Raw genomic sequence first — 121,896 nt, 5'->3', positions numbered from 1 at the left:
ATAATTAGGTTCAGACTGAGACTAATTTAAATCTCCCAAAGGCCAATTCAGTGTAGCACTCTATGAAGTTGGGGGGAAATGAATTACTGAGAAATGAATCAGTTTGTTTCAGTAAAATTAATCTTTGAGAATGTTAGAATATCTATTCATTTTATAGATATTAATCTATATATTTTCTATATATCTTGCATGAAAACGCTTCACACATTGTTTGATGTTGAGCAGATGAGGGGGTGCTGTTAGTAGTTTGACAGTTAGCATCTATACAGTAGTTTCTGACAGTGAGAATGAGTAGTAATATTTTGGGATGACATCATGAACAGCGTCTGTTGTGTTTGTTCAGGGATGAGGCTCTCTTGTTTGGTGTAGGAGGGGGGGTTTGGAGTGGGGGGCTGCCAGGAGTTATTGGCAGCGGAGTTGTGAATGTCAGCTCATTCATCTACATCAAGCGCACAAACCAGCAGCCAAGGTGAACCGCTTCTCCCTCACGGGCGTCTCTTCAAGAAAAAAGAGAGAAAGAGAGAGAGAAAAACTTCGCGTTCCTCATCCTCTGCGTCTTGGACCAATCTCCTCTCGTTTTATTCGTCTTTTCCTGCCTTTTTTACTCCCCCCTCTTCATGTCGTCCCTCCCCCCTGCAGCGAGAGTCTCCCTGCCTGTGTTGTAAGCGCGCGGTATAAAGCGGAAAGCCCCGCCGTTCGCTTCACAACGGAGCGCTCCGACTGCTGCGCGCGCCAGCTATCAGACAATCAGGACCTGAACCTGCTCTCAGCTATGACCCCGCTGCTCTCTCTACCTGGATTAATTCTCAACTAACCGCTGTTTGTCGCCCCCACCCTCCTATTACTCCATCAGCACCCGCAGCAGCAGCAGCCTCCTCTCCGGCTCCTCAGTCCTGTCCCCCAGACTCAAACTCTCTGCTTTCTTCTGCGGTCATGGGGTGCGTTATGTCAGTTTTTCCTGGGCTGCTTAGAGGCTTGACCGCGTTGTGAGCCGGATACCGGGTGGATTTATGCCCCGCAAAGCCGCGACTACCAGCCGAGGGAAATTAGTGGAACTTTGAGCTCCGGGAGGATGCAGGTGACGTGTTGGTGCGCCGTGTTCCTCCTGACGCCTGCACTTTGCCTGGTGAGTTGGAAGCTTGTGCTCAGCTTGTACTTGTAGTTCAACTTTTTTTTACACCTCACGCTGCTCTCACAGAAAGTTAGAAAGCAATTATTGTGTTTATACTCTCGCTATGAGAGGTTCAAACGCGCGCACTCCCAAACGCGTTACCTCTTCGGATGTTTGGTTATTTTATTGAGGGGTGCGCGCATAAAATATCCAGTTCACTGTGCAGGGTTTCAACTTTATCTTCATGCTTCTTTTAATTGGTTGACACAGAAACTTGCACCAGGTTGTCCTTTTAGATGCGCATTAATGCTGTGCGTAAAAAGCACTTACTTTATATAGCTGTCGGATTCGCGTTTACGCGCAGGACTAAAGGTTAAAATAATACATTATGTGTGGAAATGAAAGCTTTCTGAAACTGTTTCAATTCTCATGTATGAATACAAAAGAAATCGGATGCCTCAAACAGCGATCACACACCGGCACAGGCAGCGAAATCGTCTCACGGGGGCGCCATAACAAACCAAAAGCCCATCTCGAGTCGGGCTGCCTGGAGTGCAGAGAACACACTCTACAGCGGCTGTAAGGGAAGAACCCAGTGACAGAAACCAGTATAAGCTTTATTTGACTGTTTTATTAGTCCTGAAAGTTTAAAAGAATACATTTGTTGTGGATTTCTTATAATATCTGAGCGCACATCAAGGTTTAAAATGAGTCAAACTTAAAAGACAACAAACTGAAGAGAAAGATTGAGCCTTAATTTGATACATAAACTGTATTTACTGCTTGTTTTTTAAACCTGATTATAATTTAACAACAGGTTAGCTTAAAGCAGTTTTGTTTAGAAATAGTTTTAAAGGTGGCAAACCAAGATACGCTTTATGTTTGATCTTTAACACTTAATTAGGTTCTTTCTACATCATTACAATTAATATTACTTCACAGTCTCTCTTTCCAACAAGAAAATATAGATTAAAAGAAAGAACATGTGATGTATTCATTCTCATTGTTTTTAAATCACTAAATCACGGACTGTCAGGCCTGAAAACAGATGAGGTCTGATCTGTTCTTCTTTAACTAGAGCTTCGAGATAAAAAAAAATGCTTTATTTGACTAGATTTAAAATAAATCATATTATGCAATTTTTGTAGTAATTATTATTTCTAATTAACCCCAACTGTTGGATTTTAGCCCAACAGGTGAAACCAGTTGGACGATAAAATAAATGTGTGCGCCAGCGAGAATTGTGCCCGTAAATGTATCCAGACTTATTTTCACATAAGTTTCCCGAGTTGAAGTATATATGTGGGTAAATCTTTCTACTCATTTATGTAGCCTGTATCCGCAGTGTGTGTAAATGTGGGTGACTTATTTTTATCAAAAATTAACACACGACGTAAAAACACACAACTGAAGGATGTGGAGCTGTCCAAGGTTCTGAAACTATTAAAACGGCCTTTACACTCCCCCCTCTAAATACAAAGCATGAACATGATGCTTTATGGAGCTTTAACGGGACTAATAGGCCTTTCAATCTCTTTATATTATTCGAAAAATTGATTTTAAATATAATTTTGGCGTAACAAGTTATAATATTTGATCTCATTTGACATAACTCTCTGTTTTTTGCATTTCTGCTTTCAGACTCTAGATTTTGGCCCCTTCTTCGGTAATTCCCCTGATGTCTCTTGTGTGTTAAATCACTTAGCTAAATACCATTTTTTAGACACCAGGCATTCGTTTAAATTCTCCTGTCGAGGAAAATGTGTGTGTTTTTATCTGGCAGCGCACTGGTGGTGAAAATCCTCCCTGATTCTCTTATAAACCCTGTCCTCGGTGTTGTCTGAGTTGAATTGTTCAGCAGTAAATGAAAAAAAAAGGCTCGCACAAAGAAGCCATCCCGCCCAGAGTAAACGGAGCTTATTGTGCAGCCCGTTAACAGGGAGCCTTATCCACGGCGGCGGGGATTAGAGCTGAACTTTGATGGTTTTATTTCGTGTTAAAGGCTCTTGTCTCCGCTTAAGCCTCTTGTCTGCGAGCCGCGCCTTGACCCCGATAACAGCAGCAGAGCGCAGGTGAGACAGTAGAGCAGTCTATATAACACAGAGCGGCCACGCAAGCACCTATGGGTCCAATATTTAATTAACACGCCTACTTTTATTCCTGGACTGCGGAACTCCATCTGGGATTATCATAATTTCAATTTATACTTAACTTTAAAAGGAGTCCTTTACATGTAATTCGGATCACTTTACATGGATACACGGTGAAGGCGTTGAGTGTAGTTTCTTCTTAATCTGTACTTCATAACCAGGCCGTAGAAATCAGTTTGAAATGCCTAAAATCCCCTATCCCATATCTAATTCTGGATTTATGTTTAACCAATTCAAAATATACAAAAAAACATCCAATGCACATGTTTATTTGTATTTTCATCAAGCAGAAACCGACGTTTTTGTGATGCCAGATAAAAAAAGGTATCTTTTTGTGCAGGAGGAGGGGTAATTTAAATTTTATTCTGGAAGGTAAAGCTGCTTTTATTTAACTAGTTTGCTTTAAAACCACTTCATATAATCAGCATTACCATTTAAAGAATTCATATTTTGTATTTGGATCTCATTCTGAATCTCTGTTCAGTTTGGTACATCTTTACACGAACGTTAAAATTGATGCATTTGTACATTTTGTCTTCTGATATTCGTTATGCTGCTTGTGTTATATTTTGATGCAGTAGTGATTCTTTCTCTTCAGGTTTTATTTCATCAGTTCTGCCTCCTCCTGTAGTCACAGATTTGAGCCCAGACTGCAGAAGGATTTCAGGATTTGAGCTGTGTTGGCAGCGTTTTTAGAAACCTGGCAGACGTGGTTTTCGCTGGGCCTCGGTGCAGCATTGTGACTTGAAGTCAGACGTTGAGGTCTCTGTGGTTCCTGGCTCCCACCCTCATCCCCTCCCTCCCTCCCTTCCCTGCATCCCTCCCTCCCTCCCTCCCTTCCTCTCCTCTCCTCTCTCCCCTGGGAGTAGCAGACGTGGTGGTCCCACTGGCAGCAGTCGTAGCAGTCACATTAAGGTGTTATTATCAAACGCTGCAAATGGGGCCTGCAGAGTCAAGCAGTGTGCACGCTGGGGAGGGAAGAAAGTCCCTCTGAGATCACTACAGCACAGCTCACACAGTGTGAAACCCCCACCACTCCCCTCCACCTACCTCCACTCTCCAGACCCCTGTCTAACAACAGTCCCTCTTCAGTTGAGAGGCCTCTATATTAAACTGAATAATACAAATAAAAGGTGTTTCATTGAGCTGTTTGATGCTGAAATCAAGAGCGGGCTGGTATTAATTCAATTATTTAGCAAAGGAATTTGCTCAAATGCCCACATGCTGTGCAGCTGAACACACGTGTGTACACACACACACACACACACACACACACACACACACACACACACACACACACACACACACCTACACACACACACACACACACACACACAGATACAGGCGACTGCAGGCACTCGGACTCGGTGCATTGTGTGGCTATCAAGTGGGAGCCGTGCAGAGAGTGGAGTGTTGTGTTTCTTCAGCGCAGATGTCGACTTTAAGTGAACATTTCTCTCAGCTCCTTGTTCAACCTTTGTGCTACTTAGCTTTTAAAGCAGCATGGAGGCGTCACTTTGGAGCTTTTCAAGCCCGGCTGCTGGAGAGAGGCTGAGCACAAAAGGGCTGAGAGATCAGACTCGGAGAACAACGCTGAAATTCCCTCACTGCACCACCGTTTCCCTGGCCTCAGCTCAGCACAGATATCGGCTGTGTTACAGTCAGATGCTCTCGCTCTGGGACTCGCTGCCTCTCAGGATGGTCACAGGTGCAGAAAATTCATTCATACATGTCTGGAGGTTCTCCAAAATCAGACCCACGGTTGTTTCGGGACTTACACTGGGTTTTAGACTCTCATAAAGAGATTGGAATAGTGCTCAAAGTGTTTTGTCTCATTGTGTCTGAAGCTCCTGGTGTTATCATGGAGACTGAGGATCATAGGTGTGTTTTCAGGTCATCAAGGTGCTGCTTCAAGTCTATTGAAGGGATTCCAGCTATGAAAAAGGTGCTGGTTAAGAGTCCTTGAGAGTATTCAATAAGAACCAGATGATTTATCAGTTAATCTGAAGGTATGAGTGGCTACTTTCAGTCAAGAGTTGTTAAAAATATAGAAATATTCACCTATTTTCAACATCCAATGAGCAAATCGTCTGTAAGACTTATATCAAACTGAGTTAGTTTAATAGGAGATTGTAATCGTCCTGCAGTCCCTCTGATGTCCAGTGGGAATCAGTGTAGTGCGGTGATGTTTTGAACCACAGCTACTTTTGGAAATAAAACCCACATTATTAAAAAAAGTTAGAATAAATTGAGAACTTAATGTTACGTCTAACGTTGTGTGTGCAGAGGGCAGGAGTTAGTCTTAACATCCAAATGCAGTCCATTAAAACAAGTTAACACTAAAAACATTAAACAGCATATATGTACAAAGAACGGATACAATAAAGCATTTATACACTTTGTTTAAATGAAGATTCAACTGCATGGGAAATGGGACTAGTCTAGATATTACTCTACAGCTATGACTCTATTTATTCAATAGACGTTACACCAAATATTAAATTGCAGCGATTAAAAACTAGCGATGGCATTGTTCTATCAACCAATGACCCCATCTGAGGCGGCCTTAACATATCATAAACTTAAAGTTAAAAAGGTATTTTGAATGTAAATAATGTTTTTGATAATGCATGACTCATTCAGATTTAATGCAAGAATACCTCATTTCTATTGACCACATTATTATTGATGGGGCAGCGTGACTTTACTCCACGTAAAGACGTCATACCTTCACCTGTTCAGTGCTTCATAACAGGTTAATTTAGTCATTTGGACTTCAGCAACCTCTAAGCTTTATCAGTAAATCTATAAAAGTGTGTGTTTTCATTTTATATATATTTGTATTTGGTTTGATTTCAAACAAAGCTTCATGTTTCATGAGGAAGTCCTTCTGGATTAGATTATTTCTGAATGGTCAGCAGAGGTATCACATCCTGCAGTAACTGATGCATCTAATCAATTCATGCCTCAGTGAAGTAGTACTTTAATGATTAAGTTATACTCATATATCACCAATATTACAGTTAGTGACTCTCAGATATCTTTGCTTAATATATGGTATGATTTAATTCTGTCGCTGTTTAATATCATATATTCAAACTGATCATAATACAAATAAATCTCCTTATGTTTACTGTTGCCTTTCCCAACATGTATTCATTCATTATTTCTAATTCAGTTCAATGGATGTCCTCTGGAGTGGAGAATTGGAGTTTACATATTTTTTTCTTGGAGTGTAATATTTTTTAAATACAGAAATAAAGAGTCCGCAATGATCAAACCAGCTTGAAAGTTTTTAGCTTGGAGGCGTCTGGAACAGGACAACAGCAGACATTTTATAGAAGAGCAAATAACATGTGACAGCATGAATTAGGAATTGAGCTGTACCTGTAGAAACTCACTGAATGAAAGATACGTTTTAACCTAAAGAGTATTTTTTTTTTTTTTGAAAAAAACTACAAGTTACAGATTAATAACAGAAATCAGTTGATTCAAAGGGGGGAAAAAAGCTTCTCTACATTGAGTATTTTCAAAAACAGCAAAGTCTTGATATCACTTTTGAGTGTAATCAAAACCAGAATGTATTCAGGACTCTAATGATTACTTATTCATTTCTTAGAACTAATCCATTCAGTTTTTTCAGCAAATCTTAATATTTTTGAGTATGATACAATTCCTCAGAGTGAAATACGATGGCTTAAAATTGAGTATTTATCACACCTACAACCCAAAATCTGGAAATGCTCAGTATAAGATGATTTAACAAAAGTAAAATTGCACATTTTAACATTTTAGTCGTTTTAGTCATTATCGGCTTTTACTATTATTGATGGCTGTGTTTTTTTTATGTGAAGCACTTCGAGTTGCGTACTTGTACATATGAAAAGTGATAAACAAATAAAGATGGATTGGATTGGTTTATATTTTAGAGATGGAGCCTGATAATTTAGGTACATTTTGATTTTACAAATGATTAACCCAAGATTAAAATTTTCAGTTGATTGACCAAATAATCATCCTACTTATTGGCGTCTTTCGTACATGCGCTGTCACTGTAGTATTAACCTGTTGTGTTATGTTCCACATAGAAAAGCAGTACAAATCCATAGAAAAATATTTTCTGTAACCCTCTGTGCGTGCACAAAAATCAACAGATAGATAACAGACTTAAAGAGAAATTCAGAGGCTGGTGTGAAGTTAAATCCTCTAAACTGCTGTTGTAACTCTCATAAAGGAGTTATTTCTTCTGACCTCATAAATAATGCAGAAAGAAAGCTCCAATTACTGCTTCACATTCATTTATATTCCACAGTGGCAGCCACAAAGTTTTGGCGTAAGTTGAAAAGGTTTTGAACATGAAGCAAAGAAGCTAATGAAACTTTCACAACAGAAAAACACATCAGTGTGGTATTTGTCTACAACACAACAGATGTCATTAAATTAATTTGATTTTATAGCCCAAACAGTAACATATAAATTATTAATTAATACAATGAATTCACAGTTTACAGAGTCGTGAAAGAAGTCTAATTGAAACTGAGCTTTCTTGTGTGCAGCTGACCTTTGACCTCCCCCAGACTGCTGCTGTGTATCTCCTCAGACAGATTGATGCCTCACAACTTTAGATCCGACACATGAAGGTGACTCGGTCTTGTTGTGGTGTGTTTGCTCCGTCTGGTGAACTGTGACCTCAGTGATCCTCCTGGTGAGTCCCGGGTAGTCTGATCTGAGCTCAGCCTCCCGGGGGGCTAGGGGAGGGGGGGTCAGCTCGCTCCCACAAACACACAAAACAACACTTGACCTTGGTGTGCGGCCATAAAGTCAATGATAATAGCACCTACTGCGGCGTCTGTGGTGTCTGCTTATTTTTCTTCTCTGCATGCATCATTGCAGAGACGACTATTCAGCTGCAGAGGGGTGCCAATGAGGGAAATCTGCCTCGGATTTACGGCTTTGATGGTGTAAAATTAGGGAGGAATCACGCTCAGATATCCCCAGTGCAACCTTCCAGGCAGACTCTGCAGCCTGAATTTCATGAGTGTGTTTGTGTGTGTGTTTGGATGGTATGTCGGAGGCAGTCTGTGATTAATGACCGCAGCCTCTTTTCTCTCCTGCACGCACTGCTCCAGATTTTCAATCGCGTCCACAGTTCAAAGGTCAGAGCTGGAGCTGATGGTTGAAGGGCGTTGTTCTCTGAGAATCTCGCCCGGCTCGCGACCCAGGTTTGATCCTGAGGGGAGCTTACCCCCCGTCCTCGTCTTCCCTCTCCGCACAGAGCAATCGGTTTATGGCGAGGCGTGTGGTACCTTGATAGCAGCGCTTTGAAGCGGTCCGGGGAGAGAAGTGTCTCTGAAGGCAGGAAGCGATTAGATAACCTCGTCCAACCTGCTTTACATCTCCAGGTAGTGTGTGTGTTGGAGCAGACCTCTCACACACTCGCACTGATATCTGCATTCATATGACATAATTCCACAGCCCTTTTGAAGGCACTGACACAGCTTTCCACTGTCTCTCTTTTTTTCAATTATTCTCTTTATGAATGGACTCAACATTTAGAATCAGAGAAAACAGAAAACGTTCATTTGAAGAACCAGACACTCGTCTCAGGGTATTGTGGAGAAAAAACAAAGCAAACGGGAATTACTATTGAATTCTTCAGGAGGCCAAATAATTGCTGGAGTTGCTCAGTATGCTGAATGTGTACATTTTCCATTTACACAGCAGCATGTGAACACAAAGTAAATCAGTACAAATGATGAAGCAGAGAAACTAACTTCTGTTTGTCTGGTGAGGACTTATCATAAACTTACCAAACGTGCTTTTTCAATGCAGCAACTTCTGGAGCTGAGAAATGAAACCGATGCACAAAAATGCATGCATGAAAAACTGCAGTGCATCAAGAGACAATTAGAGGCTGACTCCAAGAGACTATCGCCCATCGATCACCATGTTAAAGAGACCTAACAGTGAAGCAGAAATAAACACGTTTGCAGCCTGGTTTAGGTCTCTACAGCTCAATTCTCTTTTTATGACGACTGTACTAGCTGAATTTATACATCTCACCAGCTGACATAAGATTAAGCTTTAAAGTACATTGCTATCATTGGTTCTTTGGGTAACAGGTGGGAGCTGCTAGCTATCTGCAGCCAATTCAGTCCCTGAGACGTGTCTGTGGTGTTGAAGCCTTTTTGAGAGTTTTGAGGTAAATATTGTGCGAATAATCTGTCTTACCGTGACATCTGTTTATTATAGGAACAAACTGTCCAAGAAGTCAGACTATGTCCAAAATCACAAATTCTTTCTCTATGCCCAATATACCATCCAGAGAGTTCTGTCTAGAGGACGTCAAAACCCTTGACTCATTATGTGACAGCTGTTTTTCTGGAACTTTCGTGGTCGTGGTCGTGCTCTTCTCTTCTCATCTGCATTGTTTTACTTTAAAATGCAATGCGTGATGATGATAATATTTGGTGACCAGCGACTGTGACTCTACTTTTCAAAATGCATTGTGGGTTTCAATCATAGACTGTATAAATAATGGACATAGCATCCGTGACATTACACATCTGTTTCTGAACACTGTTTCGAAGCCAATCGTCGATGGGAGCTATATTGGAAATGCTGAATGCCCTCTAACTTCTGTCGAGCTACTGTGTGGTAAAGAGGCAGGCCTTTAGCCTCCCAGCTAAAAGCTACTGTGTTCCCGCCTGTCAATCAAGTCAGTCATGTCCTTAAATGGGCAAAACTGGTATACTTAATATCTTCTGAACCGTTGCGTTTGAAAAAAGAAATAACCCCCTGCACAGTGTGTGCCGATAGAGAAATTAGCTACATAGACCCAAGCTGTTTTTTGAACTAGGCTGTAAACATGTTTATTTCTGCTGTAAAGATCGTCTTCTTTGAATGGGTGTGTATGTGGTTTCTGGTGTTTCTGCAGCCAGCCTCAAGTGGACACTCGATGAATTGCAGTTTATAACACTTCTGCATGGGCTTCATATTTTGAGATCGCAGGTTGCAATGGTTACAATGAGTCCACTATATGAGTATAATGTTTTTAACTGGACTGCAAAGTGGCAGATTCTTTTACTTATTATTTACTTATCTCCTACTGATCAATATCTGTGCTCACCTGGCTTGTTAGCTTGCTCAGTGTTTGTCGTAGAGGTGTTTTTCTGTGATGTGTGTACTGTATACGGTAGTCAGATTTGTTGCAGGCTATGCCTCCAGGAGCAGCATGAGGTTTAGTACCTTGCTTAGTGACATGGCACTATTTTAGTCAAAATCTTTTTATTGAGATACAAACAGGGTATACGTGAAGTGCAGTGCTGATCAGTCAATGGTATTAGAGGATGTTATAAATAAACACCAAACGCAGTTAGCAGTCACATCTACATGGGAAAAGTGAGAGACATGTGCAAAGGGAAAGAACCAATAACTGCACATGGTAAGTAGATGAAGCATGGACATACAACAACAGCTTGTGTTACTGTTTTGCTTTTTAGGTTAAAGAAAATATAAAGGTAAACAAAAAACAAAACAATAAACAAACAGAAACAACAACAACAACCATTATAAAACAATCCCTACCTTGTCACTGCCAGTGGTATCATGAAATACTTTTCCCAGTCCCATTAAAGACCTAGTTGTACTTCTGAAAGAGAGAGATGATGAAGCTGCATCTGAATCATGGTTTCAAAGGTTTGCGTACAGAGTCCAGAAAGGATCCCCAAATTTCAATAAACTGTGCATTTGAATGTTGGAGTGAGAATCTTATTTTCTCTGACATGGCACTATTAAGCCAGGAGGAGCAGGATCAAACAGCAGATCTTCCAACTCAAAGATGGCCCGCTGTACATCTGAGCCACTGTTACCATGAAACTTATTTGTCTGGTCAGAAGGTCGACCTCGGTGCAGTGATTGTAGCATGAAGCTCACGTTTTTCTTCCTTCCAGTTTACAAACTTTAAGAGTCATAGTGACGGCGCTTCATGAAACAGTCATAAAAATATAAAATATAGACACTGCATTGCATTTTCATTAAAGGTGTAGTCAGGTGAAGCAAGACATGGATCCAGACAGTCCAGAGGAGAGGTGGTCTGTGAGGAAGAATGGGGCAAACATAAAGGACTTGCAGATTGAAGCTTGTGTCTTGTACATTTTTCAAAGTCAAATATAAGTGTTACTAACATTGATTATGTCATGAACACAACAAATCGTCCTCGTTTATAGTTTTCTCTTTATTCAGCCTCTCTTTTTGGTAGAGATCAGTTAGAAATACAGGATGAGTTTCAGCTTCAGATTGGTAATAACAATCTCAAACTCTGTTTTCAAGTAAGCATGTCAGTAAGAGGACTCGAGAGGACTTTGACAGATTGACACATGAGGAGATGACACTTTATTAACTGTCACTTTTGTAGTTTTGAACTTCAGTCATGGTTTTGTTTTCTCTTCAAGGCACAATTTATTTATTTATTTATTTATTTGCGAAATAAAAAAAGGTTTTATAAATCTGTGGCTCTGCTTCTCTAACATATTTTACATCCTTTGCACATCGCTGCTGATATTTGGGACATTTTACCCTTTTTGATTGTGGACAAAAAAGAGCTGATCGACTCTCAGAGATTTCTGTACTTGCAATTTTTTTTCTTCCCAAGAAAGAAGCTGGAATAAGGAAACGTGTTTTTTTCTTGAACCCTTGTATGGAAAGTTTGTCGCAGAGGTTGAATTTAGAGAAACAACGAAAGTTATTTAAAGTGCATGAACACGTCTCATTATATCTGTATGTTTAGTAGATTAGGGATTCAGTTTCAATGTCTCAGGCCTCGATGTGTCATGTTGAAAAGATGGTGCACAGACTATGCTACAGTCTGGTTCTGACTGGATACATGCAGGCGTTTGGATTTGGAGCTGTATGGTGATAGATGTCCTCGCTCTCTAACCTGATGATGGGCATGACTGACCAGTGAAACAGAGTAGGCTGTGCTCCTCGCTCACAGAAGGAGGAAACAGTGGAAATGGAGAGGAGGAGGAGGAGTGTGTGCATCGGCAGTGATGGATCTGCCATCAGAGCTCACGTCTGCTGCACAGTCCGACGGTCACGGCGCCCGCTGATGGGAATTACCAGCCATGTCCGTTATCTCCTCCTTTAGATCTTTCCATCCTGTAAGGTTACAGTGAGCGGCCATGCGCTCGCTGTCGCCCCGCTCCACAGACATGTATGGATGACTTGCAACAAAATCAATGAGTGATGAACACTCATGTGAGCCCTCCGAGCCGGCTTTAGACCCATATATTGGCTGATAGTATTGGACTATCTGCAGCAGGGAAATTGTTGCAGTAGAACGTGAATGGATTTTATCCAACAGTGTAAAGCCTGCATTGAAACTAGTTTTGTCCTGTCATCACAAATTTATATTGCCAAATGCTCTGTGTACGGTTACAGTGGGTTTTCCATCCAGTCCTCTGTATAGGTATAACATCCTGAAAAATACTGAATTTATTTAAAAGACATGTTGGTGAACTTGTTGTTTGGACACCAGTTATTACCTGAAACGGGTACAACCACATTTGCTGTATTCGTACGTTTCCATGTTGACCTGTCAAACAAAGGATCTCCCAGAAAAATAGTCAAACCAGATGAAACATGTGAAATGCAAACAAATTCCCCCTTTACACGCAAAACGTTGAAGTTTAAAGCTACTGCTATAAACAAAAAAGATGCAAAAACTGCAGATCTTCGAGAGTCCACTTGAGGCTGTTGCTCATTTCTTTATTCAAACACAATGTTGGGGGGGATTTATTTTCTAACAAATCTGTTTTGAAGTTACTAAGTGATATAAAGAGGATATTTTGAGTTAGATTCACATTATCAGGGCATGGTTGTGTTGACATACAGGCTGGCAGGATGTAACTGTTTGTCAGAGGTCAGCTTTTCCAATATGGTGACTGCCTTTGAATGGCTTCAAAATACCTATTCTAAAACCAATGGGAGACACTCCTGAGACTACATTCATGTTTTATTCAGTCTATGGTTTATACGCATCTAACTTCTGGCTTTAAACAAGCACAAGCCACTATATGTTAAATAAACGGGGCAAATAAGTGGTATGTCGGTCAGATCTTGATCCAAAGGACGGGGGTTTGATCCCAGGTTCAGCTGTACACATGCTGACAGGTCCTTGGGCAAGACACCATGCCAACATTGAGTGAATGGGATTAGCTATACTAATGGGTGCTAACACATCAGCCTCTGCCATCAGTGTATGAATGTGGTGTAAATGGGTGAATGTGAGTGATGATCTTTTCCCCAATCAAATGTTGTCCATATCCAAATATTCAAAACTGATAACACGTAAAATGTTTCTCTTCAGATTTATACTCAGTGTCCAACAGTTGTAGTATATTTTAAATTTCTTACTAGACAACTTTCTTTTGAAAGCTGTGCTATGTTTCATCTTTACAAACTTTGTGGAGCCCTGCACAAGCAAAAATAAAGCCAGAACAGAATGCCGATTGTCATATTTTTAATTATCAGACCACTTCCCCAGCCACCATATTTGAAGACATAATGTTTCAAAGACATGGCCAATGAAAAGGCCATGGTTTTGTCTTTGGCGCCATGTGGTTCCTGGTGCACCTCCCCTTTTTTGCATTGGAATAGAGATGAAGTAATGTTGGCTCGGCACCTCCTCTTTTTAATCCTACCCTGGGAGGGTCTTCAGGGTGTCATCAACATTATGAGATTTCTCAAACCTCACTAGTTTCTCCAGCTCAGCACAGATCAGTCTCTTGAGGGTGAGGGAGGTGTTCCCTCTATTGGTTACACTGTGTATCAGGTCCATCGGTAATCTAAGCCTATAGCAGCATAACTAAGAGCTGGTCCATGCCTGAAGTGAAGAGGGTGTCTGCCTCCCTGACCCTGACTTGTAGACGATTCCAAAGGAGAAGGGCCTGATAACTGAAGGCTCGACCTCCCAGCAGGTGATCTGAGGGAGGCAGAATTTGTCAGGTGTGTACTCCTATTTAGTCTAAATTATAAACAAGTGGATTCAAAACTTCTACTGTAACTAAACCACTTCTTACCTTCAACACAAAACTTATATTTCAATTTATGGAAGTCTTCTGGAGTCCTGCACTGCCCGGGAGAAAGCTCTACCTGTCAGACCACATTGGGGATTAAAGCAGGCCTGCCTAGCTTTCTGAACACACCACCTATTGGAAATGCTTCTGTAACATGGCACCTAAAAAGTCAAACATTTCACCAAAGCTTTTTAGAATAGGTCCTGGAAATTCTTTCTCTCTCTGCTGCAGTCATCTGAAAAACTCTGACATCTGAAATCTGGTTACTCTAAAGTGTGCTGTTTGTAAAATGCTGTAGTTATCCACGTTCTATATCTGTTCTCCTTTTCTAATCTGTATATCAGACTTCTGCAATTTCCTGACATTAAATCTTCAAAGCGGCAACTCTGCAACACCTGCACTTCACTCTCTGACTTTGTAGTGCAAAGCCAGCAGAGGGATGTGAGCTGTGGCAGAACAGGAAGAGGAGAGGAGAGGGGAGGGAGGTGAGCGTGACTGACTCTTACACTCGGCCGGCTTCACAGAGTACAGTACAACAATCTGTCGTCTACACCCACATGTCTGTCAGGCCGGGCTGTTTGTGCTGCTGCTGTCACTCCGAGCAAACGAGCCGGTGTGTAACAAGGCCGCGGAGACGCAGACCCAAAATTGTCGACACGGATGTTTTTTTGAGGAGGAAAGAAACGATAAAGTCAGTTAGGTTTAACGGTGGACTGACAACCTCTGTGTTGTGCTCCTCTTTTCCTCGCTGCTCAGAGATGGAAGGAAAGGTAGAACAGCGTCTGTCAACATCTGAGAAACTACAAATAATACGTTCATAACTGACAATCTGAGCAGGAAAGCTGAAGATTTATGCAGCCTATTGTAATTTCTAATACAGACAGAATCATAAAAAGGAGATTTGAGTCGATTTGTTGTAATAAATGTTTGTCAGTGTGGTATGAAATCGCTCCCTAAACATTAGATTACGGAGAAAAAGGGGACAGATTGGCCGCTCTTGTGTGCATATCCACGAAACCTCTGAAACAGAATTCTCTGGAGACAAGGTTGTTGTGGGATCAACACTGATTTATGAAATAAGACACAATTATTAAACAAGAAACAAAGCTCCTCAATCAGGATCAGATTTTATTGGCCAGGTGAGTGTTCACATATTATTAGTTTGACTCTGCTCTCCATAAAAAGAATGAAACACACTTCCTCTAGATCTCAGCATGTCATGTGCCATACAGGAGGCATCAGGGATATGATCACAGCCCACTTAGATGCTCCCTACTGGTTTGATCAATTCCTGACATGTTAGAAATTTGTCAACAATGTACACTGGCACCTTGAATGCAGGGTCATGAGCTGATTCTCCATGTTCAGGGCTTCTTTTTCCTGCAGACAGTATCTGAAAGAACAGACACAGCGTGATGTGGAATAAATACAGATATGCACCAATCAGCCAAAGCATTATAACCACCTTTGTAATCTAATGCAATCCAATACAACAGCTCTACCATAAATGACGCTTTCAGGAAGCTTGTATGTTTTCAGTTTATGTTGACACATTAGAAAGGAAACTTCTGTCTGTGCGAGTTTTAAAATTAAACTTTATTGATGAGTGTCAATGCTGCAACCCAATTTAATAGTAACAGTGTGAGCACATAATTATTGAGCTTTGATTCTGTGTGATAAACCCTTCACTCATTCATGTTGACATATGAATCTTTTACCACAACACCAATACAATCCTTTGACAAGCTCGAACCAGAATTAACTTTTTCCTTTAAAAATAGAAATTAGTGAGGGACTTGTTGCCAATTTTCTTTTGGAAAAATAACACGTTGGGACCTCAGTAACATATTTTTTGTTAGCTATCTTCTACCTTTTTGTTGAGGTGTTTCATTGAGTTCAGGAGGCGCACAAAAGACGTGATAAAGAGCACAAGGTTAGCTTTGGGCTTGGTACACACACCTTTATGTGAACAGGGTGGACTGCCAGACTATGCAAAACTCGTATCTAGTGTTATTTTTACTTGATTGGAAATGACAAGATGTGAAATGTTGAAACTGAAAAATGTTATTGTTTTATGTAAACATTTGATGGCAGCAACATATTTCAAAAAGTCATTACAGGGACATGTTACCATTGTCCTGCATGACCTCTTCTGTTAGCAACACTCATTTGTGAACCTGAAGACCAGTTTCTGGAGTTTAAAGTGAAATGTTGTCCCTTTCTTGCCTGATAGAGGATTTTAGCAGCTCAACAGTTCAGGGTCTCCTTTGTCATATTTTTCATTTCATGATGCTCCAAATGTTTTCAATGGTGACAAGTCAGGACTGAAGGCAGGTCAGTTTAGCCCCTGGACTCCTCTACTAAAGAGCTATGCTGTTGTGATACGTTCAGAATGTGGTTTGACATTGTCTTGCAGAAATATGTAAGGTCTTCCTGAAGAAGTCATTGTCTGGATGGCAGCATATGTTGCTCCTAAACCTGTTTATATTGTTCAGCATTAATGGAGGCTCCACAGATGTGTAAGCTACCCATGCCATGGAGGACACAGCATCCATGATTTCCAAAAAGAATGTCAGATTCATCAGACCACAGGACATATTTCCTCTTCCCCTCAGTCCATCTTAAATGGGCTCAGATCCAGAGAAGTCTCTAGTGTTTGCAGATCAAGTTTAAATATGGATTCTTCTTTGCATGGGTCAGTTTAAACCTGCATTAGTGGATGCAGTGATGAACTGTGTTAACTGACAATGGTTTTGGATGTGATTTTGAGCCTATGCAGAGAATTCCACTACAGAGTCATTTCGTTTTTTAATGCAGATTGGTTTTAAGCCTTGTCTCGTTTGTACAGAGATGTCTCCTGATTCTCTGAATCTTTTAATGATATTATGTACTGTAGATGATGACATTTACTAAATATTGTAATTTTACAGAAATTAATTATTTTGAAAAGCATCTCACATTTTGGAGAATTGGGGCTTTGAGGAAACATAAATGTACAAAGGTAAAGAGACAAGTAGATATGAATCCACAACATATAGGGGACCAAACCTCAAACATTAGAACCATTTTAGAAAAGGACCGAGATCTGTTTCTTGATTGAAACCTGGATGTACCTTAGATGTCAAGTTTAAGTTTCTCTCTGTAAAAATATTTTCAGTAGGTCACCACCTCTAAAGTTCTGTTTCCAGGCATTAACTTTCTACCAGAGGAGTGATGTGATTTTTTTTCACCTTTTTTGTATTTCTGTTTCCACTAAAGAAGCACCTTCGTATCACTTTGTTTGAACTCCTGAGCACTCCGCTCTCAGCTTTTATTTTTCCCAAAAGTGAATCATTCAAACATGAAAAAAAAATTCCAAACTCGAACTGGTTTCCAGGAGCATTAACACATTTCTACTACTGCTCATGCATGGGTTAGATGAGTAAGTAGATTAACTCATGCTGAAGAAAGAAGCAGAAATTATATTTTCTCAGAAAGAAGCACAGGACTGCAGAGGGTTAAGTGCATGAAAAAGTCATTGTATCCCTCTTGAATGGTCTGAAAATGAGTGATAAATTGCTCTTATTGATTATACATACGTTTCTATGTGTCAATCAGCTGCACCCTGCTGGCTTCAATGGGCTGCAGCTGCTTTAAATTGCTGTTTCAGGTTTATATTCCAGGATTCCCATTGCTCCGGGCGCTGTGAAGAAAATTATGGAGTGTAACTTTAATGATAACAGAATTAATTTCTCTGCCAGCACACTTAAATGTAGCTTATCCCCGTTCTCTCATCAATACACTACACCGTGTCCTTTCTCTATCTGGAGCAGTGATGAAATAGACCAATCACAGCCCTTATCAGCTCCCCAATGCAGCGAATGACAGGTCCTCATTACTTACAGCAGCCCCAGAGACTGAGCTGGTATTGATTTCCAGAATTACAATTTCATTTTTTCGCCTGTGGACAGTTTCCAGAGTTTTTCCAGCGCAGGGCAGAGGAAACAGCCAGGAGGAGTGTGTGTCTGTGTGTGACAGCTGTCAATCAGCAAGATGAGAGGCTTCCTTTAGAGAGGCGAGGAGGAAGAGGAAGAAGAGGAGGAGGAGGAGGGAGCGGCCTTCCATTCCTCCTCTTATCTCTCTTTCTCATTTACCGCTCCTCTCTGTCTCCTTGTCTGCTTATCGCGCTCTCTCTGACTTTCTATTCTCCACACTCGCGCTCCTCAGACTCACATGAATAACTCTTCTTATCGCGCTGACCCCGAGACTTCAAACGCTGCCTTCCTTCCCGGGAATCAGATGTTCTCCCCCTCATTGTTTGCCATTTTCTAGATTTATTTCCCTCTTATCGTTCCAATACCATCAATTCATGTTTTCCAACCTCAGGCAGAGAAAATGGATTCCATGCAGTGTGTTGTTCAAATATACACAGTAAACACGCTCACATGCATCTCACTGTTTGCCATCAGCTCTCTCTGTTAAAATTCAAACCTGTGCTAGAGAGCACTGATTAACACCTGAACTCACAGCATTATACTGTACATCTACTGCAATGCATGCTGGTCCTGTTATGCATAAAACCATAAAACAAGGATCTGTAATATAAATACATCTGATGCTATCGCCTCAGCTTACGTCTGGACATGTGATATACATTTTTATGAAAGTAAAAATGTTATTACCTCGATGAAAAACAAGATCATAGCTGCGATGTTCTTTCTTTCTTTTAACAATTACTTGACTCAGCTCCAGCCCTCTCTGGTTTGGATGTGCGTGTTTCTCCACTTTTGCCTCTCTTTGTAAATTAAACACTTATTTAGTATTTTTTCGGATTTTAGGAAAAACATTTATGATTTTTATTTCACTGCAAATATAAAACCATTGCAAAACTGTGAGGTCAACAGTCAATTTGGCTGTCACAGCCAGGACACATAAGGACAGTCCAATAGATTAATGGCTGATAATGGGAATATGTGATTATTTATCATTCTGAAAATATAACTTTATCCCATTAGCACTATGTCCAAGGGGGTAATTATGACAGTTTCTGCATGTATATGTTGTATTAACTTTGTTAATTTAAAGATTACAAAGCTGCGGGTTCCTGACTTTTCCAAATGTTGCGTGTTTACATATTTAAAATGTTATTTATATAAATTGCACAAAAAGCAACAATGATATGATCATTTTTACCTACTTCGGCCCCAGCCAGTCATAATGACTGCCACAATTCTATTGAAACATTTTCACGCTGGGCATATGCCTCTTGGTTACTTGGTTACCATCATTGTCTCTATGAAACTTAGAGACCAGCCGTGGGCTATTGTACAGAGCAATTTCAAAGGTTTTGAATTGAAACTGAGAAAAATAAGAACTCTATTTTGGAGTTAAAGAGAAGCTCAAAAAGAGAAATGACTGCTGAGGAAGCCTGACAGTTGTTTCAGGAATTGGACAGTGCAGACGGCCGATCTATCTGAATAAGAAGCAACCGATAAAAGTGACCCGTCGTAGAAAGTTTCATCTTATATATAAATATACAGTATATCCTCAAACAATAAACACATCATTCTCTATATTGGGTATTTATCGGTGATACAATTTGGAATCTGGCAGTCAAAATGACCTCTCATGGCCTTTCTAGTAGAAACCCTTCTAGTGTCAAAACAAGCCATAAATGTTGCTTTCGTTTGCTTTTTAACAAGCCTTCACATTCTGATGCAGTAGGTGGCGATTCAAACCGCAATTAGAAGAAAAACAAGCAAGCAACAGCAAGCTGATGAGAGAGGGAAAGTGACATCACCGGTGTGGATGTTTTCACTGTTTTAGGATTTCACAACTCAAATGTATTAAATATGTGCTGCGAGTATTCAGGGAGGAGGAAAAAAGTCTTCAAGTTTTTACTCAATGAATCTGTTAAGTCCTTTGCAACTGAAATCATGTGTAAAGTTACAAATAAACAGGGACACTGAAAGAGCATCATGTAGCAAAATCAATAAATGAATGAATAGACTAACAAAAATTATCTGCAATGTTCCTGTCTTGTCGTATTTTGCAGCAGCAGTAATGGCTCTTACTGCAGTCCCCTTCACATGTCCATCATCTCCAGACAGCAGCTGATCGGTCTTTTTTACATGTAGGGAGCGTCAGATAGCAAACTGAACGCCTTCCTTTTCTGTGAGCACGCTCAGTGAAGCAGTTTGCAACCACCTTGGTGGTACCTGTTATCTCTAACTGGAGCTTCTGGTTTTATTGAGCCAGCGTACTCAAAGTTTTTTTTAAGTAAATACTTTTGGATGTTTCTCTGCTTTGAAACCTTGTGTTTACCATTCAGACTCATGATGCAGGAACAGTAAACCCTTTCATTGCAGCGTGGATGATTTGCTCTTTGACTGTTTTATTTAAATGAAGCGGCCCTTCTGTGGGGATTCATCAACAGTTGTTTCTAAACTGAACTAACTCAGCTAATTAAAATAACTGTCTCAGAAGTCTTTACAATGAGATTAAAGTGTTATTTAAAGAAAGCATCCTGGGAAATTAAAAAGAAATAACAGACGTGTGAGATCGCTGTTTCATTTCCCTGAATGCAGGTCTGACTCTGCTGCTGAAAAACGTAGAATTTCTGGTTTTGGAGTATGTTTGAAGGGAGTGATGTAACAGCTGCTTCTCGTTCAACACAGCATCTTCATAATTAAAAAGAGGTCCATTTGTTCATTTGCATTCCTTTTCTGTAATGTTATCAGGAGCTTAGGATAACTATCTGAGCATGTTAGGGACAAAAACGAGAACTTTAGATTGACAAACTTTGATGAGATGCATCGACCAGCCTTTGACTGCACATAAATATGAACAGCTAGCCTCTATTTCCTCCTTGCTGTCAAAAAGGGAAGTCAAAATGCAGCTGCTGACTTATCATACTGCTGACATAATTTGGTACGTATAAGCAGAAGTGATCCAACAGGTGGAGTTGCAGGACTGACATCCCATCTCTTCCACCAACCAAAACCTAAATTGACCTTATCCATAAATCATTGTCGCTCCCTCAGGTGGGTCCAGTCCACAGCAGAACAGATTCCTCTGTGGGTTTGAAGCAGACACTCACCGTTATGTAAGATTCAATAATTCTTTTGTTAGTGTTTTTTACATCGTTACTCCTCTACTCTGATTATCCGGTGAACATAGCGCTGCATGAGCCTCATTGGTCAACAAAGCTGTCAATCATAATGTCACATCCCTGCTTTTTAACATCAAATAACAGATAAATGAACACGTTGACGTAAACAGCATGAGAAGAACTAACTATGACAGAAACCATTTTAGACAAACATTTATTTGATGTGTGTTTGAATTTTATAGTTTGACCCATGTCCCATTTGTTAACATTGAGGAGGCGGGCTTTATGACCTATGCTGAAGAGGCTTTTTGTGCCTCACTATTAGGAGACAGTTTTGCTATCTGGCTTTAAAAATGTACAGGATACATTTAAATCATTTTTATAAATCAGAAGTTATTCACATGAAAATAAGATAAAGCATCACTAAGATGTAAAAACATGAGGAAGACATTTATTCCAAGATTTGTTTTGGTTGCTTGAAGACAGCAAAGTTTATTCGATGTACAAGCTGCTGTGAAAGTCTCATTTCAGTTTGAGTTCTTCGAGGTAAAGTCGTTGGAGGTGAGTTAAAAGTTGATGTAAACAGTGTCTGATTTTAATAAACCTTCCTGAGTTTAGACCTTTCTCTCCGTCATTCTGTGCGTCTCCCCCCTCGTCCCTCATCCTGTGTATGCTCCAGCATTTATCAAATCAATTACTGCTGATGGGAGTTCCTCCTAACAGGTAGTGAGGTGTCTCGGCACTAATTCATCCTGTCGCTTTGATGGATTCGCTCCCCACTCGCTGAGCGTCGGGCCCGCAGCTCGGGGAGAGCGGGGCCGATCTGTCAGGCCTCACAAGCCATTACTTAAAACATTAGCTGTTCAGGACACAGGGAGAAAGCTCCACTCTGATGATGGAGAAGAGGTGGACACAGACTTCAGATCAGTCTATCCAGGAGTTGGTGATGTAGTAGGAATATGCATGAAGCAGGAGGAGCCCTCAGGTTCCCCACAGGCATTTTAACCATGTTCAGCACAGAGGGAAAACTTATAAAAGGCTGCATTAAGCTTCTAATCCTGCAGCTGTTGGAGGAAAATCCCACTGGATCCACGGGAAGCTGGAAAAAGAGTCCAATAATGTGTTCAAACACCAGAGGAAAACTCTACTTTAGTTTTATTATGTTGATTTGATGAAAAAGCTTAGTGCTCTAATGTATTATCAATACATCCGTAAAAAGGTGTGTCACCTTGTTTACTGAATTATCTGATTTTGTCATTAACCGCTCTCGCTTTGCGTCGTCTCTGCCTGTTAAATCAGCTCTACAGAACTCACTTTTTTTGGTGTTAATGCTAAATGCTATTGCTGCTTTTAATTACTTCAACACATCTTTTGTGGAAAGATTAATTTTTTAGGTGACTTAAAAGACTTCTGTTGAAACTTGAGGACTTTTTCCTCCTCTCTGAAAACTTGAGCAAATGTTTTACAAAACACAATTGTGTTATCCTCCTCTGAAACAGAATAAACATGCACACCAGTGATGCTGATGGCAAGATGGCTTTGCAAACAGACTCAAGTGGACACTAGAGGAACTGAAGTTCCTTTCACTTCTGTCTTGGCTTCTTTTTTCAATCTATGGTCTGCACACAAAATACAGTAGCTCCCTAGTTTTTGTAATTTAAAATGAAAAATAAAAAAAGTTTTGGAAGGAAACCAGGCCAGACAAACGTTGTTTCTTAACATATTTCATGTAGTTAAACTTTTCCTCCATCTCTGAATGAACATGTGGCCCCGTCTACGTTAGCAGGTGGAGACGAGCAGATAAATTACTTTTAGATTAATTAGACTTCACATAAGAAGCAGATTAAACCCGATGTCTGATGATGTGCAGACACTTTGAGAAGAGTAACAGCAAAGCAGGAGTGTAATGAGTTGTAATGAATTACTGCTGTAAGACAGTAATAAGTAGTAAAATTACTTTTTGAGTAATGAGCCCCACATTGAACTGAGCTGGATCAGTAATGCTGCAGCAGAATATCTCCTGTAGTTCCCCAATAAAACTCCAGTTTATATCTGTGACTCAGCTAAAATTTAAAAACTCTTCTGCTCTCGGTCTCGACTTAATGGCTCAGGCACTAAAGAAAAAAAATGAAGCGGAGGTAATTGGATGTGTTTGCTCGTGCAGATTTTTAACAGTCAGCATAAATGCAGAGTTTAGTCTGCAGGAGGAGACGACGAGGGAGGCTCTACTGTACTGATAGTGTGTGTCCGATGAGGAAGCCGAGCTCACCGTATCATGTTGTGGTGATTGACAGAGCGAGTAACAGCTTTAACAACATGACAGCGTGTCAGAGGAAAGCAGGATCCTCTTCCACATGTTTGACGCCTGAGCACCATTTCTCACGAGCTCCCTGTGCTCATCTGCGCGCGGTTACACTCACCAACATAAAAAGCAGCTGTCAATCATAAATCATGTCCTATCATTAGTGAGACATTAGCGTTCACTAATTTATTCCTCACCCTGCAGGAGCGTTTACGTATTTGTCTGAATGTTTAACACAAGGAAATATTTTTAATCATCACCCTGAGGATCCTGTCTAATGAATCATGCATTTTAACTCGGCTGTGCTCCGTTTTTTCACAGTTTCTCTGTTTATTTAGCTTGCTAAGACCAACAGCGAGGAGGTCGAACACACACACACACCAGCTGAGCTCCAGCTCTGGCTCGTAGTGAGGAATGCAAGGATGGAATTGGCTCTCTAATCCCCCCCTCTTTTTAAAAAGTTGGACTAAATCCTCAATGGCTGTGAGCAGCTTTCCGTCAGCAGGAGAAATAAGCGCGTACAGCTAATACTGCAGCTGTTCAAATGACTGTGAAATACTGTGGAAAATCTCTGCAGCATCACATCAGACAGTTCAGAGCCAGATTCAAATAGAGGAGGGCCACTCTGACTGTACGTGTGTGTAAGTGTGTGTGTGAATGTGTGGGTGGGGTGGAGCAGGATGATTCGTGGATCAGGCAGGCGCAGCTTAGTTCAACGCATGGAAATCACAGATGTCTCCATATAAAGACAGCTGTTTCTGTATGGATTAGTAATGTGTCTTGGTTCAACATCACAGACTTATTGATCAAGAGCAAAGCTTCACATCACAGCAACAAGCATGCAATGTGAATAACATGGAGGGGTTATTTTTATAGCAGACAGCTTCACTGTAATAATCAGAAACATCAGCTGTAAATCAAGATATGCTGAGTCGTGTTGGAGTGTCTTTTCCTGCTTATTTTGCAGTTTTTACTTTGTAAACATATATCTCATGATGTTTAAGTCAGATGCCTCTGTGTTCTCCACAAACATAACCCTTTTTTCTATATCATGGAAGAGGTCACTGTGTAAATACTCCTTGGCTCATGGGCTACTGTTTTGTACCTGTGATTTGGCATTTGGCCCGCACGCCTTCCTCTCCTCTGGAGTCGGAGTCACTGTATATGAATTAAATGGTAGGACTTGTATTGCAGCATCTCTGGACTGTATCAAAAACAGATGTAGTCAATGTTCAATACACAGAGGTGAGTGGACAAGTGTTTAAAACTTTTAGTTAGGCCACCTTTTGTTCTTTCTTTTGGAGCCAGGAGTGAAATTTGCACTGCTGCACTATTATCCAGGATGGTTATTTACACAATTGACCTCACACAGTATCAAAGAAGACCTGAAACCAGAGATTGAGACCATAAACTCATCGGGAGAATGTTATTTCATAGACCAGAGATATACTTGTGGTATAGCTTTGCGTAAACGTACACATCTGGCTGTATGAAGGTAATTGTAGACATACTTGACACTTGACATGCACTTCATGTGTTATTTGAGGAAACCTCCAGAGAGCATGCCATAAAGCATAAAGAGTGTATATGACTATTGGTTGTGTGGGATGTGAACAACAAACATGCCAACACTTGAGGAGGTTACTTGTAGTCCAATGTTAAAGCCTCCAATGTTTTTTTCAAGGGAATGATCATTATATCTGTCACATTCATTTCGGGCCAATCAGAGAAACAAAACATATGATGTAGTGTGTGCACAACCACTGAGGACAGGCAAGCTCGGCAGGCACGGGTCCTATATGCTCGCTGTTAGCTTCAACTATACTTCAGTCCAAAGATGATTGTCTGACATGGAAATACACAATTATACTGTTATTTCACTTTCCATTTGTATGTGACTTGACCTCATCGACGACAATCCCCTCTAAGTTTTCATGATACATCTCTAAAGAGAGCATATTGTACCACTTCTGCTTAATCTGAAATTAAAACTGCATCCCCTTCAACCTCTTCATGGGCCGCCACTGTTTACAGACTTGCAGCCGCTTCTAAACACACCCATATACCACCTCTTTTTACTCAAATGATGCTGATTGGTCCGATCATTCTCAGACCTGGAATAAGCTTATCAGCTTGAGGCTTTGCAAGATGGATGCACCTGATGACAGACATGAAATCTGGACAATCCATCTGCTTTGCTAAGTTCATCAAGGTTAAGAGTTACTCGTGGATTTGCCTGACGAGGGGCTTATTCGAGTGACAGTTTGGCACTTTCACCTGGAGACTAAAAGTCCTGGGCCTCACCTCTTCACAGAAGGTTGAGTCATCATTTCTGATATGGGGAATCGTTTGGCTTCACAACATCTCTCTAGAAACCAATGGCTGACGTCACTGAGACGACATCCATGTTTCAAAAGAAGGGGAGCCAGACTCTTCTCAGCAGATTGATCTGTTTGATGTATGCGATCTGCCACTATGGGGTATTGACCGATCACAATTAAGTATTTGACAAAGGCTGGTAATGATATGTCATTTGTCCCACCCTGAACATTTCTGCAGATTTAATCGTCTTGTTGTAGAGATGTACTGACAAGCTGGAGTCTGATACATCCATCAGCTATATTTATGAAAAACTGTTTCATGTTTTTCATTTATGAATATGAATATAGTTTTTATTAGTGTTTGAGCTGAAGTTTTACAGGTTCATTCAAGATACTCGCACCATTTTCCCCTGACATCATGCTCTCCATGAAAAAGTGCATTGTTTGCATTAAGATTAAGTTGAATAGGTTGAACACTATCTTTAGTAGTTTTCTAAGTAAGGGATAATGTATGGTTAGCTGGTAGTTATAGGAAATAGAATCCTGAAAGGGTGAGACAACCCTGACTGTTGCTAATATTGCTGGACAGTATCCATGTTGTTTAGCCTGCCAATTTAGCATGCTAACCAAAGACTAACGTTTTAGCCACATTGTTTTAATTTTAATGGAAGCAAACGGTTTTACCTCCCCTTACAGACTATGGTGTCAACAAGCAGAAGCAAAATATGCTGGAACTCTTTTACGTGGATTGATTTGACATGATGTGTGATCAGTTTTCTTCTGGCGTTGCTCATGTTAGGGAATGTTAATAACCGTTGTCAAGGGGTTTTGACCAATCAGGGTCAAGCATCTTACACAGCCTGAAGATCAGTGAGAAAGCAGGGTAACAAAAGTAAATAAATGCAGTTTTGCTTCATTTTATGGATCGCTACCTTTCAGTTTTCAAAATCTTGTGTCTTTTCAGTTTACCCAGTGAGAGACAGGGAAATCCTATTTTTTTTTATTAGATCCCCATCATTTAAACAATTTGTAACCCTGCACAATAAAACAAAAACCCCATAAATAAAAGCTTTTTTGCTTTCCCCCTGCCCCCCCCCCACCCCCCACCCCCCACACCAAACAAATGTTATACAATAAAAACAGCTTTGGTATTGCTTTTGTGTAAATGTGCAGACATGTGCAGAAAGGTGCAACATTTTCAATTACACTGCTAGCTCTCCCCAAACACAGATCAGCAAATATTACTTGTTTGTTCAGTCGTTAGCATCTCATAAGATGCACATGTTACATTTATGTCTGTTTCAGACAGACAGAGAGCAGAGGAGACAGACCGCAATGTCACCTGGTCCACGTATGACTTTTATTAGCCCTGGCCTGCAGACTGCTGACAGGGAGATTTACAACACTGCACAATGAAAAGTACGAAATAAGTATGCAAATGAAAATAGACAGACAGAGACCACCAACTCTGTAGATACACACACCACTAGATGATGAATGCTCATTTTGAGACTTTCAATTACTTTTTCTGTGCAAGCACTCATTTTGGGTGTGCAGGAGATAAAACTTCAATGAAGTGATATCAGAGCAGGAGTTATTATTGTTACATTTTTTCTGAAATGTTGTTATTTTGACATGCACTGTTAGCTGAGAAAATACCATGCATTTTTAATAGCTAATAAAACAATGCTAAATTATGTCTGCATACTGTTACCTAGTTCTAAGTCATTACAAAGGTAAAGTCAACATGCTCATCACCTGCCCTCAATCTCTTTTGTCAGGGTTGAAAGTCTCCCTCTGACAACACCCTTGGCCCCTGCCTGGCCCCCCTAGTAAAATTGGTCTAGAACCGCCACTGCTGAGCAAATGTGGAGTGGGAAAAACAATGTTAAGCACTTTAAGTTTTTAGTTTAAACATGTCCTTGTTGGATCAGGTAATCAAGTTCATCTAGGCCCTGCTCACAGGTAACACACCCGTCTTCAGTGTCTGAATGCTGAGAGAGACATTTAGATAAAAGTCACAGATGAGATTGTGAAAGTAAAAGCAGTAGAACCAGAGCCCGATTTGATGCATTAATATGTAAAAGAATCAGCCACAGAGAACACAGCAGAGGATCTTGACATTATTCAAATCATATTCTTCAGAGGGAAATACATTTCTTACTAGAAAATCTCCGCTCTGACCCCCCAATGAGTAGTTGTGTGGAGTGATAACAGAGCGTAGCGAATGCCATTTAAGGTTAAATCTAGCATTTTAAATCCACTTTCATTTGTAAGCTTCAGCTTTCCTGCCCTGCCATGAGTGTGAGTCATTTCCAGCTAATCTACACTCCACTTCCTCACAAGTTGTGTGTCAGAAACTGTGAGAGTAAGCTCCGAATATATCAACCAGAGGAGAGATGGAGACATTCTTTAGACGTCCGCATGTTTTAAGAACACCGGTCAAATGTGGCCATCAAACAGGGAAGTAAGGCTGGTCTTGTGCACTTGTTGTAGCACCTCACTTTCTTTCAGTCTACATACCAGATGGAGCTAAAGGTTGTGTGAGTCTCCTCGTTCTTCTTTTTGCCAGACTTAAGTAAGTTCATAGTCTGAACAACAAGAATTCTCAAACGTTGACAGGTTCTTACACCATAGATAGAACATCTTGGTGGATCAACCAAAAGTCGGCGAGGTACTTGATCAGTGTGAAAAGAAGTTGTGATTTCTAAAAGGCTTTAGATCAATACTGCAGCTGTCTCCAACACAGTAATGTTGAGCCAACATGTCTGTTAGCCTGTTTGGTGCATTTATTCACCATACAGTAATTATCACTGCAGGACATCAGACTATAGTTTATATCTGCTGGTTGGAGTTTGAATGACAGCTCATTCTTTCAGATGGTGTAGGCAGTGTGCATGCACAGCTGTTACCTCTAATCTCCGCTCATTGGCTCTCCTCCACAGTGCTGCACTGTTTTCTGTGCCTGTTCAGTAACGTCTCCCGTCCCTTTTTTACACTACCTGTGTGTTTATATTTGACTCACACTTTACATGTTTAAGGATTTTTGTTATTTAACTTTTTCGTGGTTTCAGCCTTTATCCCGTTAACGAACCCACCTTTGTTGATGGACAGATATTTGTGTTTTTCTTTCCACCAATCAAAGCGTCTAAACTTGACACAACCTCAGAGCAAGCTGTGGTGGATGTAAATCAGCTATGTGAGCTACAGTGATGCTGGCTCCTGGTTTTCTTTATCCCCACAAACCAGTCATGACTTTTTGTCGTATTTTTTGCTTAAAAAACAAGGTAAGGCTTTGTCACTCACGTTACGTAGCTCTCGGAATATTTCAAGAGCTAGCAAGTTATTGTTTATCATGAAAGTTTAGTTAACTTGGAACAAGGCAGGAAGACTTGCACCATCTTCTAGCAGTATGAGATGCATTTAATGTGGTCTGACCTGAAGTAAGGTAAGACTTATCCCAGCTCTGAGTTAACTTTTGTACACCTTCTATGACCTCATCTTAAGACAACTGATTGGAAAAAACCATTAAGATAGTGTGATGGTACAGCTCAGGCAGGTCCCCAACATACAGAGGCAAAGTTCTCATCTCATTGGTCGCTGGCTCGGCTGTCAAACTGCAACCATTTGGTGCACATCCTCCTCACTTTTCTCTTCACCATGTTCTCTCTCTCTTCAGCTTTCCTGTCCAATAAAGACAGAGACCAAAAACATCCCAAAAGTACAATACGCAGAGGACAGTTTCCAGAAATGATGCCAGACAATTGCAAACAGCATAAGTTATATAATTGGAAGTATAGTCCACCGTCCACACCGCCTGATTTGACGAGTTGTGAGTAAGAGTAGACTGCATACACACAGTACAACCCTCTCCTCTCTGGTCTGTACAATTAAAGCCAGTCTGTCTGAGGATGTCAGCTGCTCCTGTCCTCTGTGATTAATGGTACACAGCATCAGGCTGAAAGGCACACTGTGAGGACAATCTCCATTTTAAATGGACATTATTCCTACAAAAGCCCGCTGTGCAGCTGGACAAAAGGCGAGGTCCTGACACAGTCAAAGTCAACCTGCACCTTTTGTTCAAATATCAGGCCTTGTTTTTAGAGCGGGGGGTCTTACAATGTCAGAAACATGAATGGTTTTATAATGTTTTTTATTCTGATTCTCTGTGTGTATGCAGGTCGAGCAATGGTGACCTACAAAGTGAAATATATGAGGTTACAAAGGAGGCACCGCTCTCCTGAATGCACAATGTAAAGATAGCAGCAGGGGTGTAGCACAAATAGAAACCAAGTACACACCATGTCTCTGTTGCCCTTGTAGAGCATGAGGATGTTTATATCAGCCACCCATTGAATCCCTGGTTTGAGTTTGGTGAACCTTGGTCTACCTTCACAGGAGACATCTCAGATGCTGACGGCTATGAAATTGTTGTTTTTGGTGAGTACATATCTGTAACCGAAGCAAGAAACCATGTGGTTTCAGCCACTTTGTGACCTTTCCTTACCCCCCATCATAAGAACAAACTGTCAAGTATGGATGCAGAGGATGATGAGATATATTGTAAGATTGCCATGGTGGCTGTCCTGCACATTCTCACACACAGGAGTACTGCACTGGTGCAGAGGATGCAGCCCATTTTGAGATGAAACAAAAAGTCGTATACACTGGATTTAAGCATGTATTCTCAGTGGTCCCTTGATTGTTACTGTGGCCATGTCATTCCCAGTTTTTCAACATATTCTCATCTCCACTTTTTAAAAACCAACACCTCATTTGCCTTGTCTCACAGTCAAAAAAGGTGACAATATGTGAGGTATCTGTAACGGCATACCCATGTGGTGTTCTTTTTCCTCCCTTGCACATCATGGATCTAACTGTGACGCTTATACACAAAACAACATGTTTAAGTTTAGAAAACACACGTATGTCCGTGGTTTAATGATAACTTTATTACTTCATATCCCCTGGGGAAGCCAAGTTGGAAGACTAATAGATGAAAACTGTTGAGGACCATGGATGAAAGAGGAGCCTAAGTCTAAAGTGACTATGAGAGATAGCTCTATCATTATCCTGTCAGGATCAACATAAAGCAAATCTACGTTCTCAGTCTTTGTTTGTTTTGTTTTCGAAAACTGAGGCATCCGTCTTTTGCATCTTGAAGTCATGCATTTCTTGGTAACATCATTACGTCAAGTTACTTTTTGTACATTCTGTTGCAACACATTTCATTGTTAAAAGATGATAAAGGTTTATCTATAATTTGTGGTGTAAAACTTTCACAGTGACAGTTTTAGGGGCTCTTAGCAGTACTTACGTGTCATGTAAATTTATTCCCCTGACTTGAAGTCTCTGAATACAGGGGATGCATGTGACGCCACAGTAGATCATGGGTCACTATGGTCAAAGAGTTGCAGCTAGCACATCGCACTGAAAACACTCAGTAACAACGTCAGCGTTTGGCCTGAATGCTGCTAAAACACACAAAAAGACTAAATAAAGAGCTTAGGGGTGAGCTATGAAGCAAGATTAATATTAAAAGTGTTGATTTCAAAAATGTAAGCGTCACAAAGCCGGCTCTCTTTTAGCTAGTTTTAGCCACTTACTTAGCCAAGTTAACCTGCTGCTGAGTTTCAGCTTTAAATAGCCTGTAATGTGCTGTCTTTTCATTTAATTATGATATGATGATGTTCTCTGTGGACACTTTAGATCCTCAGCTTAAATTATATGTATACAGAAACATGTGAAACAGTGATGTTACGTTAATAAATCCACAGAATGAAGACGTGCAGTCACAGTAACACAGACTGTATGCATCACATCACAGAGCCTCTACATTCAGTCAGTGATGGATATAATCTGAACATCCCTCCAGTCTCCTTCTCTCAGTTTACCTGTTAGCTTTAGGTAAAATTAACCCTTTAAACTTCAGCAGTTCATCAATACAGTTTTAGAACGACACAGCATCGAAGGGCACTGGGTTACATTTCATTGACGTGATTGAATTAACAAGTATGTATTTCATATGTAGTACACAGAAACACTAGATTTCCATGTTTGGAGAAAAAAAATCACATGTAGGCTGCTAGTGTTGTGCAATGCACTCTGGGTAGTGCGGTCAAATGGAAAAAGCTTGAAGAACAACACTATACAGGAAAAAACCATGCAACCATTAGACATCACAGTGCACTGCACAATAATGACAGCCTATGTATGTATTTACATTTAAAAATGTATCCAATTGTATAAATGTAGAGTGTTTCTTTGTAGAACAAACATATAGAAGACAGTGATGTTGATCCAATGAGGTCAACATGTTGTAATATTCAGGGTCTTGTTAAGCCTGGTCCTAATATAACTTAAGTCTGTTTGACACCAGTTTGCAGTAAACACAATAGTAATTAGTCTGTAGATGTTTATCATTAAATTAGTAATGTAACGTGACATCTATTTGATCAAATATTACAGTATGTCTGTTTCTTTTCATGAAGTGGAAGTATCAGTTCTTGTCTGTACTTCTGAAGTCGTTCCCCTCACTGATGGCAGCCATGTCGTGCACTGCTTTCCGCTCAGTCTGACTGAGCGAGTGTGTCCAGGAGGGAAAGTGGCGTTACATCATACCCTCTATAATCATGAGACATCTGTCCTCATGTTTGTTCAGCACCTCAGCAGACTGCAGAGTGTACCTGGTTTCATTTTTCTCCTTCTTTTAGGTCATTGTGATACACGTCGTCATAGTTACAGTCTGTCTGAAATTATGTGACCCTCAGACATACCTGTTTCCAAGCCAATCTGAATAAGACGTCTGACTTTTTCACGGGTCTTTGAGTGCCATCCCTCGTCAGAGTGCTTTGATACAATGACGTCGCGTGGCCACGCAGTCAGTGGAGATCCGCTGAAGTGAGCACAGATCTGATATGGAATTAAAGGGCCAATTAGTCCTCAGGTAACGGATAAGAGCTCATGTTCCTCTGCTGCTAAGCTTTGATGAGGCGAAGAGAGAAAGACAGACATGGCATGAAATCCGGAGCGCAGCGTTCACTTAGCGGCCTCCACCCTCTGGCTTCAGACACGACACAGCCCTTTGATTTTCCCATTAGCAGCCGGGGTAGACGAGCCACTGCCTAAACCTACCTGGCTTATGATGTTCAAAAATGGGCAGAGGAGATAGCGTATGCCCCTCCCCCCTTCCCCTTGCAGAGGGGCTTCAGTCAGCCTGATAAGGGCTAATCTCAGCGAGCTGCTGTTCATTTACAGCTGAGCCTCCCCAGAATCCACATTAATGTAGCGTGGCGGGCCTCATATCCACTCGTGCCGGCCTCTCAGAGGCTGCAGCCGCTCTGAGATGCAGGTGAACACTCGGCTGGCTTCATTGGAATGAAAATGAACTGCCACCACAGGAGTGTGTCGAGGCGCTGCAGCTGGGCAGCATGCTTTGAATAGGAAGCAGCTGGTGTGAATTTAATTGGAAAAGAATGATAAGGCTGTGTTAAAGGCATTGATTAGACATCACTTTGATTCTATTAGAAAAAAAAAGCTGTGGGAGTACTTTCAATTATAACTTCACAGAATCTCCTGAGTGTTCATTATTCAATTATTAGATTATTACAGCATTTCACTGAAGCTCCTGTGAGGACGTTCCTCTTCTGTCTATTATGGCGCCCCATGTGGATGAAGCAGGACCTCTTGACTCTTTGATGATCTTACCCTGAACATACGTGAGTCATAATTTTGAACAAAATACTTCATCCTTTTTCCTTTGTCTGCAACACAAATCACTCATTGAGAATTTTTATCATGGGAAAAGAAAAGTGTGTTTCTGTTTAACACCTGGTGTGACGCTGTCCCCACTGCTGATGCTGCTGCAGACTCATTCATTAAACTAACTGCTGATGGTCTTGTTTGCTTTTGTAGCTCGCATAAAGACACTGATTAATTTCAGGCTCATCACAGCTGCTTTCAATTCTCAGACATTTATTTTTTCTTGTTAAAGTTATGGTTCTGGGTATTTTTGCCTTGATTCATAGGACAGCTGAGGAGGGACAGGAAATGTGAGGGATAAAGAGTGGGGGAAGACTTGCGGCAAAGAGTCATGGTCACTGTGATGAGGACTATAGCCTCCGTATTTGAGGTGCACGCTTAAAGTCTTAGGCCAACCAGCATGCCAATATTTATTTTTGTTGTATTTCTACTTGCAGACTGAAGCCGCAGTTGGGATCATGTTGCTATTTAATCTTTTTTTTTAATGAAATGATTGAGAATGCAGTTACTTAATAAGCCTACATGTATTAACAGCATCACCACAAAATGGGTTGTAAACTTGAAATGGTACAAATAGGACTCTTTTTGCAGTATTTCAATCTGACATTAAGAGCTGACAACTCTGTTTTTACACCTAATGGTGGGTCAGTCCAGGTGATGGTAACTTAAGCATTGTTAGCAGTGTTTTTTTCAAGCATTGGACAAATATTGACAGTTCTCAAATGTTTGTAGAGTCAAACTTTACAGAAACAAAGGAATGCCTCTATCAGTTCTAGCCAAATCCATTCATTCGTCCATACATCAATGTTTTCTGTGGCTTTACTCTCAAAATTGCAAATGAACCGGACTGAATGACCAATGATCCACCAGCTGGTGAAGCAGCAAATAGATTGCCTTCCTTAGGGGCTGATCCAAAAAATACCCTTGCATAACTAAAAGCAAAAAGAAGTATTGAATGTGGTCCATTTAATATGGAAAAATCTGACAGTAGTGGGTTGCACAACACTTTGATACGCACTAGATGTATCTGACCCCTAGACTGTAAGGTCAAGCCCCTTGATTTTTACAAATCTAAGCCAAAGCAAGAGCGCCTTCCACTTTCATTCAGTCTAATGTCAAGCAGAGGGCGACTGCACTGTTTGCAAAAAAGTTACATCATAGAAATTTTCAGCAGCTCTGTCCCTGTAATTTTCCAAACTTGCTTGTTCCCTCATGTCCCTCAGAGTGAAGTCTTCCCTGTTGGATGAGAGGGTTGTGGGCAGGATATGGCTCTTGAGAGGCAGGACATGAAATCAAAGTACGCTGTGATGGCAGAGGAAGAAACATGAATTTACACTATGATGACAGTTTTTACATTTACATCGAGGCTATACCTGCAGACATTGTCACTGTTCTCGTCTTTTATTCATCATGTCACTCTTTCAGGTTTGCAATAGTTTCATGAAATACATATCATTAACCCTGCCAATGCTCTCATGGTAAATGTTTCCGAGGAAAAAAGTCTGATTATGTCAGGGTGAAAATATTGGCTCTTAAGAAGTTTTTAGGAGTTTTGTGCATGTGAAACAGTCTATGACTAGTCTGTTAGTGTTGTTTTCAGTTGATTAATTAATTTCCTTCCCAGTAAATATGGTCCCAGTCTCTAGTTTCTCTTTAATTCAACGTGGTCCTATTTTTTAAAATTAGTCCCAAAAAGAATACATCTGAGATAAAAGGGCAGGGTAAGCTCAAAGCCTGGGACCACTTTGTGATTTGAAGCTAGTCCTGCCATCGTCACTTCTAACTAAAAGAACAAAATGAGAAACAAAAACCTGAGCCTCAAAAATGGCGCCCCAGAAACCAATAGGAGATGTCAACCTCTCATCTCCTGTTGAGGATTTTTTTCCAGTAAAATGTTGTTTTCGGATGACTGATTCTGTTACTGAGGCCTTTCTGTAAACAAAGTGACAGGAATGCCAACATTGCTGGTTGACTGTTAGAACACTAATAAGAGAGTAATGTATTCCACTGTTATCAAGTCATCAGTTTTATTAGCTCTGCAGTTTGGTCACATCGAGGAAAGCTATTTGTTCTTATCTGCCTTTTGCAAAAATAATCATTTTGTGATGGTGAGTATTTTCTAAAATCTCACTGTGTCTAATCCACTCAGGCCTGCAGTCACTGTGGATGCTGATAGCAGTCAGACACTCTGCATTTGTAATCATGAATTATTCCAGTCTGCTCCCCAAGGCCACGTTTAGTTTTTAATGTTCCCAGCCTTGAGCCCACGTCCTTTCAGACTTGATCTTGGTCTCTGACTCTGTTGAAGGTTGGCTCCCCTTATTCCTGCCTAACAAGATGATATCAACCTGAATACATTCATCAGTCAGACAGACAGACAAACTTCTGACAGGGCTGCATGTGTGTGTTTCAGACATGTCTTTGACCTGCTGCTTTACTATCATGTTCAGGTAAAATGTAATGTCATCTTCAGGCCATACATTATGAATAGATGTGTTTCAAGGCTCTATCGTACACATGGCACAAAGACATCGCCATGCAGCACGTGTCATTGAGAATTTCTGCAAGTGAATTTATGCCTACATTAGCGTCTATGAGTGTGTTGGTCTTAAAATGAGGAGCAGTCAGAAGCAGGGTGGGGTTATGTTGTCTTGAGAAAGCAGAACAACAAAAACCTGGTCTAAAGTCTTAAGTCAGTGGTGCCGTACTCTTAGTACTTTGTTCAAAAGTGGTGTCTGATTTCCACCTTGTAGCTTCCTACATTGTGGAGTTTGAGCTAAACAGAGGTACGATCCTAAAGCTACACAAGAGATTTTGCATTTGGCCTTGAGCTACTTTTTACAGAAGAGGGCAACTTTGATTCTGACTGATTCCAGTACTTTTAAACTTCTCTGAAGATAGTCTTGTATTAAAAAAACGATTAGCTTGATCATTACATTTTGAGTTTTATCCCATTGTGCTCATCACAGCAGCTCCGTCTTTTATTGCTGTAGTAGAAAATTAGAAGGTATTTGGGACAGATGTGGCTAAGTGCTAAAGTGGATTGTCTCTCAATCAAAAGGTGGACGAATTGATCCCCGGTTCCAGCTTTGGTGACACACCCAACCCATAATGCTCTAGGAGGCATAACTGTTGTTTTATAAAAACTTGTGAGTGTTGGATTAGTGCTGGTGGGCAGTTCAACACCAAGTGTACAGGTGTGTGAAAGGGTGAATATGACATGTGACGTGAAACTGCTTATTCAGAAGATTATAAAAGTGCGTTATGAGTGCAGTTCAGTCACCACTTAATCATTTAATTGAAACAATTGGGATGTGAGTTAGGGGATTCACAATCACCAGCTCCAGTGTTGTTGTTTTGGAAATGTTTTATTTAATTTTATCAAGATAATCCAGTTTCTGTGACCGTCACATGAAGCCTTCTTCTGTTTGTATAGTGTCAAAATTGAAGCAAGCAGGATTTTCCAAAATTGCACACCCCAGCTTCAGTTTTAGTTCTCTATCAGGTGTTGGTTTTCCTATTCATTATACTTTCATGAGTAACTAAATTAAGTATCTTTAAAAATGTGCATCTAGTAGAAGACATGGAGAAAGGATTAGATCATTTGTGTATCCAGGAAAGTGTATTTTTTTCAAGTCAAAGTAGAGTTTGAATTGTGCTGTTCTGCAGAGGCAAATCCCTCATGCTATATCAGAAATGATAGATCCAAGCTTTGTTCAACTTTGAGCTTTATTCTAATGCTTGTTTTCTTGAACTGCATGGTGGTGCTTCAACCACTATCACCCCACAGTAAGAAGGTTCCTCCTGGCTGGGCTGGTGCCTTTCTGTGTGGGGTTTGCATGCTCTCTCTGTAGGTTCTCTCCAGTCACTCTGACCTCCTCTCACAGGTCAAGGACATGCTTGTTAGGTTAAAGGTCATGTGAGGAACTTTTATTTTGGCACCCTCTATAGACAAAGTGATACCTCTTACATCTTTGCTGACTTTATCCTGCACATGTGCAAGTAGTGTAACAGGGGGCTTTATTCATAACTGTCTGCAGGTGTGAGAGTGCACGTGAATGGTTGTCTCTGTCAGCTCTGTGATAATGACAACCCGTCCATAGAGACAGCTGGGATTGGCTCCAGCCCAACTGAACTGGATAAGCGGTATAGGCAATAGATCGACGGTCTCATCTTGCAGACAGACTTTACAAAGGATGGATTCACTTTGAAATAGTGCAGTTATTTCAGCATTCTTTCAGACGATTTATTGCTCTCAAACACAGCAAAACTGGTTTATTTTTTACTCATATCACTAACTGGGAAACTGAGACTCAGCAGAGATAAGATAGATAGGCACTCCACAGCTGAAACAGAACACTATAGTTGGTGTTCTTTAGAGAAACCCTGGTACCGATCAAGCTAACAGGTCATCAAACGGAGCACTGGTCAGACTTGGCAAGAGAGTTCATCCAGGAGGAGGAGAGGAAATGAACCCAGCTGTGTAGGTTCTGAGATGATAAAAACTCAAACAGGGTTTGGTTGTTCCACATGTCTGAGAGGAAACAAAGACCTTACAGTCAAATTCTTAACGGGTTATTGTAGAACAAAAAATCCCCAAAATACGACTTAACATTCAATAAAGTGTTCACGTTCAGATGGACTTTAATCTAAAGTCACTGATTCAGTGAGTGAGCGTTAAGGCATTTAAAGTCACCCTCTGACCTGGAAATCAATGATAAACAGAATCCAGCTCAGAAGCATTTCTGAGATGTAATTACAGGCATCCAATACAAAGAGCTGCAGTGACCCTGTAACTACTTCTTTATGTCTCTGCTGAGTTATTTATGCTGCGGCTCTTATATCTTATCGATCACAGCTTGTCATGTGTGTGAGATGAGGTCCTCTGGTGTCAGCTGAAGCAAAAATGCTGCTTTATTGGATTATTGGTTTAATTTGATTTCAGGTGGTGACTCTGCATAGCAATGAGTTGTGGCTGCACTCCTGTGGCTCTCTCTCTTTACCTGACTGCTGTTACTCCTCTTCCTCATTCTGACCTCAGGTCAGCTCCTGCACACTCTCAATTCAGCTCCCAACATGGCTGCTCTGGAGAGGAGAATAAACTTCATTATGTGTGTAGGGAAATCAAATAAAGCAGCAGACCAGTCTCAATCATATTGCTGAATATATATTTTGCATGTCTCGGGGTGTGGGAAGTCTGGGCTTTGACTGTGGAGGAGGTTATTCAAGTTTATCAACCCTTAAGGACTGGACTAGATCTTCCTCTGGTGGCTTCCACACTGCATGCACTCTGCCGTCTCTAAAGACGTCTGCAAAAGCAAAATAACATCCTTTTATTCAAACTAAACTTTTTATTTTTGGTATTTTTGCTTTAAGGACTTTAACTTGTTTTGATTTCAATTCAAGTTTTTTTCTTCTTTTTTTTAAATATGAAGCACTTTGTGACATTGTTCCGGCTGAACTGTAAATTATAACACGTACAGATATATATATATATAATATACTTATCACACTATACATGACAGGTTGTTTGCTGTATCTGTGCAGGGCTGCCGTCAGAGTTTAAGCTTTTAGAGAACAATCTAATTCACATCAAAAAGGGTTCCTCAATTCAAATTCAGGCCCAAATCACAACTTTATAATCAGAGGTAGAGACCTCCATCACATAAGCTAAAGCTCATTATATTTCATGGTTCTCCTTTGGATACACTTTTTTATTATCAGGGGATACTTATTTTTTTAGGTTTTCAGCTGGTGTGGTCAGAGAAAGACCTTATTTGCATTAAAAATGAGGGGTTAAACACAGACGCCAAAACAGCTGTATGCAGGGGAAGGCAGAGACCAACAGAGAGATCACACATAGAGAAATAACACCCATAACCTGACTTAATTTAATAACTAATATCACATGCACACAGCAAGTAGTTTAAGATGTTTTTTCTGAAGAGCTTTGCTGCTGACTTCATTCACCAAATAACTGTCCCTGACAACAATTCCGAATGACAGCATTGTGTGAAAACAGGCCGGTCTTTTACTTAGAAAAGCATCAGTCATATTCAGATTTAGACATAAACATTGTTCATAAAAAATAAACTGTTGATTTTGGCCAAGAACTGCTTGCTATAAAAGTAGACAAGCCTTCTATACTCAAGATATCAGCCCATATCAGCTGAATGAAAACAGTGATAGATAAACATGCACGCTAAAATGCCAGTGAAATAGTACCACACTGCTCTGCTGGACCAAAACCAGGGATATTCTAGCAGGAGTCTCTCTAACAGCACAGGACATGATTGTCTCTCATATTGTTCTGATGTGCAGGTGAAGTCATTTGATGCAGTATGAAGAGCTCCAGTCTGTTTGTGTTATCCATCAGGGTGATTGATGGGTTAGATAAACAGTTATTTCACCAGCATAATCCAAAGTTTGACCACCTCACTCTTTGAGGAAGAGACATGTTTACTTTAAAGTCACTCAATCGTTCACTTTATGCAACCTATGGTGATCATGTTACTTATGTGGGTGTGTTAGTATGCATTTAACTCTGAATACTAATCGTTGTCCCAAGCCTAACCAAGGTAACTTGGTATGTAATCAAACAAATGTCAATGCTAACCAAGTTTGTCATTGCTAACACGTATAACTTTGGATGGCAACTGTCAACATAACCAGAGGTTTTTAGAAGATCATGCCAATAAATATATACCAGGAAAGAGAAGGATACCCTGCTGCAAGAAGGCTTTTCATGTTGAATGATTGTAAGGGCAGTGTTGAGGGACTGGTGGTAGCTCATTGGTGAAAAGAGTGAGTGTAGAACTCACCTCTGTTTTAGATTGAAGGAAACTTCAGTGCAGCAGTTTTTAATGACATGACTGTTGTGCTGAAGGAGTCGTTGCTGTAGAGCTTTACATCACAGAGACGCATCAGACAGACCTTAAGGATGCTTATCGAGCACATTTGAATGGATCAGTTTTGGCTAAAATAATCTTAACTTGTAAATGTATCGTGTCCTCCTCTGCCTGCTGCTGGTGTTTCAGAGCTACTTTTTTTGCAGGAAATCACATTCATTTTAAACCTTGAGGATGTGCAGAGATGCATATCTGTATTCAACTAAGCTTGACATGCATGTGAGGGTGGTTTGGACAAACTGCCTTTAGCAAGCTAAACAATGTCCCTGCTTTAAAGTAAGTAGCATGTTTTAGATTAGAAACATGCTGAATAAGTATCAGATGATTCACAAATTATTGTGTACTTTCTTTTGTAAGAACACTCAGACACTGCTGTGGAAGGAGAAGTAGCTGAATGTCACGTCAGAAAGGAGGTTGACAAAAATAAGCCACATAGTGGTTTTATATCCTTTATTTACAGATCAACAGATCTATTTACATATCTGTGGATTCTTTACCTGGGGGGATCTGGATACTGAGTATGGAAAGTGTTCTGGTTTGTTTATAATCGGAGAAGTGTCGACCAACCAGATGTCAGCAGGCTTTGGTGTCTGCAGGAAAAACTGCCTGTATGGAGAGCAAAAGCAGGAGGAACACAATTCAGTGCAATGACATCTTGGCTCCCATCGTGGGTGATCTGAGGAGGATTTATTTCTCTCTATAAAAAGACATCTTCATGAAGAGCAGCTACCAATCTGTTCTAGATCAAACATTTACACTGCTTGATGCTGTCACTGAAGACAATCAGCATTTAGATTTCCTGACTTCCTGGAATGTATCAGAAATTATGACAGACCTGACAGAGCTTGACTTTTGACTACTCTGCATAATGATGTTATTTCAGCAAACTTAAGACCCGTTAATTACATGAAAATAGCAATCAATCAATCAATCAATCTTTATTTCTATAGCCCAAATCACAATAAACGTTATCTCAAGACTCCTTACAAACAGAGCAGGTCTAGACCGTACTCGATGTTAGATGATTAATAAAGACCCAACATCAAGACAGGATAAGATCCAGTCTTATCTTATCATAATCCACCATGCGCAGAGCACTTTGAAGCATTTAGCAAGTCACAGCAGCAAGGAAAAACTCCCTTCAACAGACAGAAACATTGACCAGGACCGGACTCATGTTAGACGGCAATCTGCTGAGACTGACAAGAAAGTCAGTTTATGTTTCCGGTTCATGCTGCTGAAGAAAGCCAGAGAGAAGCCTCTGTGGAACTTACTGTTTACAGCTAAACTGAGACTCACCACAAACAGATGAACAACCGTAATTGAGGGGATGTCAATGCACCAAAAAAAGCACTGAAAAATAAGTTTTGACGGAAGGTCATAAAACCCTAACAGTTATCTACACAGGTATCGCCTGCTTCCAGAGGTATATGGTTGTCAAACAACTGAATGCAAAGATCAGTTGTTTTATTACTATGAAGTTTATGTTTTCTCTTGAGGGATGCATTTTTTGCTTTAGTCTTAAGCATCCTCCTGGACCCCAACTAGTTACACAAATGTAAGTGTTATACCTGCCAAAGACACAAACAAGCTTTAAAACACAGATGGAGACAAAAGGACACATGTATACTGAGACAATCCACTGAGGCTGACACTGGATGTTATGGCCTTGCACTCTGAGGTTAACAATCAAATTGAAACAGGATCTAATGACAGCGAGAGAGCAACAACAGTATGTAGTAAAAGTTAATATCGCTCTTCACAAGTCAAATGTTAATGAGTTGCTCTCTATTACATCCCCTGAGTGCCCTGAAGGATTATAGTCAACATCGCTCTAATCAAAACACTAATTACACGAAATAAAACAGCCATGGCAGACGGCAACAAAATTAACAGCAACTGTAATTTCTCTTTAATTCAGCTAATGATGATATGCGTATTTATCTCATTTTCACGATATTTAACGACTCACTGTTTGTTATTCTTCAGGACTGAAGAAGCCGCAGGAACATTATGAATAATGAAGCAAATAACTCCACAAATTTTACGCACACTGTACTTTCAGCGGAGTATTTGCAGTGTGAATAATTCAATGCGATTTGTTTAAGTAATAATCCTTCATAATGCATCCTTTACTGAGAGGAGGAATAGACAGAAGGTGCAGAAGTGGTTGCTTAAAAGCATTTGAGGCGATGGTGGGAATGGCGGCTGCAGCAGCGGCGTGTGCTGGGGGAGTTATTGCTCCACTTACTTTACAAACTGAAAATCTCATTAAGTGTGACACTGAAGATTAGTTGAGAGGGACCAAAGTGGAGAGAGAATGAACTCACAAAGGGGCTGTGAGGAGGCTTTGGCTTTGTTTGCCATCATTAATTCAGCATTGAAACAGCTCAGGGGGAAGCTGGGAGCCGCTGATCAGAAGAGCTGCAGATATGACAGGCGAACAGGTGCCCCCTTCTCCTCTCCAAACACTCTTCCTGTTTAGCTCCCCTCCTCAGGTCTTAATTGAGGTGAGTTGTGTATTTGGGCCATCTGCGTGCTGACAAAATAAAACCGGCTTTGATTTATGGCACCTCGAGACGAATTAGTGTCTGAGTTTCACCAGCAAGAATCTCAACTCTGCATATAAATCCAAAACAACAAGAGAGGGAACGATTTCCATGTTTTACCAGAATCACAGCTCAGATGTGAAATGGTATGTGTTTGTTTTATAAGTGGAAATTAATCACATTACATTATTCTTTCTCTTTATATCACGCTTTGAGGAAGACATTGTGCAGGCTCTTCATATTTATTGCTCCTACTTAAACCTACGAGATGTAAGGCACTGTAATCTGTAACAACCAACATATTTATGAGACGATTTGTACCCATCTGCTGTCGTTTCAGAGCATCAGAGCAACTGCTTAGGCCCGTCTCTGGCATATTTAAAGGACTGTGCATGTCTTTAGAGGTGGGGTTGATAGCTTGCAGCATGTTACCTGTTAGGAGACACTGCCTGGAGTTTCTACAGGCCAAGCTATGTGTTGCTGCAGACAGGGGTGCAAGTCCCACAAACTTCGGTCACATAAAAGATTCCTACATTTGAACATTTCAGTTCATGTCACATGTTATTTTAGCCACTGGCACTACGTCGTACCCCAAACAACAGCCCTGATGCATGCAGCACACGTTAATAGGTCAGCTGTTTGAGCAAAGGGGGGACAGCTAATAAATATAAAAGTTAGACAATCCTATAGATTTGAAGGTTGGAAAACTTTGAGGATGAGGAGGAGTAGCAGAAGGTTTTACTGGCTCTTTGGTGTCGGCACCACATTCTTCACGATTGATTACAACCAATAGAAATGTACGAAGACTTGATCTGTGCTCCTGTTTCATTTTCTTTGAGCAGAGATCCTTTTATCTACTTAATACCAGAGCGCAGCTAAGCTACCTTATTAACACCTAACAGTTGATATTTCAAGCTTACTGTAGTTCAAGGTAGTAGGCTGCATTAGCATTAACCATCATGCTTTGTCACCTTTCACATATCTTTTCGATTATCAGCAGTTAGGAAGTTATTTTCAGCTGTAAGTCTATTCAGAGGGAATTTGAAATGAAAGACAGCAATATGACTCACTAACACTGCTTAAGAAAAGAGCTTCTCACTCATCACGTTCACATGGACGCTTTTCTTCATTCTGATTGAAGATATATCGGTTAAAGCGTTTACACAGCGTTTGATTTAATCACGTCTAGTGTTTACATGCAGCTACAAATTTAATCAGAACAGCTGTGTGACGAGCAAAGGAGATGTAATGCTGCTTCTTGCCCCTCTCCTCTTCCTGTCCAAGCACAAATACACTTTCTTTGATCAGCCATCTATCCCAGTTTCACGTAATGTTCACATTGCGTACCTTCCAACCAGTTAAGCGTTGTATTGTTTTACTTTGAGACGTTGGGCATGCACAGAAAGAACACAGTGGGGCGACAATCAGAGACACTGGGACAGTTTTTATTTTGATCGGTTTATAAAAGAGATTTGACCTACTCCCCTGCACCTGAATGAAAATACTTGTAATTCGTTTTAGCCTGTTTATTCAAACCAAAGTGTGTCTATGGAGTGTTTTGTACCTTTGGGCTTTTCAACTGTTCGAATTCAGAATATTATGCTCAATATAAACACACCGACTGATTAGCAAGAGGTGTGATCAAAATTTAAGGCACCAATAGCTGTGTTGACATGGAGCATAATATCTGTATTAGAAACACTCAAAGAACTCAACACTGACAGTAGGAAGGTACACAACATGGGCTTGTTCAAAAAGTCCACGACACACTGGGTGAAGCCGGATAGACTGGAGCAGTAAGGTTAATTCTCACCATGTAGCGGTCCCACAAAAGCTTATGTGGGCTCGTGTCCTCCTCCTTGCCTTCAGTAAGAGTAATGTCCAGTTTGCACCAAACAGGAAGCATGAAAAGAAGGTAGTGTCAAAAAGTTCAGGAAAGCTGCACAAAGATATAATTCATTTGTCCTTTATAATCCAGATGAATGAATCATCGTCATAGGTTATGCATGCTGATTTGCTATCGCTGCGTGAATTATTTGCAGGAGTTCAAACTTTTCAACATAAAAAATTCATTTGTGTTATAATTTGTGAGTCGCATCATTCGTGTTGCCTTATTTGGATCATTCGTGCCGCCCAACCAGGACTTCCATCTATTCACATCTTAACATTGACTTTACATGTAATTCATTTGCACAAATGATTTTATTCACATTTGCTGGGAATGCCACATTAGGCTTGGTTGATATCAAGCTGTTGCCTGAATAAGAACAGCAAAACAAAAGCAACTACTCTACTCTATGTGAACTGTTATATTAGTACTTTTCAAGCTGGGTAAACATGCAGTCAGTTGTCCTTGCTTTCTTGTTTTTAAAGGTCTATGAGACATACGTGAAACAAATGGAAGAACTACCTTAGTTTGAGGTTCCATTGTCATTTGACATGAACCTGGAACATCTGTTCTGCTCCTCTTCTTATCTGGGGTGCCGGGTTGCTCCAGATTGTGGCTAAATGCCACAAATCATATATGACCATGCTGATTCAGATGCACCACTAGCTAGTCTAAAAGCACTGCTATAATCATTAAATATATTGTAATGGCTAAAAAGGAACAGCAAACATATATTATTGAGTTATTAGGTCATCTATTGTGTTTGTTCACTCCTATTAATAACATTCTGAATGTATTTTAGCCTTTTTTAATATAAGGCATTGAAATATTCCCAACTCTGTGTTTGTAAGAGCTGAAGTGAAGCACCTGCATGAGATCTGTGCCAGTGTTTGAATACAAAAGACAGGCTCAAATAAATCAAGGCAGAAAAATAACAGCTAGAGAATACAAGACTGAAACACACACACCTACACACACACACCCACACAAACACATGCACACACACGAGTCCGCTCTAATGATGTGTCTACAGTCTGCTTACATGACCATTAGGCAGCTCTAGTACATGGGCAAACCGTGATATTCCAGCAGCACTTATCAGCCGTGTGGCGCCAAGCACCAATAGTTTAGCTCACATTGTGTGTCTGTGGGTGTTGATGGCTGTTAGCGGCCGTGTTTCATGGCTTATTCTCTCTGAGGAACACTTTATGAGATGTGGACACACAGCCTCCAAATGTGCTGCTCAATGTAGCTGAGCAGAAAAGCCATCAGAGGAGAGTTTGTAATCTGTGTTAACCACAAATGTCTTCCCCCACATGCAGCATTTATTTAGGCAGCGCACCCCAAAGACTTTCTATTTTCTATTTTTAGTCCTTTGGTTCAGCTTCTTACTTTAGGCTGAGTGACACATCTTTGATATCCAACACAACAGACAGGTATGTTGATGATAACATTTCAAAATGCCATCACACTGCAGACAGAAGTGACCCATATCAGATTATTTTTGATCAAATGAGACCAAGATCTGATTTTTTATAAAAGATTGAACTTAACAAGTCAAATGGAAACAGATATTTTTAACTGGGCCACCTTCTGATCCTAAATCAGGTACAAGTCTATTTCTGTGCAATGTGACCTCAGTCTGAAGAGCATGCAACTTTGACACCACTTTTGAGCAACAGTCAAGTCCTCCTCACTCTCATAGATTTGCTGGCACCCACTGGACATCAGTTTCAACCAGGCTGCAACCTCCGGCCGCAAGAATTGAAGCCAATGCAAAATTGTTAAAAACTGCAGTTTCTCGAGTGTCCACTTGAGGGTGGCTCCGGAAGTACCAGAAACCACATACACACCAATTCAAAATAGCTGATCTTTACAGCAGAAATAAACATGTTTACAGCCTGGTACAAAAAATGAGTCAGGATAGCTCATTTCTCGATCGGCACACACTGTACAAGGGGTACAGGGGGTGATTTTACTTGTTCAATTCAGCAATTGGGCAATTCAGTTTAACAGTCAACCTGTCCATAGTACAAAATAATAAATAACACTTTGTGACATCAGCGACTACCACAACCAGTGCACATACAGCAGAGAGAGCGAGATGCTTGGTAGTTCTCAATTTATTCTGCCTTTTGTGCATTTAGCAGCCTTATGGCGGAAGGAATAAAATAATTAGCATAGTGGTTTGTTTTCTGCACCGGCACATAACACCGCCGACCTTAGGGCATGACTGAAAATTCACTGCCAAGTATGTGTCCCGGTTGGGTCAAAATTCGGTTCACTTACTGGTCCACCCGCACTTTCCAAAGGGAGCAGAGTCCTTAAGCTGGACTCCAGTGACTGTGGAGCACAGCCTGATGATGTCATTATGACACTTCTTGTCTTTCACAGAGAGACAGCCAAACCAGCATATAAAGGAATACGTGAGAAGACTTTCAATAAAACTCTGATAAAAGGAACAGAAAATATTTTTGCTGAGACCAAAAGAGTTGAGTTTCCACAGCAAGAAGATCCTCTGGTTTGCTCGTTTAGCATTCTGTCAGTATTTTCACTGAATTTCAGGTTAGAATCAAACACAGTGCCCAAATACTTATACCATTGTACTATTTGTACCTCTTCACCATGGATCGTGCTGGTTATGGGGTCAACGCTGTTTTTTCTCAAATCTATGATAATTTCCTTTGTTGCAAAAGGGAGAATGCAAAAGAAGTAATATTTCCTGTCACCTGATGTTATTTAATCATTAACATAGTTTACCTGCAGCCAACGTGATTCATGACAACTTATTTTGCAATGGAAGTTCACTGTAGGCTTGAATAAAGCACTCTGCAAGTTCCTTCTTTTACTAAACAACATCCTGGACACAACTTCAAAATAAAAACACAGTTTGAAAACGAGAGTATCTCATTGTCCTTGGTATGTGCCTTGAGTTTGCAGACCAATTGTTGATTTCTGTAGTGTTTCTAATTTTTCATCTGTTTATAGTACAGAAAGCTAAATGTAAAGAGCATTCAAGTCCAAGACACATTTACCATAAGGCAATGAGAAAGTGCTATCGGTATCGTATTGCATCCTTTTAGGACTCGTCTCATCATACTTTAACTTGTCATGTCCTGTTTTAAAATGTATTATATCATATTCCAAAATATTGTATCGTATTGTATCGAATCATATTTCGTAAATAATTTTTTATGGTATAGATGGGTTTGGAAAGGCACGGTTAACTAAGCATGGATAAATTCCAATACAATCGTGTGGTACCATTCCAGGTTGCATTGTATCGTATCTTATCGCAACATATCACATGGTATGGCTTGACATTGCATTGTGTCATGTTGTGTTGTAGTGTCTAGTCAAGTTTGGACAACACTATGAGGTCAAATGTAAGAGCAGCACTAAAGTTAGCGTATATAAAGTCATAATTTGGCTAACACCTTTCTTGGTGATCATCATTCTGCCTGTTAGAATCTACTTCCTGTGTATACGTATACTTAAATGTACAATCACCAGCACTACATCAGCTAGTTCCTCATAGTATTTATGAGGCGGACGTGAGATGAAACACTGTGTTAAAGAAGCTATTAGATATTTTCTAAACTACAGTTTTGTGTCGTCTTTGACTTCTCAGACTGTTTTGACAACACAGTTATTTACTTTGGGAATTACACAATATTCACTCACTGAGCGATACCTCAGAAACACGAGCAGAGTTCAGTGTGTAAAATGAACATCCTTACAGGCCTTTATAGTGTGTTCAGTTATCGGAGCACAGCCTGTGAGGGCTCAGTTTTTCCTCTTTCTCTAGTGGACTGAAGGTTAATTGTCCGCATGTTCAGGGTCAATCCTCCTCAGTCCTCCTCCTCCTGTATTGTAAAGCTAACACCCTCAAATTTTCCTCTTCTTTCTCTTCCTCCCTTTCTGTTTTTCATTCTCCGGAGACTCTTTCATTCATCACATTGTGCTCAGGCCTTCATTCTTCGCCCAGCATTTTATCCTGGCCCTGCTCTGCAACTCCCTTGGCGTGAGGATGATGATTGGAAATGTTGAAAAGAGCGGGAAAATCTGGAGCTCATCTCATCACAGGTCTTTTGTCTGCTGTCTAATTTGACAGAGCAACAACAAATGAGAAAGGACCAAACCCATGGGTGTGACTCAGTTTGAGTCTGTTTTCTGATTGTCCTCAAACCAGAATAACAAACACAGCTACAGTTGTACTTTCCTGATGTTTTTAAGAGCTTGTGTGTCGGGTATGAGTTAATACAATCTGCCCTCTCAGGCCATTTCCCTCTCCAATCATTGAGTTGCAAATTACCACAGAGTCACAGTCCAACGTGGATTGCAAAGCAAGTGTTGTGATTTGATTTATCGTCCCATGCTTCAGCTGTTGGCTGTACGAAAGCCACATCAATAACACCTGTGTGTTCAGCAAAAAGCGACAACTTAATTACAAGAACAAATGAAAGAACTTCCAGGATTTCTTCTAAAGAGAGAGCAGTTCAGGGCACCACAGGGTGCAGATCTGGGTGGATGTATTTGTTATTGTTAGGGATTTTCCTTGATGTACAGGATGCTGCGTGTATGTTTTATTTGGCACGAATGGAGCCAGTGGGGGACTTAGTGAAGCCCAATGCATATGCTCCGGTTTTCCAACTGTACCTGCAAGAACTCACAAAAGACTGGAGATACAATGTGGAAATAGTCAGTGTTACACCTATAGCTTAGATTTTGAAGCCTTGTTATCAAATGTTGTTATCAAATGTATGCAAGGACTTATTTACATGATTGCTGGTTTACCAGAAAGTTTTAATCCACAGACTAAGATTTCATATGTGGGTGTGTGTGAGTTTTTTTCGACAAAAAACGAGATGAGAGTTTGTGTAACATATTGGGGACTGTTTACAATATAGGCATTGATTGTGCTGGAAGTGACTGTTTGCTGTACAAAAACAATAGTACGGCATTCTTAGTGCTCAGCGTCCTAAGCACCAAAACCTTTGTGGTGTTGACTGATATTTGTGTTGCTTCGCTCTCAGAGCTTTACATTGAAAATATTTCAACTTTTGGAACAACACCTCGCCTGTCACTTCTACTCCAACAGCCAATCAAAATAAAGAAGGGGCAGGAATTGCAATATCAACTTTGTCACCAACATGGCAGAGGTCCATATATACATATATAATGTATGCTTTGATCAGTAGTCTTTACGTTGTCCTTGAAAGTTTATTGGAATAAGAGCAAAGTATGATGCAAACAGAGCATTTGTGAACTGACTTAATGTTCATGTAAGGGAAGTGAAAGAGCAGCAGGACTGCTTTCATAACCTGGCAGCAGTAAGCGCCTGTGAGGAGTGGGCCAAATCTGAGGTTTGGGGGCTGCAAGTGCAAAAAACGCCATTAGTGGAAACAGGCCCTAAGTGGAAAATGTAACACTAGCATGCTGTTGACAGTCAGCTTTAAACAGTCAGCTTACACATTAAGTGATGACGAAACATTACTGTTCAGTGAAATCAATGCAGGGAGTCATCATGCTATGCTTTATGTCCAGACTCAGTTTGGTAACTGTAAGTCCAGCAGCTGACAAAAACCCTCTCAGGTGGTACAGATGATGAAAAAGAGACATACAAGCTGGTGTTTCGGTTCATGAGGTGACACTGCAACTTCTGGCTTTCAGTCAATGTGTCTGTGGCTACATCTGCCACAGAAACAGGAAGAGTCCTGACAGATGTGTCTCTGTTTATTAATTCCTCAAAGGTATATGCAATGAGTACAATTTTACATTATAATAAAAAATGGACTCAACAGACCCATTCAGCAAAGAGTCGCCAGGTAACATGATCTCTGGTTTGACCGGTGTAGTTTTAGAAAGAGCTGCATCTCCCTGCACCAGTTCTCCTGCTGTCAGAATTTTAGGCCTACTTTAATGATACAATTATTAATAATTTTCTTAACTGACTGGTAATTCTGGGGCGAGTATGGCGCTGTTTAAAGCGATGCATTTCAACATGGAGCTCTCTGAGGAAGTCAGCCCAGGAAACTGCAGCCATCAGCGGTTTAATGTGAATGTTATTTGTGCTTATACTCTGGCATTTAGGCTCATGTATCCTGTTATTTTGAGTACACTATAAACTAATCATAAAGATTTTCTGGCTTCATGCTGCTGGATGTTAAACCTCTGCAACATGTGGGACCCAGGATCCCTTCAGAGAGGTTTGAATAGGGGAGCAGTGCACAATAAGGGTAATAAAGGTGAATGTAAGGCATTGAGAGGCACTCTGTTCTGCTGTCAGGTTAAAAACGCATTATATGCTTAGGTCATTAACATTTTAAATTTGACATACCTCAGCTAAAATTTTGGCACTGCAATCTTGAAGTAGCTACTGGAGCATTAGACTGGAGGTTTTATTCTCAGTTCATCCCAGTGAGGAGCTAGGTGAAACACATTTGCTTATAAAGCACTTTACTTCATGCAGAGTTCAGTCATTCTGAACTTTGACCCACAAATATTCAGAGCTTAATTAAGAGGAATCCTTCCATTCAATGTGCCATGAAAATGTTGGTGTGGGGTTAGAGAGAAATGAGCTGACAGGAATGCTGTTCAGCTCTACTCAAAGCCACATGGGACAATGCAAGCATGACACATCAAAATCTCCAACTGAACTTCTGCTGTTAAAGTGCATTGTGGGTAATGTAGGAGCCAACTTTTAACGAGGGAATGTTGGAACAAAAATGACAGCAGCTCTGGTTCTGCAGCAGTTTGGAACCTTTCATTAACCGTCCATCATGACATATCGGTTTTATAATAAGATAAAATTATACAAGCAGCAGCCAGAGGGGTGCTGCTTAGTTAGATGTTAATGAAGTTGCTTCTTAACGCTTGTAGAAAGCTCTCTGTCACAGCAGCAGAGTGAATGTCATCTAGTCAAATGTTGTCTGATCATTATGCTGAGTATAAACAACAGACAGTTATATCACAGGGCAGCTTGGTTGTCGACAAAACGCTACAGAAAAAAAGACAATGTAGTGTGTTTACCGAGCGGCAACCTCCAGCCACAAGAATTGATGCCAATGCAAAAGTGTTAAAAACTGCAGTTCCTCGAGTGTCCACTTGTGGCTGGCTCCGGAAGTACCTTAAACCACATACACACCAATTCAAAAAAGCCGATCTTTACAGCAGAAATAAACATGTTTACAGTCTGGTACAAAAAACGAGTTTAGTCTGAATAGCTCATTTCTCCATCGGCACACACTGTACGGGGGTGAATTTTTTCATAACGCAGCAATGTCGAAGATATTAAGATTACGAGTTTTCCATTATGAGAGGCACAGCTGACTTGACTGACAGGAGGGAACACTGTTGCTGTTGGCTAGGATGCTCAAAGCCCGCCTCTTTACTTCACACTAGTTCGACAGATGTTAGGTTAGACTTCAGCATTTTCAAGATTGTCTTCAAAACAGCACTTCAGAAACAGATGGGTGACATCATGGCTACTAGGTCCATTATGTATACAGTCTATGGTTTTGACATGCAGGCCTGTGCTGTCAAGTTAGCTGTTTACTTAACCTCTGCTTAAACTTTCTCAACAGACCTTGCACAAAAACATTTATCTTCAAGCATTTTGGACGTGCGATGATGCTCAACATGTGGTTCACACTTTTCAACATCCACAGTTTGGGCATGTTTAGAAATATATCATCACTTGTGTTAAAACATGCACTAATGTATGAAGGCTTCATGCATAACTTGTGATAGATGGCTTCTAAGTTAGTTATTTTAAGACATTTTCTGTTTCTGACATTGGCAGGAATAAAACTGACGTGAAAAGTCCAATAATAAGAAAAGAGGTGAGACAGAGAGATGAAGAGATGAAGCAAAGTTATGGTTAAAAGCAGATCAAAAACAGCTGTTGATGGTTAAAAACAGAACTTGCGGCGTAAAAAGATAGAACATTTAATGAGAGGAGGTGTTCAAAGCACTTCATTCTGTAAAAGCATGCAGCTTTAATAGGGTTTAAGGTTTTGGTAAAAAAATTTAAATGGTGTCACTAGCTTCATTTACCTGTGCAGTTTTTCTTCAACCCAAACTTCACTGTTAACATGGACACTAAATAAAGTGACCTGATTGAGATGTGTGCACCTGCATCAAACATTTAATCTGAATAAACATGACAGGAGCACAGTTGTTCTAGAGGTCTGATGTGCTGAAAATAGTAGAAAAAAGATGTTCTCTCTATCTGTACTGTTATCAACAAACATGTGTCACTGCCTCGTTATATGTAATGTGTTACAAATTAAGTTGAAAAAAATCAGTATACACCTCTCCATGTTGCTCCTTCTAATCTGAGCTATTATTCTGATTCTGATTAATGTACATGAACAGCTACCATCATACTGATGCCTACACAGTAAAATGAGATTATCAGTGATCAGATTGGTGATTTCTTTATACTGAATTTGAGTTCCTGTTAGCAGATTTTTTTGTAAAAAAAGCTGAGTGGATATCCGTCCCTCACCCTTAAATGTCTCTGCTTAGTGTTCTGCTGGTAAAGTTCAGCAGTGAGAAGTAAGAAAGAGAGTTTTTTTCTTGAGATACTTTTCTTTTGACGTAATGTTTTATCCTCACAGCTGATATTGGAGCAGGATTAACAGAAAGACACGTGTTGTGGCACAGAGTCTATGTCCACCTTTGCACACATATTTTGAAAAAACTTAAACAAAACCTTATTTCCACAAAACACTGCATATACAACTTTTACCACCTTTAACTCAAGCCTGTCTCTCAGGTCAAGAGTGAAATTTTCTCATTGTGTATGACAAAAATATTCTTCCAACTAAGGTAGCCCCATGCTTGACAATTGAGGTAGAGTAGAGTCAGAGCATTGCTTCTTTACGGTCTTCTTTCCTTTACTCGGTCAAAGAAGACCGTCCAGTCAGTTACCACATCATGCATGCACTATGAAGGTTTGTTTTTCCAGAAGAAAACTTTATCTTAAACTTTTGAGATCAGTCAAGAAATGCATTTCACCACAGCCCATGCAGAGGCTTTAGTAAAGGATTCACGTTTACACCGGATGGTTCAGACAGAGACAGCACTGCTCGCCTTGCCCAGCAGTCTTTTCTGCCTGAGGGCGACCAACTGGCTGTCTGGCCGTTGGTCAGGTATCTGCGAGGCCCGTGCTGGCTGCGGCGCCGGCCATGTTTACCAGATGCACCGCTCCCTCAGGTGAGTGCACTACAGCTGGCAGCTCCAGGATCCAGCAGACCCACTGGCCCTCCGCCCAAAACATGCTGGATGATGCCTGAGCCTGAGAACTGCTCAGATAAACATGTCTGTATGCACGGTGCAGAACCCAACCAGCGGACACGACAAACAATGAGTACAGATAAACAGAAAAGACGGCACACTTTGTGCTCAGAGGCATTCATATGGCACTACTGCAATTAGATGGGATGAAAGCCCTCTGGTAATGTTAGCATTGATGTATCATAGGAGGACCTAAAGAGACAGAGTGCGCATTTTCCCAGGGAAAACATTTTACTTCTTATTCACTTTTCATCTCAACATGAGAACATTTTAAGTAAGAGTTCTGTAATTAAAATGCTTGCTGGATGAAATTCAGACAACTATTTCAGACGACTGCTGAATCAATTTTAAATGCTTAACATGCAATCTTTAAAAAGAAAAGTAACTGTTATTTACACAGCAACTTCCATGTAGTTCAATTAAGTTCAAGTTATCAACTGGCTATGAACTTAAGATACAGACACGCTGGCAAAGAACATTGATTAAAAGATTATTTTAATTGATTTAAAATGATTTATGTGTGCAGTTTTTAAAAATAGTCCCAGTGATTCCACTGCGACGTTAGGATTCCATGGTTGTGGTCGATTAAACATGGGGGCGGCAGTAGCTCAGTCCATAGGGACTTGGCTTGGGAACTGAAGGGTTGCCAGTTCGAGTCCCAGTATGGACGAAGTTTGGCAAGTGGACTGGTGGCTGGAGAGCTGCTGGTTCACTGGCCTGGGCACTGCCAAGGTGCCCTTGAGCAAGGCACCAAACCCCCAACTGCGCTGGTTGACAGCAGTGTACTCACTCTGACATTTCTCCCTGAGCATTTTCACTGCATGTGTGTGCATTTGTATGTATATACTAAAAAAAACTGTATGTGTAGCATGTCCAAAAAATAGTATGAGTGAAAAAATTGAATTCCCCCCCTGGGGATCAATAAAGTACCTTTCTTCTTCTTTCTTCTAAACTGTCCTCATTCATGTTCTTCTTCTCTGAGCTCTGCGGTTCACACACCTTTAAAAATAAACTAATGTCACAACTTTGAACCCTGCTGCTATCATCACCACCGCTCATGGTTTAAGTTTCTTTGTAGAGATTGCTAACCTAAAGTTTCTCTCACCTGCTCCACTCATTGCTAATATTGCTGGACAGGATCAAATATGAAAACATCCATGTTGTTAAGCCTGCCGTATTAGCATGCTAATCGAAACTAACATTTTAGTCATATTGTGCACCAATATGATGCTAACAGAAGCTAACAGTTTTACCTCACCTTACGGTCTATGGCAGGCATGTCCAAAGTATAGCCCGGGGGCCAATTGCGGCCCAAGGTCCATCTATTTATTTGCGGTTCTTTCAAGCGCACAAACAAAACTAAAGTCAATCCAGAAACGTCTTAAAAAGCTTCATATGGACTACCTGTCCAAAGCCAAAGCTCTGGGGATACTGCAAGACGGCAATAAAGAAGAAACACAGGAACTCTAAAAGCTGACAGTTTTTCAAATTAATGTTTTCATCATGATGTGAAAATGTTCCTGATGAACGCTAAAAGTTTAGAAGACACAAAAGAGAACACAAGACAAGATCAAAATCAGGAAATTGTACAGAATGGGAAACATTTGGTGCTTAAAAAATGTTCAGAATGCAGGAAGACAATTATTTTGTTCTAAAAGTGTCGTCTGCTGGTCAGAACAGTCTTAAAAACAACATGAAAAAGAATTGTGATGAAATTCAAATCGTGATCCTGCCATAGGAAAATAATGATACAATATTTTTCCCACATTGTCCGACCCTAATGAAAAACACTCATCTCCAGAAGAAGATAAAGTCTGCTAATGTTTACATGGCTTGTGGATAACTGAGGACTACCTAGTTACTGTTTTGTTGAGAAAAAAATTAAAATAATTGTTGTTCAATATATATCTCATATATAACTTTTAGGATTCCAAAGTCTCAGTAGGAGCCATTGGCCCAGAGGTATTCTGACAACATCAAATGTGGCCCTCTTTGAAAAAAGTTTGGACACCCCTGGTCTATGGTGTCAACAAGCAGAAGCAAAATGTGCTAGAACTCTTTTCCGTGGATTGATTTGACATGACGTGTGATCAGTTTGTCTCTGGTGTTGCTCATGTTAGTGAAAGTTAATAACCGTTGTGAAGGGGTTGTCAAGGGGTTTTGACCAATCAGAATCAAGCATCTTACACAACCGGACGATCAGTCAGAAAGCTGTGTAATACGCTTAAATAGCTGCTTCAGAGAGATGCCTTACACCTCAAGTCTGTCAGTGTCTGTTATTCTGCAGCCACCACAGCTTGATTTAGAGCTTAAAGCTCCGTTGTCTGTATTTTGTGTGGACTGGTAGCCCCCCGTTGAGAAAACTGTTGGTCTAAACTCTACTCAATTTTGATCCGTACACACAAATTATGTTTTCTGTATGTACATTTTGTACAACACGGTATGTTTTAGGGGCACCCAGAAGGTAAAAGGTATAAACTGTCTTCCTTCATGAAGAGTTCAGCAACATTCAGTTTCTGTGCAGATGTGTAATTCTTTCTGGTGCCATCTGTTATTGCTTTTCTGCCAGCTACCCATATAGCAGCTTAGCTCAGCCCACAGAGTGTTTCTTTATTAGTACCCAAGAAAGTAAATTAGTCATTCAGCTGGAAGAGTTGAGATTCCAAGATAAACACATATTATGACACAAATTCAAAGGTTGCTGGACAACCAGACAAACTGTTAAAACAAGACTTCATCAAATTGAAAATCAGGTTTCTGTTAATGCATGGTTATGACCTGATGATGGAGAAAAGCGTCTCGGCAGGTTTGCCTCACCAGCTGGTTTGCCTGTATCCAGCATGTTTTGCACATTGAAGAAGTTGCTTGCTTCTTCGAGCACCATGTTCTGAGTAAAGAGCGTCTTATACTTCAAATTTTAGGGTTTGTAAAAGTAGGGCCAAGGTTTAAAAATAGCAATACCTTTTAGTTTTGGAGGGTAATACTAAACATTTTCCAATAACCGTATTTCTGACAGCTTTGTAGAAAAAGATTTTGTAAAAGTTCAACAGGAGGTGTAAGATAAATAAATGACTAAATACGGTAGTATATGGTATAAGTTAGGGAAGCACCAATGCAACGGTTGAACATCGGTCTTGACTGAGATTTACCTTTGGCCCATCTGCAAATAATGTGCCTTCCATCATGTCAGTAGCCAATGTTTATCTGTCTTGTCACATCAATTTAATGCTGATAATCTACATAACTACTGATTCAGAGGAGGGTTTTGATTGGAAAGAAGAGGTCACCTGTTGGACAAACACTTAAAAAATGTGAGCAGAATGGACTAACATCAGCAGTTTAAACACATCTCATCTCAGAGCTGTTTTGAAAACACAAAAATACAAGATGTCAAAATCTGCTCATGCTAATTGGTTGCTTTAAATATGAGTAGAGGATGGATCCTGAAGTGCATATCTAGTATAAATCGATAGAAAGTAAAACCCCTCTCTCCACTTAAAGCATGAAAATGCACAAGTAATAATAACATTATCCAATAATATAAAGTGAGAAAGAGGATATTTACTTGAGTTTCGTTGTCCTGCTATTTTTAATTAAGTACATGATTGAAAAGAAACAGTCCACTGCAGGTTGAGATACAAGTAAAGGCCCTCATATTCAGCTGTAGCTCTGTGTTGTCATTTCCACAGCTGACTACGTGTGTGAGGACTGAATTTCTTTGAGGATTAGAAAAGGGGGAGAAGAGATGAATCCCCTGAAAGCATCTTAAAGCAGCTTTGTCTCTTGTTTTTATGTTCAGTTTTTAATAAATTCTCCTGAATGCACTGTAAGAGAAGGGGACTTTTCCACATCCCCTTCATAGGCAGCCACATTATCATAAATCCATCCCAATGTAATCCTCACCCTCCGCTAACCTGGGGTATTCTTCAGCATGAGGAGGCCACCTCACCTGTTTGAATAGGAGATGATTGCTGAGTGTGTCTGCCTCGCACAGCCAAGAGCTCTTTGAGTTTAACCCTTCAGGCTAAAGATAGATCCCCTGAGACCCTCTTCAGCTCCTCTGAGTGGGCTGTTAGCCTCACAGAGCGTCTGTTTGTTTCTTTCCACATGTCTCATGAAGAGCAGGCTCCCCGGGGAGTGACTGGTTTATTATTTAACAGCCTGTATTTAGTGTCTAATTAGTTCTGTTCGTGACACATTTCCTTTGAATGTCTCAGTTTTCTCATGAAATCTTCATTCATTGACTTGGAGCTCTTAAATCAGAAGCTTTTGGGCTAAAGGTTAGCTTTAATGGAAAACTTGGCTCTATTCTGAACAGATCCATACCATTCCTGCTCTGTCTGTCACACTCCATCATCTCATCCCGAACTCTCTCTCTTGACTGCTGCTGGCATTATAATGCATAATATACTGTATTATATAATTACATTGCCATAATATTTTTATATTATGTTATATTACATTATTATTCTAACTGCAACTCTTGGTCATATTACATACCCATATTATTTTTATTTATTGCTTAATTTGTCATTACCAACCATAATCACACCATGTCAACCTGTCACTACTGATTTTTTTTTAATACTGCCTGTAATTACTTCTATTTAATTTAAATTCCATTTGTAACATTGTGTATATCTAAATTGTATTCTAGCTTCATTTATCTATTTTTATTTTTACTTATTGAAACTTCTTTCTTGATTGTACTTATGTCTGGGTTGCTGTAACAACTGAATTTCCCCCCCGGGGGATCAATAAAGTAATATCTTATCTTATCTTATCTAGTCCAAGGCTTTTGGTGTTTCAAAGACGTTGTAGGCCCAGCCGGTTTGAACTCTGGTCCAGTGATTGTTCCAGTTAGGAGGTGTTTCACTGCTAGAAGAGCTACAAGGTCATCTTTCAGGGCAGATGGAGCCATCAGAATTATGTCTACTAGGACCTGGCTTAGACTACTTGAGTGGTGAAATCCTAACTGATGAAAAATATAGATAGCTTCAGGCACACAAAATTCACCAATATTTTCCTCTTTTATCTGAAATATAAGTCAAGGCAAGTCAACTTTCTTTATATAGCACATTTAAAACCAACCATTGTTGATTAAGTGCTTAGCACAGTAAAAAGTAGAAGAAAACAACAATAAACAACACAATGTAATTGCATATGCACGCTATAAGAAATCTCACATCAAAATATACAATGGGGTCGTCTTACAATCAAGGTCATCAAATTATGATATTTTTGCTCATGTGGTAGATATATCATGAGAGGCTTTATTTGATCAAGGCACAAAAAAACACTGAGTTGTTATTAGGAATCACATCATGCTGAGGTTCAGATATTGTAATATTGTAAAGTTGACCTTTTTTTTCAATCCAGAGCTCTAACGTCATGTTCAGACTGGATACTTGCACAATTATTTCCTCGCTTCATTCCTGTGTGTTTGAACAACAGAATATTTTGGGTTTCCGTGCTTATATGGAGTGAATAACTCGCTCAATTTTGCATGTCAAATTGTGTGTATGGAATTAACCAAAGACGCAAGGCTAACTGGGGAAGTGCTAACTTGCCAAAACAACAGATGAGTTGAATCAAGTGACAGACTTACCAGATATAGTCTCCTCACCTGCTTTCTTCCAAGTGAGCTTCTTTTGATTGCAGTTTCGTTAAAAAAAACAACAACAAAATAGAAACAGCTGGTGTCATTCAGTTTGGGGTAGTCGCACACAGACATGACCAATTTTTCAGCACGTCATCAGAGGATCTCCATGCTGGTATGCCATCTCGGCACAAATGATTCGCTGAAGATCAGATTTTTCAACTCTCACAAATAAGCGGATTAAGCGACTAGAGCTTTGAAAGCACAGCAAATTTGTATCGTTCATGCGTATAATTCGCTCCAGGAACTGGCGTCTAATCATATCTTTACATTGACTTCACATGTAATTCACTGACGAGAATGATTTTATTTGTGGCCGGTGAGAATACAACATAATGGGGAAGGATTTGTGGTTATGAAGCTAATTTCAGATATCCTTTAAAAAAAACAAAGCTGTGAACCAATTTAACATCCAAAATAATTTAATCCAATTTAATATTTAACAATAATAAATAAACATGCACCATGATTTTCCGATGCTCCTCAGTTGGTGATGTTTGTGATCGGAGCAGCAGAAGACAGAAAACTTTGAGGGCACCAGCAGGTTTGATGAAGGACTGGCTTCAGTGAGAAGAGACAAGGGTCACACTCAATTTAGTGAAGATTCCAGCCAAGATTACAAGTCATTCAACACAATCACTCTTATTCTGTTCTTCTTTACCTTTCATCTAAAACTCACAGTCCCCTCAGAGTCAGGTCTTTATTTCTATTCTGCGGCCCAGCCGGTGACATACTTTACACCACAAGTATATTCTCCTTATAACAGTATGTGTAAAGCTTTCTGTGTCCCCGTGAGGCTGAGAGACTCGCCGTGATGCAATTCAATTCCAGGGCCCGGCTGATTGGTTGTGAAACCTTATTTTGCAAGTATTGATCCTGGGAGCAACATGTAAAATGCAAAAACCTCAACAAGACGGATCTGCTGTCATGTCTTACAGTAGAAATCAGGCAATCAGTGTCACATACCTCCACCAGGGGCCTGTTTGAGCCTAATTCCACTCATTGCTGCTAAATAGTGAAAACCCTCGGGCTCATCAATCATCAATTGAAGGAGCACTCTTTACTTAATAGTCCAGTCTTTACCCACTGAATGACCACTGCATTTATCTGTAAGAGCCAGTGGATACTGCCTGAGTTTGACAGAAGGAGGAGATGGGAGTAATGTGTTTTACTTTGATTACTCTATTCTCCTTCCTGCTTGGCTTGCTGCACTAAAATTCCCAATTTGGTGCCGTCTGCTATCATGATTCTAAACTGAAAATTATAGTTAAGAACACCTATCACTATCCCCCGTAGGGTATAATGGACCGGTCATTTTTTTGGAACTGATCTTCCCTGAATATGAAAGCCAATATTTTAGTGCAGAGGCAAGTTCTTGAATGGGCAGCATTTCTAGTGCATTTAATAGACTCTACTCCAACCACTTCCATTAATTTCATTAAGAAATACATATTGGGGCTGTAAAATTATTATTCATTTCAATGGCAATTTATCACAAAATGTCTCAATAATCTAATTTATTTACATTTTTGATCGCAGGTTATTTAAATTTCCCATTTAATGTTTTTGCATTTGAAAACCGTTTTTCTGTCCGTATCTACAATGTGAATCAGTTCTTATCAGTGTATTCATTTGGGAATCAAATAAATGCAATTGAATGTCCTTTAAGATCCTCACTTTTATGTTTATTATTCAGATAAACAATGCACTGCTGCACCAGTGTGCTCTGAAACCATGACATGGAGGGAGGAAACAGCTGCGGAGTGTTTATTCTGTCAAGTTTCTTTGTTTGTTTTTTTCAAAGGATAACACTGTTAAACATTAAAGAATATGCAGGAATGCATGTCAAAATATCTACTCAGTGTCAACATGATGTGTAGTTATTCTGAGATGTTTTGGATTACTCACTGACATCCAGTGATCCCTGTTTAATGCAACAGTATGTGCTTTTTTCAGGAGTTCCAGTTAGGGTGCTGTTTCTGTTTCATATAGGTCCTGTATGTGTGAAACATTAATTTAAGACCTTAATTTAAACATGACTCACACGCTAATGCTGACAGCCCTAGTGTTTACTCAATAAACTATATGGGGGAAAGAGTGACACTTGCAATGATGGATGTTACACAAATTACATGGAAATAGTATTGGTGATGTCATCCATTAGTTTCCAAAGAGGCATTACGTAATACATAAATTGCGGTCGCCATATTGGAAACTTCAACAAACTTCCAGCTAATCAAGAAACAGATGAAGAGGTGGAGTTGAGACCTTCGTCCAGATGTCATGCAAACAGCTACAATATGCCCACCTATTGTCAAATTTGCCATGACCCTAATTATGCCTAATTATAATAACTCTCAACTTTAAATCATCAAAAAGATGAGTTATAAAGTAATGTGTCTCCGTAGAGTTGTCATGAATAAAGAAATAAGGTCTTTTATCTTACCTTCCTGTTTCTGGGCTGTTTTCCTCCTCTGTTCATCATTTTTAGTGAATGGTCAGCCATTGACCATGCAACTTCAGTTTTATGCTCTCCAGATAAATATTAAAGATATCCTTCACATTATATACCAATTTTGATTGCGAACATGTCGTTTTTCAAACGTTTTTGCCACAGTGTCAACAGTCAGAGGGGAAATGTGCCAGACTTCTAATTTGTCGTATGTGCCACTGGCAATACATTTACGGTCAGTAAATGTATCATCAATTTTATGGCTTTTGCCCGTACAAGTATTAAACACAGCCTGGTAATAAAAAAATGTAATAGTGTAGTGTGATAAAAAAATATATATAATTTTAATATGGATTCCAAAGGGGATTCCTTGGCTTTTGGAGACAGCCTCAAGTGGACACTCAAGAAAAGAAGCCAAAGTGCATTTCCTTGACACCAAGATACAACGACATTAATACAAAAACAACCATCCTCAGCCTTAATCGACCATTTCCTTTTACAGCTCTAAAGGCGAAACTGTTTTTATTTACTAACTGAAACACATATCACATTTGCTGACAGATGTTTTTCTCTCTTCCCCAGGTATCAAGTGCTCATGCCTCAAAGTCGGACATTGTGAAGTCGGGAAGCCCCAAATCCACACTAAAGCATATATGGACAGAAAGCAGTAAGGATATGTCCATCAGTAGGCTGCTGTCACAGACTCTACAAGGCAAAGAGAACAGCACAGCCTTGGACCTTCGCTATGACACTCCAGAGCCCTACTCTGAGCAGGACCTGTGGGACTGGCTGAGGAACTCCACGGACTTGCAGGATTCACGGCCGCGGGCCAAACGGCGGCCCATGGTCAAGACGGGGAAGTTCAAGAAGATGTTCGGCTGGGGGGACTTCCACTCGAACATCAAGACGGTCAAACTCAACCTGCTGATCACTGGAAAGATCGTGGATCACGGCAACGGCACCTTCAGTGTCTACTTCCGCCACAACTCCACAGGTCAAGGCAATGTGTCTGTTAGCTTGGTCCCTCCAACTAAGATAGTTGAGTTTGATGTGGCAGCGCAGCAGTCCGTCATTGACGCCAAGGACTCAAAGTCCTTCAACTGCCGCATTGAGTATGAAAAGGTGGAGAAGGGAGCCAAGAACACGCTCTGCAACTTCGACCCATCCAAGACCTGCTACCAGGAGCAGACCCAGAGCCATGTCTCCTGGCTCTGCTCCAAACCTTTCAAAGTCATCTGCATCTTCATCTCCTTCTACAGCACCGACTACAAACTGGTGCAGAAAGTGTGCCCGGACTACAACTACCACAGTGACACTCCCTACTTCCCCTCCGGCTGACATTCCTGTACGCTTACCTACAGGAAAGTGGATGAGTAGAGCACAGACTGGGGCTTCTACCCACACCAGAGAAATGTGTTTGTTAGCAGTACTATCCCTGAACATGTCCATACCGCAGTGTTGAAAATTTTCCCAATTTAATGTTCTAATTTTTGCAGACGATGTTTAATTTTACTGTTGAGGTGGTTATCAGGACTGTGATTTGTTTTAGTGTGATTATTATCAGTTAGAGATTTGTTTCCTACCTCTGTTTTGTCCCTGTTGAACCATGCCTAGATAGCAGGGGCTTAGTCGTACCTCTGGGACTGTTATTTCTGTTCAGCTTTGCTCCTTTTTGTTGTTCGCTCCATGTTGAGTTCAAACTTATTTTCCAACTAGTTGTTGATTACTTCGTTTTCCTCTCCAAGCGACAATGCGTTATCTCTCTGGACAACAACACATGGACTGTTTACCCCTGCTGTGCTATCAACGCTCTGCAGTTTATCCTGCGTATCTGGAAACAGAATTAACTCCTCATTTAAAAAAAAAAGAATAAAAAAAGAATAAAATCCTCAGATATTTCTACCAAACCTGCAAGGCAGCTGAATAGGACAGTGATGATTCAATGTGATGCTCTTAGAAATCTAAGGTGGTTGTACCTGGGAGCTGAAACTGAGCTGGCATCACCTCAGACTGTCAACCTTCAGCTGTTGTCAGAGTGATCCTGCTAGTCCAGCTAGTTGTTGAGTATGTTAGGTGAATGGTTTGTTCTCAGCTGATTGAATGTCTGATCACCTGACGATTGATCTTTGGGTGGTTCATTGGGGGAAGGGGCTTGCTCATTGTCACTTAATATATCAAATGTAATGTATTGAATTCTATATCTTAGAGCCTAATTTGTATGAATGGTTTGTATTGTAAATAGTTTACCCCAATTGCGCTGCTTATGTACATGCCCCCCCATGAGCTGTGTGTTTCCCTCTTGTTCACTCCATTTATGCTCGTTATTGGTTCCTCTAACAAAGAAAATGATGTTGCTGCCCTAGATGTGAATTTCATGAAAACAGCAATCCTGTACAGAAGCTGTAAAACTGACTAAATATATTAAAGTATTCCTTGGAAGTTTCTTTATTGGGGTGGTGGGGTGGGGTGGGGTGGGGGTTGGAGATGTACAAATGAATTAAAGATTACAGTAAATTTTATCAATTGAATGTTGTTGTGTGTGGTTTCTTTCTGTGACTCATGCTCTGATAATGTGGAGTTATACTCTGTTGAAGTCCTGTTACATATTCAGCTTCTTGACAACTGCAGCAGCAGCTTGCTCAGTGATGCAATGCTTGATGTTGACTGAGATGTTGATCTGGTGTGCAGTTTTAGTCAGGTGATGAAGAATGAAGAGTGCCTAAGTCTTGTTGGGATCTAAGTCATGGTATTAATTTGTTAGTGATGAACTGCACAGCTTTTGCGCTCTCTAAACCTGAGAAGAGGCACTGTCTAATTTACAAAACATACCTGCAAAGAGCTGTGCTAGAGAATAAATAATGACCTTGTGTTCCAGTGCTGTTTGCAGGGCAACAAGCATTTATTCAAAGCTCCTGTGAAACTTTTATTTCCTCTCTGGCGCCCCCTGTGGAGAAAATTATACCTCTATTCTATTTGCTGATAATTTTTTTCTGTACATGCACAAGTGTTGCTTTAACCTACTCCCTTTGAACAGTTCAATGTGTCACCCACTGGTTATTTGATTATATTGAAAACACAAACTCTCACAGTGGTCACACGTTCAAAATTACAATACATAAATTGTCAGTCTTGTTGCTGATGGTAATGTTCACTTTTTCAGGTCATAAGGAGTCGTCACTGTAAAGTTCAGCCTGTTTCATAACCAGTTAAAAACTCTTCACAGCAGCTTCACATAAGCTTTTGTGCATTTGTTCTCTGTAAATGATTGATTCATTCACAAACACTGGTGCTAACAGCTCCATGCAGTTACAACATTTTAATGTCTGTTGAGAGTTGGTGGTAACAGCCTCACAGTGTTTATAAAAGGGAAATATGTTCTGAGTTTTCAGATGAGGACAAAAGTTTCACCTCTACATGATCTAAATAGAATGCGTTAAAATCACAGAGACATCACAATTATTGTTATAATCAGAGGTTAAATCAGTTTGTCCGAGGCTTTACCGGCACATACAAACAAACTTTGTCCAACAGTCCGGGATATAACACATGCCAGAGGTGAGCTTCTTTATAAAAGCACTGCAGAGAGCAGAGATGCTAACAGCCCATCACTACAATCAGACACAAAACAAGAGCAAACTGCACAGAGCTGCAAAACTTTTAGGAGCATATTGAAAAATCATTAAGGCTGCAAGGTTTGTGATTAAGCTCTTATGATGGGGCCAATAGTGGTGGCTTTGCTATATGCAACTCGTGGTGCAGCTCGTTGCCGTAATCCATTCCTAGTGAATGTTCCCCTCAGTTTACATTTGTTACTTAATTAGTCACAACAATTTAATTAGAAATATAAAATGAACTTGTGTTTTCCTCTTAACCAAAATACGACATTTAATGTGCCTAAACTTACAAAAATACAGCCATTGGACAACATTCACTCCTAATAATTATTGTGACAGTCTATCAGGATCATGGATATATTTTTTCTCAAGATTGAGTTGCTTTCTTTTTAAGGTTTGTACTGATGGAGCTTAAAACTTACAGCTAACTTAACTACAGATATGTACATGTGCATGTACCTGAAATTCAATATATATTAAAGCATGAAGACACTTCGCAAGCTGCCGTGTCTGAATATTTGAATTTGTAAACATGTTTGTATGGACTTATATTGTGATTCACAGTTACTTATCAGTGGGCAAGAAGGTCTGTTTCTCACAGTTATAAAAAAGAAGTACACTGGTTTTCAACACTTTTTGCGGAAGGTCCTTAAAAAAATCAGTGCAAATCAGCTCTTGGATGTTTGAGATGAGGACAGGATGTTATTTTTTCTTTATTGAATCAGGAATATTTACACTGAGATTGAAACAGTTTTTCGAGGGAGTCCAGGCCAAGACAGAAGCATAAAAGGTTTCACACAAAAAACAAGACAAACAGACAATAAGTAATCATTACATCAATCAATATATTGTTCAGCAGTAAAACATGTGCATACACTGATCAGATGATCTTTAATACTAGTTTTAAAATCCACCAAAGTAATAAAGTGATCCAGTCTTAGGTGACCTTGTAGCGCAGACTAGGATGAAGTAATGAAAACATTAGAATCACTTTAACCAAAAACAGCGAGTTTTGGAGATCAGTAAAGAACATGAATGAGGAGTGTTCATGTGGTAATTCCTTATAAAGAAATATTTATCAATGCTCCATTCTTCTGTTGTGATGAGAAGACAAACTTACCTTCTTACACTAGACACGGATGTGTGCAAAGACCAGACACAAATGGAAATGCAGCATGTTATACTGAGTCCGACGGTTTCAGATAGGCTGAGGGAGCATGCATATGAGGGATATCACTAGACTCCATTAGAGATAGAAAGGTTGCTCGGATGAGTTTTAGTCCAAGCAACATATTTGTTTCAATAGCAGAAAACAAATTCAAACATCAGTTTTTTTGTTATATGATGACCAAAAGACATTTTCCTCCCAGAGAAAATGCATATTTATTTCAATCACCTTGTTGTTTAAAGTAGAAACATAACATATTTTACTCTCATTTTAGACCTGGAAAAGTTTATCATCTCTAGCACCAGACTTTATTTACAAAGATGTATTGATTTTGAGATGAGAAACATACGTTGAAAGACGCTCTTTAAGTAAGGGAACTGAATTCTGGTCAGGTTGGGTCCCGTATTAGAAAAAATACCTTGCATCCATTGTCAGGTGTGCTATGTGGTGCAGACCTCCTCAGCCTCTCATTCAGCCACTGGTGGACTCCATTTCTCCACCACATTATGTTTTTCTTGAGGCTGAAGAAATGACTGATTAATTACAGAGTATGTGTTTTGACAAACGACACAGCCTCCATATTTCTCCTGTGTGTGGAGTACAAACAGAGTATGTAAACAGTCTGTCTGAATGCCTCCACAGTAAGAGGAACACATAAGCTCCATGCCTGACTATAATTGCTTCTTGGATCTTCCTCTGATTCGGCACCATGTGTGATCGAGCAGATTTCCTAATAACCGAGCGTGCCAGAAAGTTGGACACATAGAGGTGAACTTGTATCTGGGTCCCTGGGAGATGTGGAGATTGGGATGCGAGTCTGATAGCGTCTGCTCTGGGACTCCACAGTGGCACCTGCCATCGAATCCTCCGGCTCGGCAGTTAGGATCAGCAGTCGGCTTTAAACAGATTAGGGGCTCTGGGGGAGGGAAATCCGCTGCCTTTAGCTGGCTCACAACTTATCAGTAATTAAAGTGGATGCCAGGTTTGTGTGTTCATTGGCGGTCCGCGGAGTGCTTTTAGAGCTGTCCTCATTAAGAAGCTGCCTCCAAAAGTTTGCCCTCAATGCTCACTTTTAACAAGCCAGCAGGGATTTCAGACTTTCTGGCTAAATACCATCAGTGTAGGAGCAAACACATGACGAAACAATTTCTGTTAATTCGTAATAAATGGACACACTTTCTTTTTTTTATCCCAGAGGAAATGATTTATTTTTCTCTGTTCAAAGTGGAGAGTTAACAAGGACACTGAAAGATTAAGTAGAAAAAAGTACAACAGCTTAAGAAATAAACACACAGGTAAGTTCAAGTAGAATTTACAACATTTTGTGAAGTTTGGTAGGTGGAGATGGCAGAATTTTTTTTACAGTGAAAAACTATTGTGAAAAAACAAAATCAAACTTTCTGTGAATCATTTTTATCTACCTGTACTCAAACTGATCATTCTCTGAATGATGTTTAACAAGGTGGGAACAGTCAATAAAAAGTTAACACCATGTGGTGCTGTGTTTGGTCCAGTGGTGAAATCAGGCGCCCCATGTAGAGGCTATAATCCTCAATCAAGCACCCTAGGTTAGAGTCTAGCCTGCAGCCCCTTTTCTGCACCTCACTCTCTACTCTCTCCCCTGATTACCTGTTTTATCCACTGTCATATCATCTTTAAATAAATGCACAAAAGCTCCTAAAGAATAACTTATAAAAGAAATGAACACAGTTGATCCATTAGGAAGCTGTAAACTTCCATGACAGAATTATCAGATTAAGATTAACCTTGAAACCTGTTGAAAGTTCAACAGTCCACCCCCCTTCTGCTGCAGAAAGGGTCTCCACAATCCAAATCCAGTATAAAAAAATAATATTCAACACATTATTTCCATAAAGATCCACAGATTACTTCAAGTCTACAAACTTGTATGCTCTGCTCAAGTTGTCGACAACCTATCCGACCATGTGAGAGCAGGGCTTGGATCCTTCCTCTCTCTCAGGTAAACTACCTCAGTGGATATGTTCCTAGTGATGAGAAATCAGGCTCCTTTTAGTGATCCAGATCATTTGGATCAGCTCAGCAAGAGCTGGCCATTTCAGCTCCCAAACGGCTCTTCACAGCGCCAGTACCAGATCACTTACAAGAACCAGCTTGTAGAGCTGATCTGTTTGCATCCAACACATCACTGGGCTCTTCACCTCAGTGTAGACGCTGTCTGCTGCCAAAGTGTCAGGTAACGGGAAAATGCCAACGTTAAAGAGAATTGAATTCAACAGAACTTAAAGGTTTCAATAATCATTTCTAAAATGAATGTCATTGAAGGATTAACAGATGTGTTTCTGGTTCTGTTAACACCCATGTTTTAAGAGTTATGTTAAAGACTAATGTTTCCACACATGATACACATGCTCTGTCAACTCTTTGTGTCACAATGATGACATCAAAAAGTCTACCAAACAGGTTGAACCCAGTTTTATTCAATTTATATCAATTTATTTCAAACTTTATTTCAGACTTGAAGTCTATATAAATACAATATGTACAATAAACACATGAAGGACCCATTCTCACATTTATCAAAACCAAAAAATCAATAATGTTTGAGTCTATCAGCTCTGCTATCAATTCTTGTGGTCATATGACTGAAGGTCATATCTCAAGCTAAGACATGTAATTTAAATCAAATCACTGGTGCACAAACACACAGGTAGTCTAAGAAAGGTAGACTATATGGTATTAAACCACACAAAGATGAATCCTGGCGTTCAGTTCAAAGAAGTCTAGAGTTGGTCTGCTTTTTACCAAAGCTAAAGAGGAGGAGCGGTTTCTTTGATATTGCCAACCTTCCCTGTTTCATCTGTTTTTGGCTTTGCACATGTGCGCATGATGACACATTTACGTTGATGAGCAGGAAGAGTTTGTATTCCTTAAATGTGCAGCTCGTACACAATGCAAAGTTGTGTTTTATGTAGATACCTAACCCTCTCTATCCATCTGGAACGTTTTCTTTCTCTCTCTGCGCCAATGCTCACCATGCTTGTTGCTCCACAGGATGCACGTATCCACACTTCCTTATATGGTGGTCACTGGGTATTCATGGGCAGGGATGTAAGCTGATTGCTATCAGTTTACGATTCATGATCATACATACCTGTCTACCATCAAATCCCAGTTTTCTGTTGCGTTCATGAATCATGTGTAAGTTTTTAGTACCAAGGACTGTCTGATTTAAATTTACTAACCTTCCATGAATGAGACCCGTTGTCTTTCTGTCTGTCCTCTAAATAATAAAAAGTACTGAAAGTTGAATCATTAAGGTTATTAAGGTGGCTTTTAAGGATGCTCGAGAGGTGTCCCAACACGTACTGCACCACAGTTTCTTTTATATGGGACTGTCTAGCTGCAGACAGGTTAGGGTGTCCATGCTGACCCCTGTCCACCACTGAAAGCTCCTACATTGGAAACGTGACAATCAGACCTAGACCACAGAGTGATGGGAGAAGGTGACCCAGAGGAATAAACCAGTGTTGACTTGGCCTCCAAGTTCCTCTGATCTCAATACAATCCAGCATCTTTGGGATGTGCTGGGCAACAAAGTCTCATCCATGGAGGTCCCACCTTACAACTTATAGGTCTCCTACTAATGTCTTGGTGCCAGATACCACAGCAGAAGTCTAGAAGAGTCCATGTCTCATCAGGTCAGGATTCTTTTGGCCCTGACATGATGAGAGGGGGGACTAAACAGTACTAGGTAGGTGGTCATAAAGTTATGGATGTATTTAAGTAACATCTGTAGTTGTCTGCTTGAAATAGTGAACAATGCAAGCAGCAGAACCCTGGATGTGATGTGCAACAGAATAAAATATGTCCCATCCTCCAGCCAGTTATGTCATTTTCCTTTTTTAATTTGCCTAATCTGTAAATCTGCCAAAATATTGTTTTCCCCTACGCTCCCTGGGCACATTTTTTATGACTTAAGATTCAGCGACCACATAATTAAGAGAAACAAGGAGTATTTATTATTGGTCATGCCACTTGAACGTTTTAAACCCACTCAGCGTCCCACTCAGCTGCATGATGAATGCCTGTAATAACTGCACATCTGATATGCAGCCTGGCGTCCTCTTGTTCAGGATAAGGGTTCCTCCCATGAGGAGACGTATCTGTGAAATCAGGGCATCAGAACAATGAGTTTGGGATCCTGCCCACATTAAGCCATCTTTGCCAATCCAATTCTGACCTAAACCGCGTTTTCCTCCAACAGAAATTCTGTTTTAATCAAAAGCGGAATGGAAAAAGGACCCCGCGTGCCTCTGGGATATTTTTCCATTAACCATTTTGACACATGACTGACTGTGGGGGATTATTGGTTTTTGAAGAACTATTAACAGCTGTACATTTGCATTTTAATACAGTTCTCCTCAACTTACTAATGCAATTTGCTTCTCAGCTTTGTTGCCACCACATTCCTGCAGCAATTCAGACTAACAGCAAAAAGCCCTCCAGCTTTAATCATTTTAATTGCCATGAAATATTAGTTTGCATTAATCACTTCTGGATCTTCACAATTAGACACCGGCCACTACAGCTCCTCTCCAAACTGTGCTGTGTCGCCCCCCTCAAGGTTTTTTTTTTCTTTCAGACGATCCACATGGAATTCTAAGTGGCACAAAAAAGTTCATCTCAGGTCAGACGGGATGTTTACTTCATTAAAATGTTTGCTCTGCAGGCTGCTTTTGTTGTTTTTGGAGAAACTACTGAAGAGAAACTAAAGAACAGAATCAGCCAAGAGGTAAAACTGTGTCAGGAAACTCTAAGACAGGTGTTCAAACTTACCAATGAAGAAAAACAGAAACATTAACACAATAATAATCCAATTTCCCATTTCCGTTCTCCATCTCTGGTATGAATTGGTAGGTGAAAGGTTCTTTTGAGTTCTTTGATAGAGGTCCCTGAAGGTCTCTTTACCACAGAGAAAGTTCCACTACATTAGTAATTCAGATGTCTCTCGGTAGCTCTCCTCTGCTGAATCATAAACTAACTGTGTATATCTGTGTGTTCTCTGCAGGTTGTCCACCTTCTTCCTCTATCAGAACACATTAGTCACTGAGTGTTACCTGACTGTGATTGAGCAGGAAGGTGATGCATGAGTATTTGCATGACATTTTCAAAGGGCAAAAGTAAAGTTCTTTTAATTTCTGCTTTCTGGCATGTTGTGTAAGAAAAGAACATTTTGTACCAATAAGAGATTTAAAGCTGCAGGAAACTTTCCATGGAGACTTTTTGTCAAATAGCAACGGTGGGTAAACAGTTAGAAAAACTGCTTTAACCTCAGACTTTCTTCTCATGGGACAAAAGACATGTTCATAGATCACAAGGATCACATTTACCACAGCAGCACTATTCATGGTTCAATTAAAAACTGAGCTGAGTTACAGAATAATTCCTAAACTGTGTAATCAGTTGAGAGGGCAGTTTTGTCATTAGTAAACCTGAATATTTTGGGGTCTAAAATGATTACAAACAATGAATACAAAAGTTTTTGGATTGCTCCAGTTGGCAGCTGTGAAACACACCGTTATGGCTGCAACATAATCCCTGAAGGAAAATATGTCTAAATAAGTCCACAAGAAGATTTAATTTTGGTTAGCGTTGAACGACTTGGTTCAATTCATACTCTATACAGTATTGCCTGTTCATCCAGTGAGTCTCAGTTTCACTTTAACCAACCAAAAAAAAAGAAACTGAAGATCTTAGGATTTTTTTGTAATTAACAGGTCTTAGGTTTTTTCAAATAACGACATCACGATGTGCATTTGTCAAGCTTTTTCAGGTCTGTCCTCAAGAGGAGAAGAAAACAACTTTTCAGGTGGGATGCATAATTTCTGGTGCATTCCAGGAAGTCAGAAAATCTAAACGCTTATTTTCTTTGGTGACACAGCATCAAGCAGATTTGTCTCAGTATAAATGTTTAAAAACAGATTCTTAGCTGCTGTTTATGCAGATATCTGTTTATAGAGAGAAAGAAATCTTCTTCAGATTACCAAGAATGGGAGCCAGGATTTCATTACACTGGATTGTGTTCCTCCTGCTTTTGCTCTCCATACAGAATGTTTATCCTGCAGACACTATAGCCTGCTGACTCCTGATTGGTCAATACTACTCAGACTACAAACAAAATCAGAACACTTCCTACTACAAAAATGTCAGACTTCTGAGTATAGATTCTTCACTTTTACTTTGTAAACAGAGATTTCTCCCTGATAGGTAGAGTGATATTGACGTGTCTAACAACATAACAGAAAGGATCACTACAGAGATAGATTTCTGTTGAAGTGTATTTGGTGTAAAACAGTCCCTTCCAAACCAACTCTACGAACAACAACAGCAGTAATAACATCTGCTCAGAGAGTAGAATGGATTTAGAGTCCGGCAGCAAGAGGATGATTGGTTGAGAGATGGACAGTAATATGAACGGATAGGAAAAAGTTTTAACTTCATTTGGTTAACAGAGGAAGATCAGAAACTCCAGTGATCTCCAGAAGCAAACGTCTTGAGTAAATCCAAAACTTTTTGTACCTCTTAGGCGTTAAGACTCCAAAAGTAGAGAAATATGGGCCTTGTTCAAAGATAAAGTGGTCCCTCTTTAAAGCTCTGTGGGTTCTAGCAGCACATTAAGACAAATATGTACAGTGAGATCCTTTTCAGGGTCTCAGGCTGATAACACAAGAGGGTTATTACTGATGTCCCTTGTGCTGAATTCCTTTGAGTCTCTATTATGTTTTGACATGATCATTACTTAACATATGATGAGTATATAATGGGGCACATCAGCATGAATCACCTGAATTACTGCATCTTGGCAAACTTTATCAAACTGATAACGTCCTCCCACTCCCATTTCTAAATTCCATTAGACCTACATCAGTGAATCTGCGATGACACTGACATAAAGGTTACCCACATGTTTAATGATATACAATTTCCCAAGGGACTCTTTTTAAGACGGCTCTGAGGGCCTCTCAGCGGGTGTTTGTTATCCTTTTAAAAAGTTCAATACCACGATGGAAAACAATTTAATTAATGCTGATTGTGTGTGAAAGAGCAGTGCCGCAGGGCGTTGGAAAATGTCTGATGAAACATGCAGCATTCTAATCTCAGAGAATTAATTACCTGCTGAAGTACACTCCCCTCTCTGCCACATGCCTTTCAGGTATTCTCTTTTGACCTTTCCCTTTCTCCTCTATTTAAGCAAGCTTCTGCACTAATGTTGTTCCAGTAATGATACGAGTACCTGAACTGCCTCCAGACCTGCGTAAAACTTGAGAGTGAGTCTTGCTGTGTGAAAATTTTACCATTAAAAACCAAACTAGGGAGCTTTACGTGGGCTGTAATGGTTATTAGCTGTTTTACCATAAGACAATAACGTCAGCAATACGTAAATGGATGAAAGTTTTAGAGCGTCAAGTTAAAGTTAACTTTAATCTGCTTGTGCCTGAGTTATCTGAAGTTTGAGTTTCTGTAAACTATTCCCCCCCTCATCACTTACTTTAACTCTTCCTGTCCCATTAAAGTTACTAACAGTAGTCCTTTCTTGAGTCCCTGAGCTCAGTTGTCTCGTAGGTTCCTCTGAGTCTCTGCAGTAGATGTCCTAATGCTGTTGATGTCCCAGACTCCAGCTGCAACAGCTACTACTATTACTACTACTACTACTATTCGTCTCATCACTATCATCTCTCTCTCTGTCTGTGTTATTCTCTGCTATCCCCTCTTTTCATTGATTGATTGATTGATTGATTGATTGATTGATTGATTGATTGATTGATTGATTGATTGATTGATTGATTGATTGATTGGTGGTGTGACGCTTTGGGATGTCTTTCAGGATCAAGATTTTATGACAGGGCTGCTAACCAAAGGCCCATCTTTTTATTTTTTTCTCTGCAAGTTACTTGGCGATAGCTTAATAGCAAATAACTTGTATACCAATTATTGTTATTACAATAGGATGCAATAAAGTGTGATAAATTACCACTCTCTGCATGTTATACTGGTGTATTAGCTGCACCAGTGCATTTGAACAGCTCACTTTTTAGATGACAAAGAGGTATTAAAAGTGCATCTTTCACACCAAATGTTATACGAGTAAAGTGCAGTTCCTCGAATGTCCACTGGAAGCTGTCTGCATTATTTGCATACATATGGGCACCTCTAAGTCGACTGACAGGAGGGCCTGTTACAGCTGTTGGCAGACCTACATTTCTAACTTGCCTGAAATGTATTCAGACTGGTCAGGAGAAGCTGATCAGTCTGTGGTCAGCCTTCGTGTCCCCTCTGGATACTGCACTGCAAATGATACCCAATGAAGCTCAAATTCAGTCTGACTTCAAAATCAGTGTTATGACTCAAAAGTCAGTCAGAGTCAGCCTCAGTGTGTGCCCAGCCTTAGCCTTAAACAGATGTTGTTTTTTAGGTTGTGCATTAAAGACAGATTCAGAAGCAAACTGGGATATCAGGATCAGTATGGAGCAGAAATAATGGTATGGTGACGTCTGTGAGCTATTCCTCTTTATAAACTTTCTGTCCGATGACCTTATAATGAAGTATCAGGATCAGTTGACTGGAGGTTAATAGAGTCGAATGCAGGGCGGGTCACTTTCTCCACACATCACTGTGACCTCTGAGGTCAGGCTTAAGTGTTTGGTAATAGGGGGGATTAAACACGTACTCTGCAGATACTTAAGCAAGAAGGCAATTTTTCCACTCTTGTAGGGAAATACTATTAAGTTAACTAAGTTCATTATCTGCCTAAGCCCATAAAAAGATAAATGATGCTGCACTCTGCTCTCTCTCTCTGACTATAAAATACTCCGCCTGCAGCCATAACAGCAGCAGAAGTGAGATTTAAATAAGCACTAACTCCAAATGGAAATGCTGGAGTAGGAGCCATTTAAATATTCTACATGGAACTGTTTTAAGTTTCAGTGGATCTTTGTCAAATTAATGCTTGTCCCTTTTAAAACAACTGTAAATTATAGACTTTTGATAAACTCTTACTCAAAGTGGTTATACCATGGTGTGTTTGTGGCATGGATATTACATCTGTCATTTTAAAAGATATATTTAAAGGTTGTACAGGATCAAACAATCAATAATCTTACACTGTAAAACCTTGAAGAAAAGTATGCACTCCTTTCTGTCTGTCTTCAGCCTCCTGCTTACTCTCAGGATGAGTTGATTTAGGTTTTCAATCAAGTTTTTAATGTATCACCAAAGACTGAGTGTCCTTTTAGCAGTGTTTTTGTCCACACGCAGAAAAAATAATACAACACTAGACTGTGCTTTTGCTCTGCCATGTCCATAAAGTCTGGTAAGGATGTTTTTATAAGCAACTAATACCAAATGAGACAGGGACAAGAAAACACTGAAAAGGTGTGTAATGCTAAAAACCACCCAGCGGAACTAATGAGGTTAATGATCAACAGGTTACTATCATGACTGTATATAAAAAGGACACTCCAGAGAGGCTGAGTCTTTTAGAAGGAAAGATAGGAAGAGGTTCACCACTCTGTGAGAGACTGCGTGAGCAAATAGTTCAACAGTTAAGATTGTTACTCTGTTCCTCAGAGTAACATGACAAAGAATGAGTTGATTTCATCATCTACAGTACATAATATCATTAAAAGATTCAGAGTCTGGAGACTATCTCTGTACAAAAGGGACAATGACCAAAACCAAGACTGGATGGACCTGATCCTCAGGCCCTGCATTAAAAACAGACACGACTCTGTAGTGGAAATCACCGCATTGGCTCAAAATCCCTTCACACCATGGTTTCTGGACACAGTTCATCACTGCGTCTACCAATGAAGGTTAAAACTGTACCATGCAAAGAGGAAACCAGAAACAAAATCCAGTACTGTTGTAAACTTCTCTGGACCTGAGCCCGTTTAAGATAGACTGAGGTGATGTGGAAAACATTCCTGTGGTGGGATGAATCAAAATCTGACATTCTTTTTAGAAATCATGGACGCTGTGTCCTCCGCTCTAAAGAGGAGAGGGATTACCTGGCTTGTTATCAGCTCACAGTTCAAACCAGCATCCCGGATGGTATGGGGATCATAAGAGTCCATGGCATGGGTTGCTTACACATCTGTGAAGGCTTCATTAATGCCGAACAATATATACAGGTTTAGCAGCAGCAAATGCTGCCATCCAGACAATGACTTCTTCAGGGAGACCTTACATATTTCAGCAAGACAACGCCAAACCACATTCTGCACATATAACAACAGCATGGCTCTGAAGTAGAGGAGTCCAGGTGCTGAACTGACCTGCCTGCAGTCCTGACTTGTCACACATTGAAAAGATTTGGAGCATCATGAAATGAAAAACTAAGACAAAGGAGACCCTGAACTGTAGAGCAGCTGAAATCCTTTATCAGACAGGAACGGGACAACATTTTCGCATTTCACTTTCTGAACTCCAGAAACTGGTCTCCCTGGTTCACATACATTTACATCCATCCATCCATCCATCCATCCATTTACTTGACCGCTTATCCCGTTAGGGGTCACAGGGGGCTGGAGCCTATCCCAACTGGCTTTGGGCGGAAGGCAGGGTACACCCTGGACAGGTCACCAGCCTATCACAGGGCAACATTTACATAGTTTTGTTAAAAAATATATATTTTCATAAAACAATAACATTTTTCAGGTTAAACATCTGAAATGTTGTCTTTGCACTGCCTTTAATCATATTTAAGGTTTACATTAGACCATCAAACTATGTTTTTATTTACATTTTACATGCATCACATTTTTTTGTAGTAATGAAACCTCAGTTGCTGTTACAGAAAACCTTTCAGTATCACTTTGATTCATCACATTATACCAAAGAGCTAACTAATTCAACCTTTATATGCTCCCCTTGCTCTCTTAATTCTATTGTGGGTCGTTTCTTAAGATTGTAAAGCCCCCATACTAAATGGTTTATTGATTTATTGATGTTGAAATGAGACGTAATTTACCTTTAAATGTAGCTCTGATAATAAGCAAAGGCCAAAGGTGTCAGAGGTTCAATATCCATGCTCTGTTATATGGCAGTAAAATTGAACTCTGCAGTTTCCCTCTGATCAGTGTGTAGAGTGCTACATGATATTTATTATGGTGACATTTTGTGAGTTATAGATGGATTTGAATTGTTGAACCTTTTATCACGATATTTACTGACCTGTGGTGACCTGGTGTCAGGGGGAGGGGTATGAATCTTTTAGCTAAAGGGGACAAAATAGTTTTTTTTCTTTTGTTTTTTGACCTGAGATTTATATTTATAATTTATGTTCCAGCCCTACAGGGACAGATTTAAGGTCTAATGAAGGGTCGAGTGGAAGGAATGCTCCCTTTGAAGCAGCACATGGAGAAGACACCATGACCACCTCCTTTTTACAGTCAGCTAAAGGCTAACCATGGGCTAAAGGCCATTCAAAAGAGAGAAACAGTTAAAAGGTTCAGTCAACAGTGCTGTAAAATCCCAGGTAAAACTCTGAATGATTCAACTTACATGATCAAACTTGTGATCCTGGACATGGCCTGCTTCTACTGGTTGCCTCCTTACTCCTGCTTATTCTTCCAGGTTGATTGAACGGAATTAAATGTCTTCTTCATTATACTTGGTTTCTATGTTGTCCAGCTCTTAAGGGTTTTCTCTTCCACAAATGCATAACACCTCATAAACACATCAGTATGAACGAACTCATGCTAAATCAACATGCCCAAAAACACAGCCTTTGAAACGATTTTCAGTGCAAGTAGAAGAAAACAATGGCTGTTATTTTTTAGGTTTAATTCTTTAAATTATTTTGTTCTTTTCTCTTTTTATCTCATATTTTTATTGTGTTGTCTTTGTTTGTCTCACTTTTATGTTACTCGCTCAATTCGTACATTGAGCATAATTGAATAATTTCATTAAAAAATCTAACATAACATTAAAACAGTCTATATCAATAAACAAGTCTGAATCCTCCTCTCTATCTTTAGAGTCCCAATCCAATCAATGCTTGAGTCCCAGTCCAGTCATAGGTCCCTGAAATAAGGATTTGAGTCCGACTCCAGTACTAACAACACTGAGCCACAGAGAGGCGACTCCAGAAGTTGTGAAAATGGTCTGCCACTTTGTTTCCACATTACCTCCAGCAGGTGATCTGGTTGGAGTATTCCATCTTTTGGGCTGGACAAGAGAAGAATCAAGTCTTATTTCATCTGAATTCTCTCCAGGAAGGAGAGCTTTTCATCAGCCGTTGCTGTCTACAAATTCAGTCCCATTCTTCCTGCGTTACTGTGTGTTGACCCTCTGCTTCCAACCTTGCATTTCCATTTTTTTTATCAGAGTATGATCACCTTTCAGATTCTGAAGAGAAAGATAAAGTATATATGTTCACCCCAAAAACACGTGTACCTTCCCTCATACATTTGACCAAAAAGCCTGCTGCCATGCTGTCCAAAGACATTAATTTTAACGTGATGTGTTGCACTGGCTTCTGTTCATATTTCTCTATGAAAAGGATTGTTTGTCAACAAACACAATGCTGGGAAATCATCTCTTCTGATTCTGAACAAAGCTCTTATTATCTTGTGTCCTTTTTGTTTTAGTTTGATGGGGCTATCAATTACAGACAATAACAGGGGGTCGGATGGGTGGGGAGCCCGGGTGACAAGGGTAAAAGAGCTGTTTGGATTGCTAGAGCCACACTCCAGGCTTTCAGTAACAGGATTAATGTAGCCCCCGGTGCTGCTGTTCCGCTTGGAAAAGGATCAATCGGAAAAAGGCAAAAGCGTATTAAAAGGATTATAGATTAGCAATTAGATGTCTTCTGACTGGGGGTTACAGAGTGCTCTCACACACTATTTTGAGTCTTAAGGTGAGCTGTGTGATGGCTGACACTGTGGTCCACTTCCTTCCTCTCACTACATCGTCTCGACTTTCACACCCGGAGGTTCATCTGAGCCTGATGACTGTCTGCGGCTCAAAGTTCAACAATGGCTTTCCTGCAGACATAACACTGCTTTCTGTCACTTATTACATCAACATCTGCGTATACCTTACCTTATTTTTCCTGTTTTTCCGTTTCACTTCAGATTTATTTTGAGATTTATATGTATTTTGAAACCGTATCACCTGAGTATCTTTTAGCCCTGGACCAAATTTTACCCAAAGAAATGAAGTATATTTGCTCTCTGCTTACTAGTCCCCTGTCAGAGAGTAAAACATGTTTTAAAAAAGTGCACAGGAACGGCGCTCTTGGACAAATTTAGGAAATACAACATTTGCTGTTTGCATAAAGTTGAAATTCACGTAGACTTTTTAGAACACTTCAAGATTCGATTAGCACAAAAGTTTATGTAATGCAAGAAAGAGGATAAGAACGAACACAATGGTCAGTAATCATTTTGACCTCTAAGGTGGATTGATTGATTCACAATGTCAAATTATGCACTGAGTAACATGAAAGAAAACGCTTAAAATGTGCGGTAGCTGTCAAATAGTGGTCACAAACTGTATGACAGCGACATGATGAGTTTATTTCAGTCTAACTTCTGTCGTAAAAATGCAAAGCCAACGAAGCATCTTCTGTCTGTGTTTGTCATCCTTTGGGTGCCGTGTTTTAACTGTAATCTGATCCTCATTGGGTCTGGTGCAAACAGCAGGGTTCCCACTCTTTTCCAGAGATCATTTTCCAGGACATTTCAAGGACATTTTCAATGATGATCAAGCTGGTATGACCGTCTAAATTTAGTTCCTAAATAGTCTAATATGTTCCTCTCAGTGGAAGTCTACATTGAAGACATGCAGTCTATGGCTATCCATGAAATCATATCTTACATGCTTAAAAATTATGGCAAATTGATTATAGAACAATGCAACCACAGATGGACAGCACTTCACTTTATTAGTGCAACCAAGCAACAATGGTGGGCAATTCTCATCTCAGCTTTCTCTTTTCTCAAAAAATACAAAATTAGCTAAGTAAAAAACAAAAAAGCCAGCAAAGGACTCTGGAAGCTGCCTTACTGAAATAAATAATAATAATAAAAATCAGAGGATCAGTGCATAAATTGACCTAAATAGAACTGAATGACAAAAATGGCCAGAAATGTTGAATAGGGATGTGTTTTTTTAACCTTGTTAGATCGCACACAGTCATGTTGGAATAGTTTTCCAGGACAATCTGTGATTTTCCAGGACATTTAACTTTTTCTCCCATTTTCCAGGTGTTTTCCAGTACTGGAAAACTGGTCAACTGTTTTCCAGGTTTTCCAGTTTTTCCAGGACGCGTGGGAACCCTGCAACAGGTGTGACCTGCCATTTGGAATCTCACCCAAGGTGGTGGTCTGTCTGGTGTCGCCCGTGTACCTCTGTGTCCGTGAAACTCTCAGTGCATTTAACGGTTGAATACTTGTAGTGTCCTATGCACACTGGGCAGATGAGAATCATTTATGTGCTCCAACGCTATCAACCACAACTGTAAGTGTTTTTGACAGGTTTGTATCACATCATCACACTGAGAGGCTCAACTTCATTAACTATTCATGAAGCACTGATCGTGTGTGTCACAGTTGACTAATATCATGTAAACTTATCACAGTTAGAGCAATGGTTGCACAATTTTCAAAAGTAGTCTCATGTAAACCGTGCCCATGCATACATGCACGTGCGTCATAGGTGCGCTCCATGACTGCTAACATTAGCACTACACCTCTGGTTGTGACGTAATTTTGTTGCCGTCGCTCTTGATCCTTGTGGCTCTACTATTCAAGAGATAAACATCACATGCGTTTAATCGTTTCAGTTTGAACCAGAAGGCAGCGTTAGCGAGGTGGACACCAAAGAGGAAAAGAGCACGCAATGTAGAGGAACGTGAGAGACGATCGAGGAACTGAGGATGCAAGAGTGGGGAAAAAAATCACTGGTGTCTTCACGGTATCTACTTCTCAGTTCAAACTGAGAGTGGAAGTGTTTGCTTATGTGTTTGAAGATCTTCTCTTCTTCTCTCTTCTCTCTTCCTCTCTCTTCAGCAGAAGTTCATGCCAATGCCTCTCTAGTATTTTAGGAGGTCTGGCCCTCCTAGTGTTAAAACAGTAGTAGTTTGACCCACAAAACATATATTGTTTACCTCTAGCTGATTGGAAATTGAAGGGGAAAAAAGTGGAACAGTCAAGTATTCTATACGATTAATTGTAAGCATGTATATTGCTGTATTTAGTTGCATTTTATTGAGTTAAAAATAAAACCAGTAGTATAATTGTATACCATATAAAGCTGTGGCTACAGTTCATTTAGCACTAGCTGAGGATGATCACTCATGTCTGATGTCAGAAAACCAAAGCATGCATTTCCTGCTTCATTTGGTTTCCTTCTCTGCTCTCCTGCCACAGATCCATGTGTTCCACATAAAGAATAAATAAGACAGATCCTTCAAGAAGTGACCTGTGACAGGCTTCACATGGCCTCAGCTGTATGTGTGTGTTAGTGCAAGCTGTGTGTGTGTGTGTGTGTGTGTGTGTGTGTGTGTGTGTGTGTGTGTGTGTGTGTGTGTGTGTGTCAGTGTGAGCTCTGTGAACCATTTGTTATGTCCAAGGTCAGTGTGACGGGTCGGCATGGTCAGATCCTGGAGAATCAGGGAGATTTCTGCAGCTTCACTTACATCAAACACAATTCTTCAGACCACATTTCATCCTCCATTTTATTAAATAACAAGAGAGAAAATAAAAGTTAGCAAGGTGAACACAACTTTGATCTGATGTATGAGAAGGAAAATAGTTATTTAGATGAACGTCTTCATGTGAACATTGATCTGTATTATATTTGAAACCAGACAGAGCAAAGATCACACCCAACTCACCAACCTGCATCCACTCACCAGTGTATCATCTCTCTCTACTATTCCCCTGATGATATTTTTTTATTTATATGCCCAATAAACAATTGAACTATGCATTTTTATGTGCAATAACATTGATCTATTATGAAATATGCAACTATAAGGCTATTTGTTTTATTTTTAAGTCACATTTGAGTAATTGTTGATCTTTAAAGTTTATTCCAGGTTGAGTTGATAAAAAGTCAACACATTTAAGTCACTACTTTTATTCAGGACGTTTTCTCTTTTCAAACTAAGCCCAATCAATGAGCTAATCAGAGGTTTGTATCGATTGTTTAAATCTGTAAAGCAACATTTTACTATCTGAACACTTTTACTTGTCTAATATCCTGATTCCTTAACATAGTTGGATAATCCAGCTTTGACTCTCCTACAATGCAATGCAAATCCTGCTGATCATCTCCCCTGGGAGCTCGCAGGATGCCTTCTAAAAAACAATAACAATTTATAAGTATCTGAAATTGCATATTTCATCCACCGTTGTACAACGTGTAGAAGAACTGTAAATGTCAGATAAAAATGTTATCTTTTTTAGTAAAAGAAAAATGTTGCTTTTTGTATTGACCTGCTAGTTTGTGCGTGCAACTCTGAGCAATATTTAACCACCTCAGGACAATGGAGGGTCTCCAGCCTCTAGCACTGTCATTTTGGGGGTCTGGAGTCAAGAAACAGTCTTTTGGTGGTCATGTCTGTGAAATGTCTCACCAAATATGCTCTCTTGCATATCTTCAAACTAGTAAATATTGAAACTTTCTACACACATTTTAAAAGTTAACATCCTCTGTAGAGAGCAGGACACAGCGTCCATGATTTCCAAAAAGAATGTCAGATTTTGAGATTTTGATCAGAACACAGGACAGTTTTCCACTTCCCCTCAGTCCATCTTAAACGGGCTCAGGTCCAGAGAAGTCTCTGGTGTATCTGGATCATGTTTATGGTTTCCTCTTTGCATGGTAGTTTTAACCTGCATTAGTGAATGCAGTGTTGAACTGTGTTCACAGACAATGGTTAATTCTTTGTCTTTTTACTCTGAGGAACATTATTCTCAAACTGTTGAACTATTTGCTCACACAGTCTCTCACAGAGTGATGAACCTCTTCCCATCTTTCCTTCTGAGAGACTTAGCCTCTCTGGAGAGTCCTCTTTACACCAAGTCATTTTACTAACCTGCTGAAAATCAACCACTGGGAGATGTTCCTCCGGGTGTTTTTTTAGCACTAAATAATATTTTCAGTGTTTTGTTGTCCCGGTCCCAACTTTTTAGAAACATGCTGCTTGTATCATATATAATTTACATAATAATTTTAGATTTGTATGATATTATGTATTGCAGGCAATGCTATGCTGCAATACCCAACTGTCAATACCACCTGATTACCCTACAGCCTTAGATCTCACCGTGGCTTGCCAATATCTCTTAATCGATGAAGGAACACCACCTTCAGCTCATGATGACTGACGTTCTCGCCATCCCAGCAAGTTCCTTCGTATCAAGTCAGATCAACCAAACTTGTGTCTACAAAGTCAGCCCTGTACCTGGGTGTCATGATTGATGAATAAGTAACCTTTAAGTAAAGTCCTAACTTTTGTCCCCAGACAAAATACACCTCAAATATATCCCGTCATTTATACACCTTTAACTTCTTTTTACTAAACATTGTGACACTTGTAAATACAGCAGTATTTTTGCATGATTTGGATCTGAAGGTGAGGCCAGTTTTCCCTCCTTCCCCTGTAAGTTTGTTCTCCCAGCATGCATTTCTGACTAGAAGGGGAATTGAGGCAGGAACTCGACTGTGTCCAATCTCTATTGATTTCTGGCCTACCTTGGCCTGCGTCCTGGCATTGGTGTAAACGCACAGTGTGGGAACGTGCAGAAACAAATGGGCTCCTTCATTGGTTGTGACAGCTGAGCGGGATTTGACGGACAGGAACTAATTTTTCCATCATACGCAAACAAAAACAAGAGGAGGAGAGCGAATAAGTGGCTTATTAGAGGCAGGTGTTGAGTGAACCCTATAAATGCAAATATCAGTTAGTCTGCCTGTTTTCCATCAGGACAGATTTATTGTTATTTTGATTTCTACTGAAAAATATGTCTTACAGTCTCAACGTGGAATTTAGTTTGGATTTACCTGTACACCATTTTAGCACTTTACATTTCTGTTTTTCAGAGATAAATTCAATTCTAAATTTAAAAACTAAATTGGAATAAGTATTTATTTATTATTTGAAAACATACAGTATATCTTTAGTACTGTTTTTACTGTTCTGCCATGTGCTCTGTGTTTTTGGTAACCAAAAAAACGAGGCAAACTGCAACAGCTCGAACAATCTTCTTTAGGAGAAACAATGCTCAAATGATGCAACTTCAAATACACATGCAAAAGTCCAAAATAAATGCAACAGTGGAAAGTCATTGCAATAAAACCATTTTCATCAAGAGGCAGAAACAGCTACATTAACAACAAACACGCTGCAATAAGCAGAAACAATACAAAGGGAAAAATACAGCAAAGCAGGAAACTACTGCGAGAAGAGAAACTTTGCAAATCCAGACTATTTAATGAAAGTGCTCCAGGCCTGAGGGGGGCGCTAAGTGAAACAGCTGTATCATTAACGGGACAGAGAAGAAGACCAGATACTGAATTTCTCTGTTGTCCTGTCTAATGTTCTGAAACACGACTTTATAAACACGTTAAAATAAAAACCTCCACATCATTTTGAGAAACAGTTTCTGCTGGATAGTTTAGTGCTTTGAAGCACGCCCCGCAAATATTTCACTGTGCTGTCGAGTGCAGCTTCTCGCAGAAATGGATCCCTGTTAGCCAGAGGTAAAATTAGATGACTCTGCTCAGTGTCAGGCTTAGAAAACACAGGTGCCCAGGTCTCCTGAGGTAAAGACAATACTTTTCATTTTGCAGTTGTTTTCTGCTTGAGTGTGTTTCTTGCTTTGCATTCTTTGCGTATTTGCAGCGCGTTTGAATTATCTGCAGCAGATTTCTGCAGTTACGTTTGTTTTGGACTGCTGCATGTGTATTTAAATTTGCATCATCTCAGCACTAACCTAAGTAAGGTGGTTTGAGTTGTTGCTGATCAACTTTTTTTGTTGATCCCAATAGTTTTGTTCACAATTGCAAAAAAAAGATAAGCCTGCACTCTTCCTTCGTGACACAAACAGTTAAATAATCACGCTTTGACCCTACACTCTTCCTCTGGTGATGGGTTTTATAAAATGCTTGAATCATCTCTTCAGATGCCCTCATAAACTTAAGATAGAGATTTTATATATTTTCACTCCTCACTGTAAAACATAAAGGCCTGAATTAAAAGTACAAGCTCAGACATGTTCTCTTATCTCAAACAGATATACCTGGCGGGGGTGAGCTCTTCTGAGAGACTTAGCCTCTCGCCCTGACTCTGCCTCCTTTGTCCTCTTTCTCACACCTTTCCACACACTCTTCTCTCTGTTTTCTCACTCTTCTCTCCTCTCTCCCCTCGTGAGGCAAATCATACAGCCTTACCTGACATCTCTCACCCTAGCTCTGTTGAATCTCTCTGAGGAGTTGTGGGGCATACTTGATGAAACACCAGTGAGGGGAGGTGCTCACTCCATAACTCGGGTGACATGTTGGCTCTTGTTGCCCGTCTAGTTTCACAGTTGTGGGGGCCATAGGGGGCTATGTGATACGATAAGTTGTAACAGCATTAATATAACCCGGACACTGTACAAACTGCCTCAGAAGCTGCAGATTTTTTCTTAGATGTTTCAAAGTGGGGCCACATATGATGAAATCCAAAATAAGCGGCAAATGATGTTTGTCAAACCAGGTTTCTGTCGTTAAAGTTAGTTCTTATTACACTGATTTATGTCTTCAACTACTGTGTTCACTTTTCTGTTAAGTTTAGTTTTAATTAGTCAGTTGACTTTAAAAAATATGATTGATTGACAGCTCTGTCGACCAATGAGGATCCTGCAGTGCTGTGTGCATCAAATTATCAGAGTAGAGGAGGAACAGTGAGTGAAACGTAACAAACACTAACAGAAGAGTCATTGAACTTAACCATGAGTGTCTGCTTCAAACCCAAACAAGAATCTGTTTGGCTGTGTGCTGGACCCACCTGAGGGAGTGATGACGATGTATTGGTCAGTTTAATGCATGTTTTGGTTAGCCGGAAAAGGCTCGACCACCAAGGTCGCTAATGCACACGCCTTGGCCCCACAAGCGCTTTATGTCAGCACATTTGGAGGAGGTCCTCTGACTTCACATGTCACAGGGGGTCGAAACAAAGGTACGTTCTTGATTCTATATACAATCAATGGGTGTAAATCATCCAACTTCTTGAAAACTGCTGCACTCATCAATGTCAGTCCTCCCTCAGCAACCAATCAAATTCAAGAAGGGTTGAGAGTTCATAGATCATCTTTGTCAAAAACACTTAGGAGGGAAAACCTAGCAGACTAATTATTTTAGGGTAAAAGTTCAAGACCTGTGTTTTCTTTGTGAAATTTCCTTAAATTGAACCGAATATTATGCAAACAGACAATACAATGTAAGGAAGACTTTACAGTTAGGTAAGCAGAGGTGAAGTGAGAGTACTTTTGTAATCTGGTAACAGAGAGGGCAGGTGAAAAGGTCATGGGTGTGAGTGCATAAAACGCTATCAGTGGACACAGGCCCTTAAAAACTTTTAGTAATGTTGAAAGATGGTTTATGTTTGAGTACTGTAATAATTTTTATATTATATTAAATAACCTACTTTAATGTTATTATATTAATGTTATTATTATATAGTATTATTATTACTATTTTTAATCTAAGGGCAGTTTTCATATTTAAATTCTGGTACCATCACAGTGCCTATCACTGTATAGGTGTGAAAGTCTCTACACACTGGTGTGATGTCTTTACTACAGCATTTGTGTTATAGAGTAATTAGGCGAGCTTGTCTCATGGTACTGAATTTTGATTGCCCTGCACCTATATGTGCTTACAACCACCCTCCTTTTAACTTGGCCCCTGCAGCATTCTGCACTCCTGCCTCAGCCAGAATTTTATTTTTTCCATAATATTATTTGATAGTGATGTGTAACAATAGCTAGATACACAGTTGTGTTACTGTTGATGCCTGATTTTACTAAAAAGGAACAGGCTTCTTCTGAATGAGGCGCCACGATTAAACAGAGAATAAATGGTGATGATGTGTGATTGAGAATCATCCTGACATTGTGCCATGGAAACCCCAAGCCTCTATGTTCCCAGCAGCCTGTTTGTGAGCACACACCCGTCTCTACAATGGGCTGCATGTTTGTGCTTGATCACATTATTCATCATTTCAAAAGGCAATCATGCCTGAACATCCAAAACAAAACTATTAGGCTGTTCAGCAGCCAGGACTGTCTGTCCTGTTTTTATCCCCTAAACCACACAGAACAGGATCCCGTCCATGTGTACTGGCCTGAGATTTAGTAATAAGCCATACATAGTCATACAATTCTTACAGAGTAGGGAGGTTTACTGGGCCTTGGAAACATGGCAATGTTTAAAATTTTCAATTCAGACTTTGTTCTTAATTGATTAATGCATTCAGAACATCCTCACCAGTGAATATGGTGTTGAAAGGTGAACCTGCAAATATTTGGCTTTGCAAGTATTCAGTCAAATTATTGGCCAAAATATCGTCCTGATCAAGGACAGCTGGGCGCAGCCGGGAGTCTCAGCATTCACAGATAAAAACAACATCACAGCAGTTTGTGTTGCTGTAATATGTTTTTAATCTGGGAATGTGAAGTCTTCCAGCTGCACAACCAATTATCCTTCTATGGTTCTAATAAAGAAAACTTGAACCTTGAAAAGTCTGAGGGTTACAGATTATTTGATGAGAGTGGTAAAATTAAACCAAACTTTTCCAACAACATTTTAAAAACCTCTTGAGTTAACCTGTGTTGCCCCAAACCCAATTAGATTTCTCCAGCAAGGGGCTTTCTCCTGCCGATTCCATCAGGTGTCGGGCTAAGCTATGGTGCCCCATGTGAGGTCGTATTACTCCGTTTTGAATGTTTCATAGGGTTGGTAAGAACCGTCTAATTGGCCCTCTTCTTTGACCAGTTTGACCCAGGGCCCAGATTGAGCATCAAAAACTCCTTTTCCTTATATCTTCACTGTTTCAAAAGACTCATTACTTAATTCTGTAAGGCAGAGTGTTTTAAAAGCCTGGTGGTATTTTGGTGTTCTCACATTGTTGTCTGTCTGGTACACCTTCAGAAAACCCTGTAACCTTAACTTTGCTGTGTTTGTGGACCGAGGACCTGATTCACAAAAGTATTATGTGACTCTTTAGTCTGCTAAATATGTGCAATCAAGACTAAAAGACCAACTAATTCACAAAGCACACAAAGTTTAGGCCTGGCCTGACCTTTCTTCTAATGGGAAATTAAAATTCTTGATAAGTTTTCATCACTATAGTACATTGATTGTTAATGCTCTGGTTTCAGTGGAGAGTATTAGTGTCCCATAGTCTGAGTGCTGAAATTTGAAGGGCATAAATTATGAAGTAATTGGAATGCTGCAAATATGTGAGATGATTCAGAGGGAAATTTCTGAGGTGATCACACTCAGCGAGTTCAAAGTACTTATCTCAGGACCATTACAGCAACCGTTACAGCTCCACAGATGATACCTAAAGGTTTTGAGGAGAGCAGAGAAGAAAAGGCTGGAGGAAAGTATGTTAGGGTTGTATCAGACAATGCACTGAAAAACATAAACAACGTATTTCCTACACTGTTTTCCCTACTCTAAGATGAGGATATTATATTTTTAAGACCTTAAATAAAAAGGAAAACGTGCTTTGATGTCGGAAGGACCTGTTATCAGTTCTGTTGTCCTGCTCCAAGTTTTCACTCTGGTGACGTCAACATACACTAACATGCACAGTGCATTAATCTTTATATAATCCCCCTGATGTTCTACTTTGGTAGGGAGCAGTCAAGCAAATATTTTTCTGATTGATGAGTAATATTTGCACTCTCAGCCATGCTAGCAGCTCTCTGACCCATACAAGCATTAGAAATTGTGCTTTTAGCAAAATGCTAATCTCAGCTAGCTTATAAAACTAACACTTCTTCAAGCTGTTGATGTCAAGAAGCCGATTAGGAAGTGGAGCACAAAAAAGTGACAACTCTTTTAAGGGGGACATGAATTTCTGTACCAAGTTTGGTACTGATCTGGTCAATAGTTTTACGGTCTCGACAGGGACAAGCAGAATTCAGCTCTTTCCCTAATCAAAGTTATCCAATACAATTAGTGTACATTAAGTGCATGTTTTTGGGTGCAGAGGACACCCAGGTGTCTGTCTCATCCCCCCTCTGCCTGTTGACACTGTGGGAAAAACATTCAAGTCCATCTCTGGCTGTTCTTGAGAGTGGGGAAAGAGCTACTGGACCCTAACCACCTGTCCTGTAATCCAGACAACGGCAGCAGAGCTGGAGAGAGCATCTCTAAATCTAGTAGTATAAAGAAAGAGAGCTGAATGAGGACAGACATATCAACATGAAATTCCTTCAGAAGTTCCTTCAATGGAAACATTACCTTTAATGTGATGTTAATTACAACAAATAAAAATAAGCAGGATCAGATTTGAACTGGACCCTGAATTTAAATTGTCAGTTTAATGTTAATTTTTCCTGCAAAGAGGCTGATAACAATTCATTACCATGAAAACGTTGCTGACTTTTGAATCACAGGGATTTTTCTTTTAAAGCTGTATAGATAAATCGTTTTTTCAGCTGGAGCTGGAGTAAAGCGAGGTTTCAAAGTGGTGTTCGAATGGAGCAGGAAGGGAAGGCAGGCTAAAACAGTTTTAGTATGACACCCATTTTCACATTCGAAAGTGTAGAAGTTAATAGGCTGGCATAAAGCTCAGCCAATGTAAAGTGAGCAGGTGGTTATTCAAATTAGAACCAGACAAGGTGAAACGGGTCCTGCTGACCCTTTTGAGTTTCTAATTTGCATAAGCACCTGCTTACTAAACACTATCCCTTAGTTTTTGATGAGTTTGGTTGAGCTAAGTTCCAACCTGAAACTTCTTCACTCATTAGAGCTATTTCTCAAAAATCTTGGTTGTATCCTCAATAACACTTCTCCGTTTTTTTGTTTTTTTTTTCTAGTAAAATATTATTTGTATAATTTATAATTTCATTTTAGTGCCAGGAAGTCCCATTTCTACAGTGATAAAATAAGTACATTAACTACCTCCTGTATCCATATTTCTTCTGTGTCTTCTCATGTGGACACGTTTTCAATTTTTAACCATATTTGTTAAAATGTTTGAAAGTCAGGCTCTGTCTGGATTTTGTCTTTTTTCCAATGCTTCTTCTCCTCACCCGGCCAGGGTCCAATATTTAGTCCAGAAAGTTCCCAGTCTGCATAATCACTCCTGTCAGCGCAGACGAAGGAGACACCATGAAGAATTTCCTCCAGAGTCATCATTGTCATTGTGTGGGGCCTCGTACTTAGCCCTGTCACCTGCAATTAACGTCAATGGGAAAGTGTTACCCGTCTGACACTGAATTTAACTCTGTGACGAGCTGTCAGACGCTTGGCTTTCTCCATCACAGCCTCCCTGAGTGCTCTGCGAAGAGACGGTAGGGAGGGGGAAAAATCACATCTGTTCCTACTATCAAATCAAACATTAAAGGTTATATGTGATTTAAACCTGAGGAAAGATCAACAACAATGACTGAAGGACTATTGATTGGTCAGACTAACCAGTGTTAATCAAGGCATCACTTGCAGTATTATTACTTTCTATTCATACTCAGTATATATAAATTGGGCTTTTTATAAATAAATATAGTTAAAGGTGAACAAACCAAAATGTTGCAAAGAAACACATTTACAAAAAAAGAGATCAAAACTATTTGAACTTTTCTCCATGCATATTATTGCCCTGAAATTGAGAGTGGAAGAAGCTGCTCTCTTCTGTATTTATACGAAACATCAACAGGAATAAGTCACAAGAAAGAAAGGGGGAAGGACACAATGTAACAGTATTTTAATCTATTTTTTATTTTTTATCTATTTGTGTTTTTTGTTTTACACCATAGACTGTAAAATAAATGGAAGTAGTATCCGTGACATCACCCATCTCTTCCTGAGTGGTGTTCTGAAGCCTATCGCCGGCAGGTGCCATATTGGAAATGTTGAACGCAACCTAACTTCGTCCGAGCTAGTGTAAGGCAAAGACGCTGGCCTTTAGCCTCCTTGCTAACAGCTACAGTGTCCTCACGTGTAAATCAAGTCAGCCATGTCCTTAATGGGCAAATCTCGTAATCTAAATATGTTCAGAAGAGCTGCGTTATAAAAAAAATTCACCCCCCATACAGTGTGTGCCAATAGAGAAAAGAGCCATTCAGACCTAAACCGTTTTTTGAACCTGGCAGTAAAAACGTGTATTTCTGCTGCAAAGATCGTCTCTTTTGAATGGGTGTGTATGTGGTTTCCGGTGTTTCTGTAGCCAGTCACAAGTGGATGCTCCATGAACTGCAGTTTTTAGAAAGACAAGAGAGTCTACTCTGGAAGGTTGAATAACCGTTGTTTTTGTTAGTTGAGTCTGGTGTCTTTAAAGAGAGTGCTGTAATGTCTAAGTTAAAAAATAAACCTATCTCTCTGATTAATACACTTTATGTCTGCAGGGATCCTTTCTGCAATGTTTCCAGACACTTTGAATAGCAAGCTGAGCCTTTCAGGGACATACAAAGGAACTTTGAGAGGATGTAATCTGATCGGTCTTGCCTCCAACAATTTGTTATATTGTTGCCATTACAGCCTGTTTCACTGCTGTGGCTATCAGCAGTGTACTGAGCTGATTAAGACCTAGAGTGTGTATTAAAGAAAATGGTTTAAGAATACCCTAATACCCCTCAGAAGTACAGCCACATCCACATATATATAAATATCTTAAAGTCTGAGAAAGTTCCATCTATATGATCCTCGGGAAATCAGTGTAAACATGTTTGAGAGACAGTTAAATGATAAAAATGAGCTCAGGATTTGGTCTGAACAAGGAAAAAATGGCAGCAGGAGTCATGTCTGTGTCAGTATTCCAGAGGTGGAGCCAGTGGGTGACCAAGGGTGACCACGAGCCCCCTGCCCTGAAATAGGACTATGCACGCCAGTGGCCACCCCTTAATCCTGAAGCATGATTGGCTATATGATTTTGTAAGAGGAGGACTTATTTTAAAATCAGCTACATTAAGGCTTTGTTGAAACAGGCTGATTGTACTTTATCTTATCTTTAAATGTAGGACATTTTCTTTTGTTTGTGCTCTACTTTTCTTGTGACTGTCCTAAAGTCTCTTTGGATCCTTATAGCTTTTATTCAAGAAGGTTTTGTTGTTTTACTTGTTAAAGTTATAAACAAACACAGGAGTAAAACATATGTATGATACTGAAAGGTAAGTAGTTAAGGTGTTAATGATCCATCAGAAAAGATGATAAATGTAATTCAGTCATTGATGCATGTATAGTTTGGCCAGTCAAGAAAGTCTGGCTCCGCCCCCCGCTGCACTGCAGGTAAATGAGAAGCCGTTTGGAATGGTGTTGTCAGAGTTCGCAAAGATTAAAATAAAACTGGATTAATGAATACAAAACAACAGGAAGTAAAATAAAACTTACTTAAAACAGAAAAACAAGAGCCCTCAGAACACAGGAAGATGTAATAACACTCATGGAAGACTAAACCCCACTATGTCCTTCTTGACTTCAATGACGTCACCTGTAAAGTGATTGAGGACAGGAGGCTGTAAGGGCTCAAAATGGTATTACTAGTAATGGGACAGCACTTTGCAACTTCACACATAACCTGCATGACCTCATGAAGCTAACCTTAGTGGCATTAGAAAGTTTTATTGCACAATTTTAACTTTCCTCAAATTCAAGGCGCTTAAGAGACGACTGACTGTCATGTGATCCAGATATCGTACAGACTGCTTAACCACAAAATTTAAAATAGGAATATATAACTTTGAATATATAAATTGTACTGTATATACATATGCTTGAAGATACATAGATTTTTGCTGATTAAGGCTGTTTTCTAAAATTACTCTAACAAGCAATTTCTTTGTAACTCCAACATTGGCTTCACTGTCCATGCTTCTTGTTTACTGTCCCCCTTTTTTTTTATTTCATGTAACGCATTAGTTTACCCTTCCATGCTCACAGGCTTCCCCTGGGAATCCCGTGTTTCATATCACAATGCTATGAACTATGGGTAATTCCCTTATGCTAAGTCTGCAAAAATGGCCACTTACGGAAAGGGGGCATAAAGGGATCAAAAAGTCTGAGAGAGATCCCTCAGACACTTGAAGATTTGACAGTGAGACAGCCCAAAGCCCAAAGCCCAAAGCCCAAAGCCCAAAGCCCAAAGCCCAAAGCCCTCACGGACTTGACAGGAACGCACCTCAAAGTCAATAAGTGTGTGAGTGTGGATATTGAGATTGGGCCTAAATACTGACAGGGGGCAATCAGACACAGGTGAGACAACGAGACACAGGTGGAAACACTCAGCACATAATCAAACTGGAGGGAAACATGAGGGCAGGAAGTAAACCTAAACCAGACACAGGAGCAAGAACTGTAAAATAAAACAGGAAACATAATTGAATAGAAAAACACAAGGATTACAACACAAGACACACAAGGAGGAACTTATAACTTGTGCAGAATATAAACAGAGGAAACACAAGGTAAATCTACAACTACATGACAGGAAATCAAATTAAAAATCTGTCTGTGTTCAATCTGCAACTCAATGACTGCACACCAAAACTCTTAAAGATTCCATGAGGAACAGGGAAAATGAGAAAAGTACTCACGAATGTGACGGAGGACATGTGGGAAATACTTAAAAGCAGTTTGCACTTTTATGTCCTTTTTTCTCTGCGCTTGAAGACTCCTCCAATGGTTTGCTGTTTGAATGCCCAACACCTCTGTTTAAATACACAAGGACTGAACCCCACGATGAAATGAGAACTTTGTAAAGAGTGTCACAGGAAGAAAGTAAAGACTTGCAGTAACAGCCAATCTCATAGGCTGTCTCCTCTCTTTCACTCGTCTGATTTCCTCCTTTACTTTGTCTCTCATTGAGGTTTTAATCAGGCCATCATCCCTGCATTTCTCACTTTCATGTCTCATAGTCACTCAGTAATTATGAGGTGTTCTGCTGTTCCTGTGTTATTCAGAACCAAATTGTCAAGTCTTGATTTGGCTCATTGTTGATTTCATTAGGCCGAGCCGCTCCAGACAACAAGATCTAATGAAAAGCTAAAGTGAAAATACCGAGCCTGTTGTAATGCAGCATTCTGGGAGCTTAATGGCATTAGTGTTTCGTTTTTCAGGGGCTAACGATGCATTGTGCTCCTACCTATTTGCGCTCCGAGGCAATGTCTCTGCATTATGAGACGTTTTTAATCGGCTTTGGTCGCCTGTGTCTGCTGACTGCGAAAACAGGCTGCATGTAATATCATCCCGGCCCAGGTACCGCTGTTGCTATAGCAATCGTAATTACAAAAGGTTCATTAACTCACAACAGTTTTGCCAGTCAAAGGGGGGTTCACATTAACAGAATTTACATATTGAGGAAATTAACACAATTGGCATGAAACCAGGTCATTAAAATGAGAAGCGACCTAACAAAGCGGCTGGAACATGTACATGGAGGAAGAGGAAGAGAAGGAGGAGGAGGAGGATGAGGAGGAGGAGGAGGAGGAGGAGGAGGAGGAGGAGGAGGAGGAGGAGGAGGGAGTAAATGCATGTGTGCAGGAGTTTCTTCTTCTCTTACCATGATACAACTCTGATACTCTTCAAAATAAGAGTTTGTTTTTTTCAGGGCACAAAGGCTAACATGGTGCTTGTAATGATTTTCAGTGCATATCAGTGGTCATGGTCTCTGTTTCATAGTTTACATGTGAAACTTACTTACAACTCTCCGTCAGTCAGAAACTAGGAGTCGAAATTTAACAAAGTGGGTGCTGGTTTGGCTTAGCAGTTAAAAGAAAAAACATACTAAAATACAAAAAAGTGTCTTTCTTTGGTATTGGTGGCGTTTAAAATCAGGAGAAAATTATATATCTGTGTGAAATACTTGATTCTTTCTTCCTTCTTTTTTAAGAAGTCCAGTTAAGATACACTGAAAACCTGTTTCTGTGCAGAATAACAATATTTATTTGACAGATATCAGTACAAATCAAGACAGATGGACAGAAAATAACAGCAAAAGGTGAAATGATAAAAGAATAAAATAAGACAGAAATTGTTAAAGAAAATACTATGAAATCAAATCAATTCAGTAGTATTAATAAAATATGTAAAGATAGAGAACAAAATTAGAAACAGTGAAAGTAAAAAAAAAAAAAAAAGGATCTGGTAAATACCAGAACAAAATCAACGATTAACACACATACATTGGGTAAAAAAAGGAATAGGCAGAAGCCCAAGGCTTATTTCTGTCAACCTGCACAATTAATAATAGAATCAGAATCAGAAGAATCAGAATCAGCTTTATTGGCCAGGTATGCTTGAACACACAAGGAATGTTTGACTTAGGTAAACTGTGCTCTATTTACTCTAATATCACCCAAAAACATCAGCAGTACAAACACAAAAAGAACATAATAAAATAAGTTTTTCTACATTATAGTCCTTAACTCTTATTAGGGCTCGAGCAACAACTGGTGCAAGGGGCTAATTGTATCTGATGGGATTGTTTGTATTATTATAATATTCATTTAATATTGTATTCATTCATTAATTTGTATTTCAAGACTTTTTTGAAACTCTGCAATGAACTGCACAATTTCAACAGATTACACAGAGCTCTGCCCGCTCACATCCTGTGTTATCATGCAGTTTGGACTTAAACCAGTACTTAATTAAAGAAAGGTGAACAACTATTACTCTGTACAAACAGAACAAGTTGTTCAACAACTGTGGTGGAGATATGGGGCTTTTTCTTTTTTAAAGGAAACATCAACGCAGCAGAGATATCAAACAAATGTCAAACAGTCATGAATTATGGAGTCAGCAGACCTGTCATCCATCCAAGAGACTGCAGGTTATTTGAATTACTGTGGTACTAAAATACTGATACCATTGACACACATGATCACTTTTTATCCATCTAAATGTGAAAATTTGATTTTGGACATTTGATGTGTTTTTTATGTCATTAATATTAATGAAATTGTTTTTATTTATTAGAAAAGAAAAACATGTTTAAAAAGGGGGAGGGGTCTCATAATCAGGGTCAATATTTGGACAATTGCTGTAAGTGCTCTTTGCTGATGAGGTCCGTATTTACCACAATTTCTTTATGTTTCACTAATTGATGGCCGAAGATGTGTTTTTAGATTTTGTTAAACTGCCATAAATACTAGTCATGTGTTAAAAGTTTGCAATACGTATTTTTTATGGTCTGTAATTACTTAAATTGATGTTTCCTTTGCACATGTTTAGGAACATTTGTTGTAAGTACGTTTTGCAGCAGGAAGTTGTAAAAATAAAAATAAAAGGGGAGTTTATTGAACTGAAAGCGGCAGTCTCTGCTGTGAGACGGACTCTTTTGTACATCTTACAATGTATCCACAGTAATAATGTGCAAAGGAACAAAGCTGAAAACATATTTATGTCAATACAGCACTATCCTGTTAGCTCCATGCACTTATGTGTATATATACAGTATATGTCTCATTCCATGTTTGTAGTCATGATCAGCTCAATATCAAGTGTCTAATATAATCTTATAGTCTCTGCAGAAACACCATACAATAACAGTGATTAAAAGATCAATAAAAATGAACTACAACCATTAAGAATTTCATTCATGTTGAATCAATAACATACAATATGATTGTTTTCCCCGTAATCATACCCTCATTATTATGAAGAGTAAACACCGCTGAATAGACTGAAGTAGTGTCATCAGATCCGTGCAGTTAAAGCTGCAGAGAGTAGATTTAGTGCTTTTCATATTGGTTTAAAATGAAGGTGTTTAATGGATCTTTGTGGGCTGAGAATGGGCTCAGCAGCTGATCAGTCATTCACTAATGAAACGCACAGCAAGACCTGACATGTTCTATCGTCCTCTGCATGATTAAGACTTTAAAATTTTTGGATTTCATTAACAAAGTTTCTTGATGTGATGGAGGAACAGTGGCTTTCAACTTTGCTTTCAATACAAATAATTAAAAGCCAGCGTGTTTCAGTAAGATGACCTTTCCATTAATGAAATACTGGATTCTGATTGGTCAAAACCCCATTAAAACAATCATTATCAGACTCAGAGGAGGAGTCTTATGAAAGGAAAAAGTTAAGATATGCAAAGTTGGTTGCAGAAACTGAAAAGCAAGGGTGGAAAGTTAGGGTATGTCCAGTTATAGATCGGGTTTAGATAACCCCGGTGATTTCCTGGCTCTTAATGCACGTCTGTCCCAACTATTTCAGCCTGTGGGGACATGAGGAGCCATGTGGTGGGCTGTGGAACTAACCAGAAGGGGGTGTAATAGGTTGGGGTTCTTCACTGAGCACTCATCCTTTTTGTGAAATCACGAGTGCCCTCTGTTTATCTCACATTCAAACTCTCAACAGTAAACACTCTAAAGTGATGCCAGGGACAACCTGATCACACTTGTCTTTTCAGAATACCTGACTTTAGGATATGTCATCGAGGGGCGACCAGACCGACTGAAAGAGAGAAATATTGGTGAGGAATAACAGACGCACTTCAGCAACTTGGTAAGTAACAGGCATTGAGATTTCCATGTGTCGTATAGCCCCAGTGCTTCATCCGTCCAATGTCATCACAGGGCACCACCGTGTGGTCTATCAGGTCTGCTGGTCAAGTCAAGGCACAAATGCATGGCTCTATGATTGCCTTAACTGACACATTTACCACAACAGACAAAAACATATGTACAGTCTAGCATGACTTAAGGCTAATCTACATACCGGAAAAGAGTTGAAGTTTAGGTAGGTCTACAACACGCCAACGTATCAGCCACATCAGACACAACCCTCATAAAACAATATACCCTCAATATTAGAAATATTGAGGAATTACCGAACCAATTTTCTCCTTGCAATCTGTGACAAAGGTGTTGTCACTTGTAGACAGCACATGGTGAGGCATCCACTCACCTTGACACACACACACACACACGCACGCACTTTTTTCAACACTGAAGTGAAGAGCCTCTTCAGACACTTTTGTGCTGCTCAGCAGAAGAGGGATGATGTCTTCCGGAAGGAGCTGCAGGGCCTGCGAGTCTCACTGGAGACACTACAACAGCCTGACACTCTACCACCCTCTGCAAGGTCGTTCACCTCAACAGCAGGTGGGAGCCTCAGACTGGACCTTCCAACGCCAGGACCAAGTAAAGGAGGGCCCTGTGACGTTGGTGAATCTGGGAGATTTCTGCTGTCTTCGCCTGGCAGACCTGGCCAGGGGAGCCCAACTGCTGTCCATTATAAGGAACCCAAAATGCCAGTGTATCAACAAGGTGAGAACATTGAAAATTACCTTCTACGTTTTGAACGCATGGCAAAAACATGGCGGTGGCCAAGGGAGGAATGGGCCTGTCGACACATCCCCTTGTTGACAGGGAAGGCTTTGGAGGCGTACACAGCCATGAATGAAGACAGGTCTAACTGTTACTCAGACCTGAGGGAGGCGTTACTGGTCAAATTCGACATCTCTGCAGAGACCTATAGTCAGCGGTTCCGGGCCACCTCAAAGCCAGCTGGGGAAACACCAACAGAGACTTACCACAGATTGAGGGGCTTCTACCGTCGTTGGATGCTGCCAGAACGGAGGAGCAAGGAGCAATTGGCAGAGACAATAATCCTGGAACAACTGCTGCAGGTGCTTCCTCCAGATACCAGGACTTGGGTCAGAGAACATGAGCCAGAGGATGGTCTGACAGCGGCTATATTGGCCATGCAGTACCTGAATACCAGAAAGGGGACCCCATCATGACCAGCTCGGGTGGACACTCAGGACGCTAACCACCCAAAGGATCGCTTCCTGAGGAACCCTTAGGGTAATATGGTGATGTATGACAGGGGACAAACAGCTCAGTCAGGTTCAAAGACGTTGGTTTGTTATCATTGTCAGCAGTAAGGACATAAAGCATCTGTTTGCCCTCTGAAAAGACCAAAACTGACTGGTATGCCTTGTCAAGCCAAGGCACAAATGTATGGCTCTATGATTGCCTTAACTGACACATTTACCACAACAGACAAAAACATATTTACAGTCTAGCATGACTTAAGAATAATCTACATACTGGAAAAGAGTTGAAGTTTAGGTAGGTCTACAACATGCCAACGGATCAGCCACATCAGACACAACCCTCATAAAACAATATAGCCTCAATATTAGAAAAATTGAGGAATTACCAAACCAATTTTCTCCTTGCAATCGTTTCCTTACATAAAAAAATAGCTTTTAGACACCACAACTGTGTTTTAAAACCAAGCTGTTCACATGTGTAATTCTGCTGTAACACTCTAATATTGACTTTAATGGGATTCCTCAGCTCTTTGAGACAGCCCCAAGGAGACACGTGAGGAACTGTATTTTTTTCTTTAAGTTGCTGCTTGGATCAGTTCTGTTTTGGTCTGTTTCTACATTAGCTGAAAGCCAGTCTGAGTCAGCATTTCTGCTGCTGACGTTCTGCTTCTTTTCTCTTTTGTTTTGACGGGGGCACTCAGTTTTTAGGTGATGTGAAAATTATGAAATTCCATTTAAACCACTTCTTAACTTTTAAATCAGCTTGGCCGTTGTTTACTTCTGCTTTCCGAAACCCAAAATCCAGTGACGCCTGGCCCGGCATACTGCAGAACAGGTCCAACAGAACAGTCATACTACAGACTACCTTCAAACGCAGTACGTACTATGCAGTAAATACTGCATACTACATTTCTAGGTAGTATGCAGCTGGCCGTTTCGAAAACAGCCTATATCATGGCTACCTGCTGACTTAATTTCCCCCCATTTTAGTACTGTGTTCATGTCAGTACATTCATTCAATTCAATTGATATACTAAGCAGCAAAACATGGGCCAGCTATTTCAGGTAGAAGTGTATCCACTACACAGGAATGAGTAAACCAGGAGAATGAAAGGAGGCTCATCAGATCAGCTTCAGCAAGCAAAGTTCAATGAATGTTTGCAAAGTAAGAATTACTGTACGCTCATTTACAAACTTCATGGAAACACTTGTGTCTGTACAGGATGGCGATAGTTTCAGAGTGGAGCCTGCCTGTTTGAGGATTTATAACTCTGGTTCAGATATTAAGCGGCGGCACTGGGATCCATTGATCTTGAGGCTCAATTACAGCGCTGTTTCATTACTGTTAATTGTTATGAGTAGAAGCAATACTAAGTTAAACAGTGGAACAAATGAAATGAATTATAACTGCATAATGAAACTGAATTTCTTCATTATTAGTCCTAAAGGTCACTGGGGTCCCTCAAACATCCTCAGGAGGTTCATCCAGTTAAATGTAGGAATTTCCCTCAAAGCTTCTTTCCTCGACTAAACAGTATGAATGAATCTGGTGGCTCTGACTGACTCTCATTACTGCTGTGCAACCTCTTCAAAAAGTCACGTATCATAATATATATGCAATGTGCTGCAGGATGCATGAAGTCCAGAGCACTGCAGTTTACTCTCAGGAATAGACTTTATTATTTAACTTTAATGGGGTTTACTTGCTTCCGATCAGTGATAGGTGGGGTTTTTTTTTACAGGAGAGAAAACTAATATTTGAAGGGATAAACGTTAGATTGTCTATTATATATTTGTCCCTTGTTAGCTCTAGATGTAGTCAGGTCTTACAGACAGAATTAATCATTTTTGGCTTCTTACAAATCTCCATCATAGTGAGGTTTTTATAGCATCCTGTCAAACTTTTGATTGGCATTTTGTTATAATTATTATTTAATTTTCATTTACAAGGACCATACATATTAATGTTTGTTCAAAGGCTAGTTTCCATCTGTAGTCCCTTGTCAAATGTTAAAATAAGCTCCCTAAGAAGAAACAGATTAAACAAAAAGGTGGGAGCAGAAAACACAAGGTATGTTACTAGTCATTAATGACTGTTTATGGATGTATTTAACATTAGTGTCAATTGAGAAATTGTAATTGTAAAGCATGGAAAAACTTGTTATTGGACTTGGTTGTTTTATAGTGTATTTTAGTTAATTTTTCATGAAGAGTCACTGTCTCTTTAAGATAAAGTTTTGTCAGTGGAGGCTCGACTAGATTTGGAGTCACAGTTATTTACCGTGTTTATCGCATTTTTTAAAATACAATCCAGCATCATCTTTTCTATATTTGGTTTTGTGACACTTAAAGAACACCGGAATTAAGTTGTTTGTGTGTATACACAAAAAACTGTAAATCTATTTACTTTTGGTTCAAATCGGTACAGAGACAATTTCCAGACCATCCATAAGTTGCTAGATACAACGAAACTGAGACTCAGTAGAGACAGATAGACAGCTGCTCCACAGCTAAAACAAAACAGCAGTAGTTGGTGTCAATCAGAGGAATCCTGGTACTCATCACTGTAAACCCAAACAGTACTTTTAACACATATGTCATGGGTTGATTTTGTGTTGTGTTTTCTGGTTTTACTTTGTGTTTCATTGCTTCATGTTCTGTGTTTTATCTGTTGCTGTTCTTGTGTGTTTAGTGTCCTGTCGTGTTGCTACCTGTGTTTTCCTGTGGTCTTGAGTTCGTTTTCAGTTTTTTGTTCTGTAGAATATTATACGAAGTATAACTAATACAGAATAAACAAGGGGAGGAAACAAGGCATGAAACACAAGGAACAAACTAAACTAACCAAACAAGAACATGTACTCAGTTTCATCTAGTATGTATGAATTAAAAATATCAAAGTATGTAACTAATAAATTTGAGTTGGGGAAACTTGAACATTTAAAAAAAATAAAGAAAACAATTGAGTAAACTTAAATTGTATTTTATAATTTTAGTTATACTCAGAAATTGTATTTCCGCAACTTAAAAACTCATGCAATCAGTTATGACAAGCATTTTGTGTAATTTCAACTTGTTCAGGTTTACAGTGTTACTAACAGATCATTAAACACGACACTGAGTAGCCTCAGGTAGCTTGAAGCAGCAGGAGGGTTCATCCAGACACAGTTCATGGAGAAACAGGGGGGATTAAAGCAGCTCTCAGTGTCTCCAGTTAAATTATTAACCCAACAGATTTTCACACGGTAGTTTTCTGAAGTGACATCCTCTGTAGACCACATCATCTCACTGTCTCATAAAAATATTCACCCGCATACAGCTGATAAAAAGAGAACCTCAGTATTTTTGTGTAGTTACTCTCTTATTGGCTTCATTTTTCAACACCTCGGAGAGCTGCTTGGAGAAAACCCAACACTTTTATGAACCCAGAGGAAAGCTCATCTTTAACTGTTGTCCCTGCTGCTGCTGTCGAGTTGAAACAATCACGCTGTAATCATGTTAATTATGTACATATTTGGGTTATGTCATGTTCCTGCGAGCCTCTCCAGCCACCCGTGCAGTAAAATATAATCACGGCAGGAGGTCGTCCTCTCTGCGGGCCCACTATGACTGCTGGTTATTGACCCTTCTTGTCACATCATGTACTAGCTTACACTCTGTATTGCCATCCAAGCACATAATTAATCACCGTGGCTGTGTGTTGTGACTTGTAGCGAGGTGCAGGGTGCTGCAGACTTGATAAATCACCCAGAGATCGAAGTACACTCTGCGCCAAAGGGCTTTGAACAAAATACAGCCACCTATGAGACGGAGATCAATGAGGCTGTTGACCCGCTCGCTCACAGCTTCAGGATCAGTGTGTAAAAATGTGGAGGCTCGCAGTGACTCTACGTGTAATTATTCTGCACTTGAAGAGAATATTCACTCCGAAAGATAAAACTGGTTTATGCTTTTTGCCTTTTTTTGGATTGTGTTCCTTCAGCTGTGGCACTTTTTTAATGACAAAACTATCGAGCCGGCACAAAAACAAATTTGAGCTGTAATCAATCTGCAAGTCAAGATTTGAGACGGGTTCATACGGCTGAAAGAAGAGGGAGCACACGTCAGACTTCCTGCCTGCTCTTGTCTTTGCAGGCTGACTCAGAGCTCTTCAGAGGGTCCAGAACAGAAACTCTGAACCCATCTGTTTTTTTGGGTTGATATCTTTCTCACAGATTAAGGTTGATTAATGAAAAAGCGGGCTGAGCTCAGTGGGAGCAGCCTGATGTCGCTCTGACTAAGTGACTCCACACAGGTGGAAGTTCATTAACGACAAAACTATCGAGTGAGCAATTCAGGTTGTAATCACTCTTTATGTCATGAATGTGGAGTGCTCGGGGACTCATTTATAAACGCAACGTTTTTTTTTTTAATCAAGCAAAGACAGAATCATTAGTGATAAAGACTTCTTGGTTCAACTGTAGTGGTGCAACGGATCATCGTTGATCCGTGATCCGTACGGATGCCACTCCACGGTTCAGCACGGACGTGGTCTGCGGATCGGTTGATGAAAAGAAAAAAACAGTTGCGCGTGTTCACGTGATGACCGCATGTTCAATCCACACTCACTCGTCAAGCGCAGCAGTAGTCATGGCAAGTGAAGGAGCAGAGGAACTTGAAAAACCTCCTGCATCTTGTAAGTCACATGTATGGGAGCATTTTGGTTTCCCTGTGAAATACAGTGAATGCTGAATGTGCTTATGAAATTCTGTCGCGCACCCACAGTGGCTGTCAATAGGTGGCCCACGGACCACATCCGGCCGCCTATTCATGGCCCCTGAACTGTTATTCCTTCACTCTGTGTTTTGGTCGGGTCACCGCGTGTTTACCGGGACTTGTCTCCATGTCAACGATAAGCAGACAGGCTGTTACTGGGTCACTTAGAGTCCAATGCTGCGAGTACAATTTTTAACTTTCACTTTCGTTTATGGAGCAGTTCACATATTGGCACTTTGCCAGCTGTAGGACCCTAGAATGCATGAAAACTATGTGTTCCAAGTTGGAAGCTCAAAGAAAAGTAGATGCAGAAAATCAGCGATTGAAAGAAGAATGGAGTGAAATTTTTGAAGTTCCTCTGCTCCTTCACTTGCCATGCCATGAAATGCAGTGAATGAGGCAGGACTGGGCCCACAGATGGGGTGCTTTGCACATGCAGTACATTTTGAGTTGAATGTTGTTTTTATTTAATGGGCAAAAGTTTACAAGTGTTTTACAAAATAAATGGAGGACAAAGTTGTATTTGTCTTGTCTTCTTTCTTTTTTTTCTTTTTTTCTTTTTTTGCTGATCCGAAAAATGGTCCAATCCGTGACTCAAAACCGTGATCCGATCCGAACTGTGAGTTTTTTGATCGGTTGCAATCCTATCACTGAGATAATTTTAGGATCCAAACATGCACTGCAAACACTCAAACCTTTAAATTTTATAGAGAACAATTTCTTTTTACACTTAACAGAAGGCACATTCATGAGACAAGTCCAGACAGATTTTTTTTCCAAGGTATTCCATTCAGAAATAAGGCTTAGAGTGCCTGTAACTGTCCTCAAGCATGAATACCTTCATTGTGTGCAGAAATGTTCAGTTTCTATGCTGATGAGTGTGTGCCATCTGTTATCGCTGTGCTGTCAGCTACACTAACTTTAGTTCAGCTCAGCCTATGGGAGCACTGATTGTTGTTAGGTAAGTACAGAGCCACCACCCCTGACTAATTTACAGAGACTCTCGTCACAACTCTCTTCTGGTCATTTGTTGTTTGAGACTGAGGAGTCTTTTCAGTCGAAGCAGCACTCCACAAGGTTTATTTACTTTACAGTATACGTTTCTTTAAATGCATGAATGTGACCTGATGAGAGAGACGAGAATTAAAAAGAGCCTTAGGAACCTCCCTAATGTTCACACCGCAAACTTAAAACTAAAGGAGATGGAGCGTTTGCTAGTTGTTCATCTGTTACTTTTTTATTCAGCTGTTGTTGTTTCCCCCTTTTAATACAACATGTCTTGCTATTCAATCATGTCTCCATTCAAATTTCTGAGTTTTTAGCCTTGATGATAGCTGTAGGTTTTTCTTGCGGTGAATTAGCAATCTTTTTGAAGGCTGGCATCCTTTAGAGTGAAATATGAAAACCTCCTCTCTACCACATGCTCCTGACTCTGACTGACCCAATAACAGGCCCATATTGACAAACCTATAAACCACACAAGTAAGGTTCATCCAGACACTCAATCATGTGTCCTCAGAGTTTCAGAGGAGGTCAGAGGTCAAGAGATGTGAAGCTCTTGATGCGCCAAACAGAAAAAGCGTCCTCGACTCTGCTATGAAAATCAGAGGAGCATGTTGTAATCAACAGCAGAGACACAGAGGAGAGAAAAGAGATGTTAGAAAGCAGATTCCCAGCAGACAGCTGAGAGCGCGAGAGCTAATAATCAGTTTGTACTCTGCTGATTACAGGCTAATCATGGCCTGAATACAGGCTCCCGCTCCATCTCTTCTCTGCTGCGTCACGTGACCACAATCTGCAGAAAGACGAGGAGGAAGTCGATGCCTATTATCTATTAAGAAGCTTCCCTGCAGTTCTGAGGCTGATAATATTTACAGGCAGCGATTAAAGCTCCTCATTTGCATCAAAATGTGCACACAGCAAACAGGAGTAAACATGAGAGGGAGAAATTAGAGAAAGACTTGATTAAATCTGTTTTTCTTTACATAAAACAATAAAATCTTGTCATTGTTTTTCCAGTCTAGTTTTCTTTAAAGATCAAGGAGAAACGGTCCCAACCTGCGTCTAATTCCATGAAAACTTTCCAGTTTCCTCCTCCGGGTTTTGAAATGAGGTCGATAAATTGAGCAGATTTCCTCCCATTTTGCAGCATTAGTGTGAATCAGTGTAACATGATGTTGATGAGTGTGGTGATTTATCCTGATTTGGTTGATGAAGGATCCTGCTGTCGTCGCTGACTGATTATGGAAATCAACAGTAAATTGTTTTTGAACGTGGGCCACTTCTCCTCAGCGCTCCATGAAGGGCACGGGGAGGCGTGTGCCGTAACTCACCGCCGTGATGTCACACTTGTAATGTAATTACAATCCCATCTGTCTCTCATCGTGTGACAAGCGCAAAATGTCCAATTATGGTTTCGTTTAAATTGTAATTAGTTCGGCCCAATTTGCCGTCCTCCAGCGTGCTGCACGCGCCTGATGAAGGGAGATGCATGATTCTGAGCTGTAGAACCTGGGAGATTTCTGCACACTGCACTGAGATGCACTCTGCTTTTTAGGCAAAGCAATAATTAATGCGGTTACAGTCACATCCTGAGTCATGCTTCCCACTTGCTGGGTCCTTTTCTTTTTGGCTCCAGGAGACAGAGACGTCTCTGGTGCCTGAGGACAGATGTCTTCTGGCACTCTTTCTCCCCAGTAGACTGTCATTGAGCAATGTTTTAAGCTTAATTCATCTTTATTAAACTGGTAATCCCAGTGTTGATCATATTTGGAATATAAAATGAAACATGAGAATCTTGGCTGTCATACTTTGCAGAGCCAGTCTGCAGATTAATCAGAAGATTTATTTATTTTTATCCTGCGAGGAAAAGATGGAGCAGCTTGTACGTTAAAGCTTGTGTAAGTAGTTTTAGCTGATTGAGAAACAGACCTACAGAGAGAGTTGTGGTTTTTGCAATCAGTGATTTAAACAATCTTTTGTTGCTCTCTGCCTATAGCATCTGATAATCTGTGAGAAAGAGAGAGAGAGAGAGAGAGATCTCATAGTAGGTCTCAGTGCATTGAGCTGCGATGTCTCTGGTTAAATATGAACCCTCTCACTGCTGTATTAACAGTTGCATGCAGCTCATCTGCTCTATCTTAGCCCTAGATCACCACACACCATCACCTCCTCTGCAGCCCCAGGTACGCCTCCGTTCTGTAGATACTGATACATTATATATTAAGTAGTTATTCTTTACAGTATATATACTGTGAGATATTTTATATGTTTAGAGTGCTCAATAAATGGCTGAATGCTAATTTAAGCTGTGTTTTGATTGCGGTTGATGTACTGCTGTGAATCTGGACTTGTTTGCTCTTCCTTATCATCTGGATGTTTGTCTTAGAAAACTAAATCTGAAAAACTGAATGATTTGTGAGAACTGGGAGTGGAATTTGAATTAACAGATAATATCATAAAGTTTGAGAGAAACTACATTTCAGAAAATTACACTAAGTTTCACGTGTACTGGAACTTAGTTCCATACGAATAAATTCAATTTCACGCTTTTTCAGGTTCAGTTTTTCAATGCAAATTCAAATTAGTCAAATTCATATTTTAAAAATAGTTATTCGAGTTGAGAAATTTAAACTCTGAATGAAATTTTAAAAAAGTAAAAATTCCGTTTTTAATGACATGTATTTCTGTCCAGAGTCATATAAGAAAAAATCAGCCCTTGAGACAGCTCGTACGAACAAACGCGTGTTTAGACAGCTGAAGGATCATGCACGGGAAACAGTGCACAGTTTATCAAAGGATATCAGACAAATTATAAGAGAGACATTACAAATAAATCACAACACAGTCTTAAAAGAGGAAGATCATTTTACATTTCGGATCATTTCAATCAATCATTCTCAATCAATCTTTATTTGTGTAGTGCAAAATCACAACAAACATTATCTCAAGACGCTTTTACAAACATAGCAGGTCTAGACCTCTCTATGTTATATTATTAATGAAGACCCAACATCAGGATAAGATTCAGTCTTACCTCATCTTTACCCACCATGAGCATTCCACCTCGCAGTATTTAGCTAGTTACAGTGGCAAGGAAAAACTTCCTTTTAAAAGGCAGAAACCTCGAGCAGAACCAGACTCATGTTAGACACACATCTGCTGAGACTGAGTTGAGGTTGGAAAGAGGGATAGAGTGGAATAAGAAGATCATTTAGATACTGTCTTTGCAAAAACACAATTGTGTTCTTTATTTTAGTTTTTAAACAAATGCTATTTTAAAATAATATTTCAAGCCTTGGATTTTTTAAGCATAAAATACACTGGTCAGGAGAATTAGAATCTAGTGTGTGTAGAGCTCAGCCTGCTTTATGTGTGACTCTAAGTTCTTTTATTATTAAATGAAAGCATCATTTTGAAAATCTTCAATAAAAACAGCAATACAAGCAAACAAAAATGTGATCAAACTTTTCTGTACTGTTAGTTCACATGAACAAAAACTGTCTGTGTGTGTGTGTGTGCGTGTGTGTTATCGTTTAGCGTGTACAGCAGTAATCCCTGCTCTTCACTATTCATACCTTCTGTCAGGAGATGATTGACTCCTCCAATCCCTCTGAAATAAAACATTCACATTAATTCAGCGCGGCAGCAGGTGGAGGGCTCTTTTTCTGGCTTTATTTGAAGGATCAGAAAATCCCATCCAGATCAAAATGAAACTCCCAAAGCCTAAACTCCAATTGAAGTTTGAAATCATCCTCTGGTAAACATGAGTGGATTTGGTTTTAATAGCTGCCTTTAATCCCGCTGAGGAGATTTAAGTGGAAGAAGTGCAGGTCAATGATGAAAAAACTATGGAAATATGATTATGTTATCCAGAAATATTTGAACCCTGGAGAATTACCTGTCACAGGCTGTGAAAGGGGGATGAATAGCACAAATTCTCCTCTGGAATTACATTCTGTTCCTTTGTATACAAATCGGCTTACTCATTGTTTTGACAGATTGCACAACAACGCTGTTAAAATTCAGCTCAGGCTGCAGCCGGCCGTCGCTCCGACGGGTCTGTTGGAAGTAGAACACAAGTTTTAAAATTGTACACCAACAGCTGTGCACGCTGCAGACAAACACACACACACACACACACACACACACACACGCACACCAAACAGGAAATCATATAAGCTCAGGAGTAATTACATGCATGCTTTAGCTCGACACTGAGTCTTAACAGGTCCAGCAGGAAAATTAAAAAGCTTTACATCCTCCATTTAAAGCAACAGAGTGAGAGCTCTGTCAGACTCTTATTGACTTGTTTACAGGACAAATTATTCCCATTAGATTCAGAGTCTCTTCTGTAATGGAGTGAGGAGTAGAAACACATACACACAAATTAAAAAAAAGGCAATCTTTACAGCAGAAATAAACATGTTTACAGCCTGGTATAAAAATTAGTTTTAGCCTTTTAAAGCCATAAAACGCCACTTGTGAATAGAGTATCATGGTAAGCAGGTGGCAGGTGCAGGTCAGGGCAAAAGGTTGAAAAAAATGTTACTGATTTGGAGCTTTCTGTATCCAAAAAATTGGGACTGTTTGAGCCAATGCTTTCTCTGAGCCAAGATGAAAGATAATCCATAAATCAACTTTCATATTCTGGCGCACATTCATATCACTTTCAAACTGAGACGGTCTGGACCGGAGTGTTCTCTTTTTCATGTTATTTGGAGAGAGCATTAATCCACCACGAGCAAACATTTGGCATCGATGGTAAGAAACAGCATACTTATGTCAGGCAGAAACCTTGAACTTATGGAGCCATCCATCTCTTCTTCAGTGAGACACACGGGCAATACAAAATATAGCCATTAGTCTTGTTTGTGTTTTAAAGGCAGACTGGCAGAATCACAGCAAACAAAGCTCAATTGTGCGACAACGTCCACTTGAGCACAAACGACGTTACTGAGGCCATCAACTTGCCAAACAGAAGCTTGCAGTGATAAATGCGTAACAAAATTTAAATGCATATTAAAGCACGATTGTTGTGACGTTGTGTTGAAGCTCATGCTAACTGCGTCACAGTGTTGTAACTTTCATGTTCAACAGTCTTACATCTATTGTGTAATGGTCCGGTGTTACAGGTAGATTTAGGTCATAACTGTGGTGTGTATTAGACTCTGCAGTCATGGGAATCTGGTTTAATACCCGCCTCCAGCCCGTGCTAAACACCTTTATGTGGACACTATAACTCTAACGCTATTACACACCTCGCCTTTGTTTGGGCTCCTCCTGCAGTGTGTAAGCGTTCAGCCATGATGGAGCACTCACACACTCAGGGTGTGTAACTCTGTGAGGATAGCTTCTGAATCTGCACAGAGCACAAAAGGCACAAAAAAGATCAGCAGCAATTTCACGCCTGGACAGAGAGGATGGATCCACGGTTCAGGAGTTAATTCACCGACATCAGGGTTCGATTAAGTAGAGAAGATATCATGTATGATGCACAGGAGGATTATCTGGAACCAGGCAATATGATACATCTGTGCATCAGAACTACTTCAAGCTGCGTATTAGTTAGGATTCAGCAAAGTTGGGGCGCTGGTGGCCTAGCGGTCTAAGCGCCCCATATACAGAGGCTATAGTCCTCGTTGCAGAGGTTGCCAATGCGACTCCCGACCACTACCGTGTACTTCATGTCTACTCCCCACATTTCCTCACATGTCTCTCTTCAGCTGGCCTATTATAAAGGCAAAAAGGCCCAAAAATATAAGAAAAGATTCAGCAAAATTTTAACATGTCCTGAGGTTGTGTTCTTTTCAGTCAATATACTTTTATGTTCTTACCTGAGTTGCATTTTTGCAATTTGGAAGCAGCACAAAAAATGAACACATGGTGTAATTTTAAAATCCACTAGCTTTGGACTTATTAAATGTACATTTTACTATTTTTAAACCCAAAAAAGTATAAAATAAATGTTGCCAGACTCCAGGATGCGAATACATTGCTCCTGCTAACACTCTCATAAAGTTTTGCAGCTCTGTGCATCTTGCTCTTGTTTTGTGTCTGATTGTGGAGATGAGCTGTTAGCATCTCCACTCTGTGCTGCACTAAGCACTCTTAAACACACTACACATACAAAAGATGAGCTGAAGGAGAGGGGTACACTTCTTACTAGCGCATTCTGAAGTCTATCATGACAATAACTTTGCCACTCTCCCAGCCAATGCCTCATGTCCCGGACCTGATGACTTCAGACTCAGTATCAGTCTTACGGCCAAATTCCACCGGATCCGTGTCCGGTCTGTCTCCGATCAGTCACGGCAACAGTCTTGATAGGTTTCTTTTCTAGTCAATGTTTTTACTTCCGCTAGATGTGCTCCATTGTGTTCTGGCTCTGGCTCTGATCCGGTAGGACGGAGTCCTCTGGATCAGATACACAAGACTTCTATTTTTGTCGGATGCTGGAGCACGACGCATCAATCTCAACAGAGCAAATGGAGCGGGACAGGAAGTCAGACACCAAAACAAAATTAAAACATCCGGTTAATTTTCAGAATAAAACACTCTGTGTTATCACCAGATTGTATTTCACTTAACAACAACAACAAACCGTCATGATGAGTAGAGCCAGGCCTGGAGTCAACAGGTCAGAGGTTTTCAGAGGACCATAAAGACAACATGGATGAGGAGAGGAGGAGGAGAATCCTTAATACAGTTATTACTGCAGGAAAACCTCAGTCACATGACTCCAACTGTCCAGGGGTCCTGCACCGTTCTGCGTTTTGAAAACGCAACCAGTGGGAGTTGATGGATGAGAGAGCAAGGAGCCGGACTGCAGCGGATCAGAGACAGACCGGACACTAATCGGACGGAATTCCCAGGTAAGATCAGTATCTGACCTAAGATGGCTTAGCAGTAGTGACTTTAGCAAAGTTTTCATTCTATCAGAATCCATTTCACATTAAAGTTTTAATAGTTTTATTTCTGTGTTTATAAAGTTGTGTTCAACACCAGGATATGAAGGTCAGAAGATCTGCTCTGGGTGAATTTATCAACACGTTGTCGGAAAATAATAACAAATGAATCCAGTGTGTGGCCTTCTTCTCTGTTGCATTAATAAGTGCCCCTTAAGGCCTGGAGCACTTCTGATGAGAAATCTTAATTCGTTGCAGTCTTTACTTTTGCAGTTGTTGTATTTTCTTTGCTTTTGTTGGTTTTTAACTTTGCATCATTTGTGTATTTGCAGTTATTTCTGCTTTTTGGAGCACATTTCTTCATTTGCAGTGTGTTTTACATTTGTTTTGAAATTTGCAAACACCTGCAGCACGTTGCTCCTTCTAGTCCTAAAAAAATAATTCCTTCGTATGCTGAATATTGCATCCATGCTTGAGGTATTATATTTTTTGGGTTGGTATTACTAAATGGGGTCAGAATCCCTGGTGATGCCCTCACCCCTCTGCCATCTTTCTCAGTTTTTGTCCAAAAACTACAAAAAAACTCTTGGACAAGCTGTCATTATCCGTCATTACCATGATCACACAAACACTAAAGTTTGTTTTGACTCAAACCCAAAATTCACTGTCCTGCTGCCCCAAATACACACCAGAGAAACAAAACTGAGCTGTGTGTGGACCTTAATGGAAGGACTGTCTAAACAAATGTTCCAGGAGTATAAAACAAATTCTGTACATGCAGTTTGCTCAACACATGACCGGACTTCACACAATTAAATAATGTGTGTTCAACTGCATCACTATTCTCAAGCAAGTTTTTTTGTTTTTCAATGAGAGGAAGAACCCCAGTGAGAAGCAAGACATCAAACAATGTCATCCACAAGTTGAACAAATGATGTGAGTTTGATAATCCATTAAAAACTCCTACGCAGTAAAAGCTGCGGCACATGAAAAGAATAAACTCAAAATAAAACAGGTACTTAAAGTAACACTACCCTCAAAAGAGTGCGTCACTTATTTGTGGTTAATTTGTGAACAAGTTTGGATTTTTGATTATAACTTCCACATTTTTACAGACTACAACGACTGAGTTATAATCCAGAGATAGAGAGAGTGTAGAAGAGAGAGAGATAGAAAAAGAGGCAATTATCAATCAAGGCAGCAGATTGGAGCATTTAAAAAGACTCATTCATACAAAGATGTGTGGCAGCATTTCAGTGCCTCTGATTAGAATCCCAGAATTGTAAATTGTGGCTAATTAGGCTGTCATGGGTTCATTAAGGGCTTCAGCGACTCAGCTTTCCCTCACCTGCATGTATATTAAAACTCATTAGCCCCCTTGTCTCAGACACCACTTGCATTAATTGCCATTGATGCCCTGGCTCTCTGCGCTGGGCCTTTTCATGCTCCTCTGCACAGTGTAGTTAGCAACATCAAAGTCCTGTGAGAATAAGCATTTTTCTCCTTCAGTTTTAATCTAACAGAGACAGTTTCTGTGAAGTATACAGGTTGATTGTACAGCCCCAAAGACTGCTATAAAACAACAGACTGCACCAAAAAGAAAAAGAAAAAGAAAACTAAACAACAAGGCAGAAAAGGCGGCGAGTGTACCAAAAGAAAATGCATTTTCAATCTTTCTCAACCTTTGTTTGAAGCATGGACTTTGGGACAGACGGTGAGCTTTGGTTAGCCAACCTCAGAGATGCCATCATGGCCAGGAGATGTGATAACTGAGACAAATAAAGCAGGGCCAGTATCTGTAGTAATTACTATGATTTCTTACATGGCTGTGTTAAATAATTGATTCTGATTGGTCAACACCTGATAGCAACCGTCTGTTATTTCTCAACACAACACAGTTGCTATGGATGTGTTTTTAATCACTATGGTGAACCAACTGTGTTCATTAACTGTAAAGCTCCCCTTACTGACTGGCTGCAGTACAGGTCATAAACTCTGCCTCCCTTGTGTCAACAGATTGAGCATGGGTCAAAGTATAAAACTAAAATCCAGGTAATTTTTTTTTTTTGAGTCACATGGTTTCTGTCATTAAAGTTAGTTCTTATCATACTGAATTTAGTCCAAGTGTTCAGTTTCTGCATTTCAATCCAAGGGTCCTAGGTTTGAATGCTGGTGCGGACTGTCCATGAGAGATGCAAATAAAACACTTTCCTCACATGTTAGTTCAAACTATGCTTTTGAAGTACAATATCCAAATTGTGGAATGAAAAGACCCAAAAAAAGAGCTCTTCCAAGCAACCCTGTGGTGTTGAGGATAGACCTGCTACCATTCAATCTGATGGTTTGGGGTTCAAATCCCACTAGGGGCTTCTAATGTGAGATGGAAATGAAACACTTCCCTCACAATGTGGTTGAGCTTTTTAACAACTACAAAAAACTGGTAGAATGAGAAGACCGAAAAAAGCAAGCACTGGCAAGCAGCTCTGTGGTGTGATGGACAGGGCTGCTGCCATACAGTCTGTTGCTTCTGGGTTCAAACCCCACTAAGGGCTTCAAATGTGAGATGGAAGAGAAACACTTTTCTCATAATGTGGCTGAACTTTTTAACTACGTCAACAAACAGTCTGATGGTCCGGGGTGTTAAGATTGGGATTCAAGTCCAGTGTAGGGAATGTAGAAGGCAGGGACAATTCAAGGTTGAGGCAGGGAGTGTGGAAGGGACAGAAGAAGGATGAGGCAAGGAGGAGCAGGGCAAAGAGCCATGAAGTCAAGGAAAATAACCTCAAAAAGGTGAAAAGTGCAGAACGAAAAACGGACCCCCAGAGTAAGGTGGTGTGCTTTTGAAGTACAATATCCAAATGGTGGAATAAAAAGACTTCCAGAAGAAGCCCTGTAGTGTTGAGGATAGGTAGCATGTTGTTATGTTTTGTTAAAGGTTGTGTTTTCTTAAATGTTGTTGTGTTTTCTGTAATGTCATCATGTTTTCTGAAATGTTGTTGTTTTATTTAATGTTGTCGCGTTTTCTGAAATGTTGTTGTATTTTGCACTTGAGGGCCACTGTATATCATTAGATTGTTGAGATAAAAGTTGAATTTGTGAAAACAGCAACGTTATTACTAAGATACCATATGTTAACAAGCTCCGGAGTTGTTTACATCTGTCCACACACACCAACATGTCAGAAGAAGTACTACATTGACCAAACCTACATGGAATGAAATCCTCAGTGTTCACTTTTACTCGCCATTCATTAAATGTTTGCTCAAAGATGTGTGAACTTTGATCATTGCTATTGTTTTGTTCCCTCATCAGGGACAGCAGAGCATCTAATAGCATTATCCACACTGTCCTTCTCTCTGGATTTTCTTCCTCAGATGGAATACTTTAGAAGAACGATCCTGGCTTGTGTCCTTGTCAGTTAGCACATTCATTTGAACAACAACTTTCAGGCTTTTTTTAAAAAATACTTGGTTGCAGCATAGTCCAGTCATTTCCCCATAGCATATAGCAGTAGGAAGCCTTTCTTGACTGCTAGGGATGGGGTTCCATAAGTGTGTGATATCACATGAAAACGAAAGAGCTTAAAGAGACAGTACCTGCAGACAGAGGATGAACTGAGGGATTTTCAAAGATATCAGCAGCCTGTTGGACCAGCTCTGCCCAAGTTCAATGGGAGCTAAGTTTGAACGTAATTTCTTATTTAGGATAGAGTTTACACTCTACTAACATGTTGGGCGTTGCATCAGCTGAGATAGTTTGAACGTTAGCATAAGTTACATCTTAAATTATACTCCTAGCTCTGAGTCAAGTCAAGTCAACTTTATTTATATAGCACACTTAAAAACAACCTGTGTTGGCCAAAGTGCTTTACAAGGTAAAAAGTAAAAATTACATGAAGACAACAATAAACAACAACATATCAGGATATTAATGTCCTCTTCACGAGGAGAAGGCCAAAGAGAAGAGATGGGTCTTCAACAAAGATTTACAACATTCAACAGTTGGGGCCGATCTTAATTGGAGTGGCAAGCCATTCCAGAGCTTGGGGGCTGCTGCTGCAAAGGCTCGGTCTCCCCAGGTTTTAAGGCGACTTTTAGGCACATCCAGGAGCAGCTGGTTTGTTGACCTCAGTGCTCGGGTTGGGTTGTGAACATGGAGGAGATCAGCCAAGTAGGATGGTGCCAATCCATTTAGGGCCTTGTACGTTAAAAGTGCAACTTTAAAATAAATTCTGTGACGGACTGGGAGTGGAGAGCACGCAGCACAGGTGTGATGTGCTCCCTCTCCCCCTGAGTAGGTGCAAAGTACTCTGTAAGGACCGGTTGTCATGGGGCACTGTTTTCAAAGAGAGGGTGATTGGAAGGATGAGGAGAAGCAGAGAGTTCAACCAGCTTTGATGTGTCGACAACGTGTTCTCCGTGTTCGATTACATGAATCAAAAACGTATGATGACTCTGATCTTAACTCACACTATCATTTCCCATGAGCGGAGATAATTACTGTACATCTGCACAACATTAGAGTACTGTTATATTAATGTACCGTATGTTGTGGTTCACAATTTCACCACTAGATGTCACTCTTGTTATTTTACACTATAGATTAATTGCCAACATATCAACATGCTTTGTCATATTTTACCTTTATATTTCTGTTTGTCGATTAACAGGAGTTATGGCACTTATGATTAGCCATTAGCTTGTTTAGAGGCAATGAGGCTAACGGGAGTTGGTATTTAAACACCCCATCAAGAATAAAGCTCTTCACTGATTGGCCTAGCTGAGCGAAAACTTCATATCTGCGACAATATTTTGATTAGTTTGGACGTTATGGTCTACTAGTTAAGATGAACCTGAAGTCTCCGTGGTGAAACCAAACAGTGACACAACTTAAGTTACAAACTAAATAGTTTCAACGTATGGTTTAGTGAGGACTTTACATCCTAACTTAGGACACAACTTATGCAGAGCTGCTGCAACAGGCCACAGGTTAAGATAAATAAGAGGTGCTTTGAATTAGAAATAATGCAAAGCCACTACAGAAGTTCAGCAGAGTTAAACTATAAAACTTTCAATGTCATCAGCAAGCAGGGGTAACTTATGTCTCTTTTAAATAATTGATTCAAATTATAAAAAGCCCCATTTACTTAGAGCTCCTCTGTACACCTCTGATGAACTGCTGCAAGACCTGAGAAACTTTATGCTCTGTGTTTGATAAAGTGTCTTTGAACTGCCCTGTGCTTGATTTGCATAAACACGCATGCAGCATTAATGACGGTCGAGTTAAAGGTGTTCTCCTGTCTGCACTGTTCCCCTGAAGCATGACGCTGCTGTGTTGTATTGAGACGTCCAGCTGCTGCTTAGGTCACAGGTGTGGTTCTGCTTCACAGTGCACACCTGTCTGTGCAGCCGACTGTGGATCCCCCGGAGGGAAGAAGCACTTCAACACACATCCTGTAACACATCTTAGTCTGCAGCATCTGCTCACATTCACACATACTATAAAGCATTATATTCATAAGAAGGACATTTTTGCTCTGGTGTACATGAAGAAAATCACTCATAACTGGCATGTTTATCCATTTATTCATGCTCTTAATATATTTTAAACACATTACTTCTGTAAATCTGGTTTATAAGTAATGCTGGTATGAAAATTGTGGTCTATTTTCTGGGGTCTCAGAAGGTAAACGCTTCAAACATTGTGCTCAGCAAAGTCCACAATGTGCAGTTTGTGTGCAGCTGTGTAGCTCAGTCATCTGTTTCTGTTTTCTCCAGGCAAAGTTTGAAAGCCTGATAGCAGCTGGTTCAGTAGTTCAGCCATTGGTAGTGTTGACAGTTCTCATGAACCAACCAATTCAGCAACCCTCTCCGGTGGTCACTTGTCTTGGATTGAACAGTCTTTTCAACCATAGGGATACAAATTTGAAGTATTCTCTGTGATCGATCTTTGGAAATGTTAACAATTAATTATTGATTACTCATTGAAAAAAAACATGTGTTTTTCCTATGTCAGCAATACCAAATTAATTTCCCCCTAAATCCTGTTTTCCACAGCAACAAAATACATTTAACTGATGGCATTGAATAGCTACAGATCAAATAAAGGCATACAAAATGTTTAACACACTGGATGTCAACGTGTGGAGCAGGCCCATAAAAATAATCTGTATGGATACAGTCATAGAAAGTAAAGGCTCAAACTACTAAATGTGTTTATTGTCATCTGTTAAAGTCAGAAAAATAAACAAACAACTCAAATTTTACAAATAAATATTTCTGACATTTCAAAATATAAATCATAGACCAATGTAGCCACCCTTCTTTTCAATAACACTCAAAAGTCTTCCATCCATGGAGTCTGTCAGTTTCTTGATCACTTGACCATCAACTTTTTGTGCAGCAGCAACCACAGCCTCCCAGACACTGTTCAGAGAGGTGTACTACTTCCCTTCACTGTAAATGTCACGTTTAAGAAGGGCCCACAAGTTCTCAATAGGGTTTACGTCAGGTGAGGAAGGGGGCCATGTCATTATTCTTTCATCATTAAGGCCTTTACTGGCTAGCCACACAGTGGAGCACTTTGATGCATGAATCATTGTCTTCTTGAAAGATGCAGGCTTTTTCCTGTACCACTGTGAGGAAAGTGTCTTTTAGAAACTGGCAGTAGGTTTGGGAGTTGAGTTTGAGTCCATCTTCAACACGAAAAGGTCCAACAAGCTCATCTTTAATAATTCCAGCCCATACCAGTACCCCACCTCCACCTTGCTGGCGTCTAAGTCGGAGTGGAGCTCTATGCCCATTGCTGATCCAGCCACGGGCCCATCCGGTCCATCAAGAGTCACTCTCATCTCATCAGTCCATAAAACCTTTGTAAAAATCTGTCTTCAGATATTTCTTGGTTGCAGTTCTGGAATATGACAGCACTGGAGGATAATGGGTTCCTGGTAGCTTCACGTTTGACTCTTCTCATGACAACTGCCACGTTTGGGCTTCATAACACCTTTCCGGAAATAAATGAGTGACATCACTCAGACAGTACCCGTTTAATACAGTAAATGATTGGAGGAAAAGTATTGATGCATCCATGTATTAATCATGTGCCAATACAAGTTCCTACCAATCCTCCAAAGCCGCAGCCTTTTACCTTTTTGTAGGCTGTTGCCACGTATTCTTTGGAGTTTCCTGATGTTCATAAACAGAGTCTAACCACTGAGAACAAAACGATTATTGAATTCATTACATTCCCGTCACATCGTTCTGTAAACACTGTGGTTGTTTTGGCAAGCTTTGTCACACATTTCCCTGAAGCCTGCAACCTTTCCTTTGTAGAGAACAAAGTGTGAAAGTGGATTCATCCCAACAAAGGAAACAATAAAACACGAACATTGATTAGATGAGGAGATAAATCAGAACCGTGCTACGAGGAAAAAATGAATTTTACTGGCAGACGCAGAAGGAAGTGCAATGCAACGACGAGAATGTGAAAGACTGACACCTGAAATAAAACTATCCAGGCGAATTATAAGGTGAGGAAATGCTCCTCTCATCCCACAGTGAGCAGAAAAGAGCAGCGTCTGTGTGAAAAGACTCTGTGTGCTGTTATCCTGCTGTGAGGACTTTGATACAGGCCTTCAAGTGGTGCTGCCTTTGAAAATGCAAATACTGAATATCCAAGAACAACCATGCATCCTCTGATTCACCTCTGACTTCTGCAGGTTGTGAAGCTGTGGCGTCAGTGTACATGTCCTATTTGCAGCCAGGAAGAGGTGTCCACACACGTCCACACTCAGAATAACAGATGTAAAGACATAAGACGATTAATTATATCAGAAAAGAGATGAGGTGCACAGTCTGTGCCAGTATTAACCCGACTTAATATCATCAATGTTGTTTTTAAGAATGGGAGGTGAATATGTAGGTCCTCAACTCCAAATTGACTGTTATATGCCATGTTCCCGCATTTCATGATGTTGGCTAGGGAAGAGACTGACGTTTTTATCTGTGGGGTGTGAGGCAGCCTTTTTCACAAGATAGGAAGAATATAAAGAAAGTGAAAGGAGAGGTTTGGAACCAATCCTGTTTTCCTGTTTCTCTAATTATAGGTTTCTGTGCATGAGGCGCAGGATTTAACCACTTAGCTCAAACTGTGCCTCATTTCAACAGATATTCCAATTCTGACTGACCGTTAAACTAAAGGCAAGAAAACACTCAGGAAACAATCAAAACTGAGCACAAGTTGTTCAGCAGGGCTAAGTACAGGATCACAGAGTCTACAGGTAAACTATGGCTGTTTGCGCCTGCTACATACTACTTACTAATGTAGTAGGCAGTAGGTATTGCCTACTACATACTGCGTTTGAATTTAGTATGTAGCAAGACTGTTCTGTTCGATCTGTGTTGCAGTACGCTGAGCCAGACGTCACTAGATTTCCAATTTTGCAAAGCGGAAGTAAACAACGGCGAAGACGATAGAGAAACTGCTTCTTCAGCAACCTCTAATGATTTAAAAAGTTAGGAAGTGGTTTGGATGTAGTTCAATAACTTCCACAGCACCCAGAAACGGATTTACTCCCACCAAATAGAAGGAAAAAAGAAAAAGCGGAATGAGCGCTGTGCATTATGGGAAACAGTACGCGAGGCAGACTGGTCCAATACATACTGTGAAATTTTCCCAAATCAGTAGACATCCGGGGAGTTTTGGCATACTGCAGATTTTGCTCTTGTTCACATGCTGCTTACTGCATACTGAATTTTGGCCAAATCAGTATGTACCGCTAGTATAGTAGACGGTTTCGGAAACAGCCTGTCACACTGGTTTGCTGCGTGTGGCTAACACTAGCTGAGCCAGCACCACCAACCTTCAGTCCTCCTTGCAGGTTAACGTCCGCA

At 40.1% G+C, this 121,896-nt stretch overlaps 1 protein-coding gene and 1 long non-coding RNA gene across 2 annotated transcripts; one reads left to right on the top strand and one right to left on the bottom strand.

Annotated features, from left to right (window-relative positions):
- Window positions 1-703: 703 nt before the first annotated feature.
- On the top strand, window positions 704-65,098 carry nxph1 (neurexophilin 1). Its single transcript, XM_034705139.1, has 2 exons — window positions 704-1,126; window positions 63,155-65,098. The coding sequence occupies exons 1-2, from the start codon at window positions 1,073-1,075 to the stop codon at window positions 63,908-63,910; spliced, it is 810 nt and encodes a 269-aa protein (XP_034561030.1). The 5' UTR covers window positions 704-1,072; the 3' UTR covers window positions 63,911-65,098.
- On the bottom strand, window positions 15,466-18,356 carry LOC117828135. Its single transcript, XR_004634337.1, has 3 exons — window positions 18,222-18,356; window positions 17,918-18,021; window positions 15,466-15,732 (listed from the first exon to the last, which is right to left on the bottom strand). It is a non-coding gene; the product is annotated as an uncharacterized LOC117828135 (long non-coding RNA).
- Window positions 65,099-121,896: the final 56,798 nt, after the last annotated feature.

The sequence above is a fragment of the Notolabrus celidotus genome, chromosome 16, assembly GCF_009762535.1.
Source record: "Notolabrus celidotus isolate fNotCel1 chromosome 16, fNotCel1.pri, whole genome shotgun sequence".
Classification (NCBI taxonomy): Eukaryota; Metazoa; Chordata; class Actinopteri; order Labriformes; family Labridae; genus Notolabrus; species Notolabrus celidotus.
The sequence above is the reverse complement of the archived record's forward strand: the minus strand, read 5'-3'. Positions and strand labels throughout refer to the sequence as shown.

What these genes read in the sequence shown, in the direction of transcription:
- nxph1 (XM_034705139.1), top strand. Translation starts at nt 1,073, where the DNA reads ATGCAGGTGACGTGTTGGTGCGCCGTGTTCCTCCTGACGCCTGCACTT. An exon ending in TGACGCCTGCACTTTGCCTG is followed by an intron (nt 1,127 to 63,154) that starts GTGAGTTGGAAG and finishes TCTCTTCCCCAG; the next exon opens with GTATCAAGTGCTCATGCCTC.